The 144,179-nt window shown below is 44.2% G+C and overlaps 2 protein-coding genes across 6 annotated transcripts; one reads left to right on the top strand and one right to left on the bottom strand.

Moving 5' to 3' along the window:
• Positions 1-24,590: 24,590 nt before the first annotated feature.
• Positions 24,591-125,491, top strand: LOC147634450 (ranBP2-type zinc finger protein At1g67325-like). 5 transcript variants are annotated; one of them, XM_086803518.1, is made up of 10 exons: positions 113,605-113,775; positions 119,739-119,784; positions 119,999-120,117; positions 120,230-120,470; positions 120,590-120,687; positions 120,977-121,037; positions 121,119-121,234; positions 121,389-121,422; positions 122,214-122,362; positions 122,495-125,491. In XM_086803518.1, the coding sequence occupies exons 1-9, from the start codon at positions 113,758-113,760 to the stop codon at positions 122,360-122,362; spliced, it is 882 nt and encodes a 293-aa protein (XP_086659644.1). In that variant the 5' UTR covers positions 113,605-113,757; the 3' UTR covers positions 122,495-125,491. The 5 variants fall into 5 exon arrangements, with proteins under 5 accessions (XP_086659646.1, XP_086659645.1, XP_086659644.1 ...); XM_086803517.1 differs by having other exon boundaries at positions 113,606-113,775; positions 122,570-125,491; XM_086803520.1 differs by lacking the exon at positions 113,605-113,775 and adding an exon at positions 24,591-24,727 and having other exon boundaries at positions 122,214-125,491.
• LOC147634451 (uncharacterized) lies at positions 110,679-111,338 on the bottom strand. The gene has a single exon (XM_086804450.1). The coding sequence runs from the start codon at positions 111,336-111,338 to the stop codon at positions 110,679-110,681; it is 660 nt and encodes a 219-aa protein (XP_086660576.1).
• Positions 125,492-144,179: the final 18,688 nt, after the last annotated feature.

The following is a 144,179-nucleotide window of genomic DNA, read 5'->3' as shown; positions in this document are numbered from 1 at the left end:
TGGAATGGGGTGAGAAGGTTGTTTCTCACCAATGGCCTACCAGCAGTAGATAACCCACTCCTCAACAAAGACCGAGCACGGCGCCTCATTAAACATTCAATCCCCTACCAATTGATTGTAGGCCAACTCTACAAACAGGGAAAGGACAAAATTATAAGTCATTGTCCGAGAAGACGAATATGTCTTCCTTTTAGAACAAGCTCACTCCGCCTGTGCTGGGGGGGCACTTTGCAGCAGCAGCAGATATCACTATGCGCAAAGTCCTCACAGCTAAGGGCTATGGTGGTGATGGCCATGCAGCTGAATATGTCAAGCGGTGTGCAATGAATGCCAATGAGCGGAAATTCCATGTTTTAAACAGTATGCCCCTAAACCCCATTGTGTCCTACAACCGTTTGAAAAATGGGGCATTGATTTCATCAGACCCATTAGTCCCACAGCTCGATGCACTCAAGCTTGATACATCATAGCTTGCACAAAATGGGTTGAAGCAAGGGCTACCGGCAAGTTTGATGCGCGATCTATTGCCAAATTCCTGTATGATTCAATTCAGTCAATGATCACTCGCTTTGGATGCCCTCTTGAGATCGTGAGCGATAATGGCACGCACTTCATTAATGAGGTAATACATTTCCTTTTACAAGAATTCCTCGTCACTCACAGGAAATCTTCCCCATAATACTCCCAAGCCAATGGCTAAGCAGAGAGCATTAATAAAATCCTTTGTGCCATTTTAACCAAAACAATTGAAGCTAGCCAGTGATTGGGAATAAAAGTTACCTGTGGCACTTTGGGCCTATCAAACATCCTACAAGGCTGCCACCAATACGACACCCTTTAGTTTGACCTATGGTAGTGAAGCGGTCATGCCTATGGAGTTCTTGGACCTGAGTTTGTGAATTGCAGTAAAGGAAAAACTCATGGGCAATGTCCTTGATTGTCGCCTATTCGAGCTTGAAAAGCTTGATGAAACACGCCTCCTCACTGGTTTATAGTATGATTGTTGAAAAATTGAGGTGCAAATAGTGGTTTGATGACCAACTTAAGGAGAAATAAATGAATGAGGGCAACATGGTCCTCCTCTTTAGCACAAAAAACCACAAAAAGAAACTAAATCTCAAAGGATTAGGACCTTTCCTAGTCACACTAAGATAGCCACGCGCAAGGCGCGGTGCTCATAGAGACACTCGACAGCTTCGAAATGGCGGGATATTTCAATGGTAGAAAATTGAAACGCTACTATGGCCCACTAACGGAAACCGCCCAGATGAAACAAATAGCCCAACGAGAGGCCAAAGAGCGGCAAGCCAAGCTTTGGGGGAAAAACATTGTCGTCTCAATAAGGCCCAAGTAGTATACCTTGAAGAGGAAGATTGGAGGTGAAACCTGCTTGGTTGTGGTGGTTAGGAGAATGACCACCCCGACAAGCTTCACCCAAAAATTAGCTCTTGTCGATATAGGGGCTAATCACAACTTAATGTCTTATAACACATGGCTTTCCCTCCCAGAGGTCCCCATTAAAACATACCTCAAGCCATAGTCACAATAGTGGCCTCTCAAGCAGTTCCATGTTTAGGCATGATCACAACCTTATTCCACATTGAAAATAATCCCTTGGAAGGAAAGTTTGATGTGATGCCTATAGGAACTATGCATGAGCAAATTGTTCTCGGACGAGGATGGGTGCTGGGACACAACCACTACAACATCGACTCAGATGCAAGGACTACCATCCTACAACTGGCCTCTAGCCAATTTATAGTCCTAATGATGGACGAAGAACCTGTGCCCTCCAATCACTCATGCCAAGATGATAACCCCCCTCCTCCCCTCACCACTATTATTCCGCCCTCCGATTAACATCTATCCATACTTCTTAAAAAGAGGCTGCTCCCCTCTCTGGACACCCCATTGCCTCCCGTATCCTCTCCACTACCCAACTCTGCAGAGAGCAGCCCAATGCGACCTCCCCAATGCCACCACCGCTGTTGATCCCCCCTACAAAACTAACCTCACTAATAACGCTAACCCTACTAACGAATCTAATCGATGCACATAGGGCACGCACTCTTGTGAGTTAATACTAAAGAAGCTTCTCAAGGCCCAAGGGTATTATGAAGGTACCACTACTCTGTGGATCCCCCGCTGATCCACTTCCCACACTCACATACCAGCAACATCAACTCCTCATCCCTCTCAAAGGAAACCCATTCAGAACCCCAAGCCCACAGGGTACAGGACAATCACTGGCCCAAACCCTCCCCAAGGCCAAACCATGCTCGCCCACACCCTAAGCCTTGCCAAAAAATAAATTACCGACGGCGATGGATCCCCAAGCCTTTGCTTCAAGCTCAACACTACTATCTCGGCAATCACCAAATTTGGGTCCCAAAATCACCAAGGTACCAACTTCTTACTCTTGTCATTTTGCAGTTACCAACCTTTTGATGGAAGCCCAAAGTGGCCTCCGCCACTACTACTGCACAGGAAAAAGGCAAACAAAAACTTCACGAAGCACCCTTGCCCCTCGAGTCGAAGCCCATGGTCCCTAACTATGATATACCCTTGACTTCGGCTACTTCCCCACCCCTCATTATCTAGCTACGTCGCGGCAGAGTACTCCCACTCAGCCCTTGGCCTCTCCACCCTCACCTACTTCCTCCTTGAAAGCCTATGAACTCTTAAGGGATATACCAAGCTCACCTCACCCAATTGGAACCATCTTCTCACTTTGGCAAACTGGGCACGGAGTTAGTACAAAACCCGCAATGGGGTGCTGGCTACATAGCTTGGGGGTGCCAAAAAAAAAACCAACTGCCACCGTACCCTTGTAAAGCCACGCTCAGCCATTCTCACCATCAGGAGCGTACACCCATTCCATCCATTGTACCATAGCTGTACCAACTAGAAGCCATGGTTGTACCTTGAAGAAGCCACACCCATACCATTCTCACCATTAGGAGCATGCGATCGTTCCATCCACTGTACCACGACCGTACCAAGTAGAAGCCACGACCGTACCCTGAAGAAACCATGCCCGTGCCATTCTCACCCATCAAGAGCATACACTCATTCCATCTGCTGTGGCACGACCGTACCAACTAGAAGCCATGCCTATACTCTGAAGAAGCCACACCCATACCTTCTTGGTTGCCACGGCCGTGTCCTTCCTGAAAACTATAAGAAGGTGCCCACCACTTCATTTTCCTCACTCTTTTCTCTCTCTCTACCCAAACCCTTGCAAATTTTTTTCTTAAGCTTGCACCTTCCTGCCTCATATCCTCCACCCAATGGCAAACACTTAGACTCCTCCCTTGAGGTCCTCATCCATACCCCACAGAAGAAGAAGCATCCAGCTAGGGTTAGGTCACATCAAAAAGCGAGAAGCCGAAAATGACAACGCTCCAAGAAAGGAAGGAAAGAGGAAAAAGCATCGCAAAAAAGAGCACAAGGAGCCAAAACGCGCACACTCTCAACTTGCTTTCTTACTCACAGCTTTCTCACCAATTCACAACACTCTCTTTGAAGACAAAGCCATGCCAAAAGTAAAAAAGACTCTAAGGACAGACAAAAGACCAGAGAAAAGCCTCTACATACTAATGACAGTCCCTCACATGAGAAAGAAAGAACACCAGGAGTGGGCGAGGAAGTGCGGCTTTGAAAAGCTACTGAATCGCCACCTCCTACAGGACCCCGAGGATGGGGGCAAGCTGATCAATCAGTTTCTTAAGAAAAACACTACGCATGTGGAGGGGAAGAAGCCCACAAAAATCTCGGAGCTCTCAGTACATCATGCACTAGGGTTGCCGATGGACTTTGCACGGACACTAACATGAAGCCCTAGAGGAAGAGATCCGAAAGACAAGAAACATGCACCAAGTGAAGGATGTGGAAGATGAGATCCGGAGAGAGCAATTTATCTTCTTATAGAATGTGATGTTCATGGGAAAGCCAAAGGATATGTCAAACAAAAACTATAGGCTACTCAGAGCAATAGAAATAGGAGAGAAGATAAATTGGGCTACCATCTACAAGGAAAATTTGGCAAAATGAGCAACCACATGGGCCAAAGAAAAACAGCCAACGATGGTACATGCACACTTAAGGGCAATCACATAGGCTGCCAGGTCTGTGGATCTCAGGTCTGGAGAATCCAATGCAAAACGCCCACACCACGAAGCAGGAGGATCCTCAAAGTCCACCAAAGTGACTTTCAGTTCAAGAATGATGTGGATGATGAAGAAGAACGGTAGAAAATAGCCTAGAAGGCTAGCAAAAAGAGAAAGCTTAGAGTGGATGAAGACCTGTTGCTAGACCCAGAAGAAGTAAAGAAACAGAAAGTTAAGGAAGAAAGAAAAAGGCAATTGGAGGAGAGAGAGAAGCAAGAAGTTGCTGCAGAAGCAGAAAAGAAAAGGAAGCTGGAAGAGGACAAAAGGAAAAAGGAGGAAGAAGAAAAGAGGAGGAAGGGAAAAAGAAAAGAGAAGGAGAATAGCAGAAAAAGAGAGAAGAGAAAGCATAGAAGAGCAAGATGTGACAGAACTTTTTGTACCACCAGAACTTCGGCCTTGGGTGGCAACTCTGGCACAAAAAATTCAGAAAGGTCCGAGCCACCGTCCAAAGCTACTCGGAGAACTGGAGGCACAACTCCCCACTCAGAAGAAGTTAAGCATGAACAAAGGGCTGATGAACGTGGCCCAAAATATTCTTTCTTAGGCCATCACTGTAGTGGAGGAATATGAGTCAAAATCCCATAGCACTATTCACCAGATGTGCACTCTGAATCATCAACATTGGCTACTCACAAAAGCTACAACCAAACCCAGGGATTTGGAGAACAACGCACAGATCATGGCTTAGCATAATGTGGAGATGCAAAACAAGCTTGCCATGGCGGGAAAGGCCTTGGTCCGGCAAAAAGAAGTGAGTGAAGGGAAGATCAGAACCCACATCAGCGAGAAAAACATGCTCCAAGCTTAAGTGGAAAGACTCAGGGCGGAATTAGCAGAAGCCCAAAAGCCAACCAAGGTCTGGGGTGACACCATCCAAGGACTGAAAGAAGAAGTGCTGGAGAGCACTACAGCATTGGCGGTCGCCCCCCAGACGGAGGTCAAAGCCTTGAAAACCCAGGAGGAAGAAGAGATATTGTGCCTTACGCTTGATGCTAAAACAACAATTATAAAAACAGTAAATGCCAGACTCAGCAAGGCGTGGGACCAAGCCTTGGAAACACTGATTGAAATACAGGATCAAATGGCTTATAAAGCTCAAGAGGTCATTCATGACCTAGATGAAGATGATGATGGAGACAAGGAGCAGCAGCAACAACAACAACAACAATAATAGCAGCAACATCAACAACAGAGCAGCAGCCTGCAAGCCAAGGGTTCCCCAAGCTAAGCACTTCCAGAAAGGAGAAACCAATAGAAAGTGAGGAGAAGAGCTTGGTGCAAGCCCTGAAGCCCACAGCTTGGAAAGCAACTCACTGGGACACGGAGGCTAAGAAGCTGGCAAACATAAATAATGAATTACAACAGGAATTGCAGGATGCCACACCCTCCCAGGAATATGCAAAATTTTGAGAGAAGCCTGTGAACTAAGAGACAAAGAAAAAACACAGGCAGAAGTATACAAGGAAAAGTTAGAGAAAAGCACAAAATTTGAAATGGACATAATCGGTGAGCTGAATGCCCTCAAATCAAAAATGCAACACTGTCTAGAAAACGAAGACCAACTCAGAAGAGAAAGGCCCAGAGATTGGGAAGAGTACAAAACAGCCCTCCAGAGTCAGATAGAAGAGGCACGACCAATGGCGAAAAAGGTGCAGCAGACCCATAAAATGAGATTGCATTGGAAATTTGAGCTGCAAGAAGAAAAAGAAGAGGTCACTAAGCTACAAGCAAAAATCACCAAGGAGAAGGCTAATGCAGAACTAGCCTCAGAAAGCACAAAGATGTTGCCAGCTGGTGTGCCAAGAAAAGAGCATGAACAGCTACTGGTTGAGGTCTGGAAGTTGCAGGATGCCAACAAAGCCCTGAATAAAGAAAATGAGCACCTTAAAGACAGATTAGTCAACAGCTCAACTGCTCCATGGGCCAGCATGAATAATAACACTTTCGAAATAAAAATCAATCTTTTATGCATCTTCCTATGCATAAATTCATTTTAAATGAGAATGACACTTTTGAATTAAAAATCAATCTTTTATGCATCTTCCTATGCATGAATTCATTTTAATTGAGAATGACACTTTTGAATTAAAAATCAATCTTCTATGCATCTTCCTATGCATAAAATCAAAATTGATGAAAATAACTCTTTTGAACTAAAAATAGATTTCTTTATGCATCTTTCTATGCCTAAAATTAAAATTGATGAGAATAACACTTTTGGATTAAAATAAATTCTTTATGCATCTTCCCATGCAGCTGAGAAGAAAATCAGCAAGAAACAACTAGTTTCTAAATCTACCCTTTTATGGCATCTTTCTCATCTTCTCTCCCTCTCAAAGAAATACACGATACATATTCAAATATAAAATAAAAGACTCAAAATTAAAAATTTCTTTAAAATGTTCTTAAAATCTCTTTACCTCTTTTCAAAACCTTTTTTGGTGAAACAAATAGATTTTGCGAATTCCTTAAAATTATTACTCATTTTTTGCTTTATTAAAAAAATGTACACTTTTCATGTTTTTAATACAATAATGAGTTCTAAAATTATAAGTTTTCTCAGAAATTCTAAGAGGTCCTTCACCAATTTTCAAACCTTATTTCTTGTGGAAAAAATATGCATGAGATAATTAAAAATAGGAGAAATTTTCTTTAGATATGTAAGGCATAATACAAGTTGTTGAGTTTTATATCAAGTTCTTTTGAGAAAACTAATATAAATATTTCTCTTTACATGAACATTCTACCATTTCTTTTATTGATTACTCTAGATTCAATAAATGTTTTTTAGTTAGATCATATATTTACTCAAATCCCATGAAGGGATCTCGGCTAGATTCATTCTCTTATCATTATAAAGGTACAAATTTGGCATATATCTAATGCCCTCTCTCTCTCTCTCTCTCTCTCTCTCTCTATATATATATATATATATATATATATATATATATATATATATATATCATTGCCCCTCCACTACTCTCTCTCGTGCCCCCTCCACTTCTCTCTCTCTCTCTCTCTCTCATGCCCTCTCTCTCCCTATCTCTTCCTCTCTCTCGCCACTCCTCTCTCTCTCTCTCCCTCTCTCTCATGCCCTCTCTCTCTCTCTCTCTCTCTCTCTCTCTCTCCCTCTCTCTCCCTCTCCCTGCTCTCACTCTCTCTCCCTCTTTCTTATGTTCTCTCTCTCTCTCTCTCTCTCTCTCTCTCTCTCTCTCTCTCTCTCTCTCTCTCTCTCTATCTATCTATCTATCTATCTATCTATCATTCTCTCTATATCTCTCATTTCTCCTTCTCACCATCTCTCACTCTAACCATGCAATTTCTGACTTGTCTCTCTCTCTCTCTCTCTCTCTCTCTCTCTCTCTCTCTCTCTCTCTCTCTCTCTCTCTCTCTCTCTCTCTCTCTATATATATATATATATATATATATATATATATATATATATATATATATATATATATATATATATATATATATATATATATATCATTTCTTCTTCTCACCATCTCTCACTTTCTAACCATACAATTTCTCACTTGTCCCCCCTCTCTATCATTCTATGTATCTCGCTACTATCATTCTCTCTATATCTCTCCCTCTCACCTTCTCTCACGGTCTAACCATGCATTTTTTGACTTCCCCCCCCCCTCTCTTCTCCCTCCACTCTAGATCATCTCCCTCTCACCTTCTCTCACTCTCTAACCATGCTTTTTTCTAGTTTCACTTAACCCTCTCTTCTCTCTTCTCTCTCTCTCTAACCATGCTTTTTTCTAGTTTCACTTAACCCTCTCTTCTCTCTTCTCTCTCTCTCTCTCTCTCTCTCTCTCTCTCTCTCTCTCTCTCTCTCTCTCTCTCTCTCAAATAAAATTAGTTGCACGCAAATACTCAAAATATTAACTTTAAGGAGAGGAGGAAATGACCAAAAAAATCAAACAATACTATACTTTTTGAAATAACTTCATGTACACAAATTTACAATTAAAAAACACACATTTATTAGGAACAAAAAAGTCCATACAAACAAGAGATCTCATCTCCAACCAAAACGAGAGATCTCCAACCAGCACGAGCAAGACTATTTACATCTTCTAGTTACCATGATTATTCTCTTTTATTCATTTCATGGCAACACTACATGGTCTATTTTCCACAGGGAAACTACATGTCTTTTTCTTGCACTTTCTTCCTAAGATCCTCTCAAAAAATGGATTCTTTTTTTGTCGCTTATGTAGCCATATGCATGCCGACTCCCTATTGCATTACTCAATTTCAAATTCCATCGATATACCTCTCCATCTTCAAACGGACCATCTTTATTAAGTTTGCTCCATAGCTTTTGTGCTTCTACACTCTCCTGCATGTGTTGTAACACTTCATGTTCATTTTGGCTCTTGTCTTTCATCTGCACCCTTTGCTTAGACAAGACTGTGGTGATGGCATCTTTAATGTTTGGCACATTGATGCTTAAGCTAGACATGTTGGAAGAATAAGAGGGTGAGAGATAGAGGGTATGGGATTGATGTGAGAGAGATATAGAGAGGGAGAGAGGAACAACTTGTCGAGGGACTAGAAATTATGGTAGATCTATTGAGCTCCAAGACATACCCTTATATAGTTTTAAGGTGATCTATATATCCTCCTCATGTCACTTTCAATAGGGACGTCTCCTTTTTTGTCACTTTCAATAGGGACCTCACCTTTTTTTGTCATTTTTCAAAAGGGACCTCCCCTTTTTTTTGTCATTTTTCAAAAGGGACCTCCCCCTTTTTTGTCACTTTCAATAGAGACCTCTTCTTTCTTTTGTGACTTTCAATAGGGACCTCTCCTTTTTTTTTTGTTGCATGCAAAAAGTAGTGATTAAAGGAACACCTCTCTTTTTTTCGTGCATGCAAAAAATAGAGTTTTCATAGGAACACATCTCCTTTTTTTGGTGCTCCCCCCCCCCACACACGGTTAGCTATCCCCAATGGCCACACCCGAGGGTGGGGGCCTATGGGTATCGTTGGGGGTGATCCTCCAAAAATAGGCAAAGGCCTAGACGACCTCCCTTATAAAGGGGGGTCACCTATTTTTGGGGGGCGATTCCCAAAAAATAGGCAACAGCCTAGATGACCTCCCTTATAAACAGGAGTCTCTCTCGCGCCCTTCGCCTCTATCCCCTTCTCCCTTATCGCGCATGTGCCTCTCCCCCCCTTATCCTCTACTTGCTCTACTCGGGCCTCCACAGTGGCCCCCTTATCCTCTACTCGCACCTCTCTCTCTCTCTCTCTCTCTCTCTCTCTCTCTCTCTCTCTCTCTCTCTCTCTCTCTCTCTCTCTCTCTCGCTTATTCTCTACTCGCGCCTCTCCCCCGTATCATCTCCATGCGCCTCCCTCCCTCCTTATCCTCTCCTCGTGACTCCTTCCCCCCCTTATAAAGGGGGCTCCCTATCCCCCTTATCCTCTCCTCACACATCTTCCCCTCCTCCCTGTCCTCTCCTCCACTTATCCATGCCTCCCTGTCCCCTTATAAAGGGGGGTCCCTCTTTCCCTTATCCTCTCTTTGCATCCCCCTCCCCCCTTTATCCTCTCCTTGCACCTCCCCTCTTCCTCTTCTCGTCTCTCCCTCCGCCTTATAGTCCTCTTCCTTCCCTTTCTCAAGTATTTTAGTTTTTTTTGAAATGTTTTATTTATTTAAATTTGATATAATTCGATATACACTTCTAATTTGTTATATTTTTGTTTAAATAATTGTTACACAATGAATAATTATATTTATGTTTTTAAAATATTTTATTTGTTTAAATTTGATATACATAAGAATTTTGATATATTTGTGTTTGAAATATGCTAAAATATAAATATCTTAATATATTAAAATATATTTTTGGAAAAATATTAATTATTTAATTAATATTATTATGTTTTTATTTTTTTATATTTGTAAAGTTTAAAATGTTTTATTTGTTATAGTTTGATGTATGTAATTAAATTTTTATATATTTTGTGTTAATTTGGATAGACTCTGTTTTCTAGATGGCTAGCATTATTGACACAGTTGGATGGTTGAGAGATGATGTGGACAAAGTAGAGGTAACAATAGTCTTATTTGATCTTGCAATGGTACATTTCAAAAACTTTTGTTTGTGCACAATGACGAAGTGATTTGTTTTACTTGTCTTCAGGATTTTGTACGTAATGACAAATTGTCCATCATGTTTGCTAGAAGAAAGGTTGGGTGTGGACACATAATACACACATCCACAAGTCAAACTAAACATTCTCGACCTATTATGGAAGGCAATATGGGAGTTATGGTTAAGAATTATTTCGAGTAAGACATTCCCTTGCCATGTCCAATTGAGTAGGGTGACATGTATATGTTACATGACGTCACGAACTCATTTATGATATGGGAAAAGGTTAACTTGGTAAGTATACTTTGTTAGCGTCACTTTTGTGATTTGTGCAGTTTATTTTTTCTACTAACTAGAAGTAAATAGATTAAGGGAGATGCGAGTACAATACATACATCTCGTGTGTTGACACTCATACAGCACAACCAAGAGTCCTTACTCAACAATCACAGAAGGCCCCTACAATCAAGACAACTAGCAAGAGAAAGAGAAGAAAGAAAAGGCAAGATAGTGATGAGGATTACACATTGAAAGTGCCAGGGCCATCTAGAAAGTGAGGTAGACAAATGAACGAACTAACAGTGAGACAGTGATTACACAAAGATAGTCCAAAAGGCAAAGGAAAAGGGAAAGCAAGACAAGTAGGGGGGAAGGCAAACCAAAGGATAGTAAGGGTGCCAATTAAATAGTGGTGAGTGAGGAAGATCACGACGAGCATGAGCAGCGAGATGCTTTTGTTATCAACTATGGTAGCAAACTGCATGTCGACATGCTACAAGAGGTCTTGGATAGAGACTGACCGTAAGACATGCTCTCTTCCCATGAATATATGAATTGGAGAGCCTCTAGTTAAAGAGGCTATTTAATCTTATCATCTTTTTCATATTAAAAAAAGCACGCCTACTCCATTAATTCCACTTCAGGTCAAGGCGCACGGTACATGAAGCTATGTGTCGAGTTTTTCAACCATGGTTATGTGCGCACAAAAGGAACATTTATATGTTCTATCACAACCCCTTTGCTTCTGACACATGAAATAATGGAAAGCAACAAAGGTTTATGGGACAAGACATGGGAGAGAAAGAACCAAGAGTTTGAGGATCAATTTAAAGGGACAGAGTGGGAGTTCTTATCTCGAAAAGTGTTTACATCTAGGATAGCAACCACCGATTACGCCCTTGGATGGAAGAAATCAAAAGAGGTATAGTGTTGTTATAATTGCTTGGCAACATTCGTAGAGTATATCTTTGTATATTGAAAGAGTTTCAATGCAGCATTCACACATGACAGTTCAAGACATCCGTTTGTTGAGGCTACCCTATTGGATGTTTCCACACATGATAAAGGAGAGGTGTTGTCTCGGTGACCGCCCAACTTAACAAGTGAGTTTTTTGAGCTATATCTTGATAGACTAAAATGTATGTAACTTCATTACTAAAACACAGCATTGAAATTTACAGCATTAATGAGAATGGATATGTGTGTTCCACAGTGACAGATAAGATATACATGATCCATGCACTCGTATGTGATAACAAAGACACGTTGATTCGTTGGGCTTCACCACCAGAGGACACGAAGTGGATGGAGAAACATATGGAGAAAGAGTCTCATGGTGGTCGGCAACCCTAGTACAATTGTCCCTTACTAGTTCTCTCACAAATTGTTTTCCAGGTGAGCGAAGTCTTCTAGTATTGATGGCTTTTGAATCAATCTTATAACTGAATATAAATCTAATGTCGTGAAATATCATACCTATAGGATGACTACTAGGCGGGCTATATGAAACTCTCCAGTAGAAGGATTATTTGGATCCCGACACCTTTCAAAAAGTGGAGAGAGGAATTTTACGAAGTTGATTTAAGGTGTTAGAAAGCAACTAGGAGACTTGCCACGATGGCAAATCCAATCAATGGCAAAGATTTCTACAAGTTTATATCTTCTCCTTGTTTATTTACCAAGCTTGTATGACTAGAAAGTAGCACGTAACACAAACCATTTATGTAGTTTGCTAGTGCAAGTGAATTGGGATGACAAGACAAAAGACTTGACAGAAGTCAAGGTGTACTCTATTCCATGCTCGACACTAGGGCTGGCATAAGCGTCATATATTTTGTACCTACTAAAGGATGCAGATAAGGACACAAGGGTTGTGCATCATGCACCTCGTGTGGTAAGTGCAATTGCCAAAGTAGTAATGACAAGCTTGGTAATCATGCCAGCCCAGGAGCGAGCGGTAGTACTGACTTTTTCCATTTTGAACAACGTACAAACATGTAGGATTTTAGGAAGTTCTTGAAAAGAGAGGTGCTAACTTTTTCCATTTTGAACAACGTACAAACATGTAGGATTTTAGAAAGTTCTTGAAAAGAGAGGTGCTATGGAGCCAGATTTTAGAACAAAGCACCTCCACAATCTGGAATATAGAGACGACCTACAAAATGAAATTACTTGACACACTCTCCATCACCATACTCGAAATGAGAGGAATTACTTGACTAGTGTGCTCGATGAGCTAATTGAGAGAGTGAAGTCTTCCTTCACAATTGACAAGCAGCTCGGATTAAAGCAAGCATCCACCAAGAGATGCGTATTCAGGTACTTTCTTGTTAACCAAGCTTTTGACTTCTGGTATGAGAGAGCATGCATTGTACACAGCCAACAATTAGTAAACTCTTTCTGTTGTCGCAGGTGGCTAAGAGCATGCACTTTAACTCGAGAAATCAAGTCGATGCCCCCAATCGTCAAGTCTTGGTTGGATAGGTCCTCCAATGACACAATGTACACAAATTTGTAGGCCAATGAATTTTGGGAGGAGAGGATGTTTTTTGTACTTGTCCTTGGTGGTTGGACTTCCCTCATGGAAAGTATCATATAGAAGAGCAAACAGAATTTGTACTACAAGAAAGGAAAAGGATAGTCAACCAAGCTACCAAAGTAAGTAAGCATGTTTTAAAAAAGGATGAATGATGTCGAACCCACTCAATGTAAAAATACACGACCATTGGTTTTATTACACAAGGAAGAAATTTGAGAATTCTTCAAGAAGAGTAAACTCGTACATGTGCGACAATGTGAGTATTCATCGCTCCGCCAATGAATTAGGAGGTCATCCTTCTTCTCACCGTAGACCTAACACACTTGTCGGTGAGTGTTCTCTATGCATGCTGTAATTGTAAATAATCCTCAACCATACGAGTACCGATTAAGTAGAAGTAATGAAGTGTTGTGTGTGGTTAAATATTGCAACTACTTGCATGGATGAAGAACGAAAACATGCAGTATGAAACAAAAAACCTAAGGTACGTTTGTTGATGATGTTGGATTCACAACTCTGGAACAATGTGATGTAATGTAAAATGCTATACTGAGCAGAGTATGCCTACTCCAATAGTAGAGGAACTTAGTGGGAGCGATGACGATGATGAGCCTCTTGTTCCCAAGGAAAAAGTAAGCGCAAATGTAACATTAACCCTTTACAAGAAGTAGCATGGATGGTAACATATTTTTGTGTTTGACAGGGTAGGAGAGTAGTTGGTGGTCCTAGTGGGCAACTCAATTTGGCAATGAAACCGAAATAAAAAAGTATTGTGTAATGGTTAATTTGTCTTGTACAACATATGAGGTGCATAAGAAACACTTTGTATGAATTATGAAATAATTAAAGGAGCCATGATGAGAACAAAGTTGACAGCCCTCGGGCTTATGGTTGCCGATCTGATAGACATAGCCACTAAATTACTAAAGGATAGTGGAACTCTGAACTTTCATAGTATCATAAGAGTGTTGGGGTCACTTTGCCAATAAAAAACAAGGTATCTTGTGGGGAGGAGAAAGGCAGCTAGTGGCATGTGACTTGGTCATGGGCAAGACTACCCACTAGAGGTGATGTGTATGGAATGAGGGCTGGGGTGAAAGATTGGAATTTTTATACTCCAGGGGGGGATGAGGAGTACTTGTTTGACATTGCTAGCAGTCTTGTGTGATAACGAGACACTAGTTAGTATAGGCACTATGTAGAGTGCAATTCAGTTGTCCAATGTTGCTATGGAAAGGGATTGGCAACCACTGCAATTTAGCAGAGACCATAAGATGCAAGACCAAGGTTGGAACAATATGCGGTACACATGTAAATTTAAATGTCTTTGAGGTTGGCGGCATCTAAAAATACATGCATTGTATGGTTAATATGTGTAGTGATTTTTGTTTGTTTTGAGGTTGTTTACAGATGTGGACACTTGTGAGATGAGACGGCTTTCATGAGAACAGGCGCTGCACCACAGTATGAAACTCTAGAAGTTGACCATATTTTAGATCGCTGTGATGAAAGTGAATGGATACAAGATAAGAACGAGAAGCCATGGAGAGGTAAGAGAAATTTCTAAAATGGACCCCATTCATTAGTCCCAACGTACATATGATTGAGGCATATTTTTAATTGTTTACATGTGTAGGAGGCTTGCAACATGCTCAACATACATGGGACACATATTGGATTCCATGACAAGACCATGAGATGTTATCCTTGATTTGTTTGCTAGAGCAGGCGATTTGTCAGAGAGTATGCAAACATGTTGGGAGAAATGTTATTTGTGTTGAGCCAGAAGTTAAAGTGGCCACACATGCCTTGTTGCCACTTGCTCAATTGTAAAAAGCTTCTCTAATGGATAAATATACAACACTTCTATGAACTATTTTATAGTATAATGAGTGTATTGTGTGTGTGTGTGTGTGTGTGTGTGTGAGAGAGAGAGAGAGAGAGAGAGAGAGAGAGAGAGAGAGAGAGAGAGAGAGAGAGAGAGAGAGAGAGAGAGCAATCCAATTGTATGTATTTTCAGCATAATATAGGTTTGTGAAAGATTATGATGCAAGGAACAAGAAAATAATATCTATGTAACAAGAGATATAGAGACAAATGAAGAACGAAGGGGTGGAAAGGAGTGTTGAGTGGTGAGATAACATGGGAAATAGAGAGAGGGATGGAGAAGGAGAGATTGCGAGAGAGGGATAGAGAATGGTATAGAGAGAGAGAGAGAGAGAGAGAGAGAGAGAGAGAGAGAGAGAGAGAGGGAGGGAGAGAGGGAGAAGGAGAGATTGAGAAAGAGGGATAGATAACAATAAAGGGGGAGAGATAGACCGAGGGTGAATAGTGGCTCTAGGAGAGAGAAAGGGATAGAGGGGGATAGACAAAGGGGGGGGGGGAGAGAGAGAGAGAGAGAGAGAGAGAGAGAGAGAGAGAGGTTGGGCAAGGCAGGGAGAGGTTGGGTAGGGCGGGGCGGGGCGAGGTGGGGATGAGGGTTGGGGAGGGGAGGGGAGGGGAGGGGAGGCTGGGGGGCTGAAAATGTAGAGAGAGAACAAGGAGGGAGGGGTTGAGAAAAAAGCCTACTCCATGCCCACATGTGCTTCAACTTATCTTCAATGCGAAAAGATTCTTTTTTGTTTAATGGTGCTTGCAAGTGTCCTGGGTCTTCATTTGAGCTCTCACTTAATGGTTTTCAAGGATGAAATGTGTCACAGTGAGTGTGGGAAGCTTCCATAGATTTCCTTTGAGTAGATGAACACCTCTATTATTGAAATCTCATGTTAAAGTGGAGTGTGGTTTAAATACAAGGAGTGAATGAAGCTAGGAATATGAGAGGAAGAGAAGCTTAGGATAGAAAGAGAAGATGCCATGTTAAAATGGAGTGTGGTTTAAATACAAGGAGTGAATGAAGCTAGGAAGATGAACTTAGGAGAGAAAGAGAAGATGTCATGTTAAAGTGGAGTGTGGTTTAAATACAAGGAGTGAATGAAGCTAGGAAGATGAGCTTAGGAGAGAAAGAAAAGATCTCAAGAGAAGGTGTTAGGTGAAAGAGTGGGGTTGTGAAAATGCTAGTAAGTTTCCAATGATGGTGGAGAAATGCTTCATTGAAATTCTGCTTATTTAGCGTAGAGCAGGAGAAAGAACAAGGAGGCATGGTCCTTATGGTAGAAGGAGGAGATTCTATAGAGCTTGGGTGCAAGAGCACCCACTTTAATTCTTCTCTTTTGTACAAGGTGCTATGGATTGTAAAGCGGCCTAAACACATGCTTACTAATGAATGGGGATGCCTACAATGTCTATAATTTCAATTTATAATTAAAGAAGGGCCATATTAGTGAGCTAAGGCCTATTTTTATATCTTGAACACGACCCCTCATATATAAGTCATTAAACACAACCCCTCATCTTAGTGACCTAAGGCCTATTTTTATGTCTTGAACATGACCCCTCATATATAAGTCATTTTTGTAGAGCTATGGCTCATCATGCTTTGTGTTATTTTATACAAAACCACTCCCCATTGATCTAAGCTTTGTGGGCACCTCTTGACTTTTTTCCATTTCTTACTACCTTGTGTGTATGCATGCTTGTGCTTGTACATGTGTGACATTAGAGTAGAACATTACAATATAACTTAGGATTTGGATGCAACTTTATGGTGTGATTTCAAATGTTTTAGCTCTTAAATTCACATGGTTTTAGCATAAGTGGGATTTATATTAGCTTAATCTTGCTTTAATTAATTCATTTTATGCATATAATAACTTAGATTTAGTTGTAATTCCTCTTATTTTTTGAGTTTTTATTGCAATTAGATTTGGCTTTCTATTCAAGCACATAGATTGCATTACTAATTAGCATTTCACCACTTCTTTATGTTTCTCTTTTTATTAAAATGTGGGCATTACCACTTCTTTATGTTTCTTTTTCTATTAAAATGTGGGCATTTTTATGTTTTTTTCATTAAAATGTGAGCAAATCATCTTAAGCCTAGTCTAGTAAAAGGTTAAATAATGGTTCAATTAAAAAATCTATAATAGCCTTTAACCCGTTATTAATTGGAGGTCTACCAATTAGATCCTAATTGGAATGTAATTAGAATGTTAAGTATTACAATTAGTGCTCAAGTCAAAGTCTAATTAGGGCTTGAAAAAGGCTTTGACTAAAGATTAGTTAGGGAAAACAACAAACTAAAGAAGGCATTATTAAGTGCTCCTACCTTAAAAATTCCCGATGTTGTTTTCCATGTCTATATCAACACCTCAACCTATGTAATTAAATGTGTGTAAGCACTACCTAATGAGTTTTGATAGCCAATAAGGTCAAGCACAAATTTATAACCATAAAAAGAGAAGGATTAACCATGGTCTATGCTATAAAAAAATGTCAATAATACCTCTTATATTTTATGTAGACCATCAAGCTTTGCTGTACCTTCTAAACAAATATTATGCAAAAAATGCATCACATGTTGGTTTTTCCAATCTTGGTGAAATTTGTCTTTTGTATCATATTGTAGACAAGATTTAAGCATGACTTCCCCATCATAGTGTAGAAAGGATCTGAGCATGTTCATGCTAATTATTTATTAAAGATTCCCAATGAAGAGTCCTTGTTTAGAGTGGAAGACAATCTTCATGATGTCTTGACTTAGTTCATGAATAGAGTAAGGAGATTGCCCACTATTTAGCCATTGGCTGAAGATAAATCCTTCAAAAGGATAAAGCTAAACATTTGATAAAGAAAGCAGCCCTTATCAAATTGATTGAAGAATACTTTACAAAATGGGTCAAGACAATACCTTAAGATGATACATATATGAAAATAATTCCCTAGCCGTTCTTGAACAAGCCCACTCTGGTGTAGCTAGAGGACACTTGTGGTGGATACAATTACTTGTAAATTTCTTCAATTTGAGTTATGGTAGTCTTTCTATACTTGTTAGGAAGCAAGGAAAAATTGTAAAATAATTCAATGAATGCCAATGATTTAACATGGTTCATGATGAAAAAGATAGAATGCCAATGATTTAACATGGTTCATGATGAAAAAGATAGAATGCCCCTAACACCTATAATATCTTTATAAAAATGTACAAAGTGGGGTATTGACTTTGCTAGACCAGTAAGTTGTAAAGAATACACAAGCTTGATATATTATTGCCATAATGGACTATTGTACAAAATGGGAAAAAACAAAGTCTACTAATAAGGTTGTTGCTTGATCATGTATAAAATTTATATATGAAAATATATTCACTTGTCCTACGAGAATTAGTGATGACGAGGATTACATTTTATTAATGAAATTACAGCTTTCTTATTATAAAATTTTCTATTACTCACCACAAGTGAATGGTTAAAAAAACACCAATAAGATATTATGTTCTATTCTAACCAAAATGATAGAAACTAGCAAAAAAAATTTGGGAACAAAAGTTACCGTCAACTTTTTGGGCCACAATGGCCTATGTCTAGATAGTGGATGCTCGTAAGGTTGTAATAGGATCTTTATTCCAAGAATAATGTAAAATCATCAAATCTCACAATAGCATATAAACAAATCACTTAACCATAGCCAAGACAAAAATATTCAAGACAATAAAGACAAACTCATTGGGTGTAATCTCCCCTCGACGTGTGTGGCTCCACCCTCCCCACACATGGTATTTACATCATATACATAAAATTAGACCATAGAGCCATAAAAAGCATCTTTGGGATTTCTTTACAATAAAAATAACATTTATCTAGTATCAACAAAAACAATAACCTTTGCCCAATATTTATGTACGTGGGTGCCTACATAATAAATCAACCTGTGCACACATGTACATTACAATAATGTTGGGCTATACAAATAGCATATGAATTAGATTCTCAAATGCCATCACATGGTCACCCAGATATTATATTAAATATTAATTTTTAGTCTTCACACCACCACTTAATCCACCATATCCATGTGACACCTCAATTCGTATCATCACACGTCTCATAACCTAAAACTCACAAATGTAATCAAGGTCAGTTAAACAATCCATTGAAGTAACGTCAATCAATCGAACAAGATCATTAGAAATAGGCACAACATAATAAAAATACAATACCAAATGACCAAAATGTCTCCACTAATCATTTAACCCATATCAAAGTAGAGTACATGCCCATTGGCACAATTTACATAAGCATCCCTGTCAAGAACTAAAAATATAATTTCCCCAATAAACTCATGCATGGAAAACTTGTAATAATCCCTCTTGCTTAGGTTGTAAACTACCCTCTGTTTACGTATTTGTATGAGCAAATGACTTCATGTTAAATATGGAAGATATGATTTGGTATTATTTAAAACCCAATCAAGTAATCATATGTGAAACATGTCTAACTGTTATGTACCACAAAGGCACATTCCACATACAAATGCTTGTTGGAACAAGATAAGAGATATAAATGTGTCTCAAGTTATTCGCATAAAATCAACCTAAGTGTCCCATGCCACCAAATTAGCTCCATATAAAAGACTCATTAAAAATAATAGAAATTTGAGATGGAAAGACGAGTCCCCCCTAAAACTTACATCTCGACACGAATTTTCCTTATCTTTAGAATAATGTACAAAAATAAACTTACACTTGTTACTTGAACTTTAGTCAAAATTAATGCTGGAAATAAATATAATCAATGTATGCCAAAATTAGCGAGTCTTGTCAAATCAAAGGTTAGTAAATATCTGATTGAATATTTTCAATCATTAGGTCTTTTTCCAATGAGTGGTAGACTTGTAGTTAATGGTTGCAAATTTTCTTGTAAGTGTTAAGAAAGTTTTTGTCTTAAATTAAACTAACTAATTTGAGACTTGTAGTTTACTGATCTTGTTAATGGTTATAAATTTTCTTGTAAGGGTGAAGATAATTTTTATCTCAAATTAAACCAACTTGGATGTCGTGTGTTGAATGTCAGTACTTGAATTCAAAAAGTATAATTTCTCTCTAAGTATTTGTAATTCTTGAATTTCTAATCTTTTGCTATACTAAAAAAAATAAATTATAGATTCTTCAATTTTAAATTTGAACTTAAAAAATAATAAGCACTTGCAAACTTGTCATGTATATCTTTCTCAAAATTTGTTATGAGTCTTAACAAATTCTTATTTAGCTCTTGGATCTTCTATGATCTTGACCATACTAAATTGTACCTACTAAATTGTAGTACTTGAAAAACTATCAAACTTTAGTGTTTATAATACTTGGTAAATGAAGTTGGAAGACTCTTGGACTTATAATAAAATTGTTTTGGGTCAACTTGTTGAAATCTTGGACAACTTAATAGTATCCAATTCTTTTCTTTCAAATTAATAATAACTTAAATTATGTTTTTTCTTCGTCTTGAAGTTTTGGTATTAATAATAACTTAAATGATGACTTTTCTTTATCTTGAGTAAATCTGCATTCTTCAGTAACTATATTTACAAGAAGTGATTGGGTATATACTAGAAGAAATACTAGGTGTAGTACTGCAAATTCCTAAGTGATTATTTATATACTAGGTGTAGTATTACAGAGCCTTAGACTTCTTACCCATTGAATGTTAATGGCCATCATTTCTTCACACTTATTATCGACCTGCTTAAGACCTTTCCAAAATGGAGGATCCACTTCCATGTAGTTAACATCAACAAAGGTCCCACCCTTCAGTAGAAACATCAACAAAGGTCCCACCCTTTGTTGATGTAGTTAACATCAACAAAGGTCCCACCCTTCAGTAGAAAGTTTGGCTACTACCAAGCAAGTTTAGTGGTTCCCTGGCCACCGCCACTACATCGTCAAGTTTGAAGACACATCCAAGACTTGCTTCTGAGTGCCTTACAATGCCTTTTCTCACATGACAAAGAATCTCCACAACTACCACAATTTTGTCTCCTGCTAGGCCTATCACGGTATCTAAACATGACCCGTGTTGATTTCAAGGTTAATTCCGAGGATGAAATTTATTAGGGAAGGGCTTGTGTTAACCATGTTCATTAACATTCCCTTGTAAGTGCGAAGTGCCTTTTTGATCTCTATCTTTTGTCTCTTCAATAATGCACTTTATTGTAATGGTTTTGGGATAATTAGGTACAAAGCTTTGGCTAATTACATTTTTTGTATATAGATAGCCTAGGTGAAGTGAGTTTAATTTTGGGCACCTTGGCCATTCCATGGGCGATTGGCATTATACATATAAGGATTTATATGTAAGACATTATAATACTTGAGTCTTTATTGTGCTCTTTTGTTTTATTAGCTTACATGTTTGCTTTCTTCCTTGTTGGTGCATGTGAGTGGATTATTATGTATTGCCTCTTGTAAGCTGTTTCTTACATGATCTCTCTCTCTCTCTCTCTCTCTCTCTCTCTCTCTCTCTCTCTTCATTGAAGTAAAGAAATCCATTTGGGTAGAGATTGGGCTCTTCTATAGCTCATCTTTAATATCTCTTTCCCCGCTCTTGTAAAGAACTTTATGGTACGATAGCATAGAGGGTGTAATTGAGTGATCTAGCTCTCCCAGAAGAGGAGGTTGCTCTCATAAGATGGCTTTGTTTGCATATTTTCCAAATGACTTTTGCATGCTTAACTTCTTCCCCTAGTGCAAAGGTAATAAACATGTTCAAAAGTGAACAAACATTGCCAATACGATGGTGTAATCTTAGAAACAAAGGTTGCTTTGTATCATCATAGCTATGTGCTTCTCACTGAGGGTGGTGGGGGCTAGTGCATCACCAACTACAACACTCTGTTATTGGCAAATTTCAACCTTTTAAACCTATAGGCCCTTGGCAAGCTACCATTTACATGCCCTCTTAAGGGGTTTGGTTAGACATCTTTGAAGAGCAAGGGAGTGGACCCACACGTTGGGTGCCAATTTGAGCATCTGGACCTTTCTTTTCTTGTGTGATTGTTTACGCAATGTGGACTTGCTGCTCTAGGTAGGTGGCCAAGGCTACTAGCTCATGGGGGCAGTGGTTAGTGTGTTATAAGTGGTCCAATAATATTTCTTTTAAATCATTTTTAGATAAAGAACCACTATGATATTACTTTTTGACATGTAGGTTGGTAAAGATTTGCTTTCAGTTGTGGATGGGTAATTTGTGTACAGAAAGAGCAATAATAGAGCTACATTAAGGGTAGTGATGCTTTCACTAATGTCTATTTGGGGAATTGTGTCATGTGAGATGGCATAAAAAGGAAAAAGAATTGGTTTGATTCAAAGCCATCTATTTTTTTACAGTGGAAAAAAAATTTAAGGTCACATTGTCGCGATTTGATTACATATATGAAAACTCATTAGGATTTCAAGGAGTGAAACTTTGCAAATTTGTTGCGATTGGAGGCTTGCTTGGAGCAAAATAAGCAAGAACACCTTCATGGGCATCCACACAATGCGGTCTTGCTATACGTAGGTGGGCAAGGCTACTAGTTCACGATATGTTATAATAAGTTGTTGAGTAATATCACTTTTTAGACAAACAACCATTGGGACATTGCTTTTTTTAGACGGAAAACCCATTAGGACATGACATCGCCTTTCAATATGTAGGTTGCTAAAGCATTGGTCTCAATTTGGTGGGTGATTTAGACCTACAGAAGGCTATAATTAAGCTATGTCATGGGTAGTGGTGCTCCCCCTTATGTCAATTTGGGAAATTGTGTCATGTGGATCTCAAGTGAGATGGCACAAAAAATAAAAATCAGAAGTTTGATTTAAAGCCATCTATTTTTAACATGATAAAAGAAAGTCTTATAAGCACAATACCACGATTTGATTTCATACATTAAATGTCGTCGGATCTCAAGGAGAGAAACATAGTGAATTTAATGCGAGTGGAATGGATGCTTGCTTCAAGCAAAATAAGCAAGAACACCTTGAGTTAAGTATGTGTTTTTATTTGATTAGTCAAACTTTTATTTAAATTATCAATCGATTTTACACGTAACAAAGATGAATCAAAATGAAGCATGTTGATATATACAACGGAACGAAAATTTTGAGTTGCAAATTATGTTTCTTGATTTCATTTGGATTTGTCAACTTGGCAACAGAAAGGCTCGAAAGTAAACTTGAAGTGAGTGCCCATCACATAAGGACATTATCACAACCTATATTGCTCTATAACATCCACTATCCTCCAATTTTAACGAAAGTGCTTATCTAAATGACATGTTGCTCTATGATTATAGTTTTAAGGGGAGACTTGTGTCACCGCTTGTTTATTGTCTTTTTCTTTGTCCTTTTTTCCCCCACTATTACACACATGTATAAAAGAAGAATTGGCATAGTCAAAACTTTTCACTTAATTAACTACTAATGTTGGTTATGCAAGGGTTCTATGAGAGGTTTCTTCATATTTAACGATTGGAGCAGACCACCTTGCTATTGACAATTTCTTTCAAAATTCTATTAGGTACACCACTAATAGCACACTTATTTCAATGTTGATGAGCAATACATATAAATTTTTAAAAAAATGTAATTTAATGACATTTTATAAGGTTATTTGTGTTCCCTCATTAGCAACACTGGGAATGAATTGTCGACTTGTTAGTGTTAGCCAGAATGCGCTTTAATAAACACGTTAACGTACTCTTTGATGTATGTATCTCACTCATAGTGTTATAAGAGAAACCACAAGCACAACTGCCCAAGCATTCTAGTTGAAACACCAATAGTCACAAATCTTAATCTTGTAGCATCACCTTCAATCAAGGATGATTTTTGACGGACTGGGTCACCCTTAAAAAAACGAGTTTAATAGAATAATGCCCATTTTTTTATTTACCTTTTTTTAAAGGACAATTATGCAAATAAGTGGCTAACCAAAATGCCCAAAAATGGGTTGGGTGATCAAGATGACTTTTTGACGGGTTGGGTCACCCTTCAAAAAATGAGGAGTTTAGTAGAGTAATTCCTATTTTTTTATACTTTACCTTATTTTTTAACAATCCTGCAAAAATAAGCGGCTCCAAAATGCCAAAAAATGGGCATGATGCCCGGACCTTTTTGTTCGGACAACCCCTCGTGACTATGTGTGACACACCATGTTTCAGGAGGGATCTATGGTTGGAAAGAGGCATCGTGATCGGTATTGAATCTGCATTGTCGGATTCTAAAGTGAACTACGAGTGTGAACTAAGGGTGAACGAAGATGAAAATTATCCGACAAAAAAATGAACTAAGAGTGAACTCAGAGTAAACTAGAGAAATAAACTTGAGGGGATTGGAAGATGAGTTTTTTAGCAAAATCAACTTTTTTTTGACGATCCGAAGTTCTTGCTAGAAAGTATAGCATAATGGTTAGACAATTCACTCTCAGAATGTAGGTTATGAATTCCATTCCTCTTTTGAACTTTCTATTTTTTTTTAAAAAAGTACCAAACCCATTTCTTTTCCCCCCTAATTCACTCCTAGTTCACTTCCTATAGCAAATCAATGGTCCAAAATTGTGACTACCATCCTTCCTAAACACGGTGTGTCACATAGTCACGAGACGGACAACCTCAATCGTGTCTGCGGCAGGACGATAGCCGGCCAGTATAAAACCACGGACGTCGGCATTTTATCGTCTGGTTTTTTGTTCGGAGGACCGCGATCTTGCTTTCGTGGTACGTCTTGCTGCCTCTCTTGTCGGATGGTTTCCCTGCAAGACACGTGCGTGTGTGTGTAGAGAGAGAGAGAGAGAGAGAGAGCGAGCGCTGCAAGACGCGCGCCTGAGTGTGTGTGTTTGTGTTTATGGAGAGGAGAGAGAGATTCTTAGTTTTGCAAGCAGAAAGCTCATATGCGCATACCTATCTACGCCCGAGGAAGGCCAAAATGCCTAATGTATGGGTACCGTCACAGCAATAGAGCACCGAACAAGTCTCTGCCCTGGCTGGACGTTATAAAGGCTGAGAAATTCTATGGATGGTCCGTTGATCCTTGATCTGCATTTTGATATGAGTCTCTGAGATGTCATGAGTCTCAAGTCTCGTGCGGGTGGGTTTCTCCGTAGGCTCTTTTTGTTATTTGTTTTGGATTTGGAAGAAGCTGCTCAGATTAAAGAAACGACAAGAAACTAGATCGAATAGGGCATACCTCTTGATCGAGAAGTTCGCAGTGCAGGAGCAACAAGAGCATGCATGCATGCATTGTACTGTGAACCTTGACAACATGCAGTGAATCCAAAGACCTGCATAATTTTTACATCCAGGGGATTATTCATTTCAGGAAGCTCTTTTACGCCCTTCGCAAGGGTTAGATTTATTCCAAAGAGTTGCCAACCTGCAGTTTATTTACATCATTCATTTCATGGCCGATATCTTGGAGAGGTTGTCTACAATCAGTAAAACTTTCCAAAGTCTAGCTTTGTTGATATATCGGTAGTAGGTGGCCTCATAGAAACTGACATGCGCATGATTTTGTAGCAGTTCCTTGTGGAGCTTGAGGTTGATATGAATGCTCAGAGCTGCAGTCTTGCTGACCGTTCCTTGCAAAGAAAGAAACGTCCTGCAAAAGTCTGGTGTTAAGTTTTAACACAGTATCTGAAGATGCTAGGGTAAGGGTGGCCGATTACCTCATGGGTTCCAAATGGCACTTGTGCAAGTAAGGTCCAGTAAAATTGACAGAAGGGTGCCAAAGGGTGTACATTTAATTCCCATTCGGTGTGGCAGCGAGTTTTTACGGAAAACTTAGTTTTGGTGGATTCTTGCAAAGGTTGGACTGCATTTTGCTTAGCTGTAACAAACTTGACCCTTTGCATAGAGACTCTTATGCAAATGTAGACACCATTGGTTTTGATAACGTCTTATGAAGAACTTCGGATACTTTTGTAAAATCTAATCAGATAGCCTACGCATGCACCAATGTGATGAACTTGGAGACTACGGTATGCTAGATATTTGTTGTGGTTGTGTTGCCAATGTGTCCCGAATCTCCTAAACATAGGACAAGCACAAGATAAATTCAAGTTAGGGTTCTCTAGGCTAGCTCACCAACCAACCATAGATCTCGTATACACAAGATCTCCCCTGAGCATAGGGGCTAAGGCAACGTTGGTGCATATATATACGTGGGTAGCCAAATTGTCAAATTCATCTGCATTCCTTAGGGTTGGACATTGCAGAGCGTTTCTTTGTAGGTGAAGTGCTAGCCAGGAGTGTACAGTTTGTCATAGGGTTGTGATTTGACATCTTCATTCTCAACCACATCTTGTACTTGAATTTTAGTTGTATTACTTCTCTTGTACACAATATAGAGAAATAGTTTAGGACTCTTGTGTGTGCTGTATGTGTGATTCCGCTGCACTCTTCTTTCTATCTTTGGAAACTTCTAGCGCCTTCCAATGGTTCTGTTGGGGTAGATTTGAGAACCTACTAAGGATACCAACTGAAAAGTTGAGGTCAAGATGTATATTGTATAGGACGATCAAACTCCCCATGTTCCTGTACTCTTTTATATCCACAAGAGGAGAAGCATCTTGAACAAAAACCTTCGATCTCCATGGGTGTAACCACTAACTTGCACACAACCATGCCAAATGCCTTCAGAATTTCTCTTGCATACATTTGCTGAGAAATGAAGATTCCATCGGACTCTTGCTAGACCTCTTTTCCCAAACAAAAATGCATACGCCCAAGGTTTGTCATAGCAAATTCGGAACACAACATCTCGTGTCTGTTGGATCTTCTCTTCATGGTTCTCGTTGTAATGAGGTCGTCCACATATAGGACAATGATCATGTACCTACCTGCCTAAGAGAAAATATACAAATTTGTATTTGATGGACATTTAGAAGACTAATACTTCCAAAGAAAGTATCTATTCATTGGTACCTGTCAAAATACGCAGCAGAGATGATAACAAAATCTGAGATCACAAGAGCAAGTAGAGTGCAGAAAATAGACAGCACAAGAGAAGGAGAGAGATAGGCGTGTAACTCTTCTCTATACACAAGATCCCGCAATGAAAACTGAATACAACAATGTGGGGGCAATGGGGCCTATTTATATGGCCCCAAACTGCAGTCGGCCAGTGCTGAGATGCGCCGCCGGCCCACACGACTGGGAACTTCTAGTCGGCCAGCATAGAAATCACCCACGACCCCTACTGAGCAAGTCGGCCAGCTCCATGTGCAAAAGAGTGCAATCGGCGAGCTCCAGTTGCTCCTGCCAGCATGTGGCAGCTACCCACACCATGGAAAAATGGGAAAAAAATACGGGGAGTGAGGAAAAATGAGAAAACACCTATACAGGGCGGGCACACTCACAACAGAGGCCTTGGTGTCTAATAAAGACAGGAGATGACTTCTAACAATACCATGCTTGAAGGACCTGTTTCAGTCCGTACAATGTCTTTTGGAGTCTGCACACTTTGTTTTTTGAACTAGGTATCTCAAACCGAGGTGGTTGCGCCATATAAACCTCCTTGAGATGGCCATTCAAAAAAGCTGACTTCACATCCATTTGCAATACCGGCACTTTCCCTGAGCAGCCAAGGCAAGTACTGTACAAATAGTAGTTAATCTAGCTGTGGGGTAAATGTCTCTTGAAAGTTGAATCCTTTGACTTGTGTAAATCCTTCAGCATGAGCCTTGCCTTGTACTTAACAAATGTACCATCAGACGTGTACTTGGCCTTCCAAACCCACTCGGTGTCAATAACCTTCCGTTTCATAGGATGATCCACAAGATTCCAAGTGTGGTTTCTCAAAATTGAGTCAAACGTTGACTCCATGGTCCCCCTTTAGTTTGGATTTGCTAATGCTTCCTCCAAGTTGTTTGACTCGTGTACTTCCATTATCTTAGTCATCAAGACCATATTGACAATGTGAGCAGAGGCTCTCTTTTGTTTCTCTATTCTCTTGGATCTGCAAATCTTTTGTGATTGTTTGTGGAGCTTTCCCATCCAAGAGCTACTTTATCCATTTAGGATATAGCTCCTTATGAGGTGTTGCAAGCTTCTCTTCTTCATCATGTGGAATCACCAATTGTCGAGTTGGTATTGTCATTGGTGGTTGTGTATGTTGGGCTACTTCTTCATTGAAGGATAGTGTGGAACGGAGCCCTCCAAGATGAAGAATTTCTAGCTTGGAGAGCTAAGAAGGAATAGGACCAAAGAAGGGCTTGGATGTTTGAAGATTTCATTAATTACTATGTCACTGAAGGCAAAGGAGTAGAAGCTGCCGAAGATTATCTTCGGGCCAAAGGAGTTACTATTGTGGAAAGATCTAGAGCTGCGCGTTCCGCTACTCGTGGAGGAAATAGGGAGGCTATCTCTAGGCCTGCTCTATTGGATGCAGCATCTTCAGGTCAGGTAAAGGAAAGAAAGGCAAAGGAGCCTACATCAACCGGCAAGATGGGCTTCTAGTCGGGAGAGAAGAGCATCAAGTTTGATGCTTTTTATGGAAAGTGGGACACCCAAAAAGCTTTATCTTTTGTTAAGCAGTTTGATGTTGCCTTTTGAGGAGATGACTACTCCGAAAAGTGAAAACTTCGTATGGTTCGTATGCATTTGAAGGATGTTACCTTGAACTGGTGGCTAAAGGTGGTATAGGATGGGACCGAGCCGAAGACATAGACCGACTTTAAGACTATGTTCAACAAGAAGTTCCTACCCGCAAACTTTGAAGCAAATGTGCAGAAGAAATGGGATGAGGTAAAGTAGAAAGTTGGTGAGAATGTGGCATTATACCTTAACAACTTTTCAGCAGTTTTGTCAGGACCCTGTGAAAGTGGAAGAGCACAAGAGTGGGCTTGGTCGTTGGTGAGCAAGATAAATATTTAATGATTCATATTTGGGTGCCCGGACAAATGGTATTATGTGTGGACATCCTCAAGTGTGAAGGGGGACCAAGGACTTTAATATTTTTAATGTTTTAACCTTGGGTGGCCCCTAGGCATAAGTGGCCCTTAGAAAGTTTGATAAATTTGAGAAAGGGGCCACTAGGATATTTTTGGGAAAAGGGGCAACTCCACTTTGGGAGGTACACGCCTCTCTCTCTCTCTCTCTCTCTCTCTCTCTCGCTTTTGGAGGAGTCGTGGAAGCTAGCTGCGTGGAGGAGAAGGGGAACCACAGCTGCGTGGAGAGTAGCCGTATATAATTCAGGCCGTACAGTATAGGTGGCTATAGTTCCGTACAGCTGGTACAAGCGGCGGCTGCTGTACGACAGTAGGTACAGGCTGCTGCACATCAACTGGCGAAGGTGATTGCAGGGCGACCAGGTACGGGTTGCTACTGTGCAGGCAGCTGCAGGCTAATACCTGTACGGACAGGTGTGCAGGCGACAAGGACAGCTCTGTCCAGCTGGTACAGTCGTGTACAGTGTAGACCCGTACAGCTGGTACAGGCAGCAGCTGCTGCTGCAGGCGCAGAACTGTACGAACTGGTACAGGCGGGTACTGCAGACCTGTACGGACAGGTACAGGCGGGTACAGTCTTGTTTAGTCCTGAACAGTTGCAGGCGCGCATCATTAGAGTACAATTGGTGCATCAATCAGGTGGCTGCAGGGAGAAAAGTACAGATAGGCTGTTGCAAGTACAGACTGGTACGGTCAGTCCCTCTGGTGCAGAACCACGCATAAAAATTGGTAAGCTCTGAGCATATCAATCTTTCTTTCTTTCCACTGGCTTATGTCTGTTTGCAGAGTTGTTTCATCTGGCCCTTTGTGAGAGGAAGGGTATAGCAGTTTGAAGGGTCGAAACAGAGATTGGACAGTGGATGTGTATTTGAGCTGAGTTTGAAGCTATGTTCATGGAACAGCCAGATGTATGCTCAAGGCTGCCCTATTGAATTGTCTTGGTTGTTCAGAGGAAAATACAGTGTGTTGCTTTTGTGGGACACAGATCTGTATGTGAATCCTCTATGCTAAGAAGTCTTGAGGGCTGCCAGATTGGACATGCAAGTTTACTTTCTTTGACTGGCTTTGTTGTACTCAGTTATACATTTCATTGAATTTGAATAAAGAAATACCGAAAGGGGCGCCAAGCTTTGGGGCCAACAGGTGTCGATTTCCTTTCAGTTCTGGAGCATTTTAGCTCCTGTTAATTTGTTATTTATTTGGACTACAATTGGAAGGGTGACTGCTAGTCTACCGCACTTTGGTTTCTACCAGAGGCCGGTTTCAAGGTTCCGTTGCCGGAACCCATCATCAACTTTCTTAAGGGGGTGAGCTCGTGGTTGCATAGTAGCAGGGGAACCCCGTTTCCCCCCATTGGGAACGGTGGAACGCGTTCCCCCATTGCGTGGAGCAGTGGAATGCTGGAAACGAATGGTGGAACGTTGAGGTGGTCGAAATGAGGTGGAACGGCAGGGAACGGCGGTCGAACGGGAGATGGAACGGGCGAGGGAACGCGAGCCTGCCGTTCCCCCACATGGGAACGTGTTGATGACGTTAAAAAAAAAAAAAAAAAATAGAAGCCCGTAAGCCTTGCGCTAGGCGCTTTTCGGAAATTCGCACCAGTCCCGTACGCCTTTCGCCCGTCGCTTTTCGGAGTTCACGCCTGTACCAGTGTAGTCGCCGTTGCTGTCCACGACTCCACGAGTTCACTGCCCGTACTGTCCTGCCCGTACGGCAGCTGTTCTGACATTCTGTACTACATAGTACAGTCGCCCCAGCCACTGGCAGCCAGGCCCCCAGCCCTTGCACTGTGCAGACTTGTAGTGTACACTGTACACTGTACACACAGTGACTACATTCATCTAAAAGGCAAGGCAGCAAGAAGCTTTTCTCTTTCTTCTCTCTCTCTTTTTTTGTTTGAACTTTGAACTTTTGGTGTTTTAAAAATTACCTATGGTGAATCACAATCTGGACTGCACACTGCACAGTGCACAGTCTCTCCCCATTAAACAGAAGAAAAAAAAAGGACTCATTTCTCTGTAATGGTTAACTTTGAAAGCCTATTCAACTTTTTGCCCGAATTTGCAGACATCATGGCTTACTCGGGTTCAAAGCGATCGGCTTCGAATGCTACTTGGTGGGACGAGGTTGAAAGGCTAGAAAGGTATTCATCTAAGGGAGGTGCAACACGATGGAAATGCAAGCAATGTAACAAAGAGAAGTCAGGAGGAGCAAACCGTGTGAGAGCACATCTATGCCATGTGAACAATGAAAAAGCACAAGTGAACAAATGCCCAGGGACAACACCTGAAATGCGTAGAGAGCTTTTGGCAAAGTACCCAAGTGAAGAGGAGAAAGCATGTGCACGAAAGAAACCGGCAATTGATGCATCTTACTTCAGTAGACAAGGGGAAGATGTACACTTGGGAGATGGACAACAGTATGGAGGACTTGGGAGCTTTGCATTTTCCCAAGATTCGCAGTCTATGGGTGCAAGTTCCGGCAAGCAGCAAACCTTGGGAGCAGCTTGGGATCCCCGCAAGAAAGAGAGGGTAGATGCAGCTGTTGCAAAAAGGGTCTACAGAGAAGCGGTATAAGAAGTTACCAATGCCCAAGAGAACTCCTGAGGAGAGACAGGCTTTGATGGATGCTCGGAAATGTTTTTACTGTACAGAAGAGGGACATATGTCTTTTAATTGTCCCAAGCGTAAGTCCCAAAAAGACTCTGACACTAAAGGGGAGCCCAAGTCTAAGAAACCAAAACCTTCTGCAGGGTTAGTTCCTGATCTTGTTGGGGAACAGCCAGGTGGTGAAGAGACTGAGTTGTGCAGGGCATGGAGCAAAGTGAGAGATCAAAATGCCTTGATTTTCTTTGACACAGGTGCTAGAGCCAACTTTATTTCACCGGATTTGGCTGGCCGATTGGGGATCCGTGCAAAGGAGATGGGGCCTTTGTATGAGGCTAATATGGCTTGTCCTGGGTATGCATAACCCGTCACTCCTATTATTGGGAAGCTCAGGCTTCATGTGCAGGGTTATGTGGACAGCGAGGAGTTTTTCATCATGCCACTTGATGGATATGATGTTTTGTTGGGTATGCCATGGTGCCACAGAGTACATGCGGTGGTGGATACATACAATAGGAAGATTACTTTGACTCACAGAGGGAAAGAGCATATTTTGGATGTCAAGCTTAAAGGGGAATCTGTTCCTATTGTATCAGCTTCGGCAATTTCATCAGTAATGAAAAAGCATCTTTCTGCGTACTTGATTTTTGTAAAGGATGCAAAAGATGATGAGTCTAAATCTAATTTGTCTACGTTAGATAAAGACAGGACTGATTTCTTATGTGAGTTCCAAGATTGTTTTTCGGAGTCATTGCCAGGAGAGCTTCCTCCGGAAAGGCCAGAAGATCATGCTATTGATCTAATTCCGGGTAGTACTCCACCAAATAGACCGCCGTACCGTGTTAGTGCAGCTCAACAAGAAGAAATTATGAGTCAGGTACAGGAGCTGTTGAATAAAGGGTTGATTCAGCCTAGCTCATCACCCTTTTGCTCACTTGTGCTCTTAGTGCAAAAGAAAGATGGTTCTTGGCGCATGTGTATAGATTACAGGGCGCTGAACAAGAATACCATCAAGAATCGATTTCCTATTCCGAGGATCGATGACATATTGGACCGCTTACAGGGCTCCACAGTCTTTAGTCGGATAGACTTGAAAAGCGGGTATCATCAGATACGTATTAGACCCGAGGATGTGCATAAGACAGCATTTCGAACCACTTTTGGGTTATATGAGTTCTTGGTTATGCCCTTTGGTTTGACAAATGCACCTGCCACATTTAACAGAATGATGGACAGGATTTTCCGGCCTCATAGAGCGTTTGTGGGCACATTCTTTGATGATATGATTGTGCATTCACACACTGAGGAGGAGCATAGGAAGCATTTGGCCATTGTGTTTGAAGAACTCCGGAAGCATAGGCTGGTCATTAATGGCAAGAAGAGTGAGTTCTTCTTGCAAGAGATACACTTCTTGGGGCATATTGTGTCTAAGCATGGAGTCCGTATAGATCCTTCGAAGGTGGAAGCAATTCTTAATTGGCCAGATTTGAGGACCGTGCATGATGTATGCAGCTTTTTGGGATTGTGTTCCTATTACAGGCGGTACATACGGTATTTTGCTGAGATTGCTTCGCCCCTTCATGCCTTAACAAAGAAGGCAACTCCGTTTAGATGGGCTGATCAGGAAATTCCAGCCTTTAAAAAGCTTAAAGAAAAGCTTACTTCGGATCCAGTATTGGTATTACCGGATCTCCGAAAGGCTTTTGTTGTCCAGTGTGATGCATGTGGAAACAGCATTGGGACAGTTCTCATGCAGGAAGGACATGTGATAGCCTATGAGAGTCGAATATTGCAGAATGCCGAGAAGCATTTATAGGTTTATGAGAAAGAGATGTTGGCTGTAATTCATGCTCTTTCTACATGGAAACACTATTTGCTTGGGGCTGATTTCACTGTGCAGACAGATCATTAGACCTTGCGTTATTTCCTCACGCAAACTAAACTTTCTGAGAAGTATATGCGATGGGCCAACTTTTTGTCTGTTCCACTTCCAGATTGTGCATATGGAAGGCAAAAAGAATGTTGTGGCAGATGCTTTGTCACGCAAGCCACAGGTCTCAGCATTTTCACTTGCTTATCATCATGAGTTTGATGAGATGAAAGAGCAGTATGCCCATGATGAGGATTTTGGAAGGCTCTATGATCAGATGTCTGAGGGTCAGCGGCATGACCATTATACTCTCAGAGATGGGTTTTTGTTGATGCACGGTAGATTGTGTGTTACCAGGTAATTACGACTCAAGGTTATGATTGAAAGTCATGCTCCACCGTATGCAGGTCATAGAGGTATTGACGCCACAGTAAAAGCAGTTGAGACTTTCTTTTATTGGCCAACCTTGAGAAGAGATGTTGATGCTTTTGTTCGGCAATGCATCGTATATCAGAAGGTGAAGTTTGACCGTCAAAAGACACCAGGGTTACTTCAGCCTTTACCTATTCTAGATAGACCATGGGAGAGCATTGCCATGGATTTTATATTTGATCTTCCACGTACACAAACGGGGAATGATGGCATTTGGACTATCATATGCAGGTTCAGTAAGCAGGCTCATTTCATTCCCGTGCGTAAGACGATCAAAGTTGATCATATGGTGAAGTTGTTCATGGCGAACATCTTCAAGTATCATGGCTTGCCTTCGTCTATCATTAGTGACCGTGATCCAGGGATGACGAATTTATTCTGGAGAGGGTTATTTGACAACATGGGTACAACTCTCAAGTTTTCATCTTCATTTCATCCACAAACAGATGGTCAATCGGAAGAGGCTAATTCTGTAGTGTTAGATCTTCTTAAGTGTTATGTGTCAGAGCACAAGCAACAATGGGAAAAGTATCTTCCTTTGGTGGAGTTTGCTTATAACAACACTGTTCATACCTCGACGGGCAAGGCGTCTTTTGAGATTGTGGAAGGAGGGAAGAAGGTACCACCCATTTTGCACACAAAGGATAAGATCTTTGAGGCTGATCAGTATGTGGAGAACATGGATGAAGCTTATCGGAGAGTTAAGTTGGCACTCCAGAAAACTCAGCAAAAGCAAAAGAAAGCAGCAGACCGTCACAGACGTGCATTAGAGTTTGAATTGGGTGATTGGGTTCTTTTGCGATTTGAAAAAGCTAGGCTCAAGAAGATGAAGGGTAAAGAGCGCTTATTCCCTAAGTTGAGCATGCGCTATTATGGACCTTTTCAGGTATTGGAAAAGATTGGTGAGGTGGCCTATCGCTTGAAGCTACCAGATCACTGGAGGATTCACAATGCATTTCATGTGAGTCTACTGAGACCTTTCCATGGGGATGTGCCTGAGGATGTATGAGATGAGGCTCAGCCGGAAGTTGAGGAACTTGATGAAGTTCTTATTCCAGAGCAGATACTGGCACATAAGGAAAGAAATGTACGAGGTAAAGTTTCCCGTCGCTATCTTGTGAAGTTCAAGAACTATTCACCGATGGATGCGAAGTGGATGGAGGAAGGTGACTTAACAGATTCACCTAAGGTTTTGCAGCTTTATCTCGATGCCTTTGAGTTGGAGTTGACTCGTTACGGCTCATTCAAGTTTGGCAGAGCATGGGTCTGGAGCATTGCCTGATGCTCAAGAGGGGGGTAGCACCTCCACTCCCTTGATATAGACAGGCTCAAATGACATCTAGAGGTCGCTTGGTGCAGCTTTTGTCTCACACGAAGGTACTAATGGCTGACAGTACATCTGTTTATGGGACTTCTATGATATATGTGTACTAGTCACATTGGATGTTGTGGTTGTGTATGATTCACAGTGGTATACAACTTGGACTACTACGACACCATTGGTTTGCAGTGAATGTTGTTACATATGCATGGCCTAGAGAGATTGGGACGCTGATCTTGCCATATTGTACATTTCACTTTGGATATTTTGCTATATCACCAGATTGCAATCGAGGACGCTTGCCATTTTTCAAGAGGGAGGTATGTCATGACCCTGTGAAAGTGGAACAGCACAAATGTGGACATGGTGGTTGGTGAGCAAGATAAATATTTAATGATTCATATTTGGGTGCCCGGACAAATGGTATTATGTGTGGACATCCTCAAGTGTGAAGGGGGACCAAGGACTTTAATATTTTTAATGTTTTAACCTTGGGTGGCCCCTAGGCATAAGTGACCCTTAGAAAGTTTGATAAATTTGAGAAAGGGGCCACTAGGATATTTTTGGGAAAAGGGGCAACTCCACTTTGGGAGGTACACGCCTCTCTCTTCTCTCTCTCTCTCTTGCTTTTGGAGGAGTCGTGGAAGCTAGCTGCATGGAGAAGGGGGGAAACGACAGCTGCGTGGAGAGTAGCCGTACAGAATTCAGACCGTACAGAACAGGTGGCTGCAGTTCCGTACAGTTGGTACAGGCGGCGGCTGTTGCTGTACGACAGCAGGTACAGGCTGCTGCACATCAACTGGCGAAGGTGATTGCAGGGCGACCAGGTACGGGCTGCTACTGTGCAGGCAGCTGTAGGCTAATACCTGTACGGATAGGTGTAGGCGACAAGGACAGCTCTGTCCAGCTGGTACAGTCGGGTACAGTGCAGACCCGTACAACTGGTACAGGCGGAGGTGCATCAAACAGGTAGCAGTTGCAGGCGCAGAACTGTACGAACTGGTACAGGCGGGTACTGCAGACCTGTATGGACATGTGCATGCGGGTACAGTCCTGAACAGTTGCAGGCGGCGCATCATCAGAGTACAGTCGGTGCATCAATCAAGCGGCTGCAGGGAGAAAAGTACAGACAGGCTGTTGCAAGTACAGACTGGTACGGTCAGTCCCTCTGGTGTAGAACCAGGCATAAAAATTGGTAAGCTCTGAGCATATCAATCTTTCTTTCTTTCCATTGGCTTATGTCTGAGTTGTTTCATCTGGCCCTTTGCGAGAGGAAGGGTATAGCAGTTTGAAGGGTGGAAATAGAGATTGGACAATAGATGTGTATTTGAGCTGAGTTTGAAGCTATGTTCATGGAACAGACAGATGTATGCTCAAGGCTGCCCTATTGAATTGTCTTGGTTGATCAGAGGAAAATACAGTGTGTTGCTTTTGTGGGACATAGATCTGTATGTGAATCCTCTATGCTAAGAAGTCTTGAGGGCTGCCAGATTGGACATGCAGGTTTACTTTCTTTGACTGGCTTTGTTGTACTCAGTTATACATTTCATTGAATTTGAATATAAAGAAATACCGAAAGGGGCGCCAAGCTTTGGGGCCAACAGGTGTCGATTTCCTTTCAGTTCTGGAGCATTTTAGCTCCTGTTAATTTGTTATTTATTTGGACTACAATTGGAAGGGTGACTGCTAGTCTACCGCACTTTGGTTTCTACCAGAGGCCGGTTTCAAGTTTCTTTGAAGTTTACTTCTTATACTCCTATTCCACCACTAATGGAAATGTGTAAGTTTGTAAATAGATTGCAACCTAAGCTTATGCAAGCAATTTATATGGCCAGACCAAAAATGTTGGAAGAGGCTCAAGTCAAAACTTTGCAAGCCGAGGCCTTGTACATGCCTTGGATGGATAGCAAAACAAAGAACAACAATCGAGATCCATCTTAAAGGAAGAAGTTGAAAGACCGATCCCCATCAAGAGCTGAGTCTCAAGAGAAGAAGGATGGGAGTAGGGACAAACCTCCACTCTTTCGAAGAAGATTGTCCCTCAAGTAACGTGAGGAATACGCCAAAGAAGGAAGGTGTTCCAATGGGGAAACAAGGGAGATATGGTTGCAAATTGTCTTGACAAGCCAAAGCAAGAAGCCAGACAGATTGGAAGATCATCAGATTGTCTTGACAAGCCAAAGCAAGAAGCCAGACAGATTGGAAGATCATCAGATTGACATCCTGCCAGGAAGTTTTGGAGCAGTCTTGTACCATGAGGGCCATGTTGTGGCCTATGAAAGTCTTTGATGAGGATTTCAAGGATTGTATTGGAACAGACTGTAGAATGGAAATTTTGTAACTTTTTTGTCAACAAGAAAGATTCCTTTAAAAAGTAAGCCCGTTTATGTGTAACAAAGGACTTGAAGCCAAAACTGACTACAACTCAAGCTTGGGAGAAGCTACTACTATTGGCCTAGCAGAAAGAACATTAAGTTTTATTATGTTCAAGAATGTTTGGAAGTCAAGTTTGACTGACAAAAGCTAGTAGGATTTTTGCACCCATTGAATGTTCTATAGGAGAGTATTACTATGGAATTTATCTTTGGATTGCCAAAGCTAGGGAACGATGGTATATGGACCTCTTCAGGATACCAAGAAGATAAATGATGTATGATATCGGTTGGACCTTTCAAATCACTGGAGGATATATAATGCCTTCCATGACAGTTTATGGAAACCATGTACAGGGTTACCCCTAGAGGAGCCTGTTTTGAAGGATCCACTAGGGGTGGAAGAGCCAGCACAAATTCTTTTTCATTCTGTGAGAAAAAAAGGAAAGATTGTTGTTACGACCCTGTGTTTTTCCCTCTGGACAACAAGCAGGTGGGCACGGGCACCGGATGGACAGTGTGAACAGGCATCAGTTTGGATATGAAAAGGAAACCCATATATGGTGGCCAGCCCAAGTGTGAAAGGGGACAAAAGGGATTTTATTGTTTATAAGGTTTAATAACCTTTGATGACTAAAAATTATTATTGAAGGCATGCGTTTTTAATGTTTGCTTTTGGCGTTTTTGAGAAAAGCGTGTCACCTCTTTTAAAAAGGCGAAGGGTGGCGCATGGAGGAGCGCGCATCCCCTTGAGGTGGTCGCCGTGTGGAGTCAGCGATGCTACGCACGGTATATACAGTAGGCGGGCTACCAAGCGGGTGACCAGGCGGCTACCAGGCAGCTGCGCATGGGCTACAGGCGGCGGGCGTTGCTGCTGCGCATGGGCTATAGGTAGGCGCTGCTGCGCATAAGCTACAGCCAGGTGGGCTGCAGCCAACAGAGGGGCACCAGGCGGCTGGGCTACAGCCAGCAACCGGTAGCCAGTCGGGCAGTAACGGGCAGCCAGCTGGGTAGCCAGAAGGAGGCGCCAGGTGGGAGGCTTTTTGCGGCGTGGAGCAGTGCCATGTGCGGGTGCTGGCAGCTGCGTGTGTGGAAGTAGCCAGTAGAGACTTATCCAGGTGATTGTTGGGTTGGACAGCACAACTCTATCTGTCTCTTGGAAGGAGGCGAGTTGAAGGAGGCACCGAGGGGCTAACAGCCAAGGGGTTTCTTTCTCTCTCTTTGCAAGTAGGTTTTGTGTACGAGATTAGGATGCAGAGGATCAAGCTACATATGCACAGGATGATGTTCTTGGAACTTTGGAAGAGATGTGTTGTTGCTCTTCATCTTCGACTTATGTGTATTCAGGGATTGCTTGACACGTCCTCTATCTTTCTCCCTCGAGGTTTTTGGCACTGTGATTGGATGGTGCATATGTGGGTTTATCTGTCATGGAAACAAGACATTGGTTTTCGAGAAGAAACAGGACTTTGGTAATGAGGAAATAGGCTTATAGTTTATGGATACAGGTCTATGGTTTATCGGATACAGGTCTTTGGTTTCATATGGAGAACATGTCTTTGGATTCATGTGGACAGGTTGTAGTTTTCTGGAGGTTACATGCAAGTTGTCACTATAGGGAAGGACATATGGTTATATTACGACCTTGTGTTTTTCCCTCTGGACAACAAGCAGGTGGGCACGGGCACGGGATGGACTGTGAACAAGCATCAGTTGGATATGAAAAGGAAATTCATAAGTGTGGCCAGCCCAAGTGTGAAAGGGGACAAAAAAGAATTTGAAGGTTATAAGGTTTAATAACCTTTGATGACTTCAAAATAATTATTGGAGGCATGCGTTTTTTTATGATTACTTTTGGCGTTTTTCAAAAGAGAATCGCCTCTTTAAATAGGTGAAGGGTGGCGCATGGAATATCGTGTGACAGGGGGCGCATCCCCTAGGGCAGATCGCCGGGTGGTGGTCATCGTTGAGCAGGGGTCACCGTGTGGAGTCGGCGGCTGCTGCGCACAAGGGCTACAGCGCCAAGCGGGCTGCATTGGGTTATGTATGGCTGTGGGTGCCAGATGGGCTCCTGTGCGTATGGGCTACAGGCTCTTGCGCACAAGGGCTACAGGGCGGCTGCTGGGCGTAAGGCTACAGGCGGCTGCTGCGCACATGGCTACAGGGTGCTGTTGTGCGCATGTGCTACAGGTAGGCGGGCTACAGTCAGCTACAGGCGCCAGGTGGGCTGCAGCCAGGCAGGTTCAGGTGGAGGCTCACTACGCCAGGTGGTTGCACGTATGGGCACGTATGGGCTTCAGCCAGCAACGGGCGCAAGGCAGGAGACTCCTCTCTATAGCCAGTCTCGCAGCCAGAAGGACTGCAGGCCACCACAGAGACGCAAGGGCTGAACAGCACGCTTGACTCTCTCTCTCTCTCGGAAGGAGGTGAGCTGAAGGAGGCACCGAGGGGCTAACAGCCAAGGGGTCTCTCTCTCCCTCTCTTCGCAAGCAGGTTTTGTTTACGAGATTAGGATGCAGAGGATCAAGCTACATATGCACAGGATGATGTTCTTGGAAGAGAGGTGTTGTTGCTCTCCATCTTGGACTTATGTGTATTCAGGGATTGCTTGACACGTCCTCTTATCTTTCTCTCTTTAGGTTTTGGCAACCGTACTTGGATGGTTTATCTGTCATGGAAACAGGACATTGGTTTTCGAGAGGAAAGAGGACTTTGGTATCGAGGAAACAGGCCTATGGTTTATGGATACAGGTCTACGGTTTATCGGATACAGGTATTTGGTTTCATATGGAGAACATGTCTCTAGATTCATGTGAACAGGTTCTAGTTTTCTCGAGGTTACATGCAAGCTGTGACTATAGGGAGGACATGTGGTTTGGTACAGCCCTACTGCTGTTTGGGAAAGGGTTGTGGGATCCACGATAGAGATGGAGAATACCTTTTCAAGCAGGGAGGTGTTGTACAGGTGTGCCTTCTCCATGGAATGCTTTGCTGTAACGACAGTTTTTATTTGGAAGTCTTGGGTGAAAGCTAAAAGGGATCCTATTGGTAGAGGATTCTACGAGTTGTAATATGTACTCAAATTTTGGTCAAGTAAAGAAATACCGCAAGGGGTGCCACTGCGTTTTGGGGCCAATCGGTCTAGCTCCCCCTGTTTGTTTCCTTTTCGAGGTCCCCATGGGTGATGAAGTGTTTTGTGTGCGAGTGTTTGTTTCACCACCCGTCAGATTTCTGCAGGCCGGTTTCATGGTTCCATTGCCGGTATATCGTCTACTTTCTCAAGGAGGCGAGCCAGTGGTTGTGACATCAAAAGCTTCGACATGTGGAAACTGGAATGAGACAGTGCAGGATTGTGTGTCTTTGCTTGTATGAGGTGAAGAGCAAAAGCTAAAGATAAGGCTCAAGAGAAAAGATACCAAGGACAGGAAGTAAAGATAAAGCTGCAATACCTAAGGTGAATCTGCTAAATCACCCTCCTCCATCCACTTTGCATCCATCGGTGAATAGTTCTTTACACTTCACAAGATAGCGACGGGAAACTTTACTTTATACCTCTCTTTTCTTATGTGCCAGTATCTGCTCGAGAATAAGAACCTCATCAAGTTCCTCTGCTTCACCTCATATAGGCAAAGACACACAATCCTGCACTGTGTCCTGCACTTCCTTTTCACTTTCCTCATGTTGAAGCTTTTGATGTGACTCTCATGAGACAACCACGAGCTCGCCCCCTTGGGAAAGTTGGCGATTGTCCCGGCAAACGGAACCTTGAAACTGGCCTGACGGGCGGTGAAACAAACACTCGCACATAAAACACTTCAACGCCATTGAAGATCTAGAAAAGGAAAACAAACAGGGGGAGCTAGAGTGCTCCTGCAAACAGTACACGGACACCGATTGGCCCCAAATCGCAGTGGCGCCCCTTGCGGTATTTCTTTAATTGATTATAAGAGCTTTGATTACAATATAAGGATGAGAACTCAGTCGTCACAGTAGAACTCGTGAAGCCTGCAAAGGAACCTGCATCTGGCTTCTTGTCCACTCGGCATCCACAAATAAATCCAACCATTGTTCACATCGAAAGACTTTTTTTTTTTCCCCCCCTCGAGAAAAGATCCTTTCATTAGTTATATAAAAAACGCCCGTAGGGCTACAAAAGATCTCGCCTGCTCATAAGAGAGACAGAGCAGTGAATACAGCATGGCAGCCCGGGAGACTCTCCCTAGGTGCTGCAAAATACAAGCATCAGTACAAAGAACTGAGAGGCTAAATCATACAATAAGGGGGGGGAAGAGCCAAACAGGTGGCCTGTACCAACGGGGGGATCCCGTGTGTAAGGTGTAGAAAGGGCCACAGCGCCAAGTGGTGTGAAAGGCCTGGCGCCGTAAGATCGCCTCATCCGAGTCTCCCCGGATGCGGTCGTACTGTCCTCGCAGGGTGTGGATCAACTCCTGCCAAATCCCCCGTACAGTCTCTGTTGGCGGCTCCAATCTCCCCTCAAAGGCCGTAAAGCATCGGGCCCTCCAGGTGAACCAGATGGTGAGGCTGCTGAGGAGCTCCCATCGTAAATCCCTCTCCTGTGTCCAGCTGGCGGAGGAGAAATCCGGTGCCGGAACCAGGCGAGGCTGGCCCCTAATAAATCTGATGGCCTGACTGCCGTGCTCCATCTCATAGCCCATAGCAGGCCCTGACGAAGTCGACCAAGCAGCGGCACCCCACGTAAACATACCCTCTGGAGAGAGGGGGGCCAGAATACGCAGCATCCGCAGCCAAATCTGCTGCGCCTGAGGGCAATCCCAAAGGCAATGTCTCTGTGTCTCCATAGGGTGGCCGCATCGTACGCAGGCCGCCGGAAGACCGCTGTAAACAAGCCAAGTACCAACTGCTGAGCCCCTGTGGGCGACCAGCCACTGAAAAGTCGAGATCCTGCGGGCCTGTCGACTAGCCTAGAGCCGAGCCCAAAAATCCTCCAGGAACTCCTGTGAGAGCCCCTGTAGTCGCCAATGCCCCGCTGCCGCTGGAGAGACCGTCCTCCTCGCCGTCAAAATATGTCGCCCCAGCCAAACAGTATACTGGAAAAAGGTGATCTCTTGGCCTCAAGGGATGCATAAGGATCATGCCACTCGTACTCCCTGGGGTCCCACTGTAGCCGGGCCAAGGGGCGCGCTGCATATGCCCATATGCGCCAATCCGGGAGCACATCAGCAGGGTCGGGGTCAATATGCCACTTCCGAGAAGCGGCGGCCACTACCCGAATCCTCTGAAAGGTGCACTCTGCAACCAAAGGCGACTCCACCTCCACTCTCTGGAGTCTGCCCTCATCCTGAATCTCATAGTAGAGGCAACTGCCATCCTCAGTGCAAGCTCTGACAGCAATCAGGATCTCCAACTGTGTAAAGGCTCCCATCCACCGTGGGGCCACTGGCTCGAGAGGCGTGAACCACTCCTCTGTGAGTGCCTCCTGAATATCATCCCTCATAATCAACCCCCCTCTGAAGTGACTCAGCCTTTCCACCTGGATCTCCTCTGGTAGATTGCAGAAGGCCTGCCAGTCTCCAAAACTACGAGCTGGGCCTGCCGCTAAAGGCCCCTAGGCTAGCCGAGGCCGAGAACCCAGCATATGACCCTGCTCTGTGCGAACCGCTGGGCTCCAGATGAGCGGCTGTCTGGCCCGCTCCTCAACACAAGAAGGAGGTCGCTGAGAGCGCCCCGGTCTCAGCAGCTCCCAAGCTCTCAGGATACTCAAAGCAAATCTGTCCTCCCATCCTCTACTGAGGCCTGTCCTCCTCATCTCTATAAAGATCCAGCGAATCTCTGGTGCCCAAGTGCCCCCTGCTGGGGGCGCCCGAGCCTGCAGCCGCTGCAAGAGGAGCTCTTTCCAAGGCTCAGCGCCTGGAAGCAACCCCCGAACGATAAGCTTCCCCAATAAAGCTCTACTCTGATCGACTGGATCTATAATGCCCAAACCTCCCTGAGCCAGCGGAAGTGTAATAACTGCCCATGCAACCTTTGCCCGAGCTGGCTGACCGTCCCGCCCAGACCACATAAAGTTCCTGATCAGCCTCTGTACCTGACTGATGCAAGAGCTCGAGAAGATCCAGCAAGACGTAATGTACCACATGGTCGCTAACAGCACCTGATTTGCCACCACCACCCTCCCAGCCAAGGATAGTCGAGCTGTACTCCAATACAAAAGCTTCTTCCGAATGCTTAGAAGAAGCGGGGCAATCTGCTGCTCAGGTGACAAATCTAGGCCAATCTGGCATCCCAAATACCGCACTGCTGTGCCTGGAGGAATCCATCTAAAACCGGGGTCCGGGCTCCATGCCGGAGTGGGAGCACTACTGATCCAAAAGGCCACTGTCTTGCGCCAATTGATCAATGCTCCCGAAGCTGCACTAAAAACCTGGAGCGACTGCTCTGCCCGAAGAAGATTGGCCTCTTGGCCATGCAAAAATAAGCCCGTGTCGTCTGCAAACTCCGCATCAAGCAGGTCCTCCCCCCGGACTGGGAGCTGAAGTCCTCTCAAACCGACCTCCTCTGCCGTCAAATACATGCTCATAGCCTCCGCAAAGAAGAGAAAAAGAAAAGGGGCGAGGGGACACCCTTGACGGACTGATCTGGTCAGCTCAAAACTCGGCCCCCGTCCTCCTGCAATCAACACCTGGCTGTGAGTTGTGGAATACAGAGCCGCCACCCCTTTGATCCATCCTGGCTCAAAGCCCAGGCGAAGCATAGTGCCCTCTAAGAAACCCCAATCAACTCTATCGTATGCCTTCTCAAAATCGAGAAGCATCACGACCAAGTCCTCGCCAAGAAATCTAGCTCGGGCCGTCGCCTCCCAGAAAGTAAAGATGTTGTCAAGGATACTGCGCTCCTTGACAAATCCTGTCTGAGTAGCATGAATCAACTCCCCCAGGAACGGCTGGATCCTCAAACTCAAGGCCTTTGCTAATACCTTGTAGACAGTATTGAGGATCGTAATAGGCCTCCAATGCCTAATATCATCTGATACTCCCTCCCCCTTGGGGATAAGATAGATCAAGCCCTCTGAAAAGCTCTGCGGCATCACCCCAGTGTCCAAAACATGCTGAAAGCCCCTGCGGAGGCCTGGCCCCAAAAGGTCCCAATAGCGCATAAAAAAGGCCGGCGTCAGTCCGTCCTCCCCTGGGCAACTATGTCGCGGCAGGACCCTCAAGGCCTCGGCAAGCTCAATCTCTGACAGAGGCGCACCTAGAACTGTACGCATACGGTCTGTGACCCTCCTCTGCACATGGGCCCACACAGTCTGTCTGCAAACATCTCGATCCTCAGTGGTGGCAGGCTCCGCTGAAAGCAGGTCTCTATAGAATTCAGTGGCAATGGCTTTGATCTCCCTGAGCTCAGTAGCTACCGATCCATCCGGTCTACCAAGCTGGCGGACTCTTGCTCGCGCATGACGGGGCCCAGTGATCTCAAAAAACTCCCCAGTCACTCTATCGCCAAGCTACGTCCACTGAGAGGCCTGACGACGATAGTAAAACTCATGTCTCTGCTCCTCTACCTCTCGAACCTCCTGGCGTGCCTGGCTCAGCTGGGACGCCACCCACTCACATGTAGGCTGCTGCTCCTGAAGGCGCTGTAGCGAAGCAAGGCTGCGTCTCAGCCGATGCTCCCGCTCGCGAATCTCTCCCAACCGTGTGAAAGCTGCAGCATGCAGAAAAGAGCTAAGATCGATGAGTCCCTGGGCACACTGGCCCGCTGCATCCCGGTCAGAGCACTGACTATCATGCCAGATCCTCTCAATGTCCTCAGCGAGACTGGGATCTGTAAGTACCCTCTCTGGGATCCTCAACTGCAAGCTGGGCTCCCGTGTCCTCTCCTCCAATGTCAAGATAACTGGCGCATGATCTGAAAATGAGGTGCCAGCGAGAATGCCGACGGAGCCCCCTCGCTCCCCTAACCAGTCGCCCACATAAAAGCGATCAATCCGTGATAGATTAGTCCCTCCCTGCCGGTGATCCGACCGGGAGAAACTAAGACTGTCCTGAGACCGGGAGAAAGCCTTATGCTGCCATGCATCAGTGATCCTCAGTGACATGCACAACCGGTCCCAAGCTGCAAGCTCCGTGCCGTGCACTGTAACATGACTGCCTCCCACCCTATCTGCCGGGTCCTCAAGCATGTTGAAGTCTCCCCCGACACACCAATGTGCGGCCTCTGGCAATGCATCCGTAACCTGGGTCCAGAACTCTGCTCTGGCACTAGCATGATTGGGCGCATAGACGTTGAGCACGCTCAATAGCTCATCATGCATCCTCAGAATGACATACTGTGCTCTACCAGGCACAATGATCCCTCGATCCACAATGGCCTGCCGCCATACATCTGCAATGACCATGCATACTCCTCCTTGTCCACCCAAAGGACCAAACCCTGCAGACCAAAAAGTGTCCCATCTACCAGGCATCACCGAACCATATCTCCGGATCCTGCTCTCACCCAAGTGGTGCTCCTGCATCATCAAAATATCAATGCTGCCACCAACCAGGCATCTCTGAAGCTCCTGCCTCAAGCAACCACGATAGCGTATAAAATGTGCTCCGCCAAGGCCCTGTACATTCCATGAGATGATCCTCATGGATGCCCTGCTGAGGTGGATGCTGTCTCAGCCGTACGGCGGGCCTTCGCAAGCGGCTTGGATGGAGAGTAGTCCCCATCCGAGCGGCTGCGAATCTGCCCACCCGGTGTGCTGCAAGAATCCCGGATCAGGCGCCAGTGGCTGTGGCCCATGGCGACTGCCTCCCGCTCTGACAAAGCAACCTCGTGTATACACACATATCCAGGGTCGCGTGCTAAGTCTGCCACTATGTGAACGACCAAATGCCGAATCCCTGAGGTATCCACACTCCCGGGATCCAAGAAAAAATGAGCCAACTCCGAAAGTCGGCCTATCACATCTGTCACCTCCAGATCGCTCATGTGATGAGAAAACTCAACTGCCTGAGTCTTCAAAGTGCTGAGAGCGAGCTCTAGAGTCCACTCCCGGTCGCAAGGGCCACATAGAGGGAACGAGAAGGCCACCGCTGAGTCTAGTGCCTCCTCCCCGCGGGCCGGAGGTATCACTACATGAACTCGGATGGGTGCTGGCTCATGGGGGCCCTCTGCTCCAAAAAGCCGTGTGAAGGTATAATCAAAAGCCTCCGAGCGCTGTCTAATGCCAAGGCGACTTAGCCGACTGCGGATAGATGAAATCCGTGAAGCCCTAATCGGCATAGGTCTCCTCTGTGATGCTCGAGCGAGGTCAGTGCTCAGCGCTCTCCGGACTGCAGGTGAACGCCAGGGAACTGCTAGGGCCTCCCGGGAAGGTGAGGCGGGCGGAGGGGGAGGAGGGGGAGGCGAGGGGGGTGGAGAGGGAGCCGGTGCCGAAATCGGAGCGGAGGCGGGAGGAGGCGATGGTGGAAGCGAGGCGGTGGGGGGGGACAGGGGTGGGGGGGGTGAAGGAGGGGGTGCTGGCATCTCCTGGTCCTCAGTCGTCGCCGTGGGGGTCTCCTCCTGGAGGGGAGAAAAGCTGTTCCTCACGAGAACCCAGTGAGGCTGAGACTGTGGCTGCTGCTGCAGCGGTCTCTGGACGTGCTGCTGTGGCTGTCTCCCTCGGCGGCGCCCCTGTCCAGGCTGCCACTCCGAGGCCTCTGTGGCCTGAGCAGGTGTCTCGGAGGCAGCCTGCCGAGCCGAATCTGTGGGCGGGCCATCAGTAGCCTGCTGTGGTGAGGGTCGGGGTCTCCTGCGAGGGCAGGCCTTGGCCAGATGGCCGACTTGTCTGCAAATGAAGCACTGATTCGGGAGCCCCGAGAACTCCACTCTCTGATCTATCCATCCCCCCCCTATCCTAGGTAGCTGAATGACCTTAGGAAGGAAGGAGATGTCAGACACCAACACTCTGATCGAAGGTAGCCCAGCTGCTCTGGCCACCACTGAAGTAGCTGAGGGGCCAGTCTCTAGTACCGAGCCCACCAATGCTCCGAGCCTGGGGAGGAGCGGAAGATACTCCCGGCGGAGTCCAGGGAAGCAAACTGTAACATGAGAAAGGCGCTCTCCCTGCTCCGCCGCTGCTGGGTCAAATCCATGCTGCCAAGGTCTGAAGAAAGCCCGAGCACCCCTGATGTCAAGGGGACTCATGGCAAGGACCTTGGCAACACTTTGGGCGGCCTCGAACTCGATCTGGTAATGTCCACGGCCCAATAGCTGTACATCCAGGATCTGCCGACTATACGGCAGATGGTGGAATGTGCCTCGAGGCGTTCCACCTCTGCGGCGAGGCTCGCTTCCTCTTCTGGCGAAAGAGAAAGCCTGATGGGGGTATCCTCAGGGGCGGTCGAGGGGGCTGCAGAAGAGTCCCTCTGAGGTGGGGCGGGAGGAGCCTCCATCAGAGTCTGAAGCTGTGGCGAAGGCGGAGCGAATGCGATACCTGCAAGAACCGAGCTGCATGCGAAGGGCGGAGAGGGAAGGCGGGAGGATAAAAAAAGAAAGAACCCCAGGGGGCGGAAAAAACAGCAAGAACGGGGGGGTTAAGGCGACGAAGAAGCAGGGGGGGCGGGAGCAGCGCGAAAGGAGAGGCGGTGGGGGGAGAGAGGGCTGGCGGAGGGGGGGGAGACGGGGCGCTGACGAGGGGAGGGGGCGCGAAGGCGAACTGAAGGGGGGGGGGCGAAGGCGAACTGAAGGGGGGGGAGTGAAGGCGAACTGAAGTGGGGGGGGCGAAGGCGAACTGAAGGGGGCGCGAAGGTGAACTGAAGGGGGGGGGGGAGCGAAGGCGAACCGAAGTGGGGGCGCGAAGGCGAACTGAAGGGGGGGGGGAGGGGGGCGCTTCAACGCGAGAGAGGGAGAGAAAGCGAGGAGAAGGGGGGGGGGGCGCGATGGCGAGAAGAGGGGGGGGCGCAAAAGCGCTGGAAGGCGGGGGACAGGGCGCGAGGAAGGGGAGGCGAGGGGCGAGCAGCGCGAGCAGGGGGGTGACGGCGGGAGCTTCAGCGAGCCAATTCTCTCTTCACATCGAAAGACTTTCTCACATTGAGTCTGCATACAGAAGCTTTCTCCCATGATCAAGGCTGCCACAACCATCCATAGCCTCTCACACTATGAACAGCATCACACCCTGACACATCCAGTGCTTCTGCATCACAACACAGACTCCCAAACTGTCTCTCAAAAGAGTATCACAGCACATCATACCATACAGTCGACACACCTGTACAAACCCTCTCTACCTTCCAAGGGTACTATCCATCTCTGCCCCATGGATTCCCTGTCCCCTGTCCAATCAGTAGCAAGGCTGTACCAAACATGTGTCCATTCTTGTAACTTCTGCCTGCATGTGACCTATCTCCTGGAGAAACCCAAAAACATGTTTCCTCGAGAAACCTACGACCTACTTCCACATGAAACCCTTAGGCCTGTTTCCCTTTTGAAACTTCTGTCCTGTTTCCATACAGAACCATTCATGGCACCATTCAACAACAGTGCCAACAACAGCATACATCTAGTTACCTGTTCCCTCATGAAACATCTGGAAACATAGAGATGCCCATAACTGTAGGTCCCACTGTTCCTTTCTAGCAGGAAGAAAACAATCTGCTCCATGAGCACGCAGCCATGCGAGCTTGCATCACTCCCAAGCCAAGAAACATAACCAAATGACCTGTACTTGCAGCCAAAAACCCAAGCACATAGCTGAATTTGCAGCCAAACAAAAACAGCCCATAAACTGTCCTCAAAACAGTCCCGACTATGCGCCTCCTTCTGCCCGCCTCCTTCCAAAAGAAAGAGAGAGAGAGAGAGAAAGAGAGAGACTGCGCGTGCTGCCCTACCAACCTGCCAGCCTGTTGCAAAGAGGGAAAAGCCTTTGTGTGCTGTGTGCTGCAGCCCGACTGTGTGCCCAGAGAGAGAACCAGCCGGCGTTGCTGCCCAACTGTGCGCCTAGAGAGAGAGAATCAGCCAGCGTCGCTGCCCGTCCAGCTCACTGCTTTTCCACGATCCCCAGGACCTGCATGCAGTCCAGCCGCCAGCTCTTTCCACCTCCAGCAGCCCTGTAACTGCCTGCGCAGCTTTTCACCAGGAAGGGGGAGAGACCCACGCTCTGTTCAGTCCCTGCCCGACTGTCTTCTCCTCCATGCAGCCGACTTGTACCTGCAGTTCAGCTCACGTGCATCCTCCACGCAGCCAGCTTGTACCTGCAGTTCATAGACACCTGGGAGAGAGAAAGAGTACAACGTGCTCTCTTGTGTACCCTGCCGAACAGCCCCTCCTTAGCGAAAAAGCACACACGGCTGAAAACTGCAGCTCGACTCCCTCTAAGAAAAGCATAAGGCCACGATTATCCCCTAAAAGGGGTTCTTTTATTTTTAAAGGCTTTTAAACCTTTGTCCCCTCCAAACCCCTTTGTCCCCATGAGTTATGAGAGAAGACTTTCATCACTTGGCCCCCTTCACACTTGGGGTTGTCCACACATGGGCTTCCTTTTTCACTCCAACCTGATGCCATTCACACTGTCCACCATGTCCCCGTGCACACTTGCATACTGTCCAGAGAAAAACACAGGGTCGTAACATACCTCCCTCTTGAAAAATGGAAAGCGTCCTTGATTGCACTCAATGGCACAGTAAAGCATCTTATGAGCAAAGACACCCCATATGGCAAAAACAATGGCCTTCCAATGCATCTGGGTGATAAAATAATCATCCTGCACAATAAGCCACACTGTCACGCCAAAGTGACAGACACCTCTTGCTTGTTCCTTCAGAACCTACAGCAAAAGTCTAAAATCAAATGGAAACACGTTAACTGTGTTAGCCAAAAACAAAACCATGCATCATTCTACATATGGCACACATATGCATGACACACACATGCATTCGCAAACAATATGCTCCTCAAGTTGCTCTACCTACTCTAAAGTAACAGTCTAAGGGCTGCTCGCAAGCCTTACGCCCATGGGCATCCCGCAGGACCCACGACTGATGGTACAACATGAGCATATGCAAGCACTCAATGCATCCAAACACTACATCCACTAAGTACTTTCCCACATATGTTTCATGGCCATCCCGCAGGAGTGACACCCAGTGGTTCATCCATGAACATAATAAAGCACTTGATGTATCATACCAACATACATGCAGCACACGACACAATGCAGAGTATTTCCCAATGTATTCTCAATGATACCAGGATCCAATGGCACCAGAATACAAAAATACCTCTACCTCAAAAAGTGAATGCATACATGCACAAACAGAGTTCGATCCATATATCCATGAACCAAACCAACTCTAGGATTGCTCGCAAGACTTATGCTCTCCATAGAGTTATCCATAGTTGCAGTTATAGTTCAAGGTGCGTGCGACTGTGAACCATACTCAACCATCATCTCATGTGTCTAGAACACAAAATCATAGAAGTCCCATAAGCAGATGTACTGTCAGCCTCAGTACCTTCGCGTGAATACAAAGATGTCACCAAGCGACTCCTAGATAACAAATGAGCCTGTCTGTAACAAGGGAGCGGAGGTGCTACCCCCCTCTTGAGCATCAGGCAATGCTCCAGACCTATGCTCTGCTGAACCTGAATGAGCCATAACAAGAGTCGACTCCAACTCATAGGCATCAAGATAAAGCTGCAACTCCTGAGGTGAATCTGCTAAGTCACCCTCCTCCATCCACTTTGCATCTATCAGTGAACCTCCTGCATCCACTTCGTATCCATCAGTGAATAGCTCTTGAACTTCACAGGATAGCGACGGGAAACTTTACCCTGTACCTTTCTTTCCTTATGTGCCAGTATATGCTCAGGAATAAGAACCTCGTCAAGTTCCTCCGCTTCCGTCTGAGCCTCATCTGATACATCCTCAGGCACCCAAAACCTGCTTGCACTCCACCCAAGTGGTAAGCACAAGTCCTCGATGAAGCATAGTAGATTACCACTGCTAAACATAGAAAGAAACTGTCTTCCGAACCCATGAAGCCTCTATGAAGATACGACCAGTGACAAACTATCGAATGTTTTGCACCATAACACTTCAACTGCTTCTTGTTCCTGGCCGACTACTTCTTGTCCTTGGTGTCGTTTCTCCTGAGCTTCATCTTCAGCTCTTGCTCTTCACCTCATATAGGCAAAGACACACAATCCTGCACTGTGTTCTGCACTTCCTTTTCACTTTCCTCATGTTGAAGCTTTTGATGTCTCTCTCATGAGACAACCACGAGCTCGCCCCCTTGGGAAAGTTGGCGATTGTCCCGGCAACGGAACCTTGAAACCGGCCTGACGGGCGGTGAAACAAACACTCGCACATAAAACACTTCAACGCCATTGAAGATCTAGAAAAGGAAAACAAACAGGGGGAGCTAGAGTGCTCCTGCAAACAGGGGGAACTAGAGTGCTCCTGCAAACAGTACACGGACACCGATTGGCCCCAAATCGCAGTGGCGCCCCTTGCGGTATTTCTTTAATTGATTATAAGAGCTTTGATTACAATATAAGGCTGAGAACTCAGCCGTCACAGTAGAACTCGTGAAGCCTGCAAAGGAACCTGCATCTGGCTTCTTGTCCACTCGGCATCCACAAACAAATCCAGCCATTGTTCACATCGAAAGACTCTCTCACATTGAGTCTGCATACAGAAGCTTTCTCCCATGATCAAGGCTGCCACAACCATCCATAGCCCCTCACACTATGAATAGCATCACACCCTGACACATCTAGTGCTTCTGCATCACAACACAGACTCCCAAACTGTCTCTCAAAAGAGTATCACAGCACAGCATACCATACAGTCGACACACCTGTACAAACCCTCTCTACCTTCCAAGGGTACTATCCATCTCTGTCATGGATTCCCTGTCCCCTGTCCAATCAGTAGCAAGGCTGTACCAAACATGTGTCCATTCCTGTATCTTCTGCCTGCATGTGACCTAACTCCTGGAGAAACCCAAAAACATGTTTCCTCGAGAAACCTACGACCTACTTCCACATGAAATCCTTAGGCCTGTTCCCCTTTTGAAACTTCTGTCCTGTTTCCATATAGAACCATTCATGGCACCATTCAACAACAGTGCCAACAACAGCATACATCTAGTTACCTGTTCCCTCATGAAACATCTGGAAACATAGAGATGCCCATAACTGTAGGTCCCACTGTTCCTTTCTAGCAGGAAGAAAACAATCTGCTCCATGAGCACGCAGCCATGCGAGCTTGCATCACTCCCATGCCAAGAAACATAACCAAATGACCTGTACTTGCAGCCAAAAACCCAAGCACATAGCTGAATTTGCAGCCAAACAAAAACAGCCCATAAAATGTCCTCAAAACAGTCCCGACTATGCGCCTCCTTCTGCCCGCCTCCTTCCAAAAGAAAGAGAGAGAGAGAGAGAAAGAGAGAGACTGCGCGTGCTGCCCTACCAACCTGCCAGCCTGTTGCAAAGAGGGAAAAGCCTTTGTGTGCTGTGTGCTGCAGCACGACTGTGTGCCCAGAGAGAGAACCAGCCAGCGTTGCTGCCCAACTGTGCGCCTGGAGAGAGAGAATCAGCCAGTGTCGCTGCCCGTCCAGCTCACTGCTTTTCCACGATCCCCAGGACCTGCATGCAGTCCAGCCGCCAGCTCTTTCCACCTCCAGCAGCCCTGTAACTGCCTGCGCAGCTTTTCACCAGGAAGGGGGAGAGACCCACGCTCTGTTCAGTCCCTGCCCGACTGTCTTCTCCTCCATGCAGCCGACTTGTACCTGCAGTTCAGCTCACGTGCATCCTCCATGCAGCCAACTTGTACCTGCAGTTCATAGACACCTGGGAGAGAGAAAGAGTACAACGTGCTCTCTTGTGTACCCTGCCGAACAGCCCCTCCTTAGCGAAAAAGCACACACGGCTGAAAAATGCAGCTCGACTCCCTCTAAGAAAAGCATAAGGCCACGATTATCCCCTAAAAGGGGTTCTTTTATTTTTAAAGGCTTTTAAACCTTTGTCCCCTCCAAACCCCTTTGTCCCCATGAGTTATGAGAGAAGACTTTCATCACTTGGCCCCCTTCACACTTGGGGTTGTCCACACATGGGCTTCCTTTTTCACTCCAACCTGATGCCATTCACACTGTCCACCATGTCCCCGTGCACACCTGCATACTGTCCAGAGAAAAACACAGGGTCGTAACAGCCAGTATCTGCTCGAGAATAAGAACCTCATCAAGTTCCTCTGCTTCTGACTGAGCCTCATCTGATACATCCACAGGCACCCAAAACCTGATTGCACTCCACCCAAGTGGCAAGCACAAATCCCAATGAAACATAGTAGATCACCACTGCTAAACATAGAAAGAAGCTGCCTTCTAAACCCATGAAGCCTCTATGATGAAGATACCACTGATGACAAAGTGTGGAAAGCCATAGCCTTCAATCCATCTTTTGTACCATATCACTTCAACTGCTGCTTGTTCCTGGCTATGCCTTTGAGTTGGAGCCGAGTCTTGCGACGGCTCATTCAGGTTGCTTGGGTCTGGAGCATTGCCTGATGCTCAAGAGGGGGGTAGCACCTCCACTCCCTTGTTATAGATAGGCTCAGTTTTCATCTAGAAGTTGCTTGGTGATATCTTTGTACTCAGCCGAGATACTGAGGCTGACAATACATCTGCTTATGGGACTTCTATGATATTGTGTACTAGTCACATGAGATGATGCTATTTCCGGAGTTGGTTTCCTTTGGAATGGCATGGTTTGGTTTAGCTCAAAGTCTGCAGTAACCTGAGTAACACTTCGAGACTCTATGAAGGACATAAGTCTTGCGAGCAGTCCTAGAGTTGGTTTGGTTCATATATGGATTGAACTCTATCTGTGCATGTATTTATACACTTTCCGAGGTATTATGGTATTTTGGTGCCATTGGATCTTGGTACCCTTGAGAATACATTGGGTAATACTCTGGATGTGTCGGGATGAGATACATGTATATTGGTATGATACATCAAGTACTTTATTATGTTCATGGATGCATCACTGAGTGTGGCTCCTGCGGGACGGCCATAAGCAAAGTGGGTAAAGCATCAAGAGGGACATATGTGGAAAGTACTTCGTGGATGTATAGTTTAGATGCATTGAGTGCTTTCATATGCCCATGTTGTACCTTCAGTCGTGGGTCATGGGTCCTGCGGGATATCTATGGTGTAAGGCTTGCGAGCAACCCTTAGATTGTTATTTTGGAGTAGGTAGAGCATCTTGAGGAGCATATTGTTTGTGGAGGCATATATGTGTCATGCATATGTTTGTCATATGTAGAATGATGCATGGTTTTTGTTTTTGGCTAACACAGGTTACGTGTTTCCACTTGGTTTTAGACTTTTGCTGCAGGTTCTGAAGGAACAAGCAAGAGTTGTTTGTCACTTTGATGTGACGGTATGGCCTTATTGTTCAGGATGATTGTTTCATCACCCAGATGCGCTGGAGAGGCATTGCTTTTGGTTATAAACTTATATGGGGACTCTTTCTTCATTGGATGCTTACTGTGTTATTGAGTGCACTCGAGGACGCTTGCTATTTTTCAAGAGGGGGGTATGTTACGACCCTGCATTTTTCCCTCTGTGGGCACGGGCACGGGATGGACAGTGTGAATAGGCATCAGTTTGGATATGAAAAGGAAACCCATATATGGTGGCTAGCCCAAGTGTGAAAGGAGACAAAAGGGATTTTATTGTTTATAAGGTTTAATAACCTTTGATGACTAAAAATTATTATTGAAGTCATGCGTTTTTAATGTTTGCTTTTGGCGTTTTTGAGAAAAGCGTATCACCTCTTTTAAAAAGGCGAAGGGTGGCGCATGGAGGAGCGCGCATCTCCTTGAGGTGGTCGCTGGGTGGAGTCAACGCCGCTACGCGTGGTATATACAGCAGGCGGGTGACCAGGCTGCTGCGCATGGGCTATAGGCGGCGGGCGCTGCTGTTGCGCATGGGCAACAGGCGGCGGGTGCTGCTGCGCATAAGCTACAGGCAGGCGGCGGGCTGCAGCTAGTAGAGGGGCACCAGGCGGCTAGGCTACAGTCAGCAACCGGTAACCAGGCGAGCAGCAACGGGCAGCCCACCGGGCAGCCAGAAGGAGGCGCCAAGTGGGAGGCTTTTTGTGGCGTGGAGTAGTGCCATGTGTGGGTGTTGGCGGCTGCGTGTGTGGAAGCAGCCAATAGAGACTTATCCAGGTGACTGTTGGGTTGGAGAGCACAACTCCATCTTTCTCTTGGAAGGAGGCGAGTTGAAGGAGGCACCGAGGAGCCAACAGCCAAGGGGTTTCTCTCTCTCTTCGCAAGCAAGTTTTGTGTACGAGATTAGGATGCAGAGGATCAAGCTACATATGCACAGGATGATGTTCTTGGAAGAGATGTGTTGTTGCTCTTCATCTTGGACTTATGTGTATTCAGGGATTGCTTGACACGTCCTCTATCTTTCTCTCTCTAGGTTTTTGGCACCGTGATTGGATGGTGCATGTGTGGGTTTATCTGTCATGGAAACAGGACATTGGTTTTCGAGAAGAAACAGGACTTTGGTAACGAGGAAACAGGCTTATAGTTTATGGATATAGGTCTATGGTTTATCGGATACAGGTCTTTGGTTTCATATGGAGAACATGTCTTTGGATTCATGTGGACAGGTTGTAGTTTTCTCGAGGTTACTTGCAAGCTGTGACTATAGGGAAGGACATATGGTTTGGTTCAGGCCTATTGTTGTTTGGGAAAGGGTTTGAGAGATCCATGGTAGCGATGGGGAAGACCTTTTCAAGCAGGGAGGTGTTGTACAGGTGTGCCTTCTCTATGGAATGCTTTGTTGTAATAACGAGAGTTCTTATTTGGAAGTCCTGGGTGAAAGCTTCGAGGGATCCTATTGGTAGAGGATTCTACAAGTTGTACTTTGTACTCAAATTTTGATCAAGTAAAGAAATACCGCAAGGGGCGCCACTACGTTTTGGGGCTAATCGGCGTCCTTGTACTATTTGCAGGAGCACTCTAGCTCCCCCTATTTGTTTCTTTTTCCAGGTTCCCATGGGTGATGAAGTGTTTTATGTGCGAGTGTTTGTTTCACCGCCCGTCAGATTTCTGAAGGCCGGTTTCAATAGTGGTCAAAAAGTTTCTCTTGGAATTCGAGAATTATTCGCTGTTGGATGCGAAATGGATGCCAAAAAAGTACTTCAAAGACTATCCAGATATACTTCGAGTTTATGAGAAAGTGGTTGGTTCAGATATATTTGAAGTATAGGTATATAGACGTCTTGCGATCAAGACAGATTCAAGAGGGAGGGATTGTACCTCTAGTCCTCTTCATTGTGTGTGTGTGTGTGTGTGTGTGTGTATGTGCATGTGAGTGTGTGTGTGTGTGTGTGTGTGTGTGTGTGTGTGTGTGTGTGTGTGTGTGTGTTGCGCTCCTCGGCCGCCAAAGACCTGCTCGCCTGCTCCGTCGTCTCCCTCGCCTGCTCCCTCGACCTGCTCGCCCCTTTTGGGTGAGCATGTGTGGTGAGGTGCTTGTCCCTAGACTGTATCGGGCTTCATTCCTGGACTGTGTCGGCCTTGCAGTAATCTACGCGACCTTCTGAGGGTTCCCAGATGCACTTTTTTCTCATCGCCACTCTGCTCTTCTTCCTCTCTTCCGCGACCTGTGTGCGTGTATAGGAGTGTGTGTGTGTGTGTGCGTGTGTGTCTGTGCCTCGCTACAGGTCACTTTTTTCCTTTCTGTGTAAGTCGCTACAGGTTTCTGTTTTTCCCCTCCTTATAAGATTGTATTCCAATAGCACTGTCCCCCTTTTTTTTTCTGATCTGTGTCTTCCTGCTGAATTGAATAGTCTCGATGGCAGAAACAAGCAAGTATTATGTCAAGAGAGCTCTTTCTCCTGAACCTAAAAGACAATCAAGGGAATCTCTGAAGATGCTTCCTATGTGTTTGACATGTTGAATGAGGATTTTCAACAAAGTAGAAGAGAATGGATACTACCTGCTCCGGAACTCACTTACAAGATGAAGTTGCCTTCTCTTGTGCATCCTCTGAAGAAGCTCTCTCAAACTGCAGTCATCATCTTTTTTCCAGGTAAAATACCCTCGGCTAATGATGTGGGACAATGGGTGAATTCTCTCCTAGGTGGATGCTATGTAGAAGGAGTCTATTTTGCCTCCAGAGGATTTTATGAAGTTCATCTCTTGGATGCATTGACAAAACAAAAGATGCTGGAAACGTCCCCTTTATTTTTTGGTCGTCAAATGGTGCACATCATGCCTTGGTCTCCTAATAAGGATTATCAGAATCTCATCAAACATCACTGCCCTGTATGGGTTGAAGTCGTTGATTTCCCAGATTACATGAGAACAGAGCTTCCAGGCTTAGCGATGACATTGGGACAAGTGATCTGTCCCCCTCGTCCCATAGGTAACAAAAATCGTTTTTGCATCTTATGGGATACTGATAGACCAACCCCCTCTTCTATTGCTGTTGACATTGAGGGTGTTAATTTGGGAAAGAAATATTTCACTTTGAAATGGGGCATTTTTGCTGGAGCTTGTTTCTCTTGTCACAAGTTCGGGCATCTAGCTTCTGAGTGTCCCTCAATCCTTCATCCGCCTCCTCCAGCTGCCATTCCTCTGCCATCTAATAAAGGAGGTCAAAAGGCTTATGTGGAAAAGACTGAAGCTAAAGGAGCAAAGCCTTCAGTTCATACAGGGAACCAAGCCAATTTAGCCCAAAACAAGGATAAAGGAAAAAGCAAGCTAGTGGAAAATAATTCATCTTCTCACGAGGGTTGGCAGAATGCAAAGAAGACGGTGCCTCTCAAACAAAGACCTCTCCAATCTCGCAATTGGGATGCTTCTGCTCCATCTCCTGGTCAACCTTCTACCTCTTCGGACAGCCCCATCTCAAAGGCATGGGTCAATGCAGTTAAGAAGGGTATTCCATTTTGTGAAGAAGATGATTTAGTCAGGGAATTGGATTCTGAGGGTCAGCAAGACCCTGTTGCAATGGCAGAGGCTTGATGCCTCCCTTTCTCTTTGAGGACTGCTCATCTCTTGTACATATTTTCATGCGTACTTCTCTTAAATGTTTTTCTTATAATATACAGGGCCTCTGCAATCAGCATAAATGGAGGCTCCTATGGCATTATATAAATAATACTCATCCAGATGTTGTGTGTCTGCAAGAGCATAATCAGCATTCTTTTGCTGGCCAGCATGGGTTCTTTTCAGGCTATGATATATTTTATGCAGGATCTGGACAATTCTCTGGGCTGTGCATTTTAGCCAGACATGATCTGCAGCCCTGTGTAGCATATAATGATCTTTGTGGCCGATGGATGATTATCCAATGCATGATCAATGGAGAGATTTTTGAAATAGGCTCCTTGTATGCCTCTCAAATTTCAGCTTCCAGAGCTCAAATGTGGGACTCCATAAACCAATATCCTTGGTCTTCAAATGCTCTACTTTGTGGTGATTTTAATAATTCTCCTCACTGGAAGGACAATACCACACATAAATCCCATATGCTTCCCTCTGAAATCCAGCGATGGGAACATATGACTTCCTCTCTTCACACTGCTGATTTATGGACAGCAACTCACCCTTTGGTTTTGGGATTCATATATCATCATAATGCTTTTACAGAATATTGGGCCAGGCTTGATAGATGGTATCTTATTCATGCTCAGCAATATGATGATTATACATGTCAAATGTGGACTGATTATTCTCAACAACTATTTGATCATACTCCACTCTGGCTCAACCTTTCTTTTGGTATGCCTCTGGATGATATTCAGCTCTCTTTAGTCAGACATTTACAGGTTAATCAATTATATCTTTCTCATGAAAAATTCCAGCAAATGATCAGATTGGCTTGTAAGCCATTGTTATCTCATGCTCAGGAGGATCTGGATTTTGCTTGGAACTCTTTTGTACATCGTATTCAAAATGTCATTAAGGAATATGGAAGATGGTACATGGCAGAAACCAGACAGCATATCCAGTGGGCAAAATCATACAAGCAGTCCTTGGTACAGATTAGCCATCAAAGGTCTCTTTCTGCTTCTTAATAGAATTCATTGTCTTGTGCTTCTTCCATAATTGATGCTAATGATAAACGCAAGCTTTCAAAATGGCAGACAAGGGCTAGAGTTAAACCTATGCTAGATAAGGGCTGCTCCTCGAAATCTTTCTTTCGAAACTTACACACGTACAGACAAAGTCAATCTATCATGAGAGTCAGGAAACCGGATGGTCTTTGGACCCAGACTTTATCGCAGCTAGAAAAACAATGTCTGGATCATTTTCGGCTTCTTTTTTCTCTACCATCTTCTTCTACATCTCAGGCTGCATTGGCTCGGAGCAGATTTATTGAGCTTGTTTCTCCTATTGTTTCTTTGCAAAAAGCTTCAATGCTGGAAATGCCCTTTTCAGATACAGAATTGAATGAAGCCCTCAAGCATTTGGGTAAACATAAATCCCCAGGTTGGGATGGTTTGACGGTTGAATTTTTTGTAGCCTTCTGGGCTGAATTGAAGGGTCCAATCTTGAAGCTCGTTAATGTAGCCTGGCAGCATCAACATCTTCCCCCTCAGCTTGGAAGCATGGTCTGGTTAAGCTTCTGCCCAAAAAACCTCTGTGTGAGACAATGGATGACTGGAGGCCTATCACTTTGATGCCTGTTATATATAAACTTATTGCTAAAATGTTGGTACACCGGATAAAGGATATCCTTCATGATGGACTTCATCCCAGGCAATATGGTTTTGTTCCAAGAAGGCATATACATGATAATATCTCCAATACTCTCATTGCAATGGAATATGCAAAATACTCTGCTCAAGATGTCTTGGTCATGCAGGTGGATGTGGCAAAGGCATTTGATACGGTGCAGTGGGATTATGTTTCTCAAATCATGTCTAAGCTTGGTTTTGGGCCAAAGCTAGTTAATGTCATATATTGGCTTTACTCAGATTCCACTGCTCAATGCTCTATAGGGAAACATTTGTCTGAGTCTTGGACTGTAGAACGATCAGTTCGACAGGGATGCCCTCTCAGTGCTCTGTTCTATGCTATTGCTTCGCATCCTTTGCTTCTTTACATGGATCATCTGGTTGATACTAGACAGTTAGAGGGGCTTCATATTTCTGGTTCACGGCCTTTCATTGCACAGGCTTATGCAGATGATTCATTCTTCATGCCAAAGAACAGTCCTTTGGAGCTTCGTCTATTGATGGATACTCTTTCAGATTTTGGGTTGGCAGCTGGTTTAAAAATTAATTTTCAGAAATCAAAACTCTTACCTCTCAAGCATTGTGACTGGCATGCTATCCTGTGGCCCGGCCAGATTATTTATCCGGAAAGCATAGTAAGACACTTGGGCTATCCCATTGGCTGGAAAATCAGAAATAAGCAACAAATATCTTGGGTGCTAAACAAAATTAAGGACAAATTAGAATATTGGAAGATCTCCACTTGGCCATTACATGTACGGCTTTGAATTGTTCAGTCCATTGTTCTGGCTTATGTCCAATTCTACCTTCCTCTCTTACATTGGTCATCTCGAGATCTTTCTTCTTTTATGTCTCAAGCCATGGAGATTTTTTGGAAAACTAAGCTTCATAAAAAAGCTTTAAGGTTGCTCAAAATGGACCTGCTTTGCTCGCCAAAAATGCATGGTGGTTTGAATATTATAAACATCAAATTTCATGTGCTGGCAAGAAAGATCACTATGCTCAAAACCTTTTTTCAACAAGAGTAGCCTTGGTCTATCATGTCGGCAATTTTGTGTGGTCGGATGCGCACAAATGCTTATGGTCGTTGGTTGGTTGATCCATCGGAAGTAGTACTTGGCAAATTTCAAGGTAAAATCCCTGGTTGTCCATTTTCTACTTCCTTGATTCAGGATTGGAAGAAAGTACTCTCTCGCATCAAATGGTCTCCCCATCCTGCTTCTATAGCTTCCTCGCTTCGAATGGAAAGCATACATTGGAGTGCTGTTTTTTATTCTCCCCTTGCTGTACAACAACCAATCAGAGCTTACAATCTTATGAAATTGGGCATCCGGTTCATTGACGACGTAGTGGATACTAGAGGGCAAATTCTTTCTTTTCCGACAGCATGCCAACAATACAATCTTGGGATGCATCATAGATCTATATGGAAAGCTATTGCAGATCTCTTACACCCTTTCATTCCGATTCCAACATTGGATGTAAGAGACAGGCTTCAAGATTGGCATCTTCAGTCTTCAAGTTCAAGATTATCCTCTCAATCTTTGCAGCTATTGACTTCTATACAAGCTTATCGATTGATATTACCTCCTCCATGGATTGCTCAGCATGCTAATTATCTTTGGCATCTGGATAAGTCTTTAGCTTGGTGGAAAGCAAAACTGACATTGATATGGAAGTTGAAAATGCCATTGAAACAGAGACTCTTTCTTTGGAGATGCATTGTCGGTATTTTTCCAGTGGGAGTGAAATTGGCTCGAAGAAGGATTGCCTCTCCTCTTTGTCCAAGATGTCATCATACTACTGAGAGTGTTCCGCATTTATTGTGGTCTTGTTCATATTCCAGAGACCTTCTGGACAAGATCTCCTGTTTTTTATCTCTCAGATTTCCTGCACACAGGTTCTACAAGTTTTTCTGGATGTTTGGCACGTTATCAGCTTCTTTGTCACAGTATTCTCTTTTCTTCCATTGGATCAGATACTGGGCCTTATGGACCCTCTGGCTACAGCGAAATCATGCATATCTGAATTCACCCCTTCAGCACCCTTATGAGTTCTTCCGAGCCTCGTTGCGGCAGTCCTTATATGATGCCGTGCATGAGGAAGATTTGGATGTTTCTTGTGTTCAGCTTTTCTTTTACTGTTTCTGATGGATAGGGCATAGGCTCTTCTCTTGAGCACTGCCCTGATCTTGCATAGAACTTTTTTACTGCTGTTTTTAAGTTCTAGGGTTCAGACATCCTCTTGATGTCAAACCCTTTTGTACATTTATGATATAATGCAATTTCAACTGGTTTTGTATATAGGATTGAAATTGATCATTATTTTGCTTATATAATGATTACTTGGACATGCTCTAGTTTGAGTGGCAACGATGCTTGATAGCCCAAGAAAGAAGATTTGTATATGGGAGAGGCAACGATGCCAGATTTCCCATTGGACGACAACGATGCCGGATAGCTTGGACTACACAGTCGGGCGGTCATTGCAACCAGATGGCCTAGATGACTATATTGGATTTCACAGTCGGGCGGTCATTGCGACCAGATGGCCCAGATGACTCTATTGGATTTCACAGTCGGGCGGTCATTGCAACCAGATGGCCCAGATGACTGCAGTGGATTTCTTAGTTGGGCGGTCAATGCGATCAGATGGCCCAAATGACCATTGATGAACTCTCGGGCGGTCCTAGTGACCAGATGGCCTTAAGCGATAGTTTGAGTGGTTTCCCTCGGGAGTCAGATAGCTTAGCACGGTTTTGATGAAATCCAATAGGACAATCCATGAACAGGAGGATCATTACTTATGCACTGCATACTGATGTATGTTTGAATTTCTTGGACTTTGTGTGTTGTTTTTGATGTATGGACAATGCTTGGATTTATGGCATAGTGGGCTCCAGACTACCTGGCCAATACCTGGAATACTCAGTGGACGTGAATGATGCATACTTGTTTGTTGACTAGCTTCTGTCTAGTTCTTGCAGGAGGTAAGTATGCATTTATTTTATCTAACACACTTGCCCCAGGCTGATTTTTGGTGCATGGGCGGTGACTTCAACATGATAGAGGCAGCAGAGGATAGACTTGGAGGTGGCATAGCCATAGTCTCAAGAGCGGAGTACTCTGCATGGAAGGAGATGATATTGATTCTTAGGGAACAAGACCCTTCGCATCTTCCAAAGTTTGGGCGTAGCCCTGGGAGTCTTAGCTTCCCTTGATCGGATAGGCGGAGCACTGGCCCCAACCTCTCTTGGTTGGACAAGTTTTATGTCGACGAGTGGGCTTGCAGCCGTGGAGGCATGGTTGGTATTTTGGCGCGCACTACTTTTTCAGATCATGCCCCAGTTATTTTGTCCCTAGAGGACCCATGGAGGCATGACAGACATGCGAGCTCCAGGATTCCAGACAGCCTCATTTAGGACCCCAAGATCTGTAGCCAAATCGAACAGATATGGAGGAAATGAATTTGTCCTTGCATCCCAACTACAAATAAGAATCAATCAGAGAAGGCGATAGATTTTGTCGGGCCCGCATTTCCTATGTCCCATCCCGCTCTCAACAACTACCTTTTGGGTTCCGTTGAGCTTCCGTACGCAGTCCAACCCATTGATAAAGAAAGAAAGAATAGGTGTGGGCAGGACTGGACTTTTCCTCAGGCTCTGTAGCGTGCACGTTGGATGATGGCCAATATTTTCTTATAGGAGGCAGCCTAGAGTAGATTGGAGGGATTGCGGGAGCAAGAGAGGAGTCTCAGGAGCGTGGCCTCTTTACAACGTCTTCAGGAGAGTTCCCTAGACAGCACGTGGATTGAGAGTCAGATCGCTACCGCCCGCACGGAGATTCGGTCCATGGAGGAGACGAGGGTGGAGTATAGATACCATGCCAGGGCTTCTTTCTAGACTCAGGTCAGTGACAGAGTTACTGGAGACTTCTTTGAGATAGCCGGCCTACACAGGAGGAGAGACGGTATTCACAGGCTGCGTGGCTAGGATGGAGCTATTGTTTCTGATCCCCCGCATGTGATAGCCATTGCCACAGGTTTCTTCCGATCTCTTCTCATTGGAGTCCCATTATCCTCCGAGGTGATGGATGTGCGCGAGAGAGTTTGGAGGCACACGAGAGAGGTGGTTCCCCCCTCCCTTCAATCTTTCTTATTGACCCCTTTCACTTCAAAGGAGTTGGCGGAGGTGGTGAAGGCATTACCCAAGGACAAATGCCCGGGGGCGGATGGGCTTCCTGTTTCTTTCTTTCTTTGCCCGGGGGCGGATGGGCTTCTTGTTTCTTTCTTTCTTTGCCATTGGGACCTCATGGAAGGTGGCCTTTGCGCTGCCTTCAATGAGATTATGCTCACAGGTGCCATGCCAGATAGGCTCACAGAGGGCTTGATACGTTTGATTCCCAAGGAGGGTGGTGATAGATTGGAGATCCTACAGTGGAGACCCATCACCCTTATAGGGACAGCCTATAAGATTTTGGCCAAGGCCATCAGCAGGCGACTTCAGCCTTCTCTCCTAGACTTGATCCACGACACTCAGACTGGTTTTGTTCAAGATTGGAGCATTCTAGGCAACATTTTTACCTTTTGGGAGGCGACAGCTTCGGCTCGGATGCAACAGTAGGACCTCATTGTGCTACTCCTAGACTTTGAGAAAGCTTATGATAGGGTGGATTGGAACTTTTTGGAGGGCACTATGAGCCGGATGGGATTCCTCATGGAGTGGATTCGTGGAGTCTCAGGACTTTATTCAACATCTCACAGCCAGGTTCTCATTCAGGGAGCCCGAGGCGACAGATTCCCCCTTTCCCGCTTGGTTTGATAGGGCTGTCCTCTTGCACCGCCGAGGCCATGAGTACTCTCCGCCCAGGAGACCGGACTTCAGTGATTGCGCCTTCCCCTCCGCACGCAGGAGGAGCTGCTGGACTCAGAGTTTGCAGACGACACAACAGCCTACCTTGCTGGAGATGTTGGGAATCTCCAAAGATTCACGGAGGCGATAGAGATTTCCTGCCGTGCATCAGGAGCGCAGATCAATTGGCACAAGTCGTGTGGTTTTTGGGTAGGCTCAGCACCCACCCCGACTAGGCGACCAATTAAGGTTTTCCAGTGGATCCCGAGGGGCACTCTAGTGCGATACCTCTGTTGCCAGGTTGGCATTAATATTTCTCCCGAGCAGCAGCTCGCTCCGCTTCTTCTCAGTATTCGGAAGAAGCTTTTATATTGGAGCTCGGCGAGGCTATCCCTAGCACGCAGAGTGGTGTTGGCGAACCAGGTACTGCTTGCCACCATGTGGTACATCACCTCGTGCTGGGCCTTTTCTCGGGCATGTATTGGCCAAGTACTGCGTTTGATCCGGAACTTCTTCTGGGTCGGAAGTGATAGGAGGCCAGCTAGGGCCAAGGTGGCATGGAGAATGATCATTCAGCTATGTAGCAGAGGGGGGCTTGGCCTCATCGATCCAGCTATACAGAGCCGTGTGCTGCTGGGCAAGTTGATTGTCAGAGGACTCCTACCCGGTGGTGAGCCTTGGAAGGATTTCCTCTTGGCCCGGATTTCAGCCCGGCACTCTGAGCCTTAGAGGCTCGGGGCTGTAGAGTACTAGATGCATCTTCAGAGAGATGTGAGCCGGTGGTTTTTGTCACCAGTCTGGACATTTCCTAGTCTGAAAGGGGTCTGGTGGACTCCAGGATGTTTAAATATTTGAGTACAAGCTTTGGGAATGGGGGATTATCCTAGAATACAAAGGACCACACTCCTAAAATTTAGGAGAGTTGCTATTTTTGGCCCAACTCCGATGGAAATTCTGTTCGCGTCATTACATCTGGAATTGAGCAGCTACCAAGAGTTGGCAAAGTGCCTATGACAGAATGTCTGCCAGTTGGGATATTTTTAGAGGTAAAGATTATGGAAGGACCCATCTCTTAGATTGGGACATGTGGCAAGAAAGTGGACCAAAGTGAGACAAGTGGCCTGACACTTGTTAGAAAGTGGATCAAAGTGAGACAAGTGGCCTCACACTTGTCACTTCAGCTATTGTGTGGCTCTCCACTTGTCATTGTAGCCTTCTCTTGCCATTTTAGCTCATGGGAGGCCCAAATCTATAAATTGGAGCCCTCTCTCTTCATTAATGGAGGCTCTCTTGCTGCACACTAGCCTCTACCACCGTTACAGGCTGCCCTAATGATGGCCACTCTCTTTCTCTCTCTCTTGAAGGCTGCCCATGAAGAATACCGGCTGTTGGGGACTGTTTTGGAGGCTTCCATCGCGAAGAAATACTGAAGGCAAGGGTATTTAATCATTTATTATGATTTCTAGCCATTGTACTTGTTGTACCAGCATTTGTACTTGCTGTACTTGTTATACTAACCCTTGTACTAGCTGTACCAGCTTTTGTACTTGTTGTACCACCCATTGTACCGGCTGTACCAGCTTCTGCACTTGCTGCACCTGCTGTACCAACCACCATACCGGCTGTACCAGCCAATGTACCTGCTGTACCAGCCCTTGTGTTGGCTGTACCAGCTTCTGTACTTGCTGTACCACCCATTGTACCGGCTGTACCAGCTTTTGTACTTGCTGTATCGGCTGTACTAGCCACCGTACCGGCTGTGCCGGCCATTGTACCTGTTGTACCAGCCATTGTACTTGCTGTACCAGCTGAATGGAGAGTTGTACTTGCTGTACCCTTTCTATTGCATGAAGACCCGTGGTTTTTGGGGAAGAATCAGTACCCACACGGAGGTATATGGATTATATTGTTGGCTCGGCATTTCTACAGCCTATGTTCTGGCTTGGTTGCCTCGTGTTGGGTTATGTTATGGCATTTGTATATGGATAATCCGGCATCTCCCGTGGGGAGAGTAAGGCCCTCAAAGCTTGTACATGATATTATTCTCCTTGGGTAATAAAATACTCCAAGGGGGGCTCAGCCCATTCCGGCCTCTATGTGGTGTCACACGTGCAAGCTCCATTTTCAGCATTTGTGGATGTTTTGTCCAGCTTTATGTTTTATGCAAAGTGATGATGGATATGTGTTAAGGCTGTGGCCATGTTAAAGTGTTTTAACATGCATTGATGGTATCAACAAGTGTGTCAAAGGCCCTAGTCCCCCGGGCACTTTAGTCCTGCCTTTGAGGACAGATTCATAGCCAGTCTACTTCATGCTTGGGATCATCTTAGGCCAGCCCTCAGACAAATTGTTCCAGTGGCCTCAGAGGAGCAGCTTTGGTAGTCTTTGATCTAGAAGTCCCTGATCCGTTTACCCAGTGGCCACATGCTAGGGGCCCGACCGCATATATCCTGGGGCGCCTTGAGCATGGGACGAGCCAGTGTCATGTGCATGAAATGCCATGGACATTCTCAGAGCTAATCCAAAAGGGGCAGCCAAGAAAAAAAGACCATTAGAGCTAGGATTTGGAGCACAAGGTGCGGTGTGGACTTGGAGCAGGGCATGGAAGGCATTGAAGGATGTCGTGTCAGCTGCGTTAGATGAAAAGGAGGGACAGTCGGCTGAGACAAGAACTGTCGGCTTTACAAGAACTGCTATCAACTGCTTACAGGAGTGGTCAGCTGAACTAGAGGACAAGACGGGCTGTAGGCGCATCATGACAAATCAAGAAGCCTAGTTGGACAACGTTTAAAGGCATTTAATGCACTGTAGACTGGCCGACCAGCAGTCGGCCAGTATGCCAAGTATTCAAGAAGGCCTATAAATAGGCAAGGGTGCTCCTCAATGTATTCATTCACTCCCATAAGGAGTGGGTCCTTAGGGTCCGGATGGGAGATTTGCAGTAGCATAGCAACTTGGCACATCTGGCGTGCTAGGTGTAGCGAAGCCATCGAGGGTACCCACACTCTGCCGGTTGAGACCATCAGGAGCATATGGCTTGATATCATTCACACCCTCTGCCGGTCAGTGGGGGAAGCTGCAGGGAGGTTGTGACCGCATGCGGAAGCGGCGGGAAGCCTTCTTGAGACTCTGGAGGCCTGGCTCTTTTCTCATAGATAGAGGTGGTGACCCCTTTTGGCATTACAGACCACCTATATGGTTGTTTCCTCCCCCCCTCCCCCTGTATGAGATAGCCTTCTCCTCACGGAGCGGCTAGCTGGAGGAGAAGCATCTCTTCCCCTTTGATCATTTGTCTCCCGCTCTTATATGAGGTGAGGCTGTATTTAGCCCGTCGTGGTTGTACTCCGCGCTTTGCGGCTATTTTTTAAAACTAATCGAAGGATATTTTTCCCGGGAAAAAAAAAGAGAAAGCAATTATTTAAGAACTTTGGCAAAAGATGAGGAATATATTATTAGTAGTAAAAATACAAAAGCAAAAAAAGAAAAGCGAACCACAAAGTATTGCTTTTTGTAAAAAGAAAGCGCCCCCCCCCCCCCCCCCCCCAAAGTATAAATAGAGCCTCGAGCCCATCTTCTTTGGCATCAAGCTTGTGGAGAGCAAGGGGACCCTCATCTTCATCATCTTCATCTACTCGCCACCACTGCCACTGTCGAACAGCCGTTGTCGCCACCGCCTTGTGCCCTGTGTTGCTCCTTGCCGCCCTCAGCCGCCGGCGTTGCCACACGTACACTTCAGTCTTTCGGCAAGAGATTTGACTCCAGATTTATAAATCCGCCATCATGGTTAAGTATTCCATTGCCAACTTGGTGTTTGCTTTCTTGAGGATTTTCTATAGATTGGATATTGAGTTTTCTTGGATTTGGATTTGGACTTGGACTTGGACTTGGATTTGGATTTAGACTTGGACTTGGACTTGGACTTGGATTTGGATTGGATTTGGGTATTGCATCTGGTACTAGCCTGGTGAGAGATTCTTGTGGGTCATCCCCGTGGTGTGCTCAGTATCAGAGATCTCGTGCCTCGACACCAACTTCGACTTGGGATTCTATATTGGCATATTTGTTTGCTTTTGTATTCTTGTTATATTGATTCTGGCCAGCGTGCTCGTAGATTGTTCTTGAATAAACTCCTGAAAGGGGGCGGGGCATGTTCCCCGCTTAGTGTGTACTGTGCAAGAACCCTATTCCCTTCTCTCCCCCCCCTCTCTCTCTCTATATATCTTTATCTCTTTGACACGCACCGCTGGGCTTACAACGCAAATCTTTCATGCCATTGCCTACTTGTCTCGACATCGGCTCGGGTTGTAAAAGTGGACAGCTCATACAAGTTGTTGCGTTCGGATTCCTTTCCCAACGACATTGTCGCTGGCATTGTGATGACTGCACCAGCCTTTCGAAGAGAATCTTTGAGTCACGGTGAGCTATGGCTACAATAGACATCAAATTCCTCTTAATGTCTGGCACATAAAGGACATAGGACAACTTCTTAGTATCACCATTGCTAGAAACAAAAGATGTAAGCCCAACGGAGTGTGCAGTGACAGATTCAACCTCGTGTACAAGAGATATAGATAGAGAGAGAGAGAAGGGGGAGAGAGAAATGGGAATAGGGGTATTACAGAGTACACCACGCTGAGCGGGGAACAGGCTCCACCCCCTTTTTAGGATTTTATTTCAGGAACAATCCACAGGCTCTTCCAAGCCAAGACCAATACAATGAATGAATACAATATCAAACAAGAGTGCCGATGTCAAGGTCGGGCTGAAGTCGATGTGGAGGCACAAGATATCTGATGCCGAGCTCACCACGAGGATGACCCACTAGAGTCTTACACCGGGCTAGAACCAAGATATGAATCAATTCTTTGTTGCTCACAAAAATCTCACAAGGTACTCAGGGACGAGATGTTGAGACACGGCTGTCCAAATTTCTTTCACCAAAAGAAAGGAGGTGGTGCTTCTTCAAAGGGTGGCAGCCCTCCAAACACGGCGGCTGAAAAGGTGGTGCTTCTAGAGGTGGCAGGCAACAACCAACAAGCGGCGGTGGAGGAGCAAACATGGCAGCGAACAGGGGGCTCTGGGCGACAGATAACGCCGGCGGAGCCAACTGAGCCACCGGTGGAAGGTGGCTCTGGGCTGCGGAAAACACGGGTGGAAGTTGTGCTGCAGAGGTGGCGCTCGGTGGAATCAGCTATCCCGAGGCGGCAATGGCTGGGGTAGAGGCTAAGGGTGGAGAAGATGATAATAAGGATGATGTAGAGGGGAGGAGAAGATGATGCCAAGGTTCTTGCTCTCCCCAAGGTGGTTCTCCACGAGTTCTTCTTCTATGCCTCTCCAAGAGGGTACAAGCTTCTTATATACTTGATAGGGGTGCCTGCTTTTGCGAAGCTTTGCTTTTGTTTTATTTTCTTTATTAAATATCATTAATAATAGCCAAAGTTCTTGATTTGTGGTTTTACAACTTTGGGGCCTTGCTTTTTGAAAAAGCGGCTTTTAGCTTTTTGATCCAATTCGATGTTCTCTTTCCAATGGTGCCCTCAGCTTTTGGTCAACATAGTTTGACTTTTTGCTTTTTCTTGCTTTTTGACCAAGAATGGTGCTTTGCCCAATGCCAGCTTTAGGAACCCTTTTCCCATGTATCCATCAACCTGTCCATGTGTCTGGGCATGAGTTCCATCATGTGAAAAGAGCTTGGATGACCAAATAGTTACAAAAGAAATGGTACTTGAATCCATGGTTGGGCATTGGGTGTCGTTCTTGACAGCTACCAACATGGACTCCTCCACAGGCTTGAGAGAGGTATACCAGTGATCATATGTTGGGATGCTGTGATATGCAGCGGAAGTCTTTGTATTGGAAGATCTTGTACACAAATGCTCACACTGTCTTCTGCATCCTGAGTTTCGTGAGTTTAGCAATGCACTTTAATACTTCAAACTTTAAAGAGATGAGAGAGAGATATATGAGAACTGTACACCAGATTGGGTCCCGAATTACCCACTGAAGGGTCCCCTATCCCGATAACGAGATAGTATTTGCTTTATTACTTTAGAGAGAATGATTGTGGATTGTAGATAAGCCAAACGCAAGATCTCGGAGGATCGGAAGCCTGGCTGAACTGTACACGGCTGTAGAAACACCTCAATGAACTGATCTCGAGCCTATGCACTCTTCCCAAGGGCATGAGGAGGGCTGCACACCTGAGGCTGAGAAAAGAAGGTGGACTGTTCTAAGCTATGTTAGAATGCTGTAAATGCTTATGAATGCTGTGTTACCTTCACCAGATGGCTGGGGCAGATGTGGATGATGATTAGAAGGCTGGTAGACTGAAACGCAGACTGTATGGATGATGCTGGACTGAAACGCAGACTGTAGGCTGATGCTGGACAAGAAACGCAGGGCTGTAGGCTGATGCTGGACAGAAATGGAGGCTGTAGGGGCTGCTATGCACAGGCCGGCTGTTGGATATGCAGAAAACGCAGGTGTACTTGTTGATTCAGGCCTGTAGATGTACTGTTTGGCTGCGTTGAAGAATTGTGGGCTGCTGTACTGCTGCGTTGAAGAACTATGGGTGGCTGAAGGCAAAACGCAGATGCTCAGAGGGCCGGAGAAGCAAAGCTCAAGTACTCCAAGGGCTGGATGAGACTAGTCTAGTGCTGAAGGCAAGGGTACTCTTAGGGCTGAGGAGGAAAGCTCTTAGCACACTGAAGACTAAATGAGAAACTAAGCCCTATGCAAGCCTATTTATACTAGATAGGGGTTGGTCAAGTTGGCTGGTCATAATTTAATAAACTTTATGTTTATAAATGACAATAAATGCCAAATAAATATCATAAAATATGGAAAAAATACCAGATAAATCCTAGTAAATTCCCTAAGGCTTCTGGGATGTTCTAAATGATGCACAGGCATATGAATGCATATTATGCAGGATGCAGAGTGCTTTCTGATGCAAACCCTAAGGCTTCTACTGACTCTACATGCATGAATGATTCTCTCCAAGTGGGTTAAGGGACTTGACTGACTGACTGACCCGCTAAGGCTGACCTACGTAGCTCGTGCCTGACTTATCCTGGACTGAGGATGTACAATGGGGTCACGGCGTACAACAAATATCATCCTACTGGGTTCTAATACTGCACAAATGTTGCACTGCTGATGATGAGCGAGTTTGTCACCATGCGCATTAAGTGCAGAGTGCATGTGACATTCCCTCCTGCTTAGCTTGGCGGCAGGTTCATGGCTTCCAAGTAGTCCGCCAATAACTGGGGGTACTGTTGGAAGAACTCCTCGTCGAGCCATACGGCTTCGTGGGTGCCTCGATCTCGGAATTTCGTATAGAACTGACGAATCCGTCGACCGGAACCATGCTTCCATCGATGAAGAAGGATCTGCTCAGGCTCAATAACTTCTGCTTCGAAAGTGTTCAAGCTCGCTGAAGCTCCGCCCCGTCCTCCCTGCTTGCGCGTCCTGCACACCTGCGCCCCCCGCCTTGTCCCCTCGCGCTTGTTCTTGCCCCCCCCCCCCCGCCTGCTGTAGTTTCTGCGCCCCCCTCCCACGTTGCTCTGCCCGCCACCCATCCTTTTTGCCCCCCTCCGCCTGCTTAGTTGCTGCGCCCCCCTCCCTCGCTGCTGCGCCCCCCTCCTCGCCTTCTCGCCCCCCCCCTCCTCGCCTCCTCGCCTTCTCGCTCCCCCCCCCTTCTTCGCGCCCAACTCACCTCTGCAACGCCCCGACCCCCCCTCCGCCAGCTTTTCTCCTCCCCGCCCCTCTTCCGCATAGCTGCCGCCCCCCCCCCCTAGGGATTCTCCTTCGCCGTCCCCTTTCGTGCTGACTTCCGCCCCCAGGGGGTTTTGTTTTTTCCTTTTTCTCCGGTTTTCCGCCTCTCTGTGTGCAGCGCGTTTCTTGCAGGATTTCCGCTTTCGCCTCGCCTACGCCTGAGCTTCAGACTCTGATGGAGACTCCTCCCGCCTCGCCTCAGAGGGACTCATCCGCAGCCCCCTCGCCCGCCCGTGAGGACACCCCCATCAGGCTTTCTCTCTCGTCGGAAGAGGAAGCGAGCCTCACCGCAGAGGTGGAACGCCTTCAGGCTCATTCCATCATCTGCCGTATAGTCGGCACTCGCCCCAGCAGAGGGGAGATCTGGGATCTTCTCCAGGCCCGCCTTCTTGCAGATGTGGGCAAGATCCTGGACGTACAGCTACTGCGCCGTGGACATTATCAGATCGAGTTCGAGACCGCCCAGAGTGTGGCCAAGGTCCTTGCCATGAGTCCCCTTGACATCAGGGGTGCTCGGGCTTTCTTCAGACCTTGGCAGCATGGCTTTGACCCAGCAGCGGCTGAGCAGGGAGAGCGCCTTTTTCATGTTACAGTTTGCTTCCTTGGACTCCGCCGGGAGTATCTTCCGCTTCTCTCTCGGCTAGGAGCAATGGTGGGCTCGGTACTCGAGACTGGCCCCACAGCAGCTTCAGTGGTGGCCAGAGCAGCTGGGCTACCCTCCGTCAGAGTTTTGGTGTCTGACATCTCCTCCCTTCCTAAGGTCATTCAGCTACCTAGGATAGGGGGGGGATGGATTGATCAGAGAGTGGAGTTCTCGGGGCTCCCGAACCAGTGCTTCATATGCAGGCAGGTCGGTCATCTGGCCAAGGCCTGCCCTCGCAGGAGACCTCGACCCTCACCATAGCAGCAGGCCCCTGATGGCCCGCCCACAGATGCGGCACGGCAGGCTGCCTTCGGGACACCTGCTCAGGCCACAGAGACCTCGGAGTGGCAGCCTGGACAGGGGCGCCGCCGAGGGAGACAGCCACAGCAGCACGCACAGAGACCGCTGCAGCAGCAGCCACAGTCTCAGCCTCACTGGGTTCCCGTGAGGAACAGCTTTGCTCCCCTCCAGGAGGAGACACCTGCAGCGACGACTGAGGATCAGGAGATGCCAGCACCCCCTCCTTCACCCATCCCCTCCCACCGCCTCGCTTCCACCTTCGCCTCCTCCCGTCCCCGCTCCGGTTTCGGCAGCGGCTCCCTCTCCACCCCCCTCGCCCCCCCTCCTCCCCCCCCCACCTGCCTCGCCTTCCCGGGAGACCCTAGCAGTCCCCTGGCGCTCGCCCGCAGTCCGGAGGGCGTTGAGCACCGACCTCGCTCGAGCACCACAGAGGAGACCTACCATGCCGATTCGGGCTTCACGGATATCATCTATCCGCAGTCGGCTGAGTCGCCTCGGTGTTAGACAGCGATCGGAGGCTTTCGATTACGCCTTCACTCGGCTTTTTGGAGCAGAGGGCCCCCATGAGCCAGCACCCATCCGAGTTCATGTAGTGATACCTCCGGCCCGCGGGGAGGAGGCACTTGATTCAGCGGTGGCCTTCTCGTTCCCTCTATGTTGCCCTTGCGACCGGGAGTGGACTCTAGAGCTCGCTCTTAGCACTTTGAAGACTCAGGCAGTTGAGTTTTCTCATCATGTGAGCGATCTGGAGGTGACAGATGTGATAGGCCGGCTCTGGGAGTTGGCTCATTTTTTCTTGGATCCCGGGAGTGTGGATGCCTCAGGGATTCGTCATTTGGTCGTGCGTATAGTGGCAGACTTAGCACGCGACCCTGGATATGTATGTATACACGAGGTTGCTCTGTCAGAGCGGGAGGCAGTCACCATGGGCCACAGCCACTGGCGCCTGATCCGTGATTCTTGCAGGACACCGGGTGGGCAGATTCGCAGCCACTCGGATGGGGACTACTCTCCATCCGCGAAGGCCCGCCGCACGGCTGAGACAGCATCCACCTCAGCAGGTCATCCATGAGGATCATCTCATGGAATGTACAGGGCCTGGGCGGAGCACATTTTATACGCTGTCGAGGTTGCTTGAGGCAGGAGCTTCAGAGATGCCTGGTTGGTGGCAGCATTGATATTTTGATGATGCAGGAGCACCATTTGGGTGAGAGCAGGATCCGGAGATATGGTTCGGTGATGCCTGGTAGATGGGATACCTTTTGGTCTGCAGGGTTTGGTCCTTTGGGTGGACAGGGAGGAGTATGCATGGTCATTGCAGATGTATGGCGGCAGGCCATTGTGGATCGAGGGATCATTGTGCCTGGTAGAGCACGGTATGTCATTCTGAGGATGCATGATGAGCTATTGGGCGTGCTCAACGTCTATGCGCCTAATCATGCTAGTGCCAGAGCAGAGTTCTGGACCCAGGTTACGGATGCATTGCCAGAGGCCGCACATTGGTGTGTCAGGGGAGATTTCAACATGCTTGAGGACCCGGCCGATAGGGTGGGAGGCAGTCATGTTACAGTGCACGGCACAGAGCTTGCAGCTTGGGACCGGTTTTGCATGTCACTGAGGATCACTGATGCATGGCAGCATGGGGCCTTCTCCCGCTCTCAGGACAGTCTTAGTTTCTCTTGGTCGGATCGTCGACAGGGAGGGACTAATCTATCACGGATTGATCGCTTTTATGTGGGCGACTGGTTAGGGGAGCGAGGGGCTCCGTAGGCATTCTCTGACGGCAGAGGAGGTTGTTTTGCGAGGACTCCAGCTCCCAGTCCGGGGGGAGGACCTGCTTGATGCTGAGTTTGCAGACGACACGGGCTTATTTTTGCATGGCCAAGAGGCCAATCTTCTTCGGGCAGAGCAGTCGCTCCAGGTTTTTAGTGCAGCTTCGGGAGCATTGATCAATTGGCGCAAGATAGTGGCCTTTTGGATCAGCAGTGCTCCCACTCCGGCATGGAGCCCGGACCCTGATTTTAGATGGATTCCTCCTGGCACAGCAGTGCGGTATTTGGGATGCCAGATTGGATTGGATTTGTCACCTGAGCAGCAGATTGCCCCGCTTCTTCTGAGCATTCGGAAGAAGCTTTTGTATTGGAGTACAGCTCGACTATCCTTGGCTGGGAGGGTGGTGGTGGCAAATCAGGTGCTGCTAGTGACCATGTGGTACATTACGTCTTGCTGGATCTTCTCGAGCTCTTGCATCAGCCAGGTACAGAGGCTGATCAGGAACTTTCTTTGGTCTGGGCGGGACGGTCAGCCAGCCCGGGCAAAGGTTGCATGGGCAGTTATTACACTTCCGCTGGCTCAGGGAGGCTTGGGCATTATAGATCCAGTCGATCAGAATAGAGCCTTATTGGGGAAGCTTATTGTTCGGGGGCTGCTTCCAGGCGTTGAGCCTTGGAAAGAGCTTCTCTTGCAGCGGCTGCAGGCTCGGGCCCCCCCAGCAGGGGGCACTTGGGCACCAGAGATTCGCTGGATCTTCATAGAGATGAGGAGGACAGGCCTCAGTAGAGGATGGGAGGACAGATTTACTCGGGCTCCCCCAGCAGGGTCATATGCTGGGTTCTCGGCCTCGGCTAGCCTAGGGGCCTTTAGCGGCAGGCCCAGCTCGTAGTTTTGGAGACTGGCAGGCCTTCTGCAATCTACCAGAGGAGATCCAGGTGGAGAGGCTGAGTCACTTCAGAGGGGGGTTGATTATGAGGGATGATATTCAGGAGGCACTCACAGAGGAGTGGTTCACGCCTCTCGAGCCAGTGGCCCCACGGTGGATGGGAGCCTTTACACAGTTGGAGATCCTGATTGCTGTCAGAGCTTGCACTGAGGATGGCAGTTGCCTCTACTATGAGATTCAGGATGAGGGCAGACTCCAGAGAGTGGAGGTGGAGTCGCCTTTGGTTGCAGAGTGCACCTTTCAGAGGATTCGGGTAGTGGCCGCCGCTTCTCGGAAGTGGCATATTGACCCCGACCCTGCTGATGTGCTCCCGGATTGGCGCATATGGGCATATGCAGCGCGCCCCTTGGCCCGGCTACAGTGGGACCCCGGGGAGTACGAGTGGCATGATCCTTATGCATCCCTTGAGGCCAAGAGATCACCTTTTTCCAGTATACTGTTTGGCTGGGGCGACATATTTTGACGGCGAGGAGGACGGTCTCTCCAGCGGCAGCGGGGCATTGGCGACTACAGGGGCTCTCACAGGAGTTCCTGGAGGATTTTTGGGCTCGGCTCTGGGCTAGTCGACAGGCCCGCAGGATCTCGACTTTTCAGTGGCTGGTCGCCCACAGGGGCTCAGCAGTTGGTACTTGGCTTGTTTACAGCGGTCTTCTGGCGGCCTGCGTCCGATGCGGCCACCCTATGGAGACACAGAGACATTGCCTTTGGGATTGCCCTCAGGCGCAGCAGATTTGGCTGCGGATGCTGCGTATTCTGGCCCCCCTCTCTCCAGAGGGTATGTTTACGTGGGGTGCCGCTGCTTGGTCGACTTCGTCAGGGCCTGCTATGGGCTATGAGATGGAGCAGGGCAGTCAGGCCATCAAATTTATTAGGGGCCAGCCTCGCCTGGTTCCGGCACTGGATTTCTCGTTCGCCAGCTGGACACAGGAGAGGGATTGACGATGGGAGCTCCTCAGCAGCCTCACCATCTGGTTCACCTGGAGGGCCCGGTGCTTTACGGCCTTTGAGGGGAGATTGGAGCCGCCAGCAGAGACTGTACGGGGGATTTGGCAGGAGTTGATCCACACCCTGCGAGGACAGTACGACCGCATCCGGGGAGACTCGGATGAGGCGATCTTACGGCGCCAGGCCTTTCACACCACTTGGCGCTGTGGCCCTTTCTACACCTTACACACGGGATCCCCCCGTTGGCACTACAGGCTACCTGTTTGGCTCTTCCCCCCCCCCTATTGTATGATTTAGCCTCTCAGTTCTTTGTACTGATGCTTGTATTTTGCAGCACCTAGGGAGAGTCTCCCGGGCTGCCATGCTGTATTCACTGCTCTGTCTCTCTTATGAGCAGGCGAGATCTTTTGTAGCCCTACGGGCGTTTTTTATATAACTAATGAAAGGATCTTTTCTCGGAAAAAAAAAAAAAAAGTCTTTCGATGTGAACAATGGCTGGATTTGTTTGTGAATGCCGAGTAGACGAGAAGCCAGATGCAGGTTCCTTTGCAGGCTTCATGAGTTCTACTGTGACGGCTGAGTTCTCAGCCTTATATTGTAATCAAAGCTCTTATAATCAATTAAAGAAATACCGCAAGGGGCGCCACTGCGATTTGGGGCCAATCGGTGTCCGTGTACTGTTTGCAGGAGCACTCTAGCTCCCCCTGTTTGTTTTCCTTTTCTAGATCTTCAATGGCGTTGAAGTGTTTTATGTGCGAGTGTTTGTTTCACCGCCCGTCGGGCCGGTTTCAAGGTTCCGTTGCCGGGACAATCGCCAACTTTCCCAAGGGGGCGAGCTCGTGGTTGTCTCATGAGAGTCACATCAAAAGCTTCAACATGAGGAAAGTGAAAAGGAAGTGCAGGACACAGTGCAGGATTGTGTGTCTTTGCCTATATGAGGTGAAGCAGAGGAACTTGATGAGGTTCTTATTCTCGAGCAGGTACTGGCACATAAGAAAAGAGAGGTATAAAGTAAAGTTTCCCGTCGCTATCTTGTGAAGTGTAAAGAACTATTCACCGATGGATGCAAAGTGGATGGAGGAGGGTGATTTAGCAGATTCACCTTAGGTATTGCAGCTTTATCTTTACTTCCTGTCCTTGGTGTCTTTTCTCTTGAGCCTTATCTTTAGCTTTTGCTCTTCACCTCATATAGGCAAAGACACACAATCTTGCACTGTCTCATTCCAGTTTCCACATGTTGAAGCTTTTGATGTCACAACCACTGGCTCGCCTCCTTGAGAAAGTAGACGATATACCGGCAATGGAACCATGAAACCGGCCTGTAGAAATCTGACGGGTGGTGAAACAAACACTTGCACACAAAACACTTCATCACCCATGGGGACCTCGAAAAGGAAACAAACAGGGGGAGCTAGAGTGCTCCTGCAAAATAGTACAAGGACACCGATTGGCCCCAAAACGCAGTGGCACCCCTTGCGGTATTTCTTTACTTGACCAAAATTTGAGTACATATTACAACTCGTAGAATCCTCTACCAATAGGATCCCTTTTAGCTTTCACCCAAGACTTCCAAATAAAAACTGTCGTTACAGCAAAGCATTCCATGGAGAAGGCACACCTGTACAACACCTCCCTGCTTGAAAAGGTATTCTCCATCTCTATCGTGGATCCCACAACCCTTTCCCAAACAGCAGTAGGGCTGTACCAAACCACATGTCCTCCCTATAGTCACAGCTTGCATGTAACCTCGAGAAAACTAGAACCTGTTCACATGAATCTAGAGACATGTTCTCCATATGAAACCAAATACCTGTATTCGATAAACCGTAGACCTGTATCCATAAACCATAGGCCTGTTTCCTCGATACCAAAGTCCTGTTTCCTCTCGAAAACCAATGTCCTGTTTCCATGACAGATAAACCATCCAAGTATGGTTGCCAAAACCTAAAGAGAGAAAGATAAGAGGACGTGTCAAGCAATCCCTGAATACACATAAGTCCAATATGGAGAGCAACAACACCTCTCTTCCAAGAACATCATCCTGTGCATATGTAGCTTGATCCTCTGCATCCTAATCTCGTAAACAAAACCTGCTTGCGAAGAGAGGGAGAGAGAGACCCCTTGGCTGTTAGCCCCTCGGTGCCTCCTTCAGCTCACCTCCTTCCGAGAGAGAGAGAGAGTCAAGCGTGCTGTTCAGCCCTTGCGTCTCTGTGGTGGCCTGCAGTCCTTCTGGCTGCCGGACTGGCTATAGAGAGGAGAGTCTCCCGCCTTGCGCCCGTTTGCTGGCTGAAGCCCATACGTGCCCATATGTGCAACCACCTGGCGTAGAGAGCCTCCACCTGAACCTGCCTGGCTGCAGCCCACCTGGCGCCTGTAGCTGACTGTAGCCCGCCTACCTGTAGCACATGCGCACAACAGCACCCTGTAGCCATGTGCGCAGCAGCCGCCCTGTAGCCATGTGCGCAGCAGCCGCCTATAGCCTTACGCCCAGCAGCCGCCCTGTAGCCCTTGTGCGCAGGAGCCTGTAGCCCATACGCACAGGAGCCCATCTGGCACCCACAGCCATACACAACCCAATGCAGCCCGCCTGGCGCTGTAGCCCTTGTGCGCAGCAGCCGCCGACTCCCAGCGACCTCCTTCTTGTGTTGAGGAGCGGGCCAGACAGCCGCTCATCTGGAGCCCAGCGGTTCGCACAGAGCAAGTTTCGGCCTTGTCTAGCCTGGGGACCTTTAGCGACAGGCCCAGCACGCAGTTTTGGAGACTGGCAGACCTTCTGCAGTCTCCCAGAGGAGATCCAGGTGGAGAGGCTTAGTCACTTCAGAGGGGGGATGATTATGAGGGATGATATTCAGGAGGCACTCACAGAGGAGTGGTTCACGCCTTTCGAGCCAATGGCCCCACGGTGGATGGGAGCCTTTACTCAATTGGAGATCCTGATTGCTGTCAGAGCTTGCACTGAGGATGGCAGATGCCTCTACTATGAGATACAGGATGAGGGCAGACTTCAGAGAGTGGAGGTGGAGTCGCCTTTGGTTTTGCAGAGTGCACCTTTCAGAGGATACGGGTAGTGGCCGCCGCTTCTCGGAAGTGGCATATTGACCCCGACCCTGCTGATGTGCTCCCGGATTGGCGTATATGGGCATATGTAGCGCGCCCCTTGGCCCGGTTACAGTGGGACCCATGGGAGTACGAGTGGCATGATCCTTATGCATCCCTTGAGGCCACAGAGATCACCTTTTTCCAGTATACTGTTCGGCTGGGGAGGCATATTTTGACGGCGAGGAGGATGGTCTCTCCAGCTGCAGGGACTCTCACAGGAGTTCCTGGAGGATTTCTGGGCTCGGCTCTGGGCTAGTTGACAGGCCCGCAGGATCTCGACTTTCCAGTGGCTGGTCGCCCACAGGGGCTCAGTAGTTGGCACCTGGCTTGTTTACAGCGGTCTTCCGGCGGCTTGCGTCCGATGCGGCCACCTTATGGAGACACAGAGACATTGCCTTTGGGATTGCCCTCAGGCGGCGCAGCAGATTTGGCTGCGGATGCTGCGTATTCTGGCCCCCCTCTCTCCAGAGGGAATGTTTACGTGGGGTGCCGCTGCTTGGTCGACTTCGACAGGGCCTGCTATGGGCTATGACATGGAGCAGGACAGTCAGGCCATCAGATTCATTAGGGGCCAGCCTCGCCTGGTTCCGGCACCGGATTTCTCGTCCGCCAGCTGGACACAGGAGAGGGATTTATGATGGGAGCTCCTCAGCAGCCTGACCATCTGGTTCACCTGGAGGGTCCGGTGTTTCACGGCCTTTGAGGGGAGACTGGAGCCACCAGCAGAGACTGTTCGGGGGATCTGGAAGGAGTTGATCCACACTCTGCGAGGACAGTATGACCGCATCCGGGGCGACTCGGACGAGGCGATCTTGCGGCGCCAGGCCTTTCACACCACCTAGTGCAGCGGCCCTTTCTACACCTTACACACGGGATCCCCCCGTTGGCATTACAGGCCACCTGTTTGGCTATTCCCCCCCCCCCTATTGTATGATTTAGACCCTCAGTTCTTAGTACTGATGCTTGTATTTTGCAGCTCCTAGGGAGAGTCTCCCGGACTGCCTTGCTGTATTCTCTGCTCTGTTTCTCTTACGAGCAGGAGAGATCTTTTGTAGCCCTACGGGCGTTTTTATATAACTAATGAAAGGATGTTTTCTCGGGAAAAAAAAAAAAAACTTCTGCTTCGTCTACCACGTCTGGCTGCTGTTCATCTGAAACATCACACACTTCTGGACCAACATATGGTTTTAGCCAAGAAACATGGAAAACATCATGCATTGTCCAACTGGTAGGCAACTTTAACTTCATGGAGACATCACTTAACTTCTTAACTATTGGAAAAGGGCCAAAACTACGGAATGAAAGCTTGGGACAACGTTTGCCCACTTGCTTCAATCTCTGTTTCATTATACGCAAATAGATCCAATCTCCTTCCTTGAAGTGGACATCTCGTCTAGACTTATTCACCTGTCTGCTATATGCTTTCTGAGCTTTGGTCAAGCGGTTCTTGACTGACTCAATGATCTCCAAAAATGCTTCCATGGTTTTATTAGCATCTAAAGATGGAGATACCATTCTCGTCAAAAGATAAGAAAAACGGCGACCAAAGGCTGCTTCATATGGAGTGCGTCCGACACTGGATGAATGAGTGTCGTTCAAGATAGCTTGGACCAATGGAAGATAATGTTCCCATTTGGACTGCTGGTCATGACAGTATGACTTGAGAACATCAAAGCCAACTGGTTAAATTTCTCTTTGGCCATCTGTCTGCGAATGGAATGCACTAGACAACTGCAACTTAGTTCCGAAGTTTTCAAATAATGCCCTCCAGAAATGCGAGGTAAACTTGGAATCTCTATCTGATGTTATGGTGCTAGGCAAACCACAAACTGGATACCAATGCTTGAGAAACAGACGGGCTACGTCCTCGGCTGTGGCCGTATGCTTGCATGGGATGAGCATGCAGAATTTACTAAAGCGATCCACAATGGTAAAACACTGAGTGTTACGGGATCCGGTGGATGCTGGTAGAGGCCCTACAAAGTCCATAGATATGTCGATGAAAGGTCCGTTGGGGATGGGCCAAGGTTGAAGTAAACCTGCCTTCTTTGTATGGGGAACCTTGACTTTTTGACAAATCTTACAGGCTTGTACATGTGCGTAGACATCACGCCTCATCTTTGGCCAATAAAAGGACCGTTCTAATTTCTCGAGGGTACTGTTGATACCCCTATGTCCTCCAACTAAGGAGTCATGGGCATCGTGGAGAAGAGCGGAATGCTTTTCCCGAGTAACACAGAGACGGTTCTTGTAGAACAACCAACCGTTCTGTACTGAATAGTGGCCAGGCTCAGAATTGAGGGCCAAACTATACTGAGTACCAAACTCAGGCGAGTCCACATACTGGTCTTTCATACTATCTAAGTCCTTCCCTGTGATTTCGAGAATGGTAGATTCTTGGACTGCCTGGATGCTGGACTTTCGACTAAGAGTATCTGCTACTGGGTTATGCTTACCAGCAGGGATGTATTCAATCATACCTCCAAAGTGTTGGAAGATTTGACTCCACCTGGCCTGTCGATCACTCCATTGGGCACTTGGCATAGTCTGAAGCCACTTAAGTGCTTGGTGGTCTGTTTTCACTGTGAAAGCTTGTCCATAAAAGAGGACTGCACCTATGGCTACATTGCTGGCATCGGTGATGACCTCGAAAAGTTCGTCCCATGATGCTAACTTTAATACAGGTGCTTCTGAGGCAGCTTTCTGGAGTGCATGGAATGCATCAAGCACCTTGCCTGTAACTGAGACTTTCTGCTTGCGAGTCTTCACCCCCTTGAGCAAGTCGTTAAGAGGTGCTGCAAGGTTGGAAAACTGATGGACATGGGTACTATAGGCCTGACAAAGACCTACGAATGAATTATACTTGAGGCCTATGACCATAAACCTAAGCTAACTATTGAAGTTACTACTCCATTACAAAACATCCCTTCCCCAAAGATTTTTTCCTCAAAATCTATCATGTGTACAATTGCCATCTCTCCCATATACATCAATGAGAAGAGAAGGTTCCATCATATTTACAAGACAATGGTAGGGTCTCAAAAAGTAGCCATGTCGAACGGATTTCTTGGGCGGTCTTAGGAATGTCCCAATCTAAGATCTCCTGAACCTTTGATGGATCCAGTCTATAATCCCATCGGAACCGATGATGTAGCCCAAATAGTGAACTTCCTTAACACCAAAGATAGACTTTTTGGCGTTTATGTAGAGCTGATTATCTCTCAAAAGTTGCAAGACTTTCTCCACATCTTTCTCATGCTGCTCCGCAGTGGGTGAGAAGACTAGTATGTCATCAAGGAATATGAAAACACACTTCCCAATGTGGATTGCGAAAATCCTAGACATCATCTTATTGAAGGTTGCGGGTGCATTTGTAAGCCCAAAAGGCATGACTACGAACTCGTAGTGACCACGCTCTGTCCGAAAAGCTGTTTTTGGAATGTCAGCTTCAAAAATGCGAACGTGATGGTAACCACTCTTGAGGTCCATCTTAGTGAAAAACTTGGCACCATCTAAACGCTCCAAAATGTACTCTATCCTTGGCATAGGAAACTTATTCTTGATAGTGAGTTTGTTTAATGCCTTGTAGTCAACACAAAGGTGTGCAGACTTGTCCTTCTTTTGGACAAATAGGATAGGTGCAGCAAATGGGGAGGAAGAAGGCTGAATGAATCCGGCTCGGAGAAGCTCAGATAACTGCTTTTCTAACTCGCCCTCTAAAGTCTTAGAAAGACGATAGGGAAACCTGCTAGGAGTATCTGATCCAGGGACCAAATCAATGTGATGGTCCTCAAGGCGAGAGGGTGGGAGAGTGGGCGGGAGGTCGTCCCTAAGCATAATGTCCTGATGTCTGGATAGGAGGCCTGCTAACTGAGGGACTGAAGATGTAAGGGATGCTGCTAATGAGGGAGGGGCTGTTTGAGCACGAACATAAAGGAGTGCTCCTTCTGCTCCCTTGCGGATAGCTCGTCTGGCCTGGAGATGCAAAATCAATGGGATGCCAAGAATGCTTCTATCCCCACGAATCATGACAGGCTCTGGAAAACCTTTACAAATAGTAGAAGTGTCTTGCCCCCAAACGGGAATAGGCTCATACTGACGGAACCACTGGATTCCCAAGATCATGTCACACCCCAACAGAGGCGAGACGATGAAATGTCGTTGAAATGAGGCCTTCTGAACTTCAAAGGCAAATTGCTGTGCCTTCTGGGAAATGTGGGTTCGAAGACCAAGTGTAAACCTGTCCACATCCAGATGATATGGGACTAATGTGCAGTTCAATTTATTAGCCAACTGGGGAAAGATGGCATCTTCAGAACCACCCATATCGAAAAGGACTACAAACTGTCGGCCTTGGGTAGAGCCATAAGCTCGGATGAGGCTCTTCTGAGCAGCATTGCTCTCACCCTCTTGCTTAGCATCAAATACCATGAATGGCATAGGATGCATAGAAGGTAAAAATTGAACTGCATTTGAGGAAGTAGGCGGGGCTGGAGGAGCTGGGGAGGCTGTGGCAGAAGGAGCTTTGGCGGCTTGTGCCGCTTGCCATTTGTGGCAATCCCTCTTACCATGCCCTATAATATGACAGAAAAAACATCTATTTTCTGACTGGTACTTCCTTTGCTCCTCTGGAGGAAGATAACCTCCGGTAATGCCTGCTTTAGCCTTTTCATCAGGGGTTTTCTTAGGTTCTTTATCTTTCTTACCCCCTGAACTGGAGCTATTACTGCCGTCCTTCTTAGCATCTTTAGAAGACGCGTTACCTTTCCCTGTTTGTGCAGCTGATTGCTGCTGCTGGGGTGGGGTTTGGTACTGGATGGAGATGACTGCTTGGGCTTGCCTCCGTTCAGCTTCATTTCTTCATTTTGAGCGAGAGTCAGAGCCCGGTCATATGTACTTGGTTCAAAGTTACAAACTGTGAACCGAATGTACTTGGTTCAAAGTTACGAACTGTGAACCGAATGTTCCAATCCACGAATGAATTGCTCCATCTTAGCCTGCGCAAATAACCCTAACTACTGTGCTAAAGTAATAATCTTACCGGAAAACTGGAGCATTGGGGATCCGTTCTGTCTGAGTCCATAGAACTCATCTTTCAAACCGGTCATGTACTGGGGTGGGAGAAATCTGGTCTTCAGGTCATGGACAAAGATGTCCCAGTCAAAGACTGTGACACCTGTGGCCTGGTCTGTATGAATACTAGACCAATGCTGCCACCAAGTGACTGCCTCACCAGTGAGATGGGGAGCCGCTAAGTGGACTTTATCTTTAGGGTCTGTGATCCTAGCTAATGGAAAATGAGCATTAAACTGATGAATAAATTGATTAACTGATGAATAAATTGATTAACTGATGAATGATCACACTTACCATCATACTTACTGAAGTTTGGTTGATTGCGAATGACGGTGGTTGATGCTGCTGTGGACTGCTGGCTGGTGACACCTATGACTAGGGAGACTGAGGAGAGCTGCTGATACCTCAAGTGTATGGCCTCCTTTTTCTGTTGGTGCTCGAGTAACATACGTTCTCGATCAAGCTGACGTTGGTGTTCCCGAGCGGCGAGTTCAGCCTGACGCCGGTCTTCGTCGATCTTGCGTTGGGCTTCCTCATAGTCTCGTCTTTTTGCTTTTTCTTCTTTCCTTCGGGCCTCATCCTCTCTCCTTTGTTGTTCCATCTGAAAGAAGAGGGAGATGTAGTCGGGTGCTGCTGGAGGTGGACAAGGACGTGCTGCTGCTGCCTCCAAGAGTTGGAGACTCTCCATGAGCAGTTGGTTCTGAGCTCTAAGAAGAAATATGGTGTTTGCTGTAGGCGGAAGAACATGGTCTCCTTCGGGGGAGACGTCTTCCGGCTGATGAGTACTCTCTTCTGTAGACATGATGCTGAAGTCGGTGGTCGTGCCGGAATGCAATCTAACCATCCAACTGATCTCGAGCCTATGCACTCTTCCCAAGGGCATGAGGAAGGGCTGCACACCTAAGGCTGAGAAAGGAAGGTGGTGGACTGTTCTAAGCTATGTTAGAATGCTGTAAATGCTTATGAATGCTGTGTTACCTTCACCAGATGGGTGGGGCAGATGTGGACGATGATTAGAAGGCTGGGAACTATTGTAGACTGAGACGCAGACTGTAGGCTGATGCTGGACAGAAAACGCAGGGCTGTAGGCTGATGCTGGACAGAAACGCAGGCTGTAGGGGCTGCTGTGCACAGGCCGGCTGCTGGATATGCAGAAAACGCAGGTGTACTTGCTGATTCAGGCCTGTAGATGTACTGTTTGGCTGCGTTGAAGAACTGTGGGCTGTTGTACTGCTGCGTTGAAGAACTATGGGTTGCTGAAGGCAAAATGCAGATGCTCAGAGGGCTGGAGAAGCAAAGCTCAAGTACTCCAAGGGCTGGATGAGACTAGTCTAGTGCTGAAGGCAAGGGTACTCCTAGGGCTGAGGAGGAAAGCTTTTAGCACACTGAAGACTGAATGAGAAACTAAGCCCTATGCAAGCCTATTTATACTAGATAGGGGTTGGTCAAGTTGGCTGGTCATAATTTAATAAACTTTATGTTTATAAATGACAATAAATGCCAAATAAATACCATAAAATATGGAAAAAATACCAGATAAATCTTAGTAAATTCCCTAAGGCTTCTGGGATGTTCTAAATGATGCACAGGCATATGAATGCATATTATGCAGGATGTAGAGTGCTTTCTGATGCAAACCCTAAGGCTTCCACTGACTCTACATGCATGAATGATTCTCTCCAAGTGGGTTTAGGTACTAGACTGACTGACTGACCCGCTAAGGCTGAGGAATGACCTACATAGCTCGTGCCTGACTTAGCCTGGATTGAGGATGTACAATGGGGTCACGGCATATGACAAATATCATCCTACTGGGTTCTAATACTGTACAAATGTTGCACTGCTGATGATTGGCCAGTTTGTCACCATGCACTGAGTGCAGAGTGCATGTGACAGATGCTCCATTTGGTGAGAAATGTTTTGCTTTTGCACATATTTCTTCTATTGCCACAAACAGCTCCAATTCCGTTTTAGCACTGTTTCCAGACTCCTCCTTCCAAGGCTTCAAAGTGTCATTCTTCTCATTTGCTTCCTTTACTCTATATGCTTTGACCACGTGACTAGGCTTGTCGTAGTAGAAACACTTTGCCTTAGATTACTTCCTTTATGTAGAAGCATTGGGATTACAGGAGCTCTTTCCCTTGCCTTTCTATGCATTTTGTAGCATTATATGGTAGTTATGTTTGTGAACACACTTAGGACTGCCAGGCATAGTCACAAGGGAACGGGAACGTTTTGGGGAACGGATGACTGTTTGGAACGGGAACGAAAAGCTTGAATAAAAGGGAACGGAATCGGGAACGCCACATCATTGCATAAATGTGTTTATAAATTTACTTTATATATCTGTAAATGCTTTGGAAAGAGGCATAGTAAAGAAAGAACCTCAAACCATCTCAGTAGTGGCCATGATAATGCATAGATGTGTTCTACATGATACATAGTTCACTTATATTTCTTACATGGTCTGCGGTGCCATTTTGGAACGGGAACGGGAACGGCTATCTCTATGGAACGCGTTCCCCCGTTCCAAGAGCTTGGAACGGCGTTTCCTTGTGATTATGCTGCCAGGGCACTTTTCCCCTCACTAGGAGGTTTTTTCTCCCGTGTGTACGTACATCCTCTTATCTACACATTTTGGGGTATGTACTTATCTTTTGTATCTGGCACACATTTGTTTATTTTAATCTAGTGAGTTTGTGTGCTCTCAAGCTTCTCTATCTTGTGTGTGTGCATTGTTGCAACCCTAACCCTAACTCCAACAATTGGTATCAGAGCTAGCTTCCTTGACACTTGATCCAGTAGTCTGCCTCCCTCCTCACGAGTCACGACCCTGTTTTTTTGTCTCCTCACGAGTCACGACCCTGTTTTTCTGTCTCCGATTGAGATACCCTCTTAGGAGAAGAAGGTATACACTGCTGTGTGATGTATACGAAGTATACAAAAAATTTCGGGGTCCGCGGCGCGATTTGGATGCGTTTTGGGCACCGCAAGGTTTATGCAGACGTTCTGGAGAGGCGTCATTTTGGATTGGTTCTGCTCGATTTTGGGTATTTGGGCTGTGTAGCAACAAAGGTTTGGTGTGTAGCAGCATCTAGAGTGTCTTCAGTAACATCGACCATCATACTTTCGCCAGTAATACTCTATTCTCTACTCTGTGTTATTTTTCATACACTTTGCAGGTGATTCAGTCAGTTGGCAGCCATCTAGGGTTGCATTTAATAATACTGAGTACTTGCAGTGTGTTGAAAGATTTTGCATTTGGTAGAAAATCATGGCTAGCAGTAGTGATGTATTCAACATGTTGTCTGCCAGAACAAACTTGATGGAACTAACTATCCATTGTGGTCCTATATGATGAGGCATGTATTGGTTGCTAAAGTCCTTTGGAATGTGGTCAGTGGTAGTGAAACTCGTCCTGTTTCACAAGAACTAGTGCAACCAGATGCTGCAGGTATATCTGAAGTAGAATTTGATACAGATGTGGCTTCTCCACATGCACCACTAGTATCTCCCACTGCTGCTCAAACGAGCGGGGATGGAAGGGATGCACAGGCACATGCATTACTTGCACTTTTTGTGAAGCGAAGCATTATTTCTCATATTCGATCATGTAAGACTTCAAACCAGGCATGGGATGCACTTGCTGCATTATACCAGGTGCGCAATGAAGCACGTGTTGCATATCTGCGCAAACAGTTGGAGTTTGAGCACATGAATGAGGGAGACTCAATGGATAACTTTTTGACTAAGATCAAGATTTTAAGGAGCAGCTGGCTAGTGTGGATGAGATATATCCTGATAGTACATTGGTGTCCACAGTTCTCAATGCATTGCCAGATTCTTATCAGAGTTTTGCCTCCACCCTTAGACTCATGATGAAGGGAAATCCAAATGCCCTTACATTCGATGAGCTGGTCTCAGTACTCTTGCAAGAAGAGCAGTCTAGGCAAAACAGATTTGTTATGTGAGTTGGTGACCAAGCTTTTGTTGCCAATCAGAAATGCAAAGGTAAAGCTTCTTCGCATGGTGGATACAAGCCAAAATCAGAATCCTTAGGTAAGGATGCAGAGAAAGCAGGTGATAAGCCTAAAAACAAGAGCAAGTGTCACTATTGCATGAAACCAGGGCACTACATAAATGAGTGCAAGAAAAGTCTAGAGAAGGAGAAAAAGAAAGAATCGGGCATGGCTGTGGCTGATGCATCTGCACCAAGTGCAGACAAGAAGGAATCTGCAAGTTTTGCTCAAGATGATTGGGCATGGATTGTACATTGCAGTTATGACCCTTCTAGAAGTTCATGATGTATGTTTGTCACTGGCAGAATCGGATGCTTGGTACTTTGATAGTGGTGCTAGTAAGCACATTACTTCACAAAAAAATTTATCCTCATCTCTGGAATATGTCCCAAGTGCAGGAACCGTCATATGTGCAAATGGTTCCTCATATCCTGTTAAAGAAGTTGGTAGAGTTGTGCTTACTGTTGCAAATGGAGGCGCATTTACTCTTTCTAAAGTTTTATATGTGCCAGGCATTAAGAAGAACTTGCTGTTAGTTTCAACCTTAGCCTTGTCAGGCTTGATGGTGAAATTTGTGAATGACAGATGTACAGTTCAGGATAAAAATGATGGCTATTCTATCATTGCGTCGGGTACCTTGTTTCATGGCCTATACAAGATCGATGTATTTGAGAAGTTGCAGCATGCTGCTTGCTCAGTCTCTATGACTCGTCTTATGAGTGATGCAGAATTATGGCATGCATGATTTGGCCATCTGAATTATGGCGGTTTGTTACGCCTTCAAAGGCATGATATGGTGTTTGAGTTGCCAACTCTTGAGACCTCTACTAGACATGTATGTGAGGGGTGTATTCTTGGTAAAATACATCTGACATCATTTCCAAAGGATGGATCTATAAGAGCTGTTAAGAAATTACAGCTTATACATAGTGATGTATGTGGTTCTATGAGGACACCATCTATTGGGAGATATCTCTACTTTGTCACTTTTATTGATGATTACTCCAGATATAGCTGGGTGTATCCATTAAAGCAGAAGTTAGAGGTTTTTATATGCTTTAGGCACTTCGTATCCATGGTGGCTGAAAATGCATGTGAATGTAAAGTTGGCACCCTTCGTTCAGATCGAGGGGAGGAGTAGATGTCCAAGGAATTTCATGCATATATGGCTGAAAAAGGCATAAGGCATCAATGTACAGTGCCATACACACCTCAGCAAAATGGTGTGGCTGAGAGGAAGAACAAGTCTCTCATGGAGATGGCACGATGTATGGTGAAAGCCCGGGATTTACCTCATGGTTTTTGGTTAGAGGCAACTATGTGCGCAAACTATGTGTTGAACAAATGCCCTACCAAGGTCTTGCAGTCTATAAAACTCCTTCTGAAGCTTGGCATGGCAGGAAGCCTTCTATGGCTCATTTGCGTGTTTTTGGTTGTCTTGCTTATGCTCTTGTACCTGAGCAACAACGTAGTAAGCTTGATGATAAGGCAGTTAAATGCATATTTGTGGGATACAGTCCAGAAAGCACAAGATATAGACTCTACCATCCGGTCTCAAAGCGGATTTTGGTAAGTAGAGATGTTGTTTTTGTCAAAAACTCAGTTCAGTCCATGCTTTCATGCAAAAAACAACAGAATGTATGCTCACAGGACATGTTTGATTCGCTCCTATCTTTGTTTAATGGAGGGAAGTCATATGTAGAGCAATTGAATGCTCAACCAAGTGCTGAAATTCAGCCTTTGCAGGTGCAAAATTAGCTTGCAAATCAGCCTTCTGATGAGGCAATTATTGAGGATATAGTGGATGAGGAGAGAGCAACCATAGAAGAATCTTGGCATATGCCAAAATGGCTTGTCCAGACATTGAGGGATAGCAAGTTGGCAACTCCTTTACCTAGTAGAATTCGTGCAGGTTCTCATCATGCAGATTATTCTCATGTGGATCATGTTCTCATTTCTACTTTATGTAATGAGGATGAACCTGTTTCCTTTGAGGAAGCACAGGATTATGATCAATGGATGCATGCTATGTAGGATGAGTATAACTCTATATTCAAGAATGACACCTGGTATTTGACAGATCTCTACCTCATGGCAAGAAGGCCATTGGTACTAAGTGGGTTTACAAGTTAAAATGCAAAGCAGATGGTAGCATTGATCGCTACAAGGTCAGACTTGTTGCAAAGGGGTATGCCTAGCAAAAGGGCATTGATTATGATGAGACCTTTGCACCCACATCTTGTATGACTACCATTAGGTGTCTCATTGCTTTGGCAGCACATCATGGGTGGAATGTACATTAGTTAATGTACATCAATTGGACATTAAGATTGCATTCTTGAATGGTGATTTACATGAGGAGGTGTATGTATCGCAGCCTCTTGGTTTTGTTGTGAAAGGAGAAGAGTCTAAAGTATGGAGGTTGAAAAAGACTCTTTATGGCCTTAAGCAGGCTCCTAAAGCATGGTATGAGAAGATTCATACATACTTGGTTGCAAATGATTTTTGCAACAGTCCAACAGAGAGTATCCTCTATGTGAAGAGGAGTAAGGACACATTTTTGGTCATTGTTTTATACGTTGATGACATGCTGCTCATAGGACCCGATATAGATCAAATTTCAGCAGTCATCATTTGAGATGTCAGATTTGGGGTCGTTGTGTGATATGCAGCGGAAGTCTTTGTGTTGGAAGATCCTGTCACACAAATGCTCACACCGTCTTCTGTATCCTGAGTTTCGTGAGTTTAGCAATCCATTTCAATACTTCAAACTTTAAAGAGATGAGAGAGAGAGATATGATAACTGTACACCAGATTGGGTCCTGAATTACCCACTGAAGGTTGTTGGCTGGTCATTTAATAAAGTTTATATTTATAAATGACAAATAATGTAAATAATGCTAAATAAATACTATAAAATATGAAAAAAATACCAAATAAATCCTAGTAAATTCCCTAAGACTTCTGGGATGTTCTAAATGATGCACATGCATATGAATGCATATTATGCAGGATGTAGAGTGCTTTCTGATGCAAACCCTAAGGCTTCTACTGACTCTACATGCATGAATGATTCTCTCCAAGTGGGTTAAGGGACTTGACTGACTGACTGACCCGCTAAGGCTGAGGAATGACCTACGTAGCTCGTGCCTGACTTATCCTGGACTGAGGATGTACAATGGGGTCACGGCGTACGACAATTATCATCCTATTGGGTTCTAAAACTGTACAACTGTTGCACTTCTGATGATGAGCCATCTTGTCACCATGCACTGAGTGCAGAGTGCATGTGACATTCCCTCCTGATTAGCTTGGCGGAAGGTTCATGGCTTCCAAGTAGTCCGCCAATAACTGGGGGTACTCCTCGAAGAACTCCTCGTCGAGCCATACGGCTTCATGGGTGCCTCGATCTCGGAATTTCGTATAGAACTGACGAATCCGTCGACCGGAACCATGCTTCCATCGATGAAGAAGGATCTGCTCAGGCTCAATAACTTCTGCTTCGTCTACCATGTCTGGCTGCTGTTCATCTGAAACATCAAACACTTGTAGACCAACATATGGTTTTAGCCAAGAAACATGGAAAACATCATGCATTGTCCAACTGGCAGGCAACTTTAACTTCATTGAGACATCACTTAACTTCTTAACTATTGGAAAAGGGCCAAAACTACGGAATGAAAGCTTGGGACAACGTTTGCCCACTTGTTTCAATCTCTGTTGCATGATACGCAAATAGACCCAATCCCCTTCCTTGAAGTGGACATCTCGTCTAGACTTATTTGCCTTTTTGCTATATGCTTCCTGAGCTTTGGTCAAGCGGTCCTTAACTGACTCAATGATCTCAGAAAATGCTTCCGTGGTTTTATTAGCCTCTAAAGATGGAGACACCATTCTCGTCAAAAGAGAAGAAAAACGGCGACCAAAGGCTGCTTCATATGGAGTCCGTCCGACACTGGTTGAATGAGTGTCGTTTAAGATAGCTTGGACCAATGGAAGATAGTGCTCCCATTTGGACTGCTGGTCATGACAGTATGACTTGAGGACATCAAAGGCCAACTGGTTATAAATTTCTGTCTGGCCATCTGTCTGGGGATGGAATGCACTAGACAACTGCAACTTAGTTCCAAAGTTTTCAAATAATGCCCTCCAGAAATGCGAGGTAAACTTGGAATCTCTGTCTAATGTTATGGTGCTAGGCAAACCACAAATTGGATACCAATGCTTGAGAAACAGACGGGCTACGTCCTCGGCTGTGGCCGTATGCTTGCATGGGATGAGCATGCAGAATTTACTAAAGCGATCCACAATGGTAAAACACTGAGTGTTGCGGGATCCAGTGGATGCTGGTAGAGGCCCTACAAAGTCCATAGATATGTCGATGAAAGGTCCGTCGGGGATAGGCAAAGGTTGAAGTAAACCTGCCTTCTTTGTATGGGGAACCTTGACTTTTTGACAAATCTTATAGGCTTGTACATGTGCATAGACATCACGCCGCATCTTTGGCCAATAAAAGGACCGTTCTAATTTCTCGAGGGTACTGTTAATACCCCTATGTCCTCCAACTAAGGAGTCATGGGCATCGTGGAGAAGAGCGGAACGCTTTTCTCGAGTAACACAGAGACGGTTCTTGTAGAACAACCAACCGATCTGTACTGAATAGTGGCCAGGCTCAGAAGTGAGGGCCAAACTATACTGAGTACCAAACTCAGGGGAGTCGACATATTGGTCTTTCATACTATCCAAGTCCTTCCCCGTGATTTCGAGAATGGTAGCTTCTTGGACTGCCTGGATGCTGGACTTTCGACTGAGAGCATCTGCTACGGGGTTATGCTTACCAGGGATGTATTCAATCATACCTCCAAACTGTTGGAAGATTTGACTCCACCTGGCATGTCGATCACTCCACTGGGCACTTGGCATAGTCTGAAGCCACTTAAGTGCTTGGTGGTCTGTTTTCACTGTGAAAGCCTGTCCATAAAGGAAAGGCTTCCAATGTTTGAGCGCTGTGATCACACCCAAAAGCTCTTTGTCATATACCGAATAAATCTTTTCGGCGACATCCAACTTTCTGCTATAATATGCCACGGGTCTATTGTCCTGCTGGAGGACTGCACCTATGGCTACATTGCTGGCATCGGTGATGACCTCGAAAGGTTCGTCCCATGATGCTAACTTTAATACAGGTGCTTCTGAGGCAGCTTTTTGGAGTGCATGGAATGCATCAAGCACCTTGCTTGTAACTGAGACTTTCTGCTTGCGAGTCTTCACCCCCTTGAGCAAGTCGTTAAGAGGTGCTGCAAGGTTGGAAAACTGATGGACATGGGTACTATAGGCCTGACAAAGACCTACGAATGAACGGATTTCTTGGGCGGTCTTAGGAATGTCCCAATCTAAGATCTCCTGAACCTTTGATGGATCCAGTCTATAATCCCATCGGAACCGATGATGTAGCCCAAATAGTGAACTTTCCATAACACCAAAGATAGACTTTTTGGCGTTTATGTAGAGCTGATTATCTCGCAAAAGTTGCAAGACTTTCTCCACATCTTTCTCATGCTGCTCCGCAGTGGGTGAGAAGACTAGTATGTCATCAAGGAATATGAAAACACACTTCCCAATGTGGATTGCGAAAATCCTAGACATCATCTTATTGAAGGTTGCAGGTGCATTTGTAAGCCCAAAAGGCATGACTACGAACTCGTAGTGACCACGCTCTGTCCGAAAAGCTGTTTTTGGAATGTCAGCTTCAAAAATGCGGACCTGATGGTGACCACTCTTGAGGTCGATCTTAGTGAGAAACTTAGCACCATCTAAACGCTCCAAAATGTACTCTATCCTGGGCATAGGAAACTTATTCTTGATAGTGAGTTTGTTTAATGCCCTGTAGTCAACACAAAGGCGTGCAGACTTGTCCTTCTTTTGGACAAATAGGATAGGTGTAGCAAATGGGGAGGAAGAAGGCCGAATGAATCCGGCTCAGAGAAGCTCAGATAACTGCTTTTCTAACTCGCCCTCTAAAGTCTTGGAAAGACGATAGGGAAACCTGCTAGGAGGATCTGATCCAGGGACCAAATCAAGGTGATGGTCCTCAAGGCAAGAGGGTGGGAGACTGGGCGGGAGATCGTCCCTAAGCATAATGTCCTGGTGTCTGGATAGGAGGTCTGCTAACTGAGGGACTGAAGATGTAAGGGATGCTACTAACGAGGGAGGGGCTGTTTGAGCACGAACATAAAGGAGTGCTCCTTCTGCTCCCTTATGGATAGCTCGTCTGGCCTGGAGATGTGAAATCAATGGGATGCCAAGAATGCTTCTATCCCCCCGAATCATGACAGGCTCAGGAAAACCTTTACAAATAGTAAAAGTGTCCTGCCCCCAATTGGGAATAGGCTCATACTGACGGAACCACTGAATTCCTAAGATCATGTCACACCCCAACAAAGGTGAGATGATGAAATCTCGTTGAAATGAGGCCTTCTGAACTTCAAAGGCAAATTGCTGTGCCATCTGGGAAATGTGGGTGCGAAGACCAGGTGTATCTCCGTCCACATCCAGATGATATGGGACTAATGTGCAGTTCAATTTATTAGCCGACTGGGGAAAGATGGCGTCTTCAGAACTACCCATATCGAAAAGGACTACAAACTGTCGGCCCTGGGCAGAGCCATAAGCTCGGATGAGGCTCTTCTGAGCAGCATCGCTCTCACCCTCCTGCTTAGCATCAAATACCACGGATGGCACGAATGATGGTGGTTGATGCTGCTGCGGGCTGCTGGCTGGTGACACCTATGACTGGGGAGACTGAGGAGAGCTGCTGATACCTCAAGTGTATGGCCTTCTTTTCCCGTTGGTGTTCGAGTAACATACGTTCTCGATCAAGCTCACGTTGGTGTTCCCGAGCGGCGAGTTCAGCCTGACGCCGGTCTTCGTCGATCCTGCGTTGGGCTTCCTCATAGTCCCGTCTTTCTTCTTTTTCTCTTTTCCTTCGGGCCTCGTCCTCTCTCCTTTGTTGTTCCATCTGAAAGAAGAGGGAGATGTAGTCGGGTGCTGCTGGAGGTGTAGAAGGACGTGCATATTTGCTCTATCTTGTTGCAGATCTCAGGGTCCTATATAAGGCTGTCTGGAATCCTAGTGCTCACGTGCCTGTCCTACCTCCAGGGGTCCTCTAAGGACAGAATAACCGGAGCGTGATTAGAAAAAGTAGTACCCGCCAAGATGCCGATCATGTCTCCACGGCCGCAAGCCTACTCATCCACATAAAACGTGTCAAGTCGAGAGAGGTTGGGGCCAATGCTCCTATCAGACCGCGAGAAGCATAGGCTCCCGAGGTTGCGCCCGAACTCTGGGAGATGCCAAGGGTCCTGTCCCTTGAGTGCTAGGATCAACTCCTTCCATGCAGAGTACTCTGTGCTTGAGACTGTAGCCATACCTCCTCTGAGTCTGTCTTTTGCTGCCTCCACCCATACACCAAAAGTTAGCCTGAGGAAGGGCCTGATGAACAGTGCTCCAAAAGATGGCTCTACCTGCGTTGGCGTTCAGGGCATTAACATTGAGGAAGCCCACGAAATTCTCTCCAACCATAATGGTAACCCACTGTGCTCGCCCAGAGACTGACACCTGAGCCTGCCACTATCGGCAAGAGCTGCTCATCGTCGACAGAAATACAAACTCCTCCCTGCATCCTCGATGGGCCGAAAGAGGGAGACCAAATAGTGTGGCTCCTTCCTGGTGAAATCTTCCCGCAATGGCGGGTATGCCCCTCGGAAAGGTGGTGCTTCTAGAGGAAAAGAATGTCGATGGTTCCCCCAACTGTAGCTCTGTGAAGCTCTCCTCTGAGGACGCCTCGCCTCTAAAAGCACTTAGACCCACAAGACAAAGTCCACTTAGCGGCTTCCCATCTCACTGGTGAGGCAGTCACTTGGTGGCAGCATTGGTCTAGTATTCATACAGACCGGGCCACAGGTGTCACAGCCTTTGATTGGGACATCTTTGTCCATGACCTGAAGACCAGATTTCTCCCGTCCCAGTACATGACCGGTCTGAAAGACGAGTTCTATGGACTCAGACAGAACGGATCCCCAGTGCTTCAGTTTTCCAGTAAGGTTATTACTTTAGCACATCAGTTAGGGTTATCTGAGCAGGCTAAGATGGAGCAATTCATTCGTGGATTGGACTCTAACATTCGGTTCACAGTTCGTAACTTTGAACCAAGTACATATGACCGGGCTCTGACTCTCGCTCAGAATGAAGAAATGAAGATGAACGGAGGCAAGACCAAGTTGTCATCTCAGTCCAGTACCAAACCCCAACAGGGGAAGGGTAATTCGTCTTCTAAAGACACTAAGACAGACAACAGTCCTAGCTCTAGTTCAGGGGGTAAGGAATCCAAGCCTAAGAAGACCCCTGAGGAAAAGGCTCAAGCAGGCATCACTGGAGGGTATCTTCCTCCAGAGGAGCAAAGACAGTATCAGTCAGAAAACAGATGTTTTTTCTGTCACACCATTGGGCATGGTAAGAAGGATTGTCCAAAAAGACAAGCAGTCCAAAGAGCCTTCTGCCACAATTGCCGCAGTATCCCCCGCTCCTCCAGACCTGCTTGCTACCACCAATGTGGTTCAGATCTTACCTTCTATGCATTCCATGCCATCCGTGGTACTTGATGCTAAGCAGGAGGGTGAGGCAACAACCACACAGAAAAGCCTCATCCGAGCTTATGGCTCTGCCAAGGGCCGACAGTTCATAATCCTTTTTGACATGGGCAGTTCTGAGGACGCCATCTCTCCCCAGTTGGCTACCAACATGAGCTGTACCTTAGTGCCCTATCATTTGGAGGTAGACGGGTTTACACCTGGTCTCCACACCCACATCTCTCAGAAGAGGCACAACAGTTTTCTTTTCAAGTTCAAAAGGCCTCATTCCAGCAAGAATTCATTGTCTCTCCTCTTTTGGGATGTGACATGATCTTAGGAATCCAGTGGTTTCGTCAGTATGAACCTATTCCCAATTGGGGGCAGGACACCTTTATTATCTCTAAAGGTTTTCCTGAGCCTGTCACGATTCGGGGGGATAGGAGCATTCTTGGCGTTCCTATGATTTCTCATCTCCAGGCCCGACGAGCTATGTGCAAGGGAGCAGAAGGAGCATTAATTTATGCTCAGACAGCTTCTATCTCATCAATAACCGCTGTCTCATCATCTTCAATCCCTCAGTTAGCAGATCTCCTTTCTCATTCAGACATTTTTAAGGATGATCTCCTACCCAGTATCCCACAGTTAGCAGAACCTCCTAGCAAGTTTCCCTCTTGTCTTTCCAAGACTTTCAAGGGCAAGCTAGAACAGTAGTCAGTTCTCAAACATTCGAAACATGTTCCTTATGGACACATTTTCACAGTCACCACAGACCACCAAGCACTTAAGTGGCTCTCGATGATGCCAAGTGCCTAGTGGAGTGCTCAACACACTAGACAGGGTCAGCTCTTCCACCAGGTTGGAGGAATGATCAAGTACATCCCTGGTCAACATAACCCAGTAGCAGATGTTCTTAGTAGAAAGACCAGCATCCCGATCAGTCATCAGGAGTCTACCATTCTCAACATCTTTGGAAAAGACTTAGAAGATTAGTATGTCGATTCCACAGAGTTTGGTACTCAATCCAGTTTGGCCCTCAATTTTGAGCCTGGCCATCATTCACTTCACAGATAGGCATGTAAGTTTAGACGAGATATCCACTTCAAGGAAGGGGATTGGGTCTCTCAGTGCATCATGAAACAAAGATTGAAACAAGTGGGCAAACATTGTCCCAAGCTTTCATTCCGTAGTTTTGGCCCTTTTCCAATAGTCAAAAAGTTAAGTGATGTCTCCATGAGGTTAAAATTGCCTACCAGTTGGACAATGCATGATGTTTTCCATGTTTCTTGGCTAAAACCATATGTTGGTTCAGAAGTGTTTGATGTTTCAGATGAACATGGTAGACGAAGCAGAAGTTATTGAGCCTGAGTAGATCCTTCTTCATCGATGGAAGCATGGTTCCGATCGACGGATACGTCAGTTCTATACGAAATTCCGAGATCGAGGCACCCACGAAGCCGTATGGCTAGACAAGGAGTTTTTCCAGGAGTACCCCCAGTTATTGGCGGACTACTTGGAAGCCATGAACCTGCCGCCAAGCTAAGCAGGAGGGAATGTCACATGCACTCTACACTCAGTGCATGGTGACAAGATGGCTCATTATCAGAAGTGCAACAATTGTACAGTATTAGAACCCAGTAGGATGATAATTGTTGTACGCCGTGATCCCATTGTACATCCTCAGTCCAGGATAAGTCAGGCACGAGCTACGTAGGTCATTCCTCAGCCTTAGCGGGTCAGTCAGTCAGTCAAGTCCCTTAACCCACTTGGAGAGAATCATTCATGCATGTAGAGTAAGTAGAAGCCTTAGGGTTTGCATCAGAAAGCACTGTGCATCCTGCATAATATGCATTCATATGCTTGTGCATCATTTAGAACAGCCTTAGGGAATTAACTAGGATTTATCTGGTATTTTTTTCATATTTTATAGTATTTATTTAGCATTACTGTGCTAGTATGTTGAATTAGGTTCATCACCGAATCAGTGATGTTGGTGACGATGGCACATAGCGTATCTGCATGCCGTTGCCTTCACGCCAAAGCGAGAGCAGGATCTAGTTGCATGGTTTGTAGTGGACTTGTTGGATCCGGAGTAGGACCTGACTTTGCATCAACCCAAGTTGTGGTTTCCCACAACTGATATGAATCAAGAATGGAGCTAATCTTGAACGTTCAAAGAGTGTAATTTGTCCCATCCAACTTCCCATCACCAAAAGGTGGAGGGGGGGGCGACGATGGATTATGTTATTTGCAGGCTCGACCATCTCTCCAAATCTATCTTCAAATAGCAAACTACCAAAATCAAGCTTTGCCTAGAGCCTATGCTCTAATACAATGTAAGAATACACAATAGCGTAAGTTGGATCAACACAATACAAAGCATTGAATTGCAGAAAGAAGTGGAGAGTAAACAATATTATTGCTTGCAAAAACTTGATTATAAACTGATGGCGCCCCCCCACCCGTGTGCTCCAGTTAAGGAGCTTTGATGGCGATCTAGATAAGACTCTGGATAGAGGATGTCTTGCTTACAAGAGTGCTTGAACACAATGAACTCGATGATAAACTAAGGTTGCTAAACTAGTCTATATATAGTACCCAGGGTCGGATGGACGTAGGTTGGCCATGTTGACCAACCCACGACTTGATCAATGTTGCATGCAATAGGCTAACCGTTGTAATGTGCAACAAAGCTTTCTTTAAACCCTTGAGTTTATGAAATCCACTTTAATTTAAGAGAGAAGAGTAGAGAGAGAGAAGATGAGTTGTGTGTTCAATGTATTATATGGTAGAAAAAGATGATGTCTGTAAAACTTATGAGGCCTTTGGGATGCCAAGCTATATGACCTATCCTTCGTCAAACAATCTGGTCTTCCCAATTTACTTGCACTAGTCGACTACATCACACACAACATACCGTGGTAGCGACAACGGGTATTGTCGGTAGCCGATGAGGAGGAGGCCATGACTAGCGCACATGTGGTATTGGCAGTGTGGGTAGGGGAGATGGAGGTAGTCAACGCTGGTGGCCTCATATGCGCAAGCAAGAAGCTGGGATATAGACAACGTACGGAGTAGCTACTTCCAATCGGGTGAAGTAGCTATGGCAAGGCAGCGGATGCAAAAGGTTGGCAATTGTGACGGAAGTTGCAATAGCAAGAGAAGGTGAAGACAATCAATGGACGATGATGAGCTAATCGCTGAAAGCAAGCTGCATATGAGGCTAGCTTTGATACTATGTTGTAAATCAAGACATCCCAAGAGAGCCAAGAGCTATGGGGGATGGAAGATCTCTATGGTGTGTGTAGAGAGAGAGAGAGAGAGAGAGAGAGATAGAACAAGGCTCTTCGAGAGTGTTTGCACGACTCAATAAAGCTTGATCATATATGTTGAGCTTACCAAGTACATGTGTTTGTAGCTATAAGCCTTATCGTGACTAGGATACATTTGTAGTCCCGCTTTGTAGACGGGTTGTAATCCTGATTGAAATCTTCTCTTCTTTTCCGCCTCTCAAGAACATGCATGAATGGAGACACCTCCAAAAGCACTTTCCAAAACTTTTGCACATATGCATGTACCATTTCTTCCTCATTTTGCTTCACCCAATCCCACTTCATTGTTATCTCATGTAATGCATCGGGAGGCAAGAACTGGGCATAGAACCTCTCCTTGAACTCTTATCATGTTTGATGAGAGCTTCTCAGGAAGCCACCAAGGCGCAACATTACCTTTGATGAACATGCTTATGTGCCGGAACATACAAATAACTTGAAAAGGCACTTACTAGTGCAACAATCTTGAGACCACCTAGATCAACTTCCACGCGCATATATAGATGCATCCAATCTTGAGACCACCTAGATTGGATTTTTGAGTGAAATCCTCATCGCTAAAAGCAATATCAAACTGGGCAATAAAAGCAAGTGCGTTTGATGCATCATATTCTCCACGATATGTATCAAACTTCACAGATTTGTATCCAGCTTTGAAGTCACAAGACTTTGATCCATTAGCCTATATCTCAACATGTTTTCCGGCATGTATGTCCATTGGGACAGCCTCTGTAAGACTGGCATCATTTTAGGAACAAAAGGTGATGCATTAGGCATAGAAACATGTGTTGTGTAAGCATGAGGCAAGGATGGCCCCTCAACACATTGGTACATTTTCACCCGTAGCTTCTTCCTCACAAGCACACTCGAGGGCATTAGTAGCATGAGAGATATGGAGAATACCTGCACCAACAGAAAATTCCAGCCCATGTTGCATGTATTGTGCATGCACATTTTTAGTCGGCAATGGCATTTGACATACATTTTGACCACTGCCATAAACATTGTATACTTCACGGGCTACATAGATACACTTGCATGGCGTGAAGTCGCTGATGGTTCCTCTCTAATTGCATGTGGATTCATTCTCTTCTTAGACATATATTCTTGTTCAACCACCTGTGGGGATACCAAGACATGTGGGATGGTTGCCTTTTCTACATAGGCATTCTCGGTACGGGCCAAGTATGCACGTGCTGTATTTCTCAGTTGCATGTGCAACTCTTGAGCTATCATTGCCATGGCATGATCCATAAAAGATTCAGCTTTCGTGGCTTTCAAACGATCATTTACCAATGGATCTTGGCGGTAAACCTTCAATTCTTTTTATTATGCATAAAGAAGAGCGTGCATACGAGTAAGTTCAGTCCTTAAGGCTATGGACTCTTCTTCCTACATTTTCTACTTCCCACGGGATGGCTGTCCCACATGTTCATGTTCCCTGGTATACACCACGAGTTTGGTCTTCCGGTAAAGCATTGGAAGTATGCATTTCATTGTCTCCACCTCTTGTGTTGGCATCTTCAACATTTACTATACAGCTGTCCATAGTGTTCTAAGTGTAGAGATAGATAGTGTCATGGTGATCGTCTTTCACGATAGAAATGAAAGAGAACCGTATGCTCTGATACCAATGTAACTCCATTGGTCGGTGTGGAATTCTTGGATGAACACAATGCTAATCGATACACTTAAATATACCAAGATTTAATGGACAACAAGCACAATACAAGATGTAATTTGCTGAACTGACAAGAGACGCACATTGAGCCGGAACGGCCGACCCTTCCATCGAATAGTATATATTAATCTTGGGAGAATTAAGTACATAGTGTCATGGGCTTTTTTGACTAGATCTCCATACCAATACATATGAATACAATATTGCAAACAATATGGTTGTCGGTGAAGATCTACAACTCACACTACCCTCTCAAGTGTCCATGTTTCCTACCATCCACTCTCTATTTTTCCACCAACACATGGTTGAAACAATATGCAAGAGAGCACGTAGGACAAGAGAACACTACATAGGGTATGTGAACATGGAGTCTTGCTCCTCCCTTCTGCTACTTGCTTCCATAATTGATTATTAAAGCGTACCAATTGCAAGTAGAGTTGATGACAACGGAAGTCTTCATGATGGAAGCATCTGGAGTGTTAAGAACTTTAATCTGTTGCGATCCTTCTCGACAAAAGTATTCAAGAGGATAAAGAGAACTGGGGAAAGGTTTTCCTATGGTTCAACTTGAGAAAGCAAATGCTGAAATTAGAGATTTCAGCTAAAAGACCAGAAATGACAGCAAAAGAAAGGATTGTTTTGCTAAATTTCAGTCATTGGGACTGTGTAGGAGAGTGAACACCACCTGGAAGCTTGGAAAACACACTAGCAAGCTTGGATATGGAGTTGGAAAGGAGAAAGTGTAGAAAATATAGCCAAAGGGCCTCATGAAGGGAGGCACCTACTTCTAGAGAGAGAGTGAAGAGAGAGATGATGAGATGTCCACCCTGGGTGTCAAGTAGAGAGGTAAAGTGACTTGTGGTGCAACCTGGGATGGACACTTGGCTGGTTGCTCTCTTTGTACAAAGGGGAAATGGTCTGGGTGGTGGGCATTGAGCTTTGTCCACCTTGGGACATTACTGTGTGTGAACACAGGGTTGGTCATAATTTATAAGTGAGTTTTGGTCGCCCAAAACTTAATGAAGTGTGTACACACTCACTTATAAATTAATGCTAGTTTCTAAGGCTAGGTTTTGATCAATACTTACTACTTGTCACATGCCACATAACGTGTCAGCCGGACAGTTTCACCAGCATGGCTCACGAGTGGGCATCCCCTTACCCTGAACTACACATTAGTCAAGCAGGCATGAAAACAACATGCAAATTCAATTTGCGAAAGCACAGGTTGACCAGTTGGGTGGCCAAACGGTGACATTTGCAGCCATGATTTAGGTTTGGTTAGGGCTTTTGTAGGCTCAAGTGTCACGTGCACGCCCATGCCATGGCTAAACCTCAGCATGAACATCATTAATCCGTCATTAATCATCAGTTAAGGCAGCAGTTAGGTCATCAGCAGTAACATAATTACCATCAGTATTAGCCTCATCATCATTAGCATCAACATCATCATCTTCAGCATGAGCATCAGCAGCATCATCATCATCAGCCACATCATCAACATAAGCATCATCACTTGAGGGCATTAACTTCTGTCGGCTGCCTGTAGACAGCCTGTTGGCAGTCAGCAGAAGGCCTCGTAGCAGTTAGGAAAGCAACCAGATGAAGGCCCGAAAGGAGGGGCAACAGTAGAAGCAAAAGCGCAGCAGTAGTTATTGCATTTAATGCCTAGAGCTTGTCCAAGACCTGGCCGACAGTCCCTGGTGTTAGCCAACTTGAACCTCAAAATCATATATAAGCATAAGTTCATAATTCAGCAGTTTATTCAGTATTGTCATCATTTCATTACTATAAGTCATCAATAGAAGTCATGTAGGGCCAAAGGTCATCCCTATGGGGCTGACCAAGGGACTAAACATGGTATACTACTCTCTAATATATCAAGCATGGGGCTAATGAGTATGGTCGGAGGTCTCCCTCAGCTACGTCATGTGGAAAGGTAGCTTGATGGCGGTGGAGCATGTCTTGGATCTGGAGTTGATGAGTGGATTGTGGCTGTTGTCCGGGGGACTGTGGACATCTGGCACGTTAGAGTGCACATGCCTAGTCTGGGTAACTTCTCTCGGGTGAGGTGGGTCCGCAATAGCATGAGCTGGGTCCACGGGATCCACTATGTGGGTGTCCTCCTTGTGGGTTCGGAAGAAGCTGGTGATGGATGGATGGGGGTGGGGTGGTTGGGGCTGAAGCTCAAGAATGTGTCCCGGTGTTTACGGAGCTCAAGTAGGAAGAGCCCTAGGTAGCACTGGTCCTGGAAGTCGATGATTGTGGAAAGTGGGCCAAACCCCTCATGGAACAGACAATGAAACCTCCCATGGATCTCACAGTATAACAGGGAGCGACACTGTTAAAGTTAATGGTGGAGCGGTAGCTATGGTGGTGGAAGATCTTCATGTCATATCAATGAGTGTGCAAAAGGATAGAGAGAGAACAAAGCTCTTAGAGAGAAAGTGGAGTACACGACTGACTGATGTGATAGTTGCTTGATTGATTCAATGAAGTACAAGTACCTTTATAGGTTACAAAGATTCTTCTGTGGATATCACTGCTTATGTCATAGCACACAAATATCTAGTTATTATTGATACCCCTCGAAGAGGTGGCTCACACACAAACACACTATCAGAGTGTGTTCACACAGGTAAGAACTTGATTCCCAACAAACCCCCCCTCAAGGGATTACCCCATACTGTGTTGAGGATAAATTTAGGCTCATGGTTTCTCACGTTAGTTTTCTTGGTCAAGGATAAATCACATGGCCCTAGTTTCACAGGCACGTTATGGGGTCCCATGGGTAAGGAAAAACAAGGATCAGGTCACACACACACAATTGAAAACAACACACAACTCAATAGAAACAACACATATCTTGGACTTTAAAAAGCCCAATCACCATAACAATAATTTGCTTCCAAGATGAGGCTGGGCAGATTCTTTAGTGTTGTGATGAGGTTCCCATATCGCTCTTGAGGCATTGGTTTTTTAAAAACTGCTAGGGCCACACCTTCTTCCACATTTGCGATAAGCCCTGCAAGCTGGTTCATTAGAGACTTCATTTTATTCACATGAGCATCAAAGTTCTCATGTGATTGCATTGTGAGTCCATAGAACTTGATTTGTAGAGAAACCTTGGAGTTTCTTGCCTGAGTTCCGAAGAGCTTGTCCAACTTCTTAAGCCGCTTTGGAGGTAGAGAGATCTGCAACATGATGTATGAAGTCATAAGAGAGGCCAAGGGCTATGAGGCCAAAGGCTTTTTGATCTTTGAGCTTCCAAGCCTTCTATGCTGTATCTTCAGTTTCCAGCATCTTTTCATCCCCTTCGATGAAAGGCTAGAGGCCTTCTCTCATCAGACTAAACTTCAGCTTAGTTTGCCAGGTGTGGAAACCCTCCCCATTGAATTTTTCAATGAACATGTGGGTAGCCATTTTATGCTTTGAAATTGGAAAGGTCTTAACATAGGAATGTATCCAATGTTAGTGTCTAATTCCGTATAGATAATGTCCCAAAAATTAGGGTTTTCTAAAAATTAGGGCCTTTTGGAAACAATGCTATAGGAGGCTGTAGCAATGCTTTAATGCTTGATATATGCCCTCAATTTTGAAAAATGATGGGGGATTTGGGATTAAGGCTTTATTTAAGCATGATATTGGAGAAATTTTAAAAAGCCCCAAAATTGCTTTTTGTACCTTGTGTCTGCTGGTCATATTTTGTTGTGGAGGTTCCCCCTACTTTTTTTGTTCATTCATGGACTAGGCTACTGCAGATGTTGAGTGTCGAGCATGTACAGGCAGGCAGTGCTGGTTGTGTAGCAGGGTGTAGTTTATCTGGTTGGCTTGGCAACATTGGTGATGTTGATCAGACCCGTGCTGTAGGTGCTGCTGTGAGGCACCCGGCAAACAGAGAGCAACAAGGGGGTCTGATCACTGACTGGACTTATGGCAGTAATGCAGTAGCGTGGTGCTTGGAGAGCAGCATTGGCGATGCTTGCTACAGTTGGTGTAGATAGTCACTCACGCATATCATAGGCGGGCAGTGTTGCTGATGCTTTTCTGCGGATCATTCGGGAGAACATCATGACGCGATGCCAATCCTCATAAGATAAATCTGGCCCCACAAAGCTGCTCCATACATCAAGGTTCATGTGACGAGGGTGTCGAAAGGCTAACCCTTCGTCTTGGGCTCTTGGAAATGTGCCTGGAAGCACTGCCGCTCAAGTAAGCGGAGCTGCCACTCAACCATGGTGAAGCATGGGCCATTGAAAGTGAGACCAAGGTAGACATAGGATGAGACAATTTCCATAGGATCCCCTCTATATGTGAAGCTCAATTTGGATGTGAAGGGAGGGGAGGTATTGAAGACCATTACCTTGGTTTTACCAAGGTAATGGTCCCGCCGAGTGCAAAAATCTTGTTAAGGCATCCAAATGTCTCTGAAGCCCCTCGACTGAATTTGAAAGGAGAACAATGCCATCTGCATTGAGTAGTGGGGGGGTCAATGTCTGTGAGTGTGGAACCAGCCCTCCCTTATCTATCAATGAAGCTCGGAATCTCATCAATGTAGAGGCCAAAAAGAGTGGGTGATAGAGGGCAGCCTTATTTCACCCTAATAGTGCCGGAAATCTCTTGCGCCCTCTTGGAGCTCACTCGTTCGGTGAGAATGACTCATAGAGGGCGATGATGCTCCAAACTATGTCAGATGGGACTCCTATCTCCTGTATATGGTGTAGGAGGGAGGCTCGGGGCACTTTGCAAAAATTCACAAAGCAGCAGTAAATCCTTTGATATGTGCTCTGCCCTCCTCGATGATGACATGGAGGGTGAAGATGTGGTCAAGGGTAGAGTAGCTCCTCCGAAAGCCTGCTTGTCGTGAGGTTTTGCATCTCTGTCTCTTTGCAAATGAATTGAGCTCCGCCTCCAGCATCGATTGATAGAGTTTGGCGAATGTGTGCCCAATCATGATTGTCTTGTAGTTATTAGGATCAAGTGGATCTCTGGCTTTGAGGATGGGGGTGATGGCGTTAGTAGACCAAGAGGGTGGAAATCCTTCACAAAGGGCTCTATAGGGTGCTAGGGTATCATTGGCATGTGAGATGTACTCAAGAGTGAGTCCCTCATGATCCTGGGCCCACCCATGAAGTAGTCTTAGATGGCATGGAGGACCATACCCTTTGTGAAGAAGCTAGAGGTGGTGGGGCAGGGTTCGGAGGTGGTTGATGGGGGATATGATAGAGAGCGTGTGTAGGAGTGCCATGTGTCCGGGCAGGTGATAGGTGGAGAGTCGATGTTCTTGGAGTTTCCTCCAAGCCTCTTTGTAGTTTGGCCCTAAGAAGAGTTAGTATAATTCATCCTCTTTCCGAGCTTAGAACTACTATTTCTTGCATTGGGTAAGGCATTGAGAAATCCGTTGCGCTTGGTGCTTCGTGATTTGCCCATTGCATACCTCATGCTTAAGGCGAGAGCCTATGGCTTAGCATTCACCATCCTACCAACTGTTTGGGGTGTAGAACCGCAAGGCGGAGAAGAAGACAATTGGATGCAAGTGGGTCTATAAAGTAAAGCAGAATTCAGATACATCTCTGAGAGAAGGTACAAGTGGTGGCAGATGCGTGGAGAATGTTGTTGAACACTTCAATGAATGAGGAGAAGGGAGAGGTTCATGCTTCTTTTGTACCCAAGAGAGGGTCCTGCTTTTTGCCAAAAGCTACCATGCTTTGCTTTTACTGTTTCACTTTGCTTTTCTCTTTATTCTTTTAATATAGAATATTACTCAACTTTTGTCAAAGTTCTTTAGCTTTGCTTTTCTAACTTTAGGGCCTTGCTTTTTGGCCCTAGAGCTGCTTTTTGAAAAAGCGGTGTTTAGCTTTTTGGTCTGGCTCAGTCTCCTCTTGCCAGTGGTGCCCTTAGCTCGCAGTCAACTTGGTTTGACTTTTTGCTTTTTCTTGCTTTTTGTCCAAAACTAGTGCTTTTATCTAAGCCAACTTCATAATCCCTATTCCCATGCTTTCATCAACCTGTCCATGTGTTTGGGCATATGTTCCATCATGTGAAATAGAGCTAGGAGGACCAAATAGTTTCAGCCACCCCTCCTGAGCCACGTTCTCCTTCTAGTTTGCGGGTCTTGCCTTGAAAAGCCGACTCCCACTCGAACCTGGCTATGTATGGTAAACACCTCTCAAGGCTCTGATGAGACTCTATATAGAAAATGACATCGCTACCTGTGTGAGAGTCTCGCTCAAACCTTTTGGATGTGACCACAGGGTGCCATTGCAGTTCCATACTACTAACCTCAAGTGTTTAGTCTTATAGACCCCGTGCCCCTATTCGGGGTGATGCTCAATGATAATGATATATATATATATCTTCATAAGGTCAGAAAAATCTGAACTTACGAATTGAGAGATTTGAGAAAAAAATAATAGTGAAGAAGAACAAAGACAAAAACAAAGCATTTGAAAGATAAAAAATAAATAAACTAACAAACCTAGCTACTGAGGAGAGAAAATCAAAAGATAATATCAAACGAATACTTTTAATTAAGACATTAACCAAAAAAAAACAAAACAAAACCCAAAAAAAAAACAAAAAAAAAAACAAAAACAAAACAAAACAAAACAAAACACAAAAAACAAGAAACAAGAAACAAGAAACAAGAAAACAAGAAGATAAAACAAAACAATTACATGAATGAAAGAAACTTCTTTTCTCTCTCTCTCTCTCTCTCTCTCTCTCTTTCTTTTTTCTTTTTTTTGCCTCCTTTTTTTATACACACATACACACACACACAAAATCATACACACACTTCTTCTTAATAATAAGAACTTAAACCTTTTGTGCTGAGATACTAAACAACATAAAATAGCAAAACAGAGAACTGTAAACTCTAGACCTAAAGCACTTAAGAGCCAGAACCAAACATTAAGCTAAACTTTAAAAAAGACTTCGACTCAAAAGTGCAACCAACTTCGACTCAAAAGTGCAACCATTAACTCCAATGTCTATCCGAACATGAAGTGTAGGTTCATCAACTCTATCATGCATAGCGTGGACAATAAGCTATGACATCCCTACTCACGTCATCAGTGCCCAAGAGTAGGTACAGGTTTGTATAAGGTTAGTCCAAAAGAACATGCTTTATAAAACCAGGGAGCTGAGTTTCTGTCACTCTCCGGAGGTGATGGGCATACTTAGCCATGATAGAGACTAGCACTCAAAGTCTGCTCTAAGGTCTATATTAAGCTAGAGCGAGAAAGAAAAGACTAAACAAGGCCTACTCTTAAGTTAAAACAACAAATCCTACTCTAAGCTAGAACAAGTCACTTTTACAAAAAAGAGTATTGAATTATGAATTAAGTGGGCTTTTTAGCTCCCCACTTCTATAAAACTTACTCCTTATCATTTTAAACATTCCAAAAGCTGAAATACCAAAGAGAAACTTACTACGATTCATGAAAGAACGAACCTCTTTCAAAATCTTATTGAAACTATTACCTTTTTCGATAAGCAGCAAAATAAGATGGCAGGATTGAGAGAGAAAGGAAAATTTAGCAGAGCAAAGACGAGAGAATCTAAAAAGTTGAGAGAAGATAATACCATACTTAGCTGTATCAGAAATATTGGAAGAAAAGTGTGGCATCCGAATGATCTTTAAGTTAGTATATTCAGGTTGTAAGCGTTTGTCATAAATATCTACTATGAAGCCTGAAGATGATTGAATGATATTAAGGTCTAAAAAAGCACAACTATCGCTATTTAAGGTGCGGTTAAGTTCGCAAAATTCCTTGGGATAGATCCCTCCACCTAAGGAATTTGGACTAATATACAAAACCTCTTGAAAGGAAGGAATGTCGGGAACGAAGAGGTCATCTCCAAAACGTCTCACATTACAAAGTTTGTGAAGAAAGATTGGACAAGTATTAGCAGAAATAAGGCGTTCCATAAAATCAAACTCATAAGTAAAAAGATAAAAATTAGCAAGAAAGACAGCACAATTGATACCCATTGGAATACATCTTTGTCTACAATTGATACCCATTGGAATACATCTTTGTCTACAATTTTGGTGAATCTTTTCTTTCTCTTATCTACATCTTGATTTTTACTTTTTAACCAAGAAAAATCAAAATGCAAAGTTGACTTTTTTTTACTAATAAAGCCTTGCATCTATCCTTTTCTAATCTATAGGCAAAAACTTTCGTCATTAGGGATCTAATCCTTACACGTAAGTCTTCTAAGTCTAGTTTGGTGTATAAAGCCTTGTATACTATCCACTTGCTTGCTTTGTGGGCCTCACAAACTGTCATTATCACTTCTCGCTAGTATGTCACCTGAGCCAGGGTGAGATCATCCCCTATGTAAACCGGTGTGCCCTTGAAGACAGCCCACCTATCCAAGGAGGTCTGTCTACCAGTGACATCGGGGAAATCGATGACGTGTCATGTCCTTCCTTGCTCTCCATATAGCTGTTGGGGGAGGTATCCTATCTACGCCCAGCATTTGGCAGATTGCCAAAGCATCTGCCTTGGGGGAAGTTCCCACCTATAGCTTTGTGTCTCTTCACTAAATCCACCAGGGGACTAAGGAGTTTGACACACTTTTAGATAGTAATTCTTACTTAACATGTAAACATGACCATAGCCATTCATCCACATAAAGTTGATGCTGGAAAATATAAACTTTGCACAATGGGCACGACACTTGGCCCAGAATGGGCTGACTGCACCCCCGCACACCCCCCCCCCCGGGTGGGTAATTTTATTACCAAGGAGTATTTCTTCTGTACAAGCTTTGGGGACTCACCCAATCATTGGGACTCTTGCCAGATTATCAAGTACACATGTCATAATTACAATAGGGCCATCAATACAGAAGCCCAAGTAATCCATTAGAAATCCAATATACTTGTATAGATACTAGAATACTTGCAAATCCATATGCATACTCCCAATCAGTACATCTGCAAGAACAAAAACAACAGGAGAAACCTTCAAATCAGCAGGTAGTAGGTACATCTTCACTTCCAGGTGTCACAATAGGTACGAAAGACTTGGTAAAGACGGTACAATAGCATAACCAGCATGTACAGGTGATACAGAAGCATAACCAGCAGGTACAATGGCTAGAATGGCATGTACAAAATCTGGTACACTAGGTACAGTCCTCAAAACAGCAGGTATACTTCATGGGCAGTCTTCGAGAGAGAGAGAGAGAAGCCAGCATTAGGGAAACCTGTTTGTATGCCTTGAGCTTTGTTTGTGCTCTAGACCGGCACCTATTCGTGTGCCTTGAGCTTGTTTGTGCTCTGAAGTGTCACCTGTTTCTATGCCTCGAGTTCTTGGATTATGATGGGTATCTCATATATGATTTATTTTATTGGTATATGATTTATCTCATTGATATTGATTATTGAGAGACGGTTGGCTCTTGTGCCTGTATCTTGTGTTTGGCATGACTTTCTGGATTCCACCTTATTGGAAATGTATGTGGGAACTATGCAGAAGCATGTTTCAATGCTAGATCTCTCCCAAATCCTTGAGAGCTCGCCATACATGCTTTCCACTTGACACTTGAGCTCCAAAGGCCATTTTTGTGTCCAAGAAACTTTCTTGGGCACCTGGTCCTTTATACCGGATAACCCCCCATTCCCAAAGCTTGTACATCCTTAATCTTTTGGGCATCCAAAGCCATCCACAGGTTGGTGACAACCTCCACTCAGGCTTTTTTAGAAGTATGCAATTCTTCCCTCAGCTTGTCATTTGCAGCCTTGAGCTGCTCCATATCCGTCCTCAAGCCCTCACACGAATTCAGCTCCCTTTCTTCCATGGCGTGGTCTTTAACAGTGAGAGAAAGAGAGGACACTGTATTGGTTCCCATCAACCCTCTAAAGGGTCCCCACCCATAACTGTATTTGCCTATAGTGTTGTATGAATGCAAATGTTTGTGAAAGATTAACCACGAAGGCTCATGTTGGTCTCTATTGGAAATGTGGGAAGATTATGCTAGGGCAAAATCAGTAGCAAATTAGTATGGACCAGAAATGGATAGGTTTGGGTACTTTTAGATGAGTTTCGGACAGCCTAAGCATGTGCAGACTGGCCTGGCCAAGGTTGGGCACCTTTTAGGCCCAATATGAAGGCATTAAGTGAACTTTATCACATTTTTTAATGGCTTGTAAATTGCTGGCCAACTTCTAGTTGGGGAGTTTTTTTTTTTGAGGCCCACAAATCCCTTTATTTGTCTCTATCCTCGTTTCAGCCCCTAGAAAGCAAACCAGTCCTCTAGCATCTTCTAGCAGCCCACGTTCAGCCTTGAAGTAGCAAATCAGCAGGACCATCAAGAGATGCACAAAATCAGCAATAGCAGGGCTGGATTTGGACGAGTTAACGTGGGAGGTCACTACTGGGGTTGCGGTCTATCTATGCATGAGAAGCTCTAGTGAGGTAACTTGCAGTTTCATCCATTTTCATTCATTCATTCTCACATCAATATCACAATTTTTCTGCTGCGGTGCACGGGGGGGCTAGGACCTAGTGCTTGTCTATGCTGGTGTATATATGTGGATAGGTTCCCTTTTTTTATGTGATCAAGCTTGTTGTCATGTGCCTGCCCATTCAGGGATGCCAATGTACATGTCCTACCGGTGTAACCCCCTTTTGGGCAAAATCAAGGGTAACTGGGTAACGGACAACAAGGCGTCGAAGGATTAGTCTGTATGAACAATTTAGTCATGCATAGTTGGCCAACCGTCCATTCCTAGCAGCCAACCAACCCTTTAGCCACTAACAAGAGCAAGTCAATGGTTATTGTCACCATTTCGTCCCTTCACCAGTCTTAACCAGTGTTTCACACACTAAGCGAAACCAAGGTATGAACAGGGATTTTCCACAGAAGAAAGCTAGAGCATTAACTGGCAAAGTTTGGCCCTGAAAGATGGCTTTTGGGCAAAAATAGCATGGGATTTTTATCAGTTAAAGTTTATAAGGTTTATAAGTTAGTTCACACATCATTAAAGTGTGGCCAGACTTATTAATGTTTTGGGCCTGGATCCCTGGACCAAGGGAGGTGCCTAGCATAAACTTGGCCAACAAGCGGAAAAGCACATAAGTTGATATTTTTGGCTATTCAGCCACTTTTGGCAAAAAGGGGAAAAGCACAGCTATTTTTGGGCTGGTAGACACTTTTAAAAGTAGGAGGAAGGATGCGCTTATGGGACAGGTTGGCTGGCAGCAAATCTATCATCTCCTGGGCGGGTAGCAGTGCTCTTGTATAGCAGGCTGCAGCTTGCACTCCTCTTTCTCTGAGCTCTGTTCGTACAGCAGCAGCAGCAGGCTGACCTGTTTTTGTTCTACGGTTTTAAACTTGTTCTCTCTCTCTCTCTCTCTCTCTCTCTCTCTCTCGGAACTGACCATACAGTTCTTTCTCTCCTCTGTGCGCTGGCCATGTGCTGGCTGTACACAACAGCCACACTTGTGGTTGACATCTGGTGTTCTCACTCTCACATTCCTGGCCTTGTTATGGGTAGATTTGGGGCTGTTTTGGAGGAATCTGGGATAGTTTTGAGAGCTCTTCTGGGGCTGATTTGAGGCTCCTTTTTGGGGCTGTTTTTGGTGCGGAGTTTGGGGCTGTTTTTGGCTCCGTCCTGGGTTGTTTCATGGACTGTTTATGAGCTGATTCATGAGACTGTTCTGAGACAGTTTTCGGATAGCTTTTGGTGCGGTGTTTTTATCTTGGCACTGGATAGATATCTAGGCAAGAGATTTGGTGATGCTTTTGTGGAAAATCCAGTGTTGTATGCATCCGCACCTTGGTTTATTGTAAAAGCTTCTCTTTGAATAAAGAAGTTCCTAGGGAGGGCGGCCGTTCTGGCTCAGTGCTGCATTCTTTTGGAGATTGTTTATGGTTCTTCCACGTGTTTTTCATAGCTTTGTTTGGTATCTTAAGTGTCTGTTTATTGCTTTGGGTCCCCATCTTGTTATAGTCATTGTACCACCATTCAGAGTTTGCAAGCTAAGGCATTGGATCATTAGATTTGCAGCCTTGTTCCGCGTTTGTCATTAACGCACAACACAAGGATATCATGATTGGCATTGCATGATAGATGTGCACGAATATGCATGACTGCTCTAGTGTAGATCTAGAAACTCTTTGTTTTTTGGCAACATACAATAGATTAGGGTTTCATCTCGTCTTTTGTGCTAAGTAGGATTAGTAGTAATCTCAGTTTTGGTTGGCATTAATCAGATCTTGCTTCCACAACATGTTGCATCAGTATGAGAGCATCAGGTTAATCTAGCTGCCGTAGGTGTTGCATGCAACAAATTAGGGTTTGTGCTTTACATTTGCAACCTAATTAAGGCTTGTATTCACAGCCAAATTACAGTTTGCATTTTTACTTTTGCAGCCAAATGAGGGGTTGTGTTTTTGCATATGTAGCCAGTTTTGTGCATGTGCGTTGGGGTTTCCAAAACCAAGGTATGTCTAGATTGGTGCAGTTAGGGTTTGTAGGCAGCCAAGTCAGCCTTAGAGCATGTGTCAGGGTTTTTTGCAGCCAGATCAGGTCTAGCATTAGGGTTTGTGCATGGTCATACCGGAGGCAATTTCTCTAGTGGAGGTACTATTGGAGGCAGAGCCAATGTTTGGTGATAGAGGCTCCATTGGAGGTACTTTTGGAGACAAAGTTGGTGGATATGGAGCAGGGCCTATATATGAATTGGATTAGAAGTGGAGCAAAGGTGCATGACCATGGTAGGTATGCACGACATTTTTTAGTGTAGATGTGGGAACTTATTGTGTACATTCATGTTTTGGCATTATACAGTAGGGTAGGGTTACATCTCGTCTATTGTGCGTTTTCGCTAAGTAGGAATAGTGTTGGCTGAGTTTGCACTTTGACATGCCAGTAGATGATTTACAGCTATTAGTTACGAGATTATTGCTGAATAACAATAGTTATTTAATGCATCAGTATTTAAGAGACATGGTTGTCGATGTAGTCCTTCTTTGATAGCTGAAATTTATGAAGATATGGATATTGCTTGGTACCATTTTGCATCCTGAATGATTACAGATTATGGTAAATGGTATGTCAGTAATTCAACAGCAGAAAACTCAGCTACAAACTCTTGAAGAAACTAGCCATGTTCGACCCTTCTTCTCGGGAAGAGGACCATATATGTTATGCCAAGCATCAGCTTGAATTGAATAATTATAGAACGTTGCCAAAGTGGCAAGTCAGGTCCACACAGAAGCCTATCCTAGACAAGGGTTGCTCATGTAAAACCTTCTTTAAAAGCTTACATGTAACCAGGCAAAAACAATGCATCTTACGAGTGCACAAGGACAATGGAGAGTGGACGTAAAATGTATTCCAGCTCAAGCAGGAATGTGTGACTCACTTTCAATGAGTTTTTGCATCGCCTCTTGCTAAAACCCTGCTATAGCCTATGACACATGCTCATACAGAATTGCTTCAGAGTGTCATAGAAATAATGGATGTGCAGGAAGCCTTTGAACTAGCAAGCCTATTTGCGTCTATGGAGATACACAATGTAGTCAAGTTTTTAGGCAAATGGAAATATCCTGGATGGGATGGGTTGACTTGGATGGGATGGGTTGACTGTGGAATTCTTTTTGCAATCCTGGACCTGCTTGAGGATCCATTAGTACTTATGATCAATCGATTAATCATGGTAGCAAGGTGTTATGCAGTCAGATTAGTGTCGAAGAAGCAAGTCTAGCATAATCTTTCGAACTGGCGGCGTCTGATTACTCTTATGCGTGTTATTTATAAGATCATCACTAAGATGATAACACGGAGAGTCAAAAAGATATTGCATAGAGGATTGCATCAAGCCCAATATGGTTTTGTACCTAGAAGACAAATCATTGATAACATTTGTAATGCTAGGAATTTAGTATAGGATGTACTATTGTTGTTGATAGATGTTGGAAAGGCTTTTGATACAGTTCAATGGGATTTCATAGCTACAGTGATGACAAAACTTGGTTTTGGGCCAAAAATACAGCAAGTCATTTACTCGTTCTATCAAGATGGTACATCGTGTTGTATATTGGCAAAGGATTGTCCTATCCTTGGATATTGGGTAAATCAGTCAAGTAGGGTTGCCCTTTAAGCGCATTACTATATGCAATTGCCACTCACGCTTTGCTTCTATATATGGACAAACTCACGGATCAAGGGATTTTGCAGGGTTTGCAATTGCCAGATGGTTGGAATTTAGTGGAGTATGCTTATGCTAATGATTTCTTTTTCTTCCTCAAAAACACTCCGCAAGATTTGCAAACCCTTATGAGGGTTCTCCAATTGTTTAGGGAAGCTGTAGGATTGTTCATTAATTTCTACAAATCCAAACTATTACCACTTAGAGCATCGGATTGGCACAACATATTATGGCTTGGACATATTTTTCCACCAAGATATATTGTTAGACATCTGGGTTACCCATTGGGGTGGAATGTATCTGTTAGCCACAGATTGGGTCTTTTAGAAGATGAAAGCAAAATTGGAATATTGGCAATTGCCTACGTGGCCTTTACATGTGCGACTAAGGATAGCACAGTCAATCTTGATGGCTTATGTACAGTTTTTCTTACCTCTATTGGTATGGACAAAGAAACATATCACTGCTTTCATGTCTCAGACCATGGAAGTCCTATGGAAAACCATACATCAGAAGAAAGCTCTTAGGCTCTTGAGATGTGAATGGATTTGTCTGCCAAAGATGCATGGAGGGCTGAATATTCTCAATATTCATTATCATGTTTTGGCAAGAAAAGCAACTCTATTGTCCACCTTTTTTTTGCCTATGAGCAGCCTTGGACAGTGATGATTGCAGCTATGTGTAGTGCACTTAAAACAGACTCTTTTGGTAGATGGCAATGTACACATTGGGATTTGTTTTTTGGAAATCTGCAAGGGAAGATACCAAGCTGCCCTTTCACTACTAGACTGATAGATGATTGGAAAAAAGTCCTCGAGTACTTGCATTGGTTTGGAAGACCTTCAGAGATAGGTAACTCACTGAGATTGGAGAGCATTCACTAGAGCAGAGTTTTTGGCAGTTTAGAAGCCAAGAAAAGCCTATTTTCTTCACTAAAAATATATGTCTAATCTATGATGTTGTCTCTTTGGATGGCAGAATACTTACATTTCCGCAGGCGCAAAGGATACAGAGTTTGGGCATGCATTATAGACCTATTTGGTAGAAAATTAGAGCTTTGTTGCAGCAATTTGAAGTGATTCCACCTGTCAATCAAGAGAACAGATTGTTAGATTGGATGTTGTACAGAGATGAGCCTGGTTTTCCCAAAGTAACTATGTCATAGCTCACTGTTGCCTGAATATACAGATTGATTATTCCCGAGCCGTGGATTGCTGCTCATTCGAACATGCTTTGGAATATGGATAAGACAACCAAGTGGTGGAAACAAAATCTCCAAAAGATTTGGAACAATAAATCGCTATTAAAGCATAGAGTTTTCCTTTGGCAATGCTTGGTACGTGTTGGTCACACTCTAGCCAAAAGGAGGACAGCTTCTGCCTTTTGCTTTGGATGCTCAAATTGCAGTGAGATAGTGCCTCATTTACTATGGGCTTGTTTGGATACTAGATATTCCTTGCATAGATTATCTATTTCTGTGGCTACCAGATTTCTAGGATGTTTCTTCTCCAAGTATTTCTGGATCTTTGGGAGATATCACCAAAGACTGGCTGACTATGCACGTTTCCTTGCTTGGACATGCTTTTGGGCACTTTGGACACTCTGGATTGGCCGCAAACATCTCATCTTTCACTCTACACAGATTGACAAGTACTCATATTTTCGTCAATCTTTGTGCCAATCTCTTTAAGATTGCCATAGACTCTACAAGAGATGGACCACCTGCAGTTTTTCCACTGTTGCTGGTCTTAAAGAAGCTTTCTCACTTTTGAAGGCATCTTTCCTTGTACAATGAAGTAATAGAACACTGCTTTTTACAAAAAAAATGTGTGTGTGTGTGTGTGAGAGAGAGAGAGAGAAAGATATATTAACGTCTCCTAAAGGCCGAAATGGCCCATGAGACCAAAACAAGGTACAAGTGATGATGATGATGTCTCATCATAACAAATCTAAAAGAAAGAATGAAAATAGTAACATCCTAAGAGAGCTAAGAACTGAAAGCTGAACCGCTGAATCATCGCGGTAAACTCCTCCGGTGGCGGGCAATGATGGCTCGAATCTGCCGATGGTGAGGGAGTCGTGGACGCGATCCTCGTGGTCGTGGGCGTCTCGCTCTACAGATGGCAATGGCTCTATCCAGGGTGACTCCTCTGGAGAGAGAGAGAGAGAGAGAGAGAGAGAGAGAGAGAGAGAGAGAAGAGATTGAAAATTTGAACCAACAGATGGATTATAGAGGATCTGGTGGGCAAAAGCGTGCACGTGGAGATGGTAAGTGGACACGGTTTTGCATGTAAATTTTCTGGTTTTGCTGTTTTTGGGCTTTCAACCTGTGTGGCAATCAAGTAGAAGTACATGGGTTCTTAAACTCTGGTGGTGTTTGAAGGCACCTTTTGGTATTTCTACTCTTGTTACTGTGGATAATGTATGGCATGTCTAACATGCCTTTTTTTTTTTGGGGTGGGTTATGGATGAGATCTTTCAGCTCCACAAGGAGAGGGAGATTGGGCTTGCCCGAAATGTGGAAATGTGAATTTTTCTTTTAGGACTATGTGCAACTTGCGGAAGTGTGGAACATCCAAACCAGCTCATGCTGCACCACAGGTACGGTTTTGTTCTAGGTTGGGAATGTCATGCCCATCAGTTTTCAAGGTTTTTAACTTTCCTCACTGCTCTACTTTTTTTTGGTGGGAAAAATCTGTTGGTGGTGGGCTAGATAGTGGGGCCAGTTTATCCGCAAGTTCATGAGCAGATACCTGCACCACTTTACATGGGCACGGGTGCACCACCATCTGTGCCACTGGGATTGCCATCTAATTATGGGGTGTCCATGGGCATCCCTTCTGCAACAGGTCTACCATATGATTACACCAGCTCTTTGAATGTCCCTTCATCTTACAGCACAATCCCTCTGCAATCAGCTTACGCTCCTCCTCCAGGTGCTCTTATGGGTGGAGGTGTGTATGGCCGTATTTGCATCTCTATCAAGGAAAGTTTTATTCAGATACTCTTTTTTAGCATTGGTATCTAAGCTACATTGTAGTACTAGGGTGATTTGTGGTCGGACTCTCTGCAGGCATAGGATATGGTGCAGGAGTGGGTTTAGGTTACGGTACCGGATCGATAATGGACGGAGCTTATGGAATGGGATTAGGCATGGCGCGAGGGGCAACGGTAGCTATGTCTTAGTTTAAGTGATCTCCGCCAAACCATGAATGCATGGATTGGTCTTGCAAAATGTGTTCTAGTAGTGATTCTGATGGCAGTTCTCAGGCTTGTCACACAACACTCCCTGCCCATGCAACAGGCAGGTGGTTGGGCAGGCAAGGTTGCATGTCCATCCCTGACCGTTGGTGACCTAGATGAGTCCCCCCTGAGGGGCTGGGAGTAGTGTGACAAGCTTAAGTAGTGTTTGACCAGTGTCCGAGCTTTTTTCATTAAAACTTTTTCTGGGCGTAAACAGATTTCCGGACCAGGGACCGGAATGTATATGGAAGAGAACGGTTCTCGTAAAAGAAGAGGAGGTGATTGGAACTTATTTGTTTTTTTAATGAATTTGAAGATGCATGGTTTTTCTTCATAATATTGGCTCAAGCTTTCCGTAGGTCCAGATGTGAAATCGGATGGCGATTGGACATGTCCGAAGTGCGGTAATACCAATTACTCGTTCCGAATAGTCTGCAATATGAAGAAATGCAACATTCCTAAGCCTGCTGCGCCAGTAAGTCGGGCATGATTTGGCGATCATATAGTTCTCTCTGTTCCATAACATTCATCTAAATTACGCAGTACTTAACAACAAATATCATTTTTCATGCATTGTAAATGTTTGTTTATTATGTGTATTTCTTACCATCAATTTGTAATTACTGCAGGCTTTCCAGACACAAGGAAAGCCTTCGACTGCAGGTATTGCTAGTGTTTTCCTTCTGTGATTAATCAAATGCTCCCCCCCCCCCAAAAAAAAATGCATATACATGCATATATGCGTACATACACTGTACGCATGTATGTACAAACATGCATGTGTGCATATGTATGTAAGTACGTTCATACATATACAATTATACAATAGGTACATAACACACGCTTGCACACAACTGCACAAGTAGTGGTTATCCCGTGTTTGTAATGTCTCCTCTGCACCATATATACAGCTCATGTTTGTAAGCCCCCCTTTATGAGTATGCCTGTTTGCATATGTGGGGGTTTATTGTGCCTGCAGGTGTAGCAGTCTGTCTACATGTGCAGTCTGTCTATTATGTGCTCTCTACTATGTGTGGGAAAAAACTTATGTGCAGTCTCTCTACTGTGTCGAAAAAAAACTATAAAAAATAAAAAGAGGCCATAGGAAGGGTATGGCAAAACGGTGGCACCATTCTCTCCACAAATTTATGAAAATAAGAAAATGTGCATTTCCCCCATTTAGAAAAACGCCTTCAATGTTGAAATTCAGTGTTGAAAGCGTAGAAACTGGATTCTTTTTTGTAGTGTTGCATAACATGAAACATTGTACTTTTGTCTTAGGGCTCAAACACGCCCTTTTCTCATCACAAATTCCTTTTAAAAATAGATAATTAGGTGAATACACACAATAAGGATATGCACCATAGATGATAAATTGACACTTGCGACTGGTATTGACTGGATTTATTTGCTCTTACCCTACTGGCGGATGCTACTATATCTGCTTTTTGCAGATACCACTCCTCCAGATGGCAGTTGGACTTGTGACCAATGTGGAAACGTGAACTATCCCTTTCGGACAAAGTGCAACCGCAGGAGCTGTGGGGCTGAGAAACCATCTGAAGCAAAAGAATCACCAAAATCGACCACATCCTCGGACTAGGTTCGTAAACAATCAATTCTGATGATTGGTTGCATGGGTCTAACAGGTAAAGAGCTAGCCAACAGGTGTGCATGGGAAAATTTCTTTAGGTTGTTTTGCTCATAAACTAGGGAAGCCATGTCTTTCTTTCAGCACCTTAGGTTTTGATTTGGTTGTGGTGGAATGGGATTGCGAATTGATGTGGAAACCGCTCTGCGACTGTTCCAGTGAGTTCTCCCCTTCTTGAGGATGGAGGTCCCGAGTTTCCATCAACGGTCATGGGTTTCCAGTCGGTCAAGGTGTAAGTTTGTGGCTGGTATCAGGTCTGGTTCTCAGTTGTCGTCGTCTCGTCGAGTTTGGTTCTCAGCATTACACATCCATAGGAAATGCTTTTTCCGATGGATAGGTTTCCAGTAAATTGTTCACGGAGTATCAGTCGTCATGTCCGAGGTGTTGGTGTCCTGATTCTACTTCTTCTATGGGTATGGTGGTCTGATTCTTTGTGAATAGCGATGGAAAACAACTTACAAGATTATACTGGATACTCGAATAGAGGGAGACCTTAGGTTCGTACATTTTTTTATCATGCAAGCAAGCTTGAGATTCAATTTTTGAAGGACCAGCTTGTCTTGTCTAGGTTTGGTTTGAAGTCCCACCTTTGCGTGGCGAATTGTTCGCTTGAAAAGGTCTGTGCCTTTGGACTTGCATTGTTTGAATGAAAGCTCGAGATTGTATGAGGCGTAAATGTCTCTGTTTGGGTTCTTGCTGCTTTTAGTCCAGTTGTCTTTGTCTACATCTGGCAGAAGTCCGGCTTGGGTGAAACACTGGACACACCGAATTCTTGAGTAAAGCTGTTCCAAGTCCTAGTAATGTGCATGGTTACCATCTACATTTGTTTTCCTTGCTTTGGCTGTATCCAAGTAATGAGTGGAAGCAGTCCATGGCCTTGCATAGAGGCCAGCGCACCATTTTTTGGGGCATGACCACGGCAATCTCAAGGGTGTTGCACTCATCATTTTTTGGCCGCTTCACATTGCACAAGGCTACTTACCATCTCACAGGGCTACTTAACACTTCAAATTTGAGTGTGTTTTTGGCCTGCCCTGTAAGATTTTGTGTTCAATTTTGTGCCTAGATCAAAAGGTCCTTGACTTTTTGTGTGTGTGTTTGTGGCCCTTTTTTAAAATTTTGGCGACTACTAGGAGGGAGCAAAGTACTCTGTGAGGACCCCTCTCATCCTCTACAAAGTGAGGGCAAAGTAACTATCGGGTGTGTGGGGCACTTTTGTTAGGGGCTTAAATTTTTTGATTTAATGCCGCGAGATACACTTCAATGCTCTCCACCAGCGGGTGGGCTCCCAATTTCCCAATTCCTATCTATTTCTCTCTTTCTTTAATAGCTTGGGTCCCCACATTGCTTTCGTTACATGCTTCTTATCTCTTATGTGCCCCCTTGGCCATTCATTCTTTTTGGACCCTTCATTTTATTAATTGTTTTTTGAAAGTGGTGCAACTGCTGAACCAGTTATCACCGCACGCATGCGTGTGTTCTCTTTATTGCTAGCCTTTATCGTGGCTGAGTCTGCCCTTAACCTCTGGAGAAGTCGTTTGATGGTTGATTTGTGAAGATTTGTCTACTATGGTGACATATCTTTATGAATGAACTTTATGTCAATGGCATGTATTCCATGCTATGCATGATGGAGTTGATGATTTGAAGTTTTGTGAGTAGAGTTGAGATCGCAGTTTGGTATATATATATTTCTTCTTCTCTTTCTCTTGTGGGTCCATCCAATTTCTCGTATGTGCTGAGAAATCTCTCTCTCTCTCTCTCTCTCTCTCTCTCTCTCTCTCTTTCTGAAGGCAGGTTATGGTGATCCTTCACTTTTTTCTTATTGATGACACTAAATATTTTCCACAATGTTCATGTGTTCTGTTACGTAACACGAGAGATTTCTAGCATCAGAATTTGTTTTGGGGACTCAGTTGACAAAAAGAACTTGCCTATATAGTGAGCACATTAAAGGCAATAATGTAGGGATTATATTTTTCACTAAACCTCAACCTAGAGCATTTGAATAATGCTGATGTTATACTAGTTTTTAGATTTTGTAACTTAGGTTATATGATGAATACTGGTTTCATGGGTCAGAGTGCATCAGAAAGTCAAAAGAAATATAGTTACATAGTCAGTTGTTTTTTTTTTCACAATGTTAACAAGTGTGCTGTAAGGATGTCACCGATGCAACATTAGAAGGTGAGAAACGAGTCAAAACATCTTTGATAGTGGCCATGCTATTAAGCTTAGCTCCTTTCTCTTTTTTCTTGCGATGATGTAGGCCGTATTGCCTAAATAGCATCATTGAACATGTAAGCATGTAACCTTCATATGCGTAAACCATAGCACAGATCTTGGATTGACACTAATGACTATCGGGTGTCACATGCAGGGGAAGGGAGGATGGTTAATTGTTAAATGAAACATTTTAGGATTCCTTAGGGAAAGAAACTTTCCTATATCTACAATTGGAAAGGAAGGCTTCAAAAGAAAGAACTTGCTTTAAAGTAAACTTAACCCTCTTGGGGAAAACCTCTTCAAATAGAGATAGCGTTAGAGAAAAACTTGGGGGAAAAGTCCAACCGTGCCTCATTAAGGACCTACATCGTCATTCAACATGAACTCTATCTCCCACCTCCTAATGGCAACTATTGCCATGATAGCTCAATCTAGAGTATTTGTTCCATTATGAAAGAGGCTTTGGACTTTACTAGAAGGATTGACACAAAATAAAACAAAGTGACATGTAAGGGAAGTTGTAGTGTAGTGATAATATAATCACAAGTTCGGGGGATTAAAACTCACGTGCGCTTACACGGCACGAGCAAGATTCACAAGGTTCACGTGGAGGTCAGTGTGGTGGGTCTTGCAAAACACTCTGTTGGAGCACATGAAAGGCAATGTTGTGATGGATTGCATAGGAGTAGAAACCTCTCCAATTTCTAATAGCTCTCTTAACCTTTGGGTATCATGCCAACTCATTTATAAGGAAAGAGATTCTAGAGAGAGACCTTTGGGCTTTACGAAAAGAACTTGTAGAAAATAGATTTAGGTAACCTCCAAGGGAAGTTGTTGTAAAAGCACCTTGAGGATAGCTTGCTTGTCCACAAAACCTACAGACCATATTCAATGGACCTACAAGATTCTCATTTTCAGTTGTAAGATTTATTTCCGTAAGTTGTGAAATTTAATACACAATAGCTATAATGTAGGTGAAAACTTCTTTTTTTTTTTTGTGTTGGAAAAATCGTCTAACAAATAATACAAGTCAAACGTGACAAATTACAATTTGATTGAAAGAGAAACTTTTCTAAATACACAGGTCTATAATTGAAAAAAGATTCTTTAACTAGAAAGGTTGCTTTAGAAAAAAGCTTCTGAAAAGTCCTCCTGGAAATAACCTTTGCCTCTTCACTTAAAGAACTTACATCTCCGTCCAACGTAAGCTATGCCTCCACTTCGTCTTGCCTCTTAATGACGACTAATGTGGTGGTATCATAATCACGAGCTTGAACAATCGAAACTCAATTTGTGCTTACAGGATTCAAACAAGATTCATTAGAGATTAATGTGGTGGATCTTGCAAGACATGTTGTAGGAGCACATAGAAGGCAATGTGATGGATTGTGGTGGGAGTAAAAACATCTTCAATTTCTAATAGTTTCTTTTGACATTCGGATATTATGGCAACTCATTTACGACATAAGAGATTCCTTGTCAAGAGTATTTAGTACCATTGAGCTTCACTAAATGAACTCATGGAAATCAGTAAAGTAGCCTATGAGGGAAGTTGTAGTGAAACCACCTCGAGGTAGTGTTCACACAAACATGCAAATTATTCACAACGGATGTGGAAGATTCTCATTGGATTATTTCTTGAACTTTTACAAATGCAAAAAATTCAATATATTTAAGTTATAATTTACTTGAAAAGTACAAACTTAAAAAAAAAGCTTATGATGATGAATGTTGAAGATTAAATTTTAAATGTGAGAAATCAACATTTGTTAGCGACATAAACACATGGGTCTACATTTGAAAAGTAAACATTTTAAATAGAGAAAGAGCTTGCTTTAGAGAAAATCAAAGGACTATCACAATCACAAATTTGAATCATCGAAACTCAATTTCTTTATACATGCTATAAACAAGGTTTACAAGATTCACTTAGAGGTCAATGTGGTGGAATAGCAGAACACTTTGTGGGAGCACATAGAGGGTAATGTTATTACCTTTTTAAAGTTTGTAATAGCTATCTTAACCTTTGGGCATCATTGCAACTCATTATTGACATAAAAGATTCCTTCTCTAGATTATTTGGTATACCGAGAGAGAGAGAGAGAGAGAGAGAGAGTTTTGGACAATGGAGTAACCTACATGGGAAGTTGTAGTGAAAGAACTTGAAGTATAGCTTCTGACTTGTATTGAGAACATGCAAACTCCTATTGGAGTTTGGAATGCTAAACTTGTTGAATGGATTTTAATGCATTTCAAAGTTTCTAATAATGTTTTTAATGTCAAGGTTGCATAAGGCGAATAGTGAAAGTCTAAATCCTACTTCTCTCTCTCTCTCCTTTTTCAAGCTCAAACCATGAGTTAATATAGTATTTAAAATTTAAAAAAACATATATAAAGAACAATAAATCTCATATAAATCCTATGCTAGTGTATTTATTGATATTATGTGCTATAAAGCTTAACAAAAAATGGCTTATCCTCAATATCAAGTAAGAAAATCAAAATTTGGATATGAAAACAATTAAATGAGAAGCTATCATGTCTTTCTTTTGAAAGTATCACATGGCTAAGAATGTGATCAAGTAGTTTATGTCGAAGTCCTTAAAAATTAAAAGGAAAAGATGTTAAGTTAGTTAATAATGTTACCTTTATTTTTTTAATTCTCCTAATAATATTGAAAAGTTGTTTGGGATTGTGATTTTCTTGCATCTTTGTAGTTTCGTATGAGTGTAGTAAAGAAGCTGATTATTAAATGATGCGCTAAGTAAAGTTGGATCACATCTTGCCTCATTACAAGTTTTCTTTGTTGGGATGTATGGTTTCATCTATAAATTTTTGAAAAAAGACTTAAGGTCTAATGTAGTTTATGTCAACCAAAATTTTGAACATAATAAGAAACAAAACAAGAAGCTATCATGGCCTATATTTGAATGTATTGCACGGGTAAGAATGTGACCAAGTAGTTTAGGTCAAGGCTTTATTAAAAAATAAGTTAAAGATGTCAAGTTCATTAACAATGTTCCCTTTACATTCTTTATTGTCCTATCATCATTTAAATGTTGCTTTAGGATTGAGATTTCCTTTTAGCTTTGAACTTTGGTGTGAGTGTAGTAAAGGAGTTAAGTACTAAACAAATTAATAAAGTTGGGTCATATCTTGCATTTCATTATGACTTTTCTTTATTGGAATGTATGGTTTCATCTACAAAGATTTGTTATAAACAAAAAAAACGAGCAAACCTATAAAAGACATTATACGCTAACACATTTATGTTACTTGGATCAAAGGGTCTTGATTACAAAAGCTTTGTTTGAAGAGAGAATTCTCCCATCAATGATCACTATAGTTTGAGTAAATTGGTGAATAAAAGTTTCTATGTTTTGTTTTTTGAGCTAAGTTTTACGTAAGGTACAAAATGTGCCCGGTAAACTTGTAGGGAGAATGCTTTTGTCACTTGTTTCATCCCTTTGCTCACACTAGGGAGACTTATCTACTTCCTTAGGGTAATACTTCTATGCGTTCAAAGAAAAGAAATAAGCATCCATAGCGTCCAAACGAAATCACACTCCTTACATCTACATGTAAAGGTTTTTTCAAATGAGTCTGTGCCAAACTATCAATATATTCAAGAACATGATCAATTTTTATGCAAGTTTGTTTTCTATCTACAATGTTACATATTGAGGTCTCAAGTACAATGAAAAATGGCTTTATTACTTATATTTTTTCTTCAATTGGAGAAGATTTCTTTTGTAAGTAGTATTCTCTACGTACAAGAAGAGAAAAACACCATGTTTTACAATAGGACATTTTTTGAAATTTCTATCAAAAGAATGTTTTCTATATATCTAAAATGGTTATAGAGGAATAGAGACTGAGTGCAGATTGGAGGGAGGATAACATGGAGTGGATCTAGTATAGGAGGTCAATTAGATATCAAATGGGGAGCTACAATGGATAAAAAACACTAGGTTTCAACTCAAGATTTCATGAAGTGCACCAATGGAAAGAAGCACAACAGAGGGCGAGTGGTGCTAGAAGTTAAGAGTGGGGAAAAACTATATAAGAAGACCATTGTGCAGGCTGACATGAATAAAAAGTCCCTAAAGCAGGGAGATGAAATGAAAGAGTTGCAAGTATACTTTGTAAGAAAAGAAGCTAGCTTGTATAAAAAAAGGTTGAGAGGTGGGCTAAAATGATCATAGTCATCATCATTTCCATGAATATATTTTGAAAGGGAAAATGTCTCCCAGAACATTTGACTTCAAGACTTTGATTATTGCAACGAACATGCACTAAATATGACTATAGGAAACAAGTATTGCTATCCAAACTTCATCTTTTTACAAGGAATGAATAAATTATGACACGCACATGGGGGGGATTAAAACGATTTTATAGTATCATATGAATATGTGTATGTTGAGTGGAAATTTTGGTAAGAGTACAATATGAATGTGTGTTGAAGTGGAATTTCTAGTATGAGGATAAACCGTGGTCTTGAAACCCCTAGTGTTGTAAATTTTTAGAATACATGTGTGTGTATGTACATTTGTGCATGCATGTACACACATGCATGTGTGTGTGTATGTACATTTGTGCATGCATGTACACACATGCGTATATGTGTGTGTGTGGGTGTGTGCATATGCACACACATGCATGCATGTATATGTGTACATGGGTGTGTATACATGCATACTAGTAGATGCGTGTTAATACCCTTTCTCGGTTAACACATTTGTATATACTTCTTGTTGGATATAAATGCTCCACCCTCATATTGTATTATCCAAGTGCTAGCTAGCTCATGTTTGTACAATCCCCATTATAAGGAGTAGCCATGGTTGAGCAGCTCGAGCACCCGACATCCTCATATTAACATAAGAACGTGGCCTAGGAGGTCAAATAGTTTTCAGACGGCTTGGATTAGATTTGGTACAGTGCCAAATAGGCTACATGCTACACTTGACCATTATCTCATAACATGAGGATAAATCGTGGTCTTGAAATCCTTAATATTGTAAACTTTTAGAATACATGTGTATGTGTATGTACATTTGTGCATGCATGTATACACATGCATATACATGGTGTGTGTGTGTGTGTGTGTGTATGTGTGTGTGTGTGCATGTGCACATACTTGCATGCAAGTATATGTGTACATGTGCACATACCTGCAAGTATATGTGTACATGGGTGCATATACATGCATACTAGTAGATGCGTGTTAAAACCCTTTCTTCGTTAACAAATTTTGTATATACTGTTTGGTGGATATCAATGCTTCCCTCTCAGCACTAGGCTAGCTCATGTTTGTATAAGAAGTGTTGGAATTAGGGTTGCGGGAAAGCACACAAAGCTTGGAGAAGAAGAAGCAAGAATGCACACAGCACACAATGTATTAGATTATGTCAATGTACAAAAGATAAGTTAGCCCTAGAATGATGGGCGTATATACAAGCCCGGGGAAAAAACCTCCTAAAGAGGGAAAAAGTACCCCGACAGTCCTAAGTGTGTTCACACACATCACTGCCTATATATATGGCAACAAATCCCTCCCTGGGAGTGATGGTGTGAACGAGAGCTGGCACTCATGTATAGGGAAGTGCCATGCCCAAAGTAGATCAGTCCACAAAGGGGAGCAAGCCCAAAGCTTTGCGGAAAGCTTCAAACTTCTCACGAGGAGGAAGCGCCTTTGTGAAAAGATCGGCGAGGTTGTCCTGTGTTCGCACATATGCAAAGCTAATCTCTCCTGCTGAGATTCTCTCCCTGACATAGTGATAATGCACCTCAATGTGCTTTGTGCGAGCATGAAAAACTGGGTTTCTCGCAACTGCCAATGCGCTCTGACTGTGAGTGTAGATAGAGGTGGCAGCCAACACCCAAGTCAGGCCATAAGCCGTCTGAGCCACACACACTCAACCGTAGCTGTGAAAGCTGCCCTGTACTCAGCTTCACAACAACTAGAAGTGGCCACAGTAGGTTGCTTCTTGCTCAACCAAGATAGCATGAGCTACCGAGTATGAAACAAAAACCACTTATGGACACTCTTGTGTCATAGCAACCAGCCCAATCTGAGTCCGAAAAAGCATGTAAATCTGGCGGCAACGATCCCCCCTTGGGATAAAACAACCCCAAACCTGCTCACCTGTGAGACTGCAAACTGAATGTTCGGCCTCGTAATGCATACATTAATGAGGCAACCAACAGCTATCTGATAGAGTGTGACATCAAAGTGATCTCCAGCATCATGAAGACTCAACTTCAAACCTGTCTCCATTGGAGTAGCAATAGGCTTGCAGTCTTCAAGGCCAAATCTCCGTAACAATGTCTCAATATACTTTGTTAGACACAAAGCAATACCTCTATCACACTGCTTAAATTGTATCCCTAAATAATGATGCAAATGCCCCAAATCTGACATCTCAAAAGAGGCATTCAAATCAGCCTTAAAATCAGCAATATGACTCTCATTTGGTCCTGTGAGTAGCATGTCAGCAATGATTAGATGTACATCATCCACACGTTTAACATACAAAGTGCTTTCTGTTGGACTATTCTGAAAACCATGTGCAGTCAAATATGCATGTATCTTTTCATACCAAGCTCGTGGAGCTTGCTTTAAACCATACAAATCCTTTTTCAACCTGCACACTTTGTTTTCCTGCCCTCTTTGAACAAAACCACGAGGCTGCGATACATACACTTCCTCATGCAAATCTCCATTCAAGAACGCAGTCTTTATGTCCAATTGATGTACATTCCAACCATTATGAGCTACCAAAGCACAAATGCTACGAATGGTAGTCATACGACAAGTGGGAGCAAAGGTCTCATCAAAATCAATGCCCTTTTCTTGAGCATAACCCTTTGTACAACAAGTCTAGCCTTATAGTGATCAACACTGCCATCTGGCTTTCGTTTCAACTTAAAAACCCACTTACATCCAATGACCTTTTTACCAATAGGAAAACCACACAAAAACCATGTACCATTCTTCATTATAGCATCATATTCACTTTGCATTGCAGCCAACCAATTTTTTGATTTTTGGGCCTCATCAAATGAAAGAGGTTCTTCCTCTTCACACATACTAGACACAGCCAAAGCATAACAATCTGATGCATGCTGAAAACCTGAACGAGTACGACTAGAAATAGGTGCATCAATTTTACTATCATGCAAGGTTTGCACCAACCATTTAGGCATTCCTCCAAAGGCTGAATATTTACCTCATTAGGACTTACATTTGAATTTCCACCTGTAAACAAAGGCAACAACGTATCAAATACATCCCGTGAGCTCACACCTGTCTCTTTGGTACATGATAACAAAGGCTGCACAGCATCTTCCACAAAAACAATATCTCGACTAATCAAGATACGCTTTGACTGCGGATGATACAATCTGTAACCCTTGCTCTCAGCACTGTAACCAACAAAAATGCATTTGACAGCCTTACCATCCAATTTTCTACGTTGTTGCACAGGCACTAAAGCATAGGCCAAGCAACCAAAGACACGCAAGTGACCAATAGAGGGCTTCCTGCCATGCCAAGCTTCGTATGGAGTAATAGACTGCAAGGCCTTAGTGGGACACCTGTTGAGTACATATGCAGCACAGCCTCAAGCCAAAACGCATGTGGCAAAGCTTGGCTCTTGACCATACATCGTACCATCTCCATAAGTGACTTGTTTTTCCTCTCAACAGCAACACCATTTTGCTGAGGGGTATACGGCACTGTACATTGGTGTTTTATCCTACGACTAGCCAGAAATGCATCAAACTCTTTAGACATGTACTCCCCCCTCGATCAGAATGCCCTCGATTAGAATGGAGGGTGTCCACAATACAATTGGATACATTTTCAACCATAAGCAAAAATTGTTTGAAGCACAAAAACACTTCGGACTTTGTCTTCAGTGGATATACCCATGCATGCCTTGAGTAATCATCAATGAAAGTCACGAAGTACAAGTGTTTACCAAATGACGGAGTTTGCATAGGCCCACATACATCACTATGTACAAGTTGCAATTTGCGAGTGGCCCGCACAGAACCATCCTTTGGAAACGCAGAATGCTGCATTTTGCCCAAAATACAGCCTTCACAAACGTGTTTTAATGGTGCCTCAAGAGGGGGCAATGAAGCAACCATATCAAATTTCTGCAAACGCAGCAAACTAGCAAAGTTCAGATGACCAAAACGAGCATGCCATAGTTTTGCATCTGAAATTGCCTTTTCATCAGAAACTGCATTCGCTGAATCTTCCACACACTTATCATAAGAATTGAGCCTATACAGCCCACAAAAAAAGGTGCCAGATGCAATAATCGTATCACTAGAAGTCAAATCATGAACAGTACATCTGTCATCCACAAATTTGACTACAAGTCCAAGTCTAGCAAGCGCAAAGACAGACAATAGATTCTTCTTTATCCCTGGCACATACAAAGCATCTGAAAGTGTGAAAGCGCTGCCATTTGCAGCGGTAAGCATAATTTTACCAACGCCCTTCACTAGGTAAAAAGCATTATTGGCACATGTGACAGTATTCCCATTAGAGACAGCCTCAAGATAAGTGAACATATCACGATGCGAGGTAATGTGCTTTGTAGCACTACTATCAAAATACCATACATCAGAGTCAACAGAAACTGCCAAACATGCATCATGTACAGATGGGTCATACTGGCAATACACGCTAAACGCCCATTCTATATCCTGCACAACATTTGCAGAATTTGCATTTGTAGAAGCATCCGCTATTGTGGCTGCATTTGACTCTTTCTTCTTTGCCTCTTTAGCCTTTAGCTTAGGGAAATTCTTAATGACATGATCAGTTGCCTTACAATAGTTGCACCTGATCTTTTTCTTGCCTTTATTAAGAGCCTTCTCAGACCTATTGTTGCTACTTGTGGAAGGAGAAGAAGTTGCAGACCTACTAATAGGAGAAGAAATAGTGAAAGGGGCTGCCTTACCACTTCTTCTCTGCTGGGCAGTAACAAATGCCTGATCAACTGCATGCTACCTAGCCCTATTTTGCTGCCTGGACTGTGCTTCTTCAAGAGCTTGTTGACTAAAGTATCATACTTGACAACATCAGGTCTGTCCTCAGTTAACAAGTCTCCACGTGGAAGCAAAAGTCTGATATGACTCAGGTAAAGCATCAAGAACAGTCTGCACAAGAGAATGATCAGGAATAATCTCACCTGCAAAAATCAACTGTTCCTTGAGATCTTTAATCTCAGGAAGAAAAACATTCATGTCATCATCTTCTTGCATAATCTTCGATACGCAGGTAAGAGATTTTTGCCTCGTTATGACCTGCATACAAACCAGCTAGAATATCCCAAGCCTGTTTTGTTGTTTTAACTGAACGAATATGTGGAGTGATGTTACGTTTGACAGAAAGTGCAATCAAAGCATGAGCTTGCGCATCTTTACCATCCCAATGAGCTTGTTCAGCAGTGGGTAAAACAGCAGCAACAGTAGAGCTGCTAGAACCTGCAACATCCTCACATCCACAGAACTTGGACATACATCCATACCCTGCACAATGTTCCACACTCCTTTTGCAACCAAAACATGCTGCATCATGTATGCCCAAAGTGGGTAGTTGCTGTCTCCATCCAGTTTGTCATCAGCGAAATACATCATTGTTGTTATCAACCATGGCCACTGACAACATGCGAAATACATCATTGTTGTTATCAGCCATGGCCATTGACTGAAACTGATGCAAAAGCTACCTGTAATGAAGCAAAAATTGAACAGAAATCAACTTGTGCTATGTAGCACGGTCCACAATAGAATACATATGCCTGTTTTGTAGAAAACTGCACTCTCGAAATTTCTTAATCGGAGAACGTGAGTCGGAGGGTGCTAGCGGCGTAGCCCTGGGAGCCGATGCCTGCTCTGATACCAATTGTTGGAATTAGGGTTGCAGGAAAGCACACAAAGCTTGGAGGAGAAGAAGCAAGAATGCACACAACACACAGTGTATTAGATTGTGTCAATGTACAAAAGATAAGTTAGCCCTAGAATGATAGGCGTATATACAAGCCGAGGGAAAAAACCTCTTGAAGAGGGAAAAAGTGTCCCGGCGGTCCTAAGTGTGTTAACACACATCACTGCCTATATATATGGCAACAAGAACATTCAGCCATCCATCTCTTTTTTATGTCTTGCTCTCTCTTGTGTGTGTGTTTGCTTCTTGCAACAACAATAAGGAACTCAAGCTCTCCTGCTCCCTCGCATTCTCTTTATGGTGTCCAAGTTTCTATTCGTGTGAGAGCTAAGGAGATAAGCAAGATGCAAGAACAAGGCAAGCAAGGAAGCAGACTTGGTTTTAACAATGTAATCCCGCATTGTTTTACAGTTCTCTTACTTGAGGTTGTGTGTTTGGTGTGGTTGGGCTCGTCTAGCTTCACTAGGCAAGAATCCTACTATGAAAGTGTGTCTTGAGACCTCGTACTCAGCCTTTTCAAGTGGGTTTGGTGACCTAAACCATTGGCTTGCTTTGCATTCAGATCTTGGTGGGATATTCTTATGCCTACACTTATTGTGGGGTGAGATTTTCTTCTCTCTAGCTCCTTTTCATCACTTGTGATGGACTCCCAATATCCTTTTTTCCTAAGGAAATTGGTCATTCTGAATTTCCACGCTAGGAACTTATTCTTGTCCACCTTCGTGCTGGTTACAATCTAGGATAGACTATTAGATACAATTACCTACAACAACTTACCAAATAGTGATTTCAAAAAATCTACACTTACAGCAAACGTGCAATCTAACACTTATAACATGTAGATTCTCTACATATATTGTCCTGCAATCAAGTTTATACCAGAAACTTTGCTTCAAACTAGAAATTGAACATATACAGTCAAAATCAACACTTTCACCGAGTGCATGCGAAAAACTTTCAAAGCCAAAATGGGGCACAAAATATGCCCGAGTCGTGTCGAAATACGTAAAGTTGCAGCAAGAGGAACCTCTCTGAGAAAATAGATATCAAGAGCAACCTCCATCCATAGATTGTACCTCTTTGTTCAAGGCTTTGTTCAAGGCCATGGTGCAATAAAGGGTGAGAGACCTCTACAATATAGCATGCATGCCACCTCTTCATTGCTTTCATGGACCACACCGTGTTGTTGAGTGTCCTCATAAAACCATCACACCCAACTCCATCCTCGAATCAGTGCCAAACCCCAATTTGATGTCATTCTATACAGAGGCACATGTTACAAGTGTGGATTCAATCACTCTTCAAGGATCGTTATAGTCTCCCTTAAGGCCATCATTGGCTCTAAACCAAGTCTAGGGAAATTGCCAAGGAAACATCCAAGGTAATAAAGAAGCACAAAGTACAAGCTTTCACCTCCTTGAGGCTAGCAGCCCAAGAGCCAAAGGCCCAAGCCCCAAAGGCTTCAACAACAACTCCCAAATAGGCTAATGAACCAAAACTAGAGGTCTAGAAGAAGACCTCTAAGAGCACACATAAACACAACGCACGATTAGTTGTCAAGGGCAACAATATCATGACCATTGAAAGTGGTTGGGATGATAGCTCCAAAACTACCTCTCATGGAGATAACAGGCGATCTTCCAAAGTAACTCAAGGAGTTCCCCAACCTCGTGTTGGAGAAAGAGCAAATGAAATAAACCCAAGAGCTTGTAAGAAAGGTGCACGTAGTACTTAAGCAAGTGGTCGAGTACAAAAAACTGACCCTACCTGAGTAGATCTCATTTTGGAGCCAATCTTAAAACCAATGAGGGAACCTCAATGCCTGCTAAAGGCCTTGACCGAAATCGTAACCATCCTTAAGACTGCAAAAAGAGTTAGTTTTGAAGCCTCTTCCTTTGGAACCAATCCGACCAGATTCCTCATTGCTAGATGTAGTGAAGGAGGACTCAATGAGAGGTGAAAGTTGGCCTTCCCTGGGTCACCTTAGGTGACACCACAATATTTCCTCTGATGTGATAGGTGACAACTTCATTTCGACCCCATCAAAGGCACACCTCCTAGGGAATGATCAGTGAACATCTCCTACACATAGGCAAGTCCAAGCCCACCTTTGAGTGAGTTCGAGCTAAGTGGGTGCAAATATCGCATGAGGGACACAACATGCCTCACAACCTTCTTATCCTTGAAAGTCAGAGTCTTGATGAGTTTTTTTTGACAAGGGAATTCTCAACTTTGGAGAGACTTATTTGATTGGATATGAATGGGAATTTAAGAGCCCACATAGCTGAACTTGAACTTGAAGAGGAGGAGGTTGAGCCGTGCCACAATGATCATCCTCCCTCTATAACCAAAACTAGAGTATAACCAAAAGTGCCATGAAAAAGCTGGGCACTACTTTGAAAGCGATGAAATGAATTCCATGTTATCTGTCATTTATAAAGGAACAAGGGTATTTGGAATCTTAAATGGTGGTGCTAGTGTTAGCATAATCAACAAGGATTGCAGGAGGAGTCTCGAGAAAGGTCACCACTCGTAGGCACAAGCCTCATGGTCAAGCTTACTGATGGGAACACAACTAAACCATTGGGTGTCCTTTAGGATGCAAAGATTAAGACCTTCATGCTAGGCTTCCACCACACATTTGTGCTGATGGATTTTCAGAGAAGAGGGTCATACATCATGATCCCCTTGAAAGGCCTTACAAACTGGTAACGATTGGGATATTAAAATCACATTTACATATGCAAACCATTGGGTGTCCTTTAGGATCAAAGATTAAGACCTTCAGGCTAAGCTTTCACCACACATTTGTGGTGATGGATTTTCAAAGAAGAGGGTCATACAACATGATCCCCTCGAAAGGCCTTACAAACTGGTCATGATTGGGATATCAATCACATTTACATATGCAAAGGTAACCGATCCTTGAAAATAAACTTGAAAACTCATCCATGGGTTGAGGAATTCTCACCAATGAGTCTAACACAACCTCTTGGACCGCTTTAATCTATATTTACAGAGCATGCACCTTAGAAGCCTACACCACATTATTGATATTTGAAGAGCTTGTAAAAAGATGTTGGATGGTGAAGATGAGGACCAAGAATATGAGCCCCTTGTGGAGCGTGCCAACTCATTAGGATTGGATTTACGTTCTTGCAACCATGGACACTCTTCCACAAAAGCTTGGGACAAGGTTTGTATGCCGAAATCATATCCCTATTCGTGCTCTTGACGTATTTGAAATAGAACCAACAATGTGGAAACGGCTTGCCTTGAGCTAGAATTCTCCCTAGAAAGACCACCTAGCTACATGGCCTGTCGTGGTTGGCACTGAGGCTAGCCATAGTGTTTTGTCTTGGGAGACGTAGACCTCATTAGGCTAGCCAATGATGGATGGGAGGAGCATGCCATGGACAAGCTACAGGAGACAATTGTCAGACTGGAATTGAAGAGTGCTGGGTGAAATGGTGGATATACCAACATTTCCCTACTCCATGCTTCCATCATTTAGATTTGGAGACTATGATTATGTGTTAACCGTAGGTATTCAAAAAGTCTTTGACATAAGGGAGGATTATTGTCTTGCAATAATTGCTCAACATTTGGAACAAGAACAACGTTTTGTTAATCTAGAGCCCGACAAATATTTGAATCTAGATTTAAAGGTAAAAGACAATGAATTCATATATGGATGTTGTAAGTACATTAGCTCTTTTATACAGTTGTGCAAAAGGTCTTTTGAGTGAAGATGAATTTTAGCAAATACACAAAAGGTTAAGTATTGAGCACATGGGGAAGATTCAAGAGAGAGGAGAGTCCTCTTCATCTACTTCACATTCAAGCATAAACCTTTGGACGGATCCAACACTTTTCAATGATGAAAATCAAAAGGTATTTAATTTTCCTACTCTCATAAACTAGAGGTCAATAGTTATGTTTAACTTTTTCTAAGTATGGTGCAGCTTCTAGTCTATGCAACACTTTTCAATGATGAAAATCAAAAGGTATTTAATTTTCCTAGTCTCATAAACTAGAGGTCAATAGTTATGTGTAACTTTTTTTAAGTATGGTGCAGCTTCTAGTTTATGAAGATAAGTTCTTGAGTCGAGCAAAAGGAAAAAGAGTTGGTAGCCTTGGAAAGAATGCAGCATTGGCATAATATCTAAAGTGGTTCAAGAAACCATATTTCACAAAAAATCTCCAGTGATTAAGCTGTGGTGCCATTGTTTGTCATTAAAACGCTCTCTAGATATCTAGTTGGATATCCAGTATGGGGTGGAAAGTTGACAAAATAATGGTTTTAGAAAAACAATTAGCTTTTCACATATTTGGAAAAGGGCCAGGAGTTTATGGATTCAAAAATACATATTATTTGACATACTTATCATATACACTGGTGGAATAGAGGAGCCAAGTCAGCCTGCATATTATGGAAAACATGAGCTTGTTTGATACAATAATAAAATGTAATTTCCTCATCAAGAGATTGAAGATAAGAAAGAGATTCCGACCCCAAAAAAGAGAAGATCATGCAAAGCCAAAGATCTCTATGCAGTGAAGAGATCTATGCTCGAGGAGTGATGTTTCCATTTTTTGATTCTGTAATAAGGCTACTGGATTTTGAAGTGGGGACCCATCTTTTTTTTGTATCTTTGTCTTAATGCCCTCCACTCAAGACATTTTAATGCTTCATTTGATCGATGCCAAGCTTGTTGTCTTCTTTGTTTTGAAATAATTTGTATTGCATTTTTCTCCCTTGTCACATGAAGTTTTTTTTCAAGAGTTTGAATCCTTTATGTATAATCTTTCATTTTTGAAGACTCTGTTCTAATTTTTGTTTCATGAAATCAATATCACAATGAGCAAGATGATTTTCTATTTTAAGAACATCAATCAGAGTTGACATATTTCTTGTATAACCATAAAAACCATTATGTCCATCACCAACAAATTTCAAAAATGAAGTTGCATTCCAAAATGGTGGGGCACCTAGTAGTAAAGGGATATTTAGGGTACATATTACCTTCCATCTAGAGATCAATGTATTTCTTACCTTGAAGGTGAATATTTTCTACTTCTATACATGTTAGTATGTTAGCTTTATTATGTTTCCTCATTGGTTCATACTCCCTATCATAAATTAAAACTTTCATACAAGGGCGATATAATTAATCATATGTAACTTAGTTTCCTAGTAGCACATTCGTCAAAGAGGAAATAAGACAACGAAGAAGAAAGGTGAATATCTCTTTGACGATAGCATAGTTGTCTAAGCAGAGAGTAACCACAAGAGCCTTGAAGCTACAACTTGAAGTAGAAAAAGTTGGTCCTTATTTAATTCCAAAAGACACTAGTACAAAAAACATGATGGATGGCACGTGCCTATTGTTGATGATGCAAAACAATTATACCAAAAGAGCCAAAGGATGCACAGCTGAGGCAAGAATGATAACAAAACCAACTAGTGAAATAAAAGAGCTAGAGGATGCAACTTTGCTGAGGAGGCAAGAGTGACAATAGAGCCAACTAGTGAAACAAAAGAGCCAGAGGATGCAACTAATGAGGCAAGAGAGACAATGTAACCAACTCTGAGGATGAACCAAAAGCCACCATGCCAACACGAGAAAACTCTATTGCTCTACCTACTTGAACATGGGATGTAAAAAAAAGTTTAGCCTATCACATAATTATGTATACAATGTGTACTACATTCCTCTCCACTCTCTCCCAAGAGAATTACTTTTTACTTTTATGTGTCTAGCTTCCTTTTATGCTCAAGAGTGTACAACTAGAATAATGTGTACAATAGCATTATTGATGTCTTGGAATTTAAAGCATTCTTCTTGCTTTTTAGGTACTTGTTATTGAAAAAGTCATAAAAGTGAGTCAAATGCATATAAAATCTTTTTATGTTTATGTAATGTATTATAATGTAGAGTCAAATTATACCTTTTGCTTATTTACTTAAAAGAAGAAGTTATGAGGAAGCTCTACATCTTCTTCATTCTATAAGAAGTCCGTTCTAAGTTGTGCCAAAGAACATTTTTACGTAATGGATATTACATTAATATCATTTTCATTGATAAAAATGTCAATATCCATGAGTGGATTATCATAGAAGTCATTCAAATTCACAAGTGGATTATCACAGAAGTCATTCAAATTCTGATCCAAAGGAACAAATTGTCCAACCACAGTGTGCCAACGGCTATAATATAAAGATATAAAATTTTTTGGACTCCCTATCATGTATTAACATGATAATGAGTCTAATAGGAAGTCTTAACATTCCACACCATTTTCTATTCTCTTATTCCATCCTTGATCTAAGAATTCTAAATCTAGAGACTTACATATAAACATTATCTTTGTAGTTTCAAATATCTGAATCAAAGAAATTCAACAAAGACATTCATAGGTATCCTTATGTTTATTTTTATTTGCCTGGTAGCTATATGTGGTTTCATTAACTTTTGTAATTCTTGGAAAATCTTGTATCTAAAGCTCTCACTAGTGCAAGGTCTTGAAAGCAATCACTCCTCACCTCTTAAAACCAACAAAGGCAGGCTTTGTAGTGACCCAAATCGATCATTACTATGTGGTGAATAATAAAAAGAGTCATTAGAAGAATATACCACTTTGTGCAAGTGATCTTGGACTTCTTCACCTGTATTGTTGCTCTCCAAAATAATGCGTGAATAACATCAAAGATTCCTATAAGAGAGTCCACAGGTTTCTAATCCATAAGAGTTGAAGGATACACATCTATAAAAATAATAAATAGATTCATGTAAGTATTAAAAGATATACTTATGCAAAATATGTTAAAAAATAAAGAAATATTCTTATAATTTGGTTGACGAAGAGGAAGTTCTTTGTGTCTTTTTGGCAAGCAAAGTTCTTTATACATGTACACATGCTATATAAGAACTTCTTTGATAGACTTTTTATTTTGTCATACGCATTCGAACTTAATATTTGAGACTTACGTTTTGTGGAAGAACCTAGCTTTCTTTTCCAATCGTTGTGGGTATCCAGCTCTTACCTTCATCTAGTGTATTTGATATGGAAATAAAAGTAATCGACGAAGAAGGGTGACAAGAACCTAACATTATTTGTAATATTGTACTAGAAAATGATATACATACAAATTATAGATACACAGATAATAGAAGATAAGGAAGAATGGTAATAGAAGACAAAGAAGAAGATGGTACTAAATGTACTTGTTTTCAATGAAAAGTATATCTTTTATGAGATGTTATATGTAATAAATGAGTTTTCAATAAAGATTTTAAGTACAATCAGTGTCATATTTGGAATAACTATTGAGATATTTTAGGATATTTATATATTATACTTTTTTACTAAGAAATAAGCGATAAATAAGAAACCTCCATTAACGGATGCCGTTCTCTTATTGGTCTATGACTTTTTTCTCTCTAGAATGAAATGGCCCCAAAATGACCTCCCAAATCCCCTAATGGAAATTACAAACTATGTGAAAGTTGGATGCACTTATTGTCAACAACTAATGTGATGCCCAAGGTCGACTCAATTGAAAAAGGAATCAAAGAAGTTCATGCATGAAATGGAAGATGAAGAAGAAGGAATCAAAGAAGTTCATGAATGAAATGGAAAATAAAGAAGAGTCTGATCTAAGATAAGTTCCTAACAATTTCAAATCATACATAGAACTATCATATAACTTAGAGCTCAATGCTCTGAGGAGGATAAAGAAGGAGGGTGAAATTTCATAGGCTTGGTGAAGATCCCAAACTAGTTTTTATCGCTAAGGATTTGAAACTAAAGGAAGAATTTTTTTTGATAGACCTTCCAAATTTAAAGATTGTTTTTCATAGAAATACAATAATATGAAAGGAGTATATCCTAAATTGGCTCAATATACTATTCATATCATTGAAAGATCATGACTAGCAAGACTTTGTCCTTGTCAGAGGAATCTAAAGTATTTTCCCATTGTCAAGAAAGAGATAGATAAACTTATTGATGTAGGTTTCATATATCCCATTGAGCACACTAATTGGTTATAGTTTTCATCTATTCCATTGAGCACATTGATTGGTTGTAGGTTTCATCTATCCCATTGAGCACACTGATTGGTTGTAGGTTTCATCTATCCCATTGAGCACACTGATTGGTTGTAGGTTTCATCTATGCCATTGAGCACACTGATTGGTTGTAGGTTTCATCTATCTCATTGAGCACATTGATTGGTTATAGGTTTCATCTATCCCATTTTGCATACTAGTTGGTTCTAGGTTTCATCTATCCCATTGAGCATACTAGTGGGTGGTTGGTTGTAGGTTTCATCTATCCCATTGAGCATACTAGTTGGTTTGTAGGTTTCATATATCCCATTTAGCACACTTTTTGGTTTTTATCATTTGGGGGGATTATGCCAAAAAAGAAAGAATCTAAGAGATTATGTGGATTTGAAGAAAGTCAATGCTGCTATGCGAAGAGATAATTATCCACTTTCATACACATAAAAATGTGCTATAAATAGTAGGAAAAGCTTATAGCTTCTTAGGTGACTTCTCGAGGTATAGCCAACTTTCCATTATTCACTAGAATTTGGGAAATATATACATATAGGGTTATGCCTTTTTGCTTAAACAATGTACCAACAACATTTTAAAAGTTAATGTGTATTGTTTTCAGATTACCTTCAAAAATTGCTTGAGCTTTTTATTGATGATCATTGTGTCCGTACAACATGAAAAGATCACTTATCTTGCTTAAGAAAGGTGTTTATGAGATGTCTATTATATTGAATATCATTGAATCCTTTGAAATTTCAATTGTGGGCTAAGCACAATGTACTTCATCACATTGTATCCAAGAACGGTATTTCCACTGATGAGAGAAAAGTGAAACTGATTTTGGAATTATCACCACCAACAACAAACTATAAGGGTGTACAATGTTAGATTCATTATTGTGTGGCATGGGACAATATTATTTCATTGTGTTCTATTTTGTCCAGTGAATATTTCCATGTGGTTGCTAAGCAAACCGAACATTGAAATAAGAAGTGGTAGCTAGGTTAAACTCTCCACCATTCCAAGCCCAATTTGATAGATTTGCATTGAAAAAACCACAACAACCTAGAGCATGTATGTCATGGAGGTTCACTCGAACGTGCAAGACAAAAGTAGTGACGGTTTTGGGATGTCGAAGGGCACGTGAGCACGTGTGCTGAAGGATCCTTGTTGGCTTGAAATTTACTATGAAACCCATCTAGCCTTTGGAAAAACCTTATTTGTAACTAGTGAGACTTCATCGCTTGGATTCAGGAGAAAGCTGATGTTTGTTGCTGATGATGGGTTGATCCTGTTTGTAGTGTATTTCATGGGACCTAGGGATTAGGAGGATACACTTATGATTTCGTGGGAAGATAGTAGGAAATGCCATTAATACCATATGAAACTGACTGACATCCAAAGTTCATCACCACAAAGGTGTGGTGGAAGGTGGTTTCAAGGATCTTTATTTTGAAATGCTTCAATAGACTAATGGGTCTAGCAGTAGCTCCGTTAGCAA

Source organism: Cibotium barometz, chromosome 10 (assembly GCF_041138505.1).
Source record: "Cibotium barometz isolate CiBa-2024 chromosome 10, ASM4113850v1, whole genome shotgun sequence".
NCBI classification, from domain to species: Eukaryota; Viridiplantae; Streptophyta; class Polypodiopsida; order Cyatheales; family Cibotiaceae; genus Cibotium; species Cibotium barometz.
This window is presented reverse-complemented; position numbering and strand designations above follow the sequence as displayed.

What these genes read in the sequence shown, in the direction of transcription:
- LOC147634451 (XM_086804450.1), bottom strand. Translation starts at nt 111,338, where the DNA reads ATGGGTATCAATTGTGCTGTCTTTCTTGCTAATTTTTATCTTTTTACT.
- LOC147634450 (XM_086803518.1), top strand. An exon ending in TTCTCGTAAAAGAAGAGGAG is followed by an intron (nt 121,038 to 121,118) that starts GTGATTGGAACT and finishes AGCTTTCCGTAG; the next exon opens with GTCCAGATGTGAAATCGGAT. An exon ending in TTCCTAAGCCTGCTGCGCCA is followed by an intron (nt 121,235 to 121,388) that starts GTAAGTCGGGCA and finishes TAATTACTGCAG; the next exon opens with GCTTTCCAGACACAAGGAAA.